The sequence below is a fragment of the Ovis canadensis genome, chromosome 7 (assembly GCF_042477335.2).
Source record: "Ovis canadensis isolate MfBH-ARS-UI-01 breed Bighorn chromosome 7, ARS-UI_OviCan_v2, whole genome shotgun sequence".
Classification (NCBI taxonomy): Eukaryota; Metazoa; Chordata; class Mammalia; order Artiodactyla; family Bovidae; genus Ovis; species Ovis canadensis.
Genome location: NC_091251.1, coordinates 46,756,862 through 46,863,022, shown reverse-complemented (window position 1 = coordinate 46,863,022; position 106,161 = coordinate 46,756,862). Strand labels below are relative to the sequence as shown.

Genomic DNA, 106,161 nt, shown 5'->3' with positions numbered 1-106,161 from the left:
TCTAGTTCACTGACCAGGGATCGAACCTGGGCCCCATGTGTTGGGAACTTGGATTCTTAGCCACTGGACCACCAGGGAAGTCCCTGAACGTGTATTTTTTATTTCAGTTTTTTTTTTTTGCATAAAAGTAACTTGTTCATTGTTGAAAAGGGAAATAAAATGATGATAAAGCAACATAATATTAATAGCTAACTTGTGCTTAGTGTTCATTACATATCAGGCAAAATCAGCTTCCCAGCCAGTAGCAATGACTGTCTACATTTTGGTCTATGCCCTTCTTATAGGACTTTTTTATTCTAACTCTACACTTAAAAAAAAATACTTGGCTAAAACTGTTTATATAATTCTGTATCATTTTACATTATTTTTAAAAACACTTTCCTACATCATTGGAAGTTCTCTTAAGGATTGTTTTAGTGGTTGTTTACCCCATCCTGGGAGTGTACTATAATCAGAAGCTGTGGATGACAGCAGAGATTCATATACTATCCAGCAGTGAACAGGGATTCACTGTAGTGTTTTGAATGGGAGAGTAACAGAATAAACTTGTTGTCTTAGGAAGCTTGACACATTAGAAATGAGAAAAACAAAGTCAGGGAGGCAGGCAGGAGGTGATTCTTTGGGCAAGGGATGCCAAAAGGAAGAGGAGTGTGAAGTACTTCACAAAAAGGACTGAAGATGGAGAGGAAGGAGTCCAAGCACATTGTGAGGTTTGAAGACTAGTCGGCTCCAACTCTTTCCAATCCATTAGCTGGAGAGAATTGGGTTAGCATTAGGTTAGAAATGAGGAAGTTAGGAGGAGAGCTCTATTAATGAAATGAGAGAAGAGTACTTTTATATGAACATTTTTAGCTGGAACTCCTGCAGGAGGTTAAAAACAAACAAAAGTACTGGGCAGGGCTTGAGAGCAAAGTCTGAGCATAAGTGAGAGGTCTGAGGAGGTAGAAGCAGTGGGATCGAGTGGGTAGAGATGAGGTGGAGAGAAAGGCAGGGAGGAGAAAAGACTAAGGCTGGATGTTGGGAGAAGGGCAGGGCTGGGCAGAAGCCAAGGAGGTAGGCCAGATCCTTGGGACAGATGGCATGGAGAAGCTGGAGGGGAGATGAACAAGATCTGTTCCCTTGGTACCAGGAGGCTAACTCAGCACAGGCCACTGAATTTTGCTTCTAACACCCTCCCAGGATGCATCTAGGGAGTTGAGAAAAATCCAATTATTGTCTTATAATCATCAGTATGTAGGTAAATAAGTAGTTTTTCCCAGGTTTATTAAGTGTTAGATATAAAATTCTTTTTCTTGCATCCTCTTTTTATTTCAAAGCTTTCTGACCTACTCATTGAGTCTCTGGGCTCCTTCTGAGCAGCAGGCCTGATTCAGAAGCCTCGGAGTGGAGTATGCAGAGAATATAGCAAAAGATTACAAGAGGCACGTTTCACTGACAAAGGGCCTCAGCACTGAACTTTTTGGGTAAACTCTTCCTTTTTTTGCTAATCCTTTTTTCAACAATAGGAGAATCTTAGTGGTGGATATGGGTAGATTTCTTTTGGTTTATTGAGTTGAGGTTTTGCTGGAGGTATTCCAATGTATGCAGTAATTTTAAATAAGATCAGGGCTTAACAGAAATGCCTAGGAATTTGACCACACCTGCTGCTGCTGCTGCTAAGTCGCTTCAGTCGTGTCCAACTCTGTGTGACCCCATAGATGGCAGTCCATGAGACTCCCCTGTCCCTGGGATTCTCCAGGCAAGAATACTGGAGCGGGTTGCCGTTTCCTTCTCCAATGCATGACAGTGAAAAGTGAAAGTGAAGTCACTCAGTTGTGTCCGACTCTTAGCGACCCCATGGACTGAAGCCTGCCAGGCTCCTCTGTCCATGGGATTTTCCAAGCAAAAGAGTACTGGAGTGGGGTGCCATTGCCTTCTGGCGAACCTATTGATTGCTAGTTTTGGGATGGTCTGCCACTTAGGAGCCTCTTTGATCTTGAGGCTAGTTTCCTAACTTCCCCCGTATACTCCGCCCACATCGCTCAAACCGCTCAGCAATTGCACTTGGATATCTTATGAGATAGAGCAAACTAAAGAAGCTTCACAAGTCTAAAGCTCCATACACCTTGTGTTGGACACTTTGGAAACAAAACTTTATGACTGCCATGATTCAATGTCAGGACCACGTTTCAGTTTTTTGTGTGTGTTTGTTTTTTCACTAAATACAACTATTTTATTAATCTTACACTCTGCCTAAGCTAGCTAATTTTTTTTTAACTTAAGGCTTAGTTTTTTTTAAAAATATAGTTGACTTAAAATATTAGTTTCAGATGTACTACATAGTGATTTGACATTTGCATACATTATGAGATGATCACCGTAAGTCTGGTAACCATCTGTCACCACACAAAGTTATTACAATATTATGGACCATAAACCTTATGCTATGCTGTATATTACATCCTCATGGTTTATTTTATAACTTGAGGTTTGTACCTCTTAATCTCCTAAGTATTTCACCCCCATCCTCCTTCCTTCTGGCATCTACCTGTTTGTTCTCTGTAGAACTCATAGATGAGTCTGTTTTTATTTTGTTTTGTCTTTTAAACATTTTAATTAATTTTTTTTAGGCTGTGCCACACAGCATCTGAGATCTTAGTCTCCCAACCAAGGATTGGTTCCCTGCAGTGGAAAGGTGGAGTCTTAACCATTGAATTGCCTGAGAAGTCCCGAATTGTTTTGTTTTTTAGAGTCTACACATAAGTCAGGTCATAGAGTATTTGTCTTTCTCTGTCAGATTTAGTTCACTTAACATAATACCCTCTAGATCCATCCATGTTGTAACAAATGGCAAAATTTCACTGGTTATGGCTGAGTAATATTCCTTGGTACCTGTATACAACATCTTTTTCCATTCATCTATTGATGGACACTGAAGTTGTTTCTTGGCTATTGTAAATAATACTACAATGAATACTGGAGTGCATATATCTTTTTGAATTACTGTTTTTTGTTTTCTTCAGATAAATACCCAGAAGTGAAATTGCTGGATCATAGGGTAGCTCTTCTTTACCGTCTGAGCCACCAGGGAAGCAGAAATGCAGGAGACCTGGGTTTGATCCTTGGGCTAGGAAAATCCCCTGGGGAAGGGAATGGCTACCTGCTCCAGTATTCTTGCCTGGAGCATTTTATGGACAGGGGAGCCTGGCAGGTTACAGTCCATGAAGTCACAAAGAGTTGGACATGATTGAGTGACTAACACCTGGTAGTTCTATTTTTAATATTTTGAGGAAACTTCATACTCTTTTCCATAGTGACTGCATCAATTTACACTCCCACCAATAATGTGCAAGTGTTCTCTTCTCTCCACATTCTCACCAACACATTGTTCTTTTTGATGATAGCCATTCTCACAGCTGTGCTTTTAACTTGCATTTCCCTGGTGATGAACATCTTTTCATATGCTTGTTGTCCATTTGTGTGTCTTATTTAGAAAAACGTCTATTCAGGTCCTCTGCCATTTTTAAATCAAGTGTTTTGTCGTTGTTGTTGAACTGTATGAGTTCTTTGCGCATTTTGGATATAGTTTCAATATAGTCCCTTTATTGAGTATATTGTTTGCAAATATCTTCCCCATTCAGTAGGCTGTCTTTTTGTTTTGTTGATAGTTTCTTTCCATGTGCAAAATCTTTTTAGTTTGATGTAGTCCTGTTTGCTTATTTTTGCTTGTATTTCCCTTTCTAGGAGACAGACCCCCCCCAAAATATTGCTAAGATTGATGTCAGAGAGCATACTGCTTATGTATTCTTCTAGGAGTTTTATGGTTTCGGGTCTTACCTTTAAGTCTTAATCCATTTTCAGTTTATTTCGGGATATGGTGTGAGAAAGTAGTCCAGATTTGATACTTTTGCATGTAGCTGTCCAGGGTCACCCACAGCATTTATTGAAGAGCCTGTCTTTTCCCCATTCTATATTCTTGCCGCCTTTATTGTAGATTAGTTGATCATATTAGTGTGGATTTATTTCTGGGTTCTATATTCTGTTCCATTGATCTATGTGTCTTTTTTTGTGTTAATACCATACTTTTAAAATTAGGGGTTTTTGTTTGTTTGTTTGTTTTTTTTTAATAAACTTTAGGACAGTTTAGACTTATAGAAAAATCAAGAAGATAGCACAGAGTTTCCCTGTCTTTAACACTCAGGTTCCCCTATTATAAATATTTTACATTATATTGTACATATTTTCCAGTAGTCATGTACGGATGTGAGAGTTGGACTATAAAGAAAGCTGAGCCCTGAAGGATTGATGTTTTTGAACTGTGGTGTTGGAAAAGACTCTTGAGAGGTCCTTGGACTGCAAGGAGATCCAGCCAGTCCATCCTAAAGGAGATCGGTCCTGAGTGTTCATTGGAAGGACTGATGTTGAAGCTGAAACTCCAATACTTTGGCCACCTGATGTGAAGAGCTGACTGATTTGAAAAGACCCTGATGCTGGGAAAGATTGAAGGCAGGAGGAGAAGGGGACGACAGAGGATACAATAGTTGGATGGCATCACCGACTCAATGGACATGAGTTTGAGTGAACTCCAGGAGTTGGTGATGGACAGGGAGGCCTGGTGTGCTGCAGTCCATGGGGTCTCAAAGAGTCGGACACGACTGAGTGACTGAACTGAACTGATTGTACATTTTGATGTCACTGATTGTCACAATTAATGAACCAGAATTAGTCCATTATTATTATTATTATTATTATTAGTCCATTATTATTAGCTCAGGTTTACATTCTACTCAGAATTCCTTAGTTTTTACCTAATGTCCTGTTTCTCTTTCAAACTCCCACTCAGAATACCACATTACATTTAGTTGTCATGTCTCCTTGGGCTCCTCTTGTCTGGGGCCGTTTTCCATACTTTCCTTGTTTGATGACCTTGACAGTTTTGAGAAGTACTGGACCACCTTTTGGTAGAGTGTCTCTCAGTTGGAATTTCCTGTTTTCCTCATGATTAGACTGGGATTCTTGAGAGGAAGGCCACAGAGGTAAATGTCATTCTCTGCATCACATCAAAGGTACATACCATCAACTTGACTTATCAATGTTGATCTTAATCTTGATCACCTGCTTGAGGTGGTGTTTGTCTGGATTTTCCACTGTAAAGTTGTTTTCTCCCCTACCCTTTTAAGTCTTTGCAAGAAAGTCACTATGCACGGCCCACAAGAGTGGTGGTTTACTCTCTTAAGGGTGGAATATCTACATACAGTATTTGGGATCATTCACGAGAAGTTTTATATATTATCCCCCATTTATACCAGAATAGATATGCTATTTATTTTATATTTGGGGTTATAATCCAATACTGGTTTATTTTATTGCTCAAACTGTCCCAGGTTTGGCCTGTGGAAGCTCTTTCAGTTGGCTCCTGGGTCCTCTAATGTATCTCCAGCTTCCTGTTGCTTTGTTTGTTTGGCACTTCCTTACTTTCTGTACTACAAAATGTCCCAGGCTCATCTTGTACATTTCCTGCTCCAGTCCTAAATTCGATCATCCCTCCAAGGAGAAAGTCAAGGCAACATTTTAATCTTAGCAAATGTGTATCTGACGGAAGTTGGGACAATTTCTCAGGTGGACAGGAATAAGACTCAGGCCACCCTCGGGAGGGGACTTTCCCAGCAGCAGCAGCAACCAGAATTGCAAGTCTTTAGTGAGAAATAGATGACTCACCAGCTCCCCAGGTTGTCTCCTCCTCACATCTCTTGCTGACAAGACTGTCCCTAAACCAGCTCAGGTTAGAAAGTGTCCCCATCCACAGGGCCAGCAAAGAATGGACTGTTGCAGGCCAAGTGGGGTTTAACCATGACCAGCTGATACCTCCCCCATTTGTATTATTTATATTCCCTTCTACCTGCAGAAAGAATTAAACATGATTACTCTCAAATTTACAGCTACAATAAAACTATTTTTAATAATAGTTTGGGTAAAAGGATAAGAGCATGGTGAAGAAGTGTGTGTGTAGTAATTTTGTCTCAGACACCCAGACTGGGGCAATTTCCTCAGGTTCCCTGAATCACAGATTGCTAGCACCAGAAATAAGAAATATTTAAGAAATAAATATGAAATAAGGAAGCTTCACCTAGCATGTTACAGCTGAGATGGAGCAAGTGATTTCTCAGGAATTACACAGCTAATGAGTTGAAGAAGTGGGAATAATGGGGCAGGTCTCTTGATGTCTAGGTCTTTTCAAATCACCATTCTTGGCTCCCTTTCCAGGAGAGCAAAAAGAATAGCTTTCAGACCTGAGTGCCACAGTGTGAAGGCAGCACTTTTAGGCTTCTTTCACTCGCCGGATGTCTTATGTGGATGTGTCTGAGAAGTCACAGGGGCTATCAGTTCAGTTCAGTTCAGTCGCTCAGTTGTGTCCGACTCTTTGCGACCCCATGAATCACAGCACACCAGGCCTCCCTGTCCATCACCAAGGGGTTATTAGCATCCACAGATACCTGGAGGTAAGAAATGTAGGATGTAGACACTGGGATACAGAAGTGAATACTGGGGATCCTACCATTTCCCCACAGTCAAGTTTTTAATGGTTAAATCAGCAACTTTCTAGTTGTTGTCCTCAACATTTGATCAACAGTTGGGGGCAGGGGAGGGTAAGGAATAAAAATCAGAAATCTTGAAACTTTTTTCAAGAGATTTTGAAATTTGGACTTAGGGATTTTTATACTACCTACTACTTGAAAAATACAATTATTTCTTTTCTTCAATTTTCACTGACCTACTCCCAACACTCTCCTTTCAACAACTCATGAAGGAGATGTTTTCAATGATCTTTATATAGGCTGAGATCTTTGTATAGGCTTGGAATTCAGAGAAAGGATTCTGGGCCTGTGTCACTTGGTGTGGCTACAATAAAGAGATGAAATTAGCATCAGGCTATTCTTCGCTTGCTCTCTTGGTGACCTTCCTAGGGCTACAAGAGATATCATGTCTCTATCTATAAACACCTTCTAGGGCAAGGACAATGGGTGGCCCAGGACAGTATCAGCAAACAGGTAATTATTATCTGCTTTTGATGATGAAGATAATATTAGAGACTTTGGGGATATAGAAAATATTCAATTGGAGAATTGTCCTTGAAGATCCTTCCCAGCTAGCTTCTCCAGCATCCGGAGATCCTTCAAAGGAGCAGAGTGAAGGTGTTTAAAGCCTGCCTTCAGGCTGAATCTAGAGGAAGCTCTTCTGTGGAAGAGGTACAATATATTCTTGCCGGCCGTGTTCCCTCTTGAGTTTATCTTCTGCCTCTTCATGATCTCTTTATTTTTAAAAAGTAATTCATTAATAAAATTATTATCCAGCCTTTTTAATACTCAAACATGTCTTTTTTTATAGTTTTCATTTGAGTAAACGTTTAATTTGAACATGTTGCAGTGTGTGTTCTGCAATTTGCTTCTTCTTCCTAACAATAAATCCTGGATATCTGTCTCTGCCAGGATACCGAGATCTGCCTCATCTGGGCAATTCTTTGTTCTCGAACTTGTGTGATTCCCTGAGCGTCCGTTTTCGGCCCGCGTCTCTACCTCCTGGTATTAGAGACTGCCTGACCTCTTGCGGCATGCTGTAGAGGGAGGTCCTTGGAGGAGGCTCGGAGGGTGGGCGGGGTCCGAGGCCGCTTGGGGTATGCAGATGAGGTGGGCGGGGTCCACATATACCCACGGGTAGCGGCTGGCGGTTGAGCTGGGTCTCCGCGGATTCAGTCAGAGGCAACCTACGGAACGTGCTTCACCGATCACAGCGGAGCCTGGTCCCCGGCTGTCCCCGGAGCGGGCCATGCCCCCGCGGGAGCTAAGCGAAGCCGAGTCGTCCCCTCTCCGATCCCCGACCCCTCCCCCGGGACGGGGCAGCGCGTCCCCCGAGCTGGGCATAAAGTGCGTGCTGGTGGGCGACGGCGCGGTGGGCAAGAGCAGCCTCATCGTCAGCTACACCTGCAATGGGTACCCCGCGCGCTACCGGCCCACAGCGCTGGACACCTTCTCCGGTACGTTCAACGGCCGCGTGGCTGGGGTGGGGTTGTGCACTCGGGGGCTGCGTCTGGAGCAGAGGAACCAGTGCACCGAAGCCCCCGGGGAGGCTGGCGGGAGCAGGCCCCGAGGTGGCGCTGCTGAGGCTTGGTGGGATCCAGGACGCTCTTTCTTTTTCTTTAAAAAAATTTTTTTTTTCACTTATCTTTAGCTGTGCTGGGTCTTCGTTGCTGCGCGGGTTTTTCTCTAGTTGCGGCGAGTGGAGACTACTGTTGGTTGTAGTTCGCTGCTTCTCGCTGCGGCGGCTTCACTTGTTGCGGAGCACCGGCTCTAGAGCGTCCCGGCTTCAGTAGTTACCGCATGTTTAGATTCGGTTCCAGGGCTCTAGAGCACAGGCTCAATAGTTGTGGTCATGGGCTCAGCTGCTCTGAGGCAGGTGGGATCTTCCTGGACCAGGGCTCGAACCAGTGTCTCCTGCATTGGCAGATGGATTCTTACCACTGAGCCACCAGGGAAGCCTCTTTTTCTTTTCTTTATTCGAGTATAATTTCTTTACAGTGTTGTGTTAGTTTCTGCTCTGCAAAGAAGTGAATCTGCTATATGTATACCTATGCCTCCCTCTTGAACATTCGCCTCCCCCCATACCACCCATCACAGAGCACAGAGCTGAGCTCTCTGGGCTGAACTGTAGGTTCCCACTTGCTATTTTATACACGGTAGTGTATCTACATCAAACCTAATCTCAGAACGCTCTTTCTAACTCAGTCTTTCCCCTGTCTCTCCCCTGCAGTGCAAGTCCTGGTTGATGGAGCCCCGGTGCGCATTGAGCTCTGGGACACAGCGGGACAGGTGAGAAGTAGGAGCATCCTCTACTGATCTGGGGTGAGGTGGGTTGGAGGCTGGGAGGATCCCGGGTCCATCAGGAATGGAGAAGGCCTTGAGCCCTTAGTTATGAGTCTCAGTCTCTGAACCCAGGTGACAAGGGATTACCTGCATCCTGTGGCAGGGAATAATGGCCTGGACTTTCCATCCTAGGAAGACTTTGACCGCCTTCGCTCCCTCTGCTACCCGGATACAGATGTCTTCCTGGCCTGCTTCAGTGTGGTGCAGCCCAGCTCCTTCCAAAACATCACAGAGAAATGGCTGCCAGAGATTCGTACTCACAATCCCCAGGCGCCCGTGCTGCTGGTGGGTACCCAGGCCGACCTGAGGGATGATGTCAATGTACTGATTCAGCTGGACCAGGGGGGCCGGGAAGGCCCGGTACCTCAACCCCAGGCTCAGGGTCTGGCCGAGAAAATCCGGGCCTGCTGCTACCTGGAGTGCTCTGCCTTGACGCAGAAGAACTTGAAGGAGGTGTTTGACTCGGCCATTCTCAGTGCCATTGAGCACAAAGCCCGGCTGGAGAAGAAGCTGAACGCCAAAGGCGTGCGCACCCTCTCCCGCTGCCGCTGGAAGAAGTTCTTCTGTTTTGTTTGAACAGCTGTGGCAGCAAAATGATCAGCAGGCCAGTGGCCACAGACTTCTAGAACCTGAGGTGTGGGGCCTTTGAGGGGCTCTGCTGGCAGGGCCAGGCCACCCCCATGGGACTCAGTTCCCATCTGAACACTGTGGAACCACGGGCCTTTAACTGCCCACTCTTAGATGCCAGGGTGAGCCTAGGGCCTGGAGGAGGGAAGGCTCTGACTTGGATTTCTGTGGTCAAGGCTGACAGAGAAATGCCAGTACTTTGATTTTCATGGGGTGATCCTGACAGCGTCAGCTGCCTCCAAGCAGCTTGGGATCCAATTCCCAGTTTCTTATTATGGGCCCTCAAGCCCGCCTGGCTGAATTAGGACCCCTTTTGGTGGTCCCCACCCCTTCCTTGGCCCAGGGGTGAGGAAGAGCCTGAAGAACAGCTGGGCATCTCAGAAGGCTGGAAGGTATCCAGCCCTGATTTGGAGAGTTTAGAATGAATTGAATAAGACAGAGGTCTGTGAGAGATTCAGAAGGAGCAGAAAGTACAGCCTTGGAGCCTTAGGACTAGAGGCAGGCTGGGGAGAAGACAGATCAGAGGGCTTCTCTTGGAATGAAGAAGAGAAAGGAGAGAAGAGAAGTGGGGCAGCTGAAGAGCAAGGCTGACACTTGGGCTGTCCTCAAAGCCTCAAGGCCAGGGAGGGCGGGGCTGGTGCCTGAGAAGAACTGGGTCTCAGGGCTCCCTAAGCACTGCCCAAACTGGCTGGACAGGAGTGGGGCAGGAAGTGAGAGGCAAGGCCCAGCAAGAGGAGGGGGAGGAGCTGCAAATCGGAGCCTGAAGGAAGAAGGGGCTTTCTCCAAAGTCATAGCCTAGAAGACAGGGCAATGTGGAATCTGCAAATAAAGCCTTAAGTTTCTGAAGCTGCTGTCTCTGTGTCTTTTTCTGGAGAGGTCAACATGTTGGTCCCTCAAGACCCAACAGTTTGGATAGACAGCTTGGGTACCAAAAGACTGAGGCTAGATTGAAAGGTGAGGGCTGGTCTACATGGAACAGTGATGGGAACTGGCCTGCGGGGAGGGGTTTGGGGCGCCCCGTTTGGGGCTTAGCTGGTTCCCAGGAGAGCTAGCGTGGGAAGCAGCCTGGAAACGGGTTTCCCCAGGTGTCAGCGCCAGAGCTGCTTTCCCATGACCTCACCGGGCGGGTGGTGCCCCTCCCCTCTCCCCCTCCCTTCTGGAGCACAGTGCTCAGCCCTGGGCTCTGGGGCAATCCTGAGCCCTCTAACCTTCCTGCTCTGATCCTTCCAACAGTCTACAGTGCCCAAGGGTTTCAGATTGGGGAGGGCCTCTCTGGTTCAGACCCCAGACACGAAGGGACCCCCATACAACTTAAACCTCAACCACTGGCCAAACTTCTTGGACTTGGGTTGGTTGAACTCAGTCTTTAGACTTAGCACTCAAAGGCTACATAAGGACCTAGTGAAGGTCAGGATGCCAGTGTCAACAATTTATATTGCTTTTTATTCTTTTTTTTTTTGCCTCTTCTGTGCAGGTTGTGGGATCTTAGTTCCCCAACCAGGGATTGAACCTGCCCTCAGCAGTGAGAGTGAAGTGTCCTAACCAGTGGGCCACAAGGGAACTCTGGTCAACAATTTAAATAGAAGTTTGGTCCCAGAAATCCTTTGAGAGTGAAGGTCCATTGATTGAGGACTTGGAGAGGAGCAGGGATTCAGAGAACATTCCCTGGACTTAGAGCTGGAAGGATGTTTAACAGGTGAATTTGGAGTGGGAGGGGCACCACTTTACCTGTAAGGAAAGGGAGGCTCAGAGAAAAAAGGTAATATCCCAAGTAATATACTATTATAAGTGGCCATAAGAGCACTTTGCAAACTCTAGAGTTGGTATATGGTAAGTGTTGTTCATGTGGAGAGGTATTTCTAAGGCACACCTGGGACGCTTGCTAGGCAACTAATGGGCCAGGTGAGCCCTCTGTCCCAGCCCAGCTCCCTCTGCAGGAAGTTGTGTGTGTGTGAGAAAGAACGTGGCTGTGGGACAAAAATCCTAGCCAAGTGAAACCTCAGATAATCCCCAAGTTTAGTTTTGGCCAAGACTGTCCACCTTCTGCCCCACCTGGGCTCTTCCCCCAGAGCTCCAGCCAGCTGTCTCCCTTTGCCCCTTGCCCCCTCAGGTGGATGGAGTCTCACACCCCTGCTCCATGGCCAGCTGTTACCTCAACCCAGCCTGACACACTCCCTTTCCTGGGGGCAGAGACCCCGGTTCAAGTTCAGGGCCTGGCATCAACCATGACCTTAGGCAATTTTTTTTTTTCCTTCCTTGTGCCTCAGTTTCCTCATTCGCAAAATGAAACATTCAAGTCTCCGGATTAGAGATTTTCAAACCGCTCCAAGGTGACTTAAGGCGCTGTGGGTTGGGGGAGGAAGCCTAATCAAGTGATCTTCAGGGTCTCTCCCACCTCCAGCTTCTTCCCTAATTCTCTGATGGTACTAGTATACCCGTGTCACTTTGTCTTCTCTCCTGCTGGGTCACTGGGCCTTGTCCGCCTCGCACCTGCATCTCTGCCGCTGCCGCTTCCCACCCCGGACCCCTAGTGCTGCTGCTTTTCTCCTGGCGCTTCCCTGACTCAAGACTCTTCCTAGATCTCAGTGCCTGCAATGAACTCCCAGCTTCTCACTTCAGCACTCAAGACCACAAACCTGACACCAACCTGGACAAGTCCAGATTGTGCCAGTGATCCCCACTCCCTGATCCCCATTTTTTACTTCTGACTCCAAGTCTTTGCTTTTGCCAAATCCTCTAGAAAGTGCCCCCCCACCTCCTTTCCCAACCAAATGCCCAATTTCTCCTTTAACCATCTTCTAGTCACTACTCAAGTCAATACTTCCAGTCAATACTCTCCAGGACCTGGATCATTAATGTCTGCACTGCTGTCTTAAATTTAGTCCTTTGCTCAGGCTACACCACCGCACCCCGCCCCCCCCCCACCCCCCAACCATCACCAGCTAAATGGAGAAGGAACAAGTCCCATTCATGCCCCTGTGTTCCCACAGGATCATGGGCCCAGGCAACATTTGCTGCTGGCCAGTTAGTGCTTGGGGCTTCCCTTGTGGCTCTGATGATGAAGAATCTGCCTGCAATGTGAGAGACTTGGATTTGATCCTTGGGTTGGAAAGATCCCCTAGAGAAGGGAAAGGCTACCCACTCCAGTATTTTGGCCTGGAGAATTCCAGGGGCTGTATAGTCCATGGGGTTGCAAAGAATTGGACACAACTGAGTAACTTTCAGTTTCTTGAAGTGCTTGAGATAAAAAGCCAAGCAGTGAGCCCTGCAGGAGATCCCAAGGATAAAGTTCATCTCCAGGTCTTTGCCCAGGGGCCTTACCACAGGCCTAAAGAGTAATGGAATGGCTTGGGATTTCCCTGGTGGTCCAGTGGTTAAGGCTCCTTGATGCCACTGCAGGGGGCCTGGGTTTGATCCCTGGTGAGGGGACTAGATCTCACATGCTACAGCTTAGAGTTCGAATCCTGCTACTAAAGATCTCGCATGCATCAGCTAAATGATCCTGCATGCTACCATGAAGATCTCGCATGATGCAACTAAGACCTGGATACAGTAGAGATAAATATTTTTTTTAAAAGAGCGATGGCTTGCTGGAAAGGCCTTCTGAGGCACTGGGGCCCATGCCTGTACAGAGCAAAAGGGGATTTACCTCTTGTTCCAAACCCACCATCTCACTCGCTGTGTCTCTACCATGTGATCTCTCTCTACTTTTCTGGGACTGTTTTTATCTCTTTATCTCTCTCATTTACCTCTTTTCCCCTCTTTTCTCTGCTCTTGAATCTAAAGGAACATTGAATATATTAACTGGAAAGGAATGTATGTTTCTTACATATACAGTCTTAAATTAGTGCTTATTGATGTAAAATTATTTTTAATATCTGTGGAACCAACCGTTAGTTGATGTTTTTAAATATCTATTTTCTTTTTTCACAATAAATGCTTCACTTACAGAAAAACTGGAAAATCCAAAGCACTAGAAGATTGAAATGTAGCAATAGTCTTAATTCCCAAAGATAATCCATAATAACAGTTTGATGTTACTTCCTTTTGGTTTTCTCTGTATATTTTTGAACTATTTCTTGTGATTATGCTCGATATAATTTTGTATTTTCTGTTTAAAATATTAACAGCTTTTTCATGTTATTACAAACTCTGATTAGAATCTGTAACCACTTATGTATGTTTGTTTACTATTTCACTCTGATCATAATTTCTTCAACTAGATCCCCATTTGGGTGCATTAAGGTTGTTTTCCTTTAAATATTTTTTTCCTTTTATAAATGAGATTAAATCCACAGTTGATTATTTTTTCCACCATGGATTGGTGACCATCTACAGAAAAAACATCCTTCAATTTTGGCTTGGAGACTGGGCCACCATATGATCGTGAATGGGGCCTATGAGGGAGCTTTGCCTGTTGACTTGTCAGAGGCTCTTTCTGTTGAAGCGTGACTAGCAGATTGTGGGTGTTCAATAAATACTACATGATGACAAGGTATGTATATATGACATATTGGTGTTCATGGACATCCCTCTGCGTCCCTATTTTTGCTCTTGTGTATTTCAAGTGGCTATTACCTTTGTGTAGACTTCTGAACCCTTCCATGCATGTGCAAGTCTGTGTATCTACATGTGTAAACGTGGATGTCTGTCTTCATGTGACATGTGTGTAGCTCTGCATGTGTATGTTTGTGTATCCACATAATACCTGCCCTTAGGAGTGTGTATTATACACAATTCTATGTGTGTAACTGGCTGTGTGTTGGGCTTCCCAGTTGGCTCAGTAGTAAAGAATCCCGCTGACTTGGACACCTGAGTTCAGTTCCTGGTTTGGAAGGATCCCATGGAGGAGGGCATGGCAACCCACTCCAGTATTCTTGCCTGGAGAATCCCTATGGACAGAAGAACCTGGTAAGCTACAGTCCATGGGGTCGCAAAGACTTAGCACGTATGCATGGGTGTGTTGGATGTGTGTTGGTCTCTGTGCCTGTGTGTATACATCTAGGTTTGGGCCTTGTTTCTTCGGGACAGTATGTCTATGTGTCTGTGTGTGCCCCGGCTCAATTCTGAGTGGGTCTGTGTGTGTGGGGGGGGGGGTTTCTGCACGAGCATCTTTGTGCTGGGTGTGTGTGCTGGGCTGGTGTGTGAGTGCACACTTGAGGGAGCTGGGCCTTACTCGCCTTCCCCCAGGTGGCAGAGTGGTGCCCAGGGCAGAGGTGACACACCCTCCGATCTCCTCATTCTCCTGGGAACCAGCTTGGGAGAGTGAGTGAGACCGAGAGCAGACTGCGTCAGGAGTACCGGCCCCTTTTGCAACCAGCCCAAGCCCCAGGCGGTAACCAGGCTCTCACAGGTCAGACCTGCCCACTGTGCCCGGCTGCCAGGAAACCCCGCTCCCAGCAGGGCTGCGCTGTCAGCGCCCTCCCTGGGCCTGGGCCAAATCCTCTGGCGAGCGGAACTCAGCCAGCCGAGAGGCCACATTAGTCACGCTGTGGCAACAGTAGGGAGTGACTTTCCAGGCCTAGGCAGTGCTGACTGTCCCAGGAAACCACTGTTTTCTGTCCCTGGCTGTGGCGATGCTTAGGCAGCCTGGTCTGCTCCAGTATTGCCTTCCATTCTTACAACTGAACTTCCAGATGGGCCAGAGGGCTCTTATTAGCTCCTATTTTCAGATGAGACTGAAGCCAAGGCCAAGATGGCGCTTGGACCTGGGCCCTGACCCTGCATCCAGGCTTCTTTCTAGTGTGCTGCCTGGAGGCTCTGCCCCCTAGAAATAGACCTCTCAAAGGGCAGGGCTGGGAGGCATGGTTGATGGGACAGACAGATTAGGTTGTCCTAGGCTCAGAGTGGGACAGAGGGAGACAGGGTTGGAGTGGAGTGTGAGAAGGGATGTTGGCACTGAAGCGGGCCTGCCCTCCCGCTTGTTCTTGATGTTCTTGATGCTTCCTCCACTGAACAGATTTGTCCCCTAACTGGGATGATCATGGAATTCATCATCAGACTCAGGATATTTCTGAGATTGAATGGGAACTCTATTAATAACCTGGGCGTATGGTCACCCTGCTCATACCCTTCTGGAAGGCAGAGCCAGTCACTGGTCTCCTTGCCTGGGCAGCTTCTTGGCTTCCTTGACCCTTGCCTGTACCAGTCTGTACTCTCTGGCCCCTGGGCAGTGAGGGGCAGCAGGGGGGCCTTTGGGCCAGGTGGGGCACAGTGATTCCCTGGGGCCCCTTGAAACTGGCAGAAAAGCGAGGAGCCCAGCCCCCAACCAGGGACGCTTGACCCATTGTGTGTTTCCCCCTCAGATCTGTACTCGCTGGGGTCGTGTTGCACTGCTTCTGCCCATCTTCTCTCCCTCCCCAGCACCCCATACCTGCTGGAGATGGCGAGATCATCCCCCTGGTGAGACAGGGACCCTCTATTCCCCAGGACATGTGTGTTTTTCTGCCTATGGCACTGTTCCACCCCTGCCCAACAGGCCATGTGTCCCGCTGACCACCCCATCTCCCAGGGGTTCTCCAGTCTCAGTTCTATCCCCAACTCACTGGGTGACTTTGGCCAAATTACTGCCTTCTTCCTTGTCTGAGTTTCTCCCAGTTGTGAAGCGGGATTAGTACTCTCTGCCCCTCCCTGGCTCCCAGGGGACATTCAGGGAGAAGCAGGAGAAGAGTGGGGAACTGATTTGGAGGAAGCTGTCCAGTATGTGAAGCAGCGGTTCTGGCCTGTGTTTACAGGGGTGTGTGGGCCTTGGGATCCCAGCCTCCTGAGGCTTGGGAACAGCCCTGACTGCTCCTTGGCCTGGCTCCTTTGTCCCACTTCCAGAGAAATGACAGACACTTAACCCAGGAGCCTGGGCATCTGGAGAAGATGAGACCTCAGAGCAAAAAGTTTGGGGCTCAGACTTCCTGGCCTATTCTGTCCCCAGACACTGGCTATGTGACCATGGGCAAGCCACTGCCCATCTCTGGGCCTCAACAACTTGGCTCTGACAGCCTCCACCAGTCTTGTATTCAGGCGGCCCTAATCTGTAACCTGTAACCATAGTTTAGGAATTAGAAAGGATTTGCCACCTAGTCCAGGTCCTTCACTTTTCATAGAGCACTATGGATTTTCTGGGGGCCACAGACTAGTCCTGGTTAACCTAAGATCATAAACTGGTTACAAAGAGGATCGAGCAGGAGAGGGTAAGTGGATCAGAGAAAATCCACTGGCAAGACAACTCCAAGTGGGTTGGTGAGTCAACAATGTAATCTTTTGTACTCCATCAGTGTTCAGTCCTCCCCAGTCCTCTCAGCCTCTCCGTCCATGCCTGAAACCCAGCCTGGGCCTCTCCTCCCCTTCCCCACTATTTCTTTCCGACTCTGCTCTCTGCCACCTGCTAGGAGTCCACCTGGCTCCTCAACCATTCATGAAGATCAGCTGGCAACTCGTTCCCAGCATCCTCCTTTCCTGACCCTGGCAGACTTTGAAACCCCTTACCTTCGAGCCTCTTTCTTCCTGCTGCCGCTCCGACTGCTTCTCCTCAGCTGCTTTTTCCTCACTTCCCGCTCTCCCCTCTAGGTTTACTCTCTCTCCACAAGTAGTCTCCTCCTTCCTCGCTTTCACCCTTACATGGGTTATTCTCTCCACCAGGCCCACACACTCACCTCCAGGGTGTTGGGGGCCTCACCAGGAAGCACCCACAGCTGGGACACAGAGCTAAGTGCGTGGCCCAAAGACTACAAGACTTGTATGTTTTTGCCTTATTCCTAGCCCTATCTTATGTTCCTTCTTAGGTTTCTTTTTAAATCTTGTTCCTTTGTACTCATCTCATTGTTTATAGACCCTTTTAAGTTGCCTTTAAATCTTTCCCCAGTAAGGCTAGACAAAAGCAAACAAAAACTAAGACCAACAATAAGAGCCACAAAGACCCACAATAAGATCAACAAAACCAGTCTCCATCTGGTCCCTGACAGCCCTCACCTTCTGCCTGGTTCTCCTGAAGCTGCCTTTCTCCCCTGGGCCCTGTTTCTATTGGTGGCACTGCCAGATTCCTGGCACAGAAAACCTGAAGGCCCCGCTGACTCAGCTTCTCTGTCTGCACGAGCCAGTCAGTCACCAAGTCTCAGAGCTTCTCTGTCCTTTACCAGCCCCTCATTCTCTATTCCATCTCAGAGACTCCTGATCTAATGATTTTTTTCTGAAACAGACCTCAGTATCTCTTCAGAAACCATTAGATATTCATTGTAGAAAATTTTCAAAAATGCAAGTCAACAAAAAGAAGAATGTGAAAACCACCTATAATTTTATCAAAAAGAAAACACTGTAGGCGTTTGGGTAAAAATCTTTTTCAGTTTTATGTAGAGTTTTGTGTGTGTGTGTGTGTATGTTTAAGCTCTTCTTAGTTTCTTTCCCAGTGTATTTTCTTGGTCTTCCTGGTTCTGGGCTCAGCTGAAGGAACCCCAGGAGCTACTGCAGGTAAGGGAGGAGAGTACTGTAGGGGAGTTTCGGCCACCCCCGGGGCTGAAGCCAGCTTCTGGGTTTGCGGTTTCCAGGTGTCACTCTTGACCTTGGGGGTGGGGGGTGGGGGTGGGCTGAGAAGTGCCTTCCCGGGCTCAGTCTACCTGAAGCCTGGGAAGGTGGGGAAGGGAGTGGTCTTGTGCAATAGGACAAACCACTCCTCATTCAGAGCTGTTTGTTTAAAGGGGCAGGGATGGGTTCCAAAGAAACAATCCTGTTTTGTTTTCTTTTTTAAAATCTATTTATCTGGTTATTGGCTGTGCTGGGTCTTCACTGTTGTGCAAGAACAGCGCGCTAGTTGCCCCGAGTGGGGGCCGCTCTTGCAGTGTGTGGGCTCTTTCACTGCAGCGGCTTCTCTTATTGCCGTGCACCAGTTCTAGAGAGTGGGCTCAGTAGCTGTGGCGCACGTGCTTAGTCACCCCGTGGCATGTGGAATCTTCCCAGACCAGGGATCTAACCTGGGCCCCCTGCATTGGCAGATGGATTCCTAACCATTGGGCCACCAGGGAAGTCCCCAGAAGCAATACAGTTTTTGTCAGTGTTTATTAGGCTTCCCTGATAGCTCAACTTTTAAAGAATCCGCCTGCAATGCAGGAGATCCCAGTTTGATTCCTGGGTTGGGAAGATCCCCTGGAGAAGGGATAGGCTACCCACTCCAATATTCTTGGGCTTCCCTTGTGGCTCAGCTGGTAAAGAATCTGCCTACAATGCTGGAGACCTAGGTTCGATCCCTGGGTTGGGAAGATCCCCTGAAGAAGGGAAAGGCTACCCACTCTAGTATTCTGGCCTAGAGATTTCCATGGACTGTATAAGTTCATGGGGTCGCAAAGATATGACTGAGTGACTTTCACCTCACCTCATGTGAGCTGCTAGGACCAGTAAGTTCTAGAGAAAACACGCCCATATGAGGGAAGGAGGATGGGTTATTAGGGATAAGATGCCCAAAGCTGAATGCCTAGAGGGCCCAGGCAAGCACCTAACCTAGGGAGATGTAGGGTAGATGGGGGATGGGGGCAGTTAGTGCCTGAGGGGATCAAGAGGACCTAGTGCCTAAATCACTGTAGGAATGTGGACCTAGGTATGTGTGTGTGTTTTAAATAAAGTTTCCCGATTCTTTAAATGTAATAACTAATTAAAGAAATTAAACCACTGTTTGGGTCACAGCACAACTGATTGCCAGCATGCAGCCTTTCCAACTAGGCTTTACTGCCTGTCTACCATGTACTTCACAAAGGTCACTCTGCCTAACTTACCTAGTGTGGCTTCCTCCTCCCTTCCCTTTCTCTGGGTTTCCACCTCTAATGATATAGCCTGCTTATATGTCCACTTCTTAAAGTTCAGTTTGTATTTCCCTTCCCTTGTCCCTCTGCTCAAATCCCCAAGTGCCCACCAATGTAATCTCTACCTACCAGCCTCCCAGCTTTTCCTCTTAGTGCTTGAGCCAAACTGAGCAGCTGGCTGGACCCCTGTCAAAACAAGAACCGTGATCTCCACTGCCCAGCTTTTGCTCACTTTGATTTTGTTATGCCTGCAGCACACACAGCCACCCGTTCATCTCATTTTATACCTCCTTCATGAAGCTGTCTCCAAGATGGCAGACTAGAAGAACATGCACTCATCTTCTCCTGTGAGAATGCCAAAATTACAACACACTGCTGAACAACCGTTGACTGGAGACTGTTGGATCCCACCAAAAAAGATACCCCATGTCCAAGGGCAAAGGAGAAGCCCCAGCAAGATGGTAGGAGGGGAGAAATCACATTTTGAATCAAACCCCATACCCGCCAGAGATGCTTGGAGGGCTCAAACAAACCTTGTGCACACCAGGACCCAGAGACCCCACAGAGACTGAGCCAGAACTGTGTTTGAGTGTCTCCTGTGGAGACACAGGTCAGCAGTGGCCTGCTGCAGGGACAGGAGCTCTGGGTGCAGTAGACCTGGGTATGGCAAAAGCCCTCTTGGAGGAGGTCGCCATTAACCCCAGCAGAGAGCCACCAGAACTTGCACAAGACTGGGGAAACAGACTCTTGGAGGGCACGAACAAAGCCTTGTGTGCACCAGGACCCAGGAGAAAGGAGCAGTGACCCCACCAGAGACTGACCCAGACTTGCTAGTTAAGGTCCAGGAGTCTCTGGTGGAGGCATGGGTCAGTGGTGGCCTGCTGCAGGGTTGGGGGCACTGAGTGCAGCAGTGCCTGCACTTTTGAAGGAGGTCATCATTATCTTATTTACCTCCACCATAGTTTGGCCTCAGGTCAGACAACAGGGAGGGAACACAGCCCCGCCCATCAATAGAAAATTGGATTAAAGATTTACTGAGCATGGCCCCACCCATCAAAACAAGACCCAGTTTCCCCCTCAGTCTGTCTATCCCATCAGGAAGCTTCCATAGTCTCTTATCCTTCTCCATTAGAGGGCAGACAGACTGAAAACCACAATCACAGAAAACTAACCAATCTAATCACATGGACCACAGCCTTGTCTAACTCAATGAAACTATGAGCCATGCTGTGTAGGGGCACCCAAGATGGACAGGTCATGGTGGAGAGTTCTGACAAAAGGTGGTCCACTGGAGAAGGAAATGGCAAACCACTTCAGTATTCTTGCCTTGAAAACCCCAAGAACAGTATGAAAAGGCAAAAAGATAGGACATTGAAAGATGAACTCGCCAGGTTTGCAGGTGGCCAATATGCTACTGGAGATCAGTGAAGAACTAACTCCAGAAAGAATGAAGAGATGGAGCCACAGCAACAACAACACCCAGTTGTGGATGTGACTGGTGATAGAAGTAAAGTCTGATGCTGTACAGAGCAATATTGCATAGGAACCTGGAATGTTAGGTCCATGAATCAAGGCAAATTGGAAGTGGTCAAACAAGAGATGGCAAGAATGAACATCAACATTTTAGGAATCAGTGACCTAAAAATGGACTGGAATGGGCGAATTTAACTCAGATGACCATTATATCTACTACTGTGGGCAAAAATCCCTTAGAAGAAATGAGCTAGCCCTCATAGTCAACAAAAGAGTCTGAAATGCAGTACTTGGATGCAATCTCAAAAATGACAGAATGATCTCTGTTCATTTCCAAGGCAAACCATTCAATATCACAGTAATCCACGCCTATGCCCCAACCAGTACTGCTGAAGAACCTGAAGTTGAACGGTTCTATGAAGACCTATAAGATCTTCTAGAACTAACACCCAAAAAAGAAGTCATTTTCATTATAGGGGACTAGAATGCAAAAATAGGAAGTCAAGAGATACTGGAGTAACAGGCAAATTTGGCCTTGTAGTACAAAACGAATCAAGTCAAAGGCTAACAGAGTTTTGCCAAGAGATGCACTGGTCATAGCCAACATCCTTTTCCAACAACACAAGAAAAGACTTTACACATGGACATCACCAAATTGTCAATACCAAAATCAGATTGATTACATTCTTTGCAGCCAAACATGGAGAAGCTCTGTACAGTCAGCAAAAACAAGACCAGGAGCTGATTGTAGCTCAGATCATGAACTCCTTATTGCTAAATTCAGACTTAAATTGAAGAAAGTAGGGAAAACCACTAGAACATTCAGGTATGACCTAAATCAAATCCTTTATGATTATGCAGTGGAAATGACAAGTTGATTCAAGGGAATAGATCTGATAGACAGAATGCCTGAGGAGCTATGGATGGAGGTTTGTGACATTGTACAGGAGGCAGTGATCAAGACCACATCAAAGAAAACGGAAAAAGGCAAAATGGTTGTCTAAGAAGACCTTACAAATAGCTAAGAAAAGAAGAGATGCAAAAGGCAAAGGAGAAAAGGAAAGATATATCCATTTGAATGCAGAGTTCCAAAGAATAGCAAGGAGAGATAAGAAAGCCTTCCTCAGTAATCAGTGCAAAGAAATAGAGAAAAACAATAGAATGGGAAAGACTAGAGATCTCTTCAAGAAAATCAGAGATACTGAGGGAACATTTCATGCAAGATGGGCACAATAAAGGACAGAAATGGTAGGGACCTAACAGAAGCAGAAGATATTAAGAAGAAGTGGCAAGAATACACAGAAGAACTATACAAAAAAAGATCTTCATGACCCAGATAACCATGATGGTGTGATCACTCACCTAGAGCCAGACATCCTGGAATGTGAAGTCAAGTGGGCCTTAGGGAAGCATCACCACGAACAAAGGTAGTGGAGGTGACAGAATTCCAGTTGAGTTATTTCAAGTCCTAAAAGATGATGCTGTGAAAGTGCTGCACTCAATATGCTGGCAAATTTGGAAAACTCAGCAGTGGCCACAGGACTGGAAAAGGTCAGTTTTCATTCCAATCCCAAAGAAAGGCAATGCCAAAGAATATTCAAACAACCACACAAATGCACTCATCTCACAGGCTAGCAAAGTAATGCTCAAAATTCTCCAAGCTGAACTTCAACAGTACGTGAACCATGAACTTCCAGATGTTCAAGCTGGATTTAGAAAAGGCACAGGAACCAGAGATCAAATTGCCAACATCCATTGGATCATCGAAAAAGCAAGAGAGTTCCAGAGAAACATCTATTTCTGCTTTATTGACTACACCAAAGCCTTTGACTGTATGGATCACAATAAACTGTGGAAAATTCTGAAAGAGATGGGAATAACAGACCACCTGACCTGCCTCCTGAGAAATCGGTATGCAGGTCAAGAAGCAACAGTTAGAACTGGATATGGAACAACAGACTGGTTCCAAATAGGAAAAGGAGTACGTCAAGGCTGCATATTGTCACCTTGCTTATTTAACTTATATGCAGAGTACATCATGAGAAATGCTGGACTGGATGAAGCACAAACTGGAATCAAGATTGCTGGGAGAAATATCAATAACCTCAGATATGCAGATGACACCATCCTTATGGCAGAAAGTGAAGAGGAACTAAAGAGCCTCTTGATGAAAGTGAAAGAGGAGAGTGAAAAAGCTGGCTTAAAACTCAACATTCAGAAAACAAAGATCATGGCATCTGGTCCCATCACTTCATGGGAAATAGATGGGGAAACAGTGGAAACAGTCACAGGGACTTTATTTTTGGGGGGCTCCAAAATCACTGCAGATGGTGACTGCAGCCATGAAATTAAAAGATGCTTGCTCCTTGGAAGAAAATTTATGACCAACCTAGACATCATATTAAAAAGCAGAGACAATACTTTGCCAACAAAGGTCTGTCTAGTCAAAGCTATTGTTTTTCCAGTAGTCATGTATGGATGTGAGAGTTGGACTATAAAGAAAGCTGAGCATCGAAAAGTTGATGCTTTTGAGCTGCGGTGTTGCAGAAGACTTGTACTGCAAGAAGATCCAACCAGTCCATCCTAAAAGAAGTCAGTCCTGAATATTCATTGGAAGGACTGATCCTGAAGCTGAAACTCCAATACTTTGGCCACCTGAGGTGAAGAACTGACTCATTTGAAAAGACCCTGATCTGGGAAAGATTGAAGGTGAGGGAGAAGGGGACGACAGAGGATACAATGGTTGGATGGCATCACCGACTCAATGGACATGAGTTTGAGTGAACTCCGGGAGTTGGTGATGGACAGGGAGGCCTGGCGTGCTGCAGTCCATGGAGTCGCAGAGTCGGACACAACTGAGCAACTGAACTGAACTGAACTGAACTTATGAAGCCATTTCCCAACCTCTTTCTTAATTTCCGTGGCTTGACCAGCCTGTTTCATTCAATGGCCATTTGTGGGATACCCTGTATCTGAAAGGGCATTCTGGCACGGTGGATACTGAGATAAATGAGACCCGGCCTCCTTCCCGGCCTGGAGGAGCCTTGTCCCACTCACACTAACACCCAGTCGTGTGTATGCAGAGAAGCTATGAGAGGGTGGCTTTTTCAGCTGGATCATGAAGTAGAAGCTTTCTAGAGGCAAAGAGACATTCAAGGTGGAGGCAACTGCCTATACAAAGAAAGAGAGGTGTGAAAGTTCTGAGAAAAGGAGTCATTTGGCTGGGGACAGAGCAGAAAACAGTTGGGAATGTCTCAGCAGTTTGGGGACCAAATTGTTTAGGTACAGTATTTGCATTCCTTCCACCTGCACTCCAGTGTGTAAGCTCCAGAAAAGCAGGTGCTGCGTGTCAACTTTTATTGCTCCATACCTGACACCTGTCTGCGACTGTGTATTACTCTGGGTTCAACTCTTGCCGCAAAGACAGCTCCTGGCAGTGGTAAGAGCGGCCCCTAGTGGCTCCTCTGTGTTCCCACCTCTTGTCACCCAGCTGACTCAGCCCTGCCTGCTTCCCAGCAGCTCTTGCTAGGGAAGGCACTTTGTCTGCCGTCATTTCACTTCATCTCCACCCTCCATAAGAGGAGGATGCTCCCTTCGGTCCACCAAACACTTACTAAACTCTTATTCTGTGTTGATTACTCTTCTAGGCATTGAGATACAGAACTGACATCAGCCTGGAAGTGCTCATAGAGAACCAAGGGATAATGAAGTTTCCTGGCGCTGTGGGGACCAGAGGAGGAATCATGCCCATTTTGAAACTTGAAGGATGCATGAGCGGCTGGCAAGGTAGGAAGCAAAATACAGTGCCCTTTGAAATGGAAACAGCCAAAGCACAGTAAAGGCCCCACCCCTGCCATCTACTCAATGTTTATTGAACCACTACCATTTACTAAGGTCATAGAGGGGGTGTGGCGAGCTGCAGACTCAGGGGTGATTTAGATGCCATCTGTGTCTGCAGCACTGTGGGAAGACAGGTAACTAAATGGAAAAGGGGGCGCTTGGTGATGAGGGCCCTGTTAGCAGACACAGGTCTGTAGAGCAGGGAGTAATCCTGAGAGGATCTCAGGAATGGGCACTCATGAGAAGGGTGAAGATGGGCCAGTTCAGTACCACAGGTGCAAGGGCTATGAGAAAGGCATCACAAAGAGGCCTGTCCTGGGCTGCTAATAAGGTTTTGCTTCTTTAAAAAAAAATTAATTTACTTATTATTTGGTTGCACCAAGTCTTAGTTGTGGCATGTGAACACTTGGTTGTGGTATGTGGGACCTAGTTCCCTGTGTGTGTGCTTTGTATGCTAAGTCGCTTCAGCCGTGTCCAACTCTTTGTGACCCTATGGACTGTAGCCCGCCAGGCTCCTCTGTCCATGGGATTCTCCAGGCAAGAATACTGGAGTGGGTTGCCATGCCCTCCTCCAGGGGATCTTCCCAACCCAGGGATCGAACCTGCCTCTCTTAAGTCTCCTGCATTGGCAGGCGGGTTCTTTACCACCAGCGCCACCCCCCGGCCAGGGATCAAAACCGGGCCCCTGCACTGGGGGCACCGCTGGACTGCCTGGGAAGCCCCAAGGTTCTGCATCTTGATCTGGGTGCTTGGCTCCTGGGTGTGTGCCGTTATGGAAATTTATTGAGCTGTACACTTAGGACTGAAATATGGACATTAACCTCAGTTGCTCTTCAACCCTTTAAAAGTAGTCTCCAACCTCTTACACTGCTATTTGATTTTTCTGTGTGGCACTTTCCACAATTTAAAAGTCTCTCTTTTGTAATGTAAAGGTTTAAATCAATCCTCCGGCACCAGCTCTAAGACCTTAGGAAATGATCTTTGCTGAGTTGGTTTCCTCGCCTGTAAAATGAGGATGATATACCTTCATCCTTGGATTGTATGCTGAGGCAATCACTTGAGATATGTAAAGCACTTACGCAGTGCTTCCTATATGCTTAAAAATACCAAATTTCTAAGGGTTGGTGGTCCCTGGTACATAGCTCAATAAATAATTGGTTGAATAAATGAGTAAATAAACAGAATGATTTTTTTTTTTGCATAAGCAGGTAGGTAGCTCATACAGAGGGGTGTGGATTGGAGGCGAGAACCTGAACTAAAGGCAGGAGTTCAGAGCCTGGGGAGCAGCTACACTCCTGTGAGAAGCAAAGGCTTCTGTGGGTGACCAGATGGGCCCCTTGTCCCCAGCCCCTACACCAAAGGAGTAGAGATAAGAACCAGGGTTCAAGGAAATTCCCTGGTGGTCCAGTGGCTCCCCTGCAGGGGCCCAGGTTCAATCCCCGGTCAGGGAACTAAGATCCTGAAAGCCTAGGCCACAAAACGAAAAAACCAAACCAGGGTTCAAGCCTGTGCACCCCCACCCCCCCTAGTCCTTGACTACATACTTCAGGCCCAAACCGGGAAGAAACAGAGCTCCATGGCCTCCCTAGGTCCCTACTCCCAGGGCTCTTTCTCCCCCCGACACCGTGGTCAGACTTGGCAAGTCTCTCTACCCTCAGGGGCTGGGGCTAGGACAGTTTCGGTAAGGGTGGGAAAACCTGCCGAGCAGGATGACCAAAGCCTGAACCGGTTGGACGGGACGGTCCCATCTCCCCCCAGCAGCCTATCCTTTTCCTGGCCCACAGAGCAGAGGCAGGAGACTCACAGAATAAATCACTTTATTCCACTGAGTGGACTCTGACCTGTGGAAGCAAGGGAGCCCCAGTGGGTGCGGAGGATCTGGCTCCGTGTGCAGGCCGGGCTGGCTTGGGGCTTACTATGGGGGGCAGGGGAAGAGGTGGGGCCAGAGAGCCACTTCCTACTCCTCTCACCCACCCCCCACAGCATTAAATAAACAAAAAGAAACTCTGTACAACACAAAATATACAGGGAAGTCCTTCCCCCCAGACCACCCCCCACCACAGCCCTGGACTTTGCAGAGTGGGAGGGCCAGCTGTGGAGGAAACGGTTGGGGCCTCCAGCCTCTGAGGCTGTCCCAGGCCCCCTCCCAAGGTCATGGGATGGGGGCAGGCAGCTTGGAACAGGAAGCAAAACTCCAACTTGCTCTGAAATCTTACGTGGAGAGGTCCATTTCTTTAGGATTCCTGGCTCAAAGGTTTTCTGCTCCTTGCAGACCTGTGAGCTTTCTCAGGAACAAGTAGCCTGGACTTAGCTGAGACTCCTCCAAGAGGAGCTGGAGCCCTGGCTTTGGAGGCAGAACAGCCCTGGGAAACAGGCTGGAGAAGTCTGGTCCCGAAGTCTTTGCCCAGCCCAGGCCTCCGTCTTGGCTAGGAAGCAGGGCCAGGTGAGAGATGGCGAGAGCCCTGGAGAGGCCCAGGCTCAGAGGGGTCTAGTTGTTTGGTATAGACCAGGTGTTCCATGTCATCAGTGGTGGAGACCTTGGAGCTGGTGGGGGTGGAAGGTGGGGGGTGGCGGTGTCTGTGGAAGTCCTTTTTCTGGTTCTTGAAGAAGCAGTAGCCCAGAATGGCGACTACCACCACGATGCAAGTACCCAGGAACACTGCAATGGCCACCTCCACGGAGCCTGCGGGAGGAAGGGCCGGATGAAGCACTCCCAGAGCCTGCTGGGTCCGACGCCCACCCCTGCTCTGTATGAAAGGGACTTGGGCAAACGGATGCGGGGAGTGGTGGTGGTGGTGGGATAAGGAGCCTGGGCGTGTGAGCAGCTGAAACTGCTCTGTCGGGAGCTTGCTGGGAGGGGTTATGCTGGGTCTTGGCTCCAGGTCACTCTACTTGCAGGTGATATGGGGAGGGCACTGACGGCCCGCAGACCTGGCATGTATTTCTGTCCTTCTCTCCCTTGCCCCGGCAGGCACCACTATTGTCCCTTTAGCCAACCTCAGGGTCCTCTCAACACGGGCTTGGGCTGTCACAACTGAGTGGAGCTGATCTTTGAGTTCATATCTACTCAGTGGCGACAGGCAGGTGGGGGGCTTACCTGTGCTGGCAACAACAGGGCTTTCCCGCCGCAGACCAAACACATCCTTCTCTACAAAACAATGGAGGCGGGGGAGATAAGTCAATATGAAAGGTTCGAAGACTCAGCTGCTCCTCAGTAGTGCCCCAGATACTCCACTGCCATCCTCTCCCACCCTTAGTTCAGGTGCTCTAAGGACAAGGCTGACCAGTCCATGCTTTGGGACAGAGCTGAATGCTCCAGCTAAGCCTTTCACCTCCCCATGTTCCAGCCCCACTCTGCCCCACTCACTGGAGATGCCGCGACAGGACTCAAGGCACTGCTCCTCCTCCTCAAAGTTGTTCTTGTTGCCATAACAACCGCCATAGGTAAAGCGGGCGCAGTGTTCAGTGAAGGGGTTGTAGTACCAGCGGGGGATGCTCTCTGAGCAGAGGCCCGTGTCTGGCAGGTCTACGCAGTGCCCTGCAGGGTAAGGAGCAGACGAAGGTGTGAATGTCCACGGGACCTCCCTGCCACCACTAGGCTCCACATGGTTGCTGCCCACCACCCCCTGACCCTCCCAGGCTGGGGATGGCTGTGATTCAGTGAGGGGCCCGGGGGCCCCAGAAATATCTGGGCCATTTGCAGTGTTGCTAGAAGCAAGGAAGATAAATGCAGGAGAGTAAGTCTGGGTCCAGAATTACCCTAGGCTGACTCGTATAACTATTTCTTAATTTTCTTTCAGCATTTCCGACTGTATCAAGGTCTTGGTTTCTCCCCAGCACTTGATGGTCTGCCTTCTAACAAAGAAAACTCAGAGTCTGAACCTAACAAAGAAGACTCAGAGTCTGAACCTTGGCAGCCAACAGTGTCCAGCTAAAATTTGTTACCATGTTTTATTACACTTATTTTAAAAGCAAATCTCAAATTGTGGCATATAATAGTGGCTTTTCATTTACAGTACTGACATGAAAGTTCCTTTTTTTTTTTTAATCTCCAATTTCAGTTATTTATTTTTGGCTGTGCTGTGTAGCATGCGGGATCTTAGTTCCCTGACCACGGATTAAACCCATGCATTGGAAGTGCGGAGTCTTAACCACTGGATTGCCAGGGAAGTCCCTGAAATTTCCTTTTTAATATATTAAGTTAAATCAATAACATCTCAGTGATATGTAGGCATGGTTAAATTTCTGAAGGTGTTGGAACTCTCCTGGCAATCTAGTGGTTAAGACCCTGAGTTTCCACTGCAAGGGGTATGAGTTCCCACTGCAAGGGGCATGAGCTCAGTCCCTGGTTAGAGAACAAAGATTCCACGTGCCATGCGGCACGGCCTAAAAAAAAAAGAATTTCAGGAGGTGTTAAGAGGATGTCTGATGCTTAGCAAACACAGAAAGAAAAGCGCAGGACACCCCTGCCCCCAGCTTGGTACGCACAGCAGGCCCCTGCAGCACACTGATGGCATGAGGGAGGACAGTAGCTCAGCCCTGACCCAGGAGACCAAGGCAGGAGCTCACCTTTGTCCCTGGGGAAATGGATCCTCTGGAGTTTATCGAAGTCTCTGGTGTCTGCAAAGATGAAAGATCAGAGGCGCAGACCTGACAGGGGCCTCGCAGAGGTGTGGGGGTGACTGGGCTGGATCTGCCCTGCCCTGCCCACCGCCCTCCGCCCCCAGGCCTCACATTTCTCACAGGTGGCCTCATCGGAGGCGTCAGGGCAGTCGGGAGTGTCGTCACACTCTAGGAAGCTGTCGATGCAGCAGCCATCACCGCAGCGGAACTTGCTGGAGTGGCAGCTGCCAGAACACACTGGGGAGGGTGAGGCCGGGGGAGGGGGAGGTCAGGTGGGGGTGCAGAGGCCAGCAAATACCGCGAGCCCATCATCTACCTGGCCCTCTCTAGCCCCAGGCAGCATTATGACACAGCCCCTGTTCCCTCTCCACCCCTGCCCCTCAAACCCTCCTACGCACAAAACAGGCAAAGGCTGATGGGAGGATCCTGAGCTGCAGGGGGTGAGGCACTTGTGGGCCTTCATTCTGAGGGCAGGAATGAGTTGTGGAGCCAGGGCAGTGTGAGCAGGGGCCTAGACTTGATACCGGCTGGAGAGCTGGCAGGGGTGAGGGGAACAAGGAAAGGAGCAAAAGCCTACCTGGATGATGCCTTTCTGCTGAGGGACCTAGGAGAGAAAAACGGAGAAATGAGAGGAGGCAGGGCCAGGCCCCAGCCAGGATGAGCTGATAGGGGGCCTAGGGATGGGGGTATTCCCATGCCCACCTCCCTGATCCCGTGAAGAGAGAACACCTACCCTGGGGGAATGTCACCTGAGCCCCAACACTGCTTCGCAAAGGCCCACCTTGCACATTATGGCAGGCAAGCTTGCACTCTTCTTCCCGAAGGTAGTTGTTCTTGTTGCCCAGGCAACCTCCATAAACGAAACTCTTGCAGATCCGTTCTGTGGGGTCGTAGTACCAGCGGGGGAAGGAACCACGACAGCGGCCCACCTTCCTGGGTACAAGGCAGTATTCTGGCAGGGAGGGAAGCTGGTCACGGGCGTCTGAAGGGCCAGTCAACTGGGGTGGGGGATGCCTCCCACGGTGGCCTCCTCGCCCCACTTCCTTACCTTCCGTCTGCTCAGGGGACAGCACAGTGACCGTGACATTGGACGTGCTCTCTGGCTGGTCTGAACCGGCAGCCGTCAGCTGGAACAGGTAGCTGCCTTCTTTGAGTCCCCACAGCTCCACCTGGTCTGGACCACTCCTCTAAGCACAGGAATGGCCATCAGGCAGGGGCTGCTTGACGCCCCTGGGCTGCTCCAGGCCCTCCCAAAAAGCCACTCCCCCGCTCCCCCCCCTGTACTGGGGAGAACAGACTGTCTTGGTATTAAATGGATCCTCGGCTTTTATCCACCCCATCCCACCTGGAGCCACAGTTGGGCCTATGGCCCCACAAAGGAGCCCTGGGGAGCTGAGGTGGGGGTCCAAGAGCCACCCAGCATCTCACCTCGACCCTGATGTCTGTGTCCCCCCGCAGCAGACGCCAGTCTGTGGTCTCCACATCCTTCAGCACTAGGGGCTCCTGGGGCTGTACCTTCAAGTCTGTACCGTCCCAGGCCTTGGGGATCCGGGACCCTGCGAGGAAGGTGAGGTAAGGTGAACTCTCACTGAATGGGAAGGATCCCTCCTCAAGTGAGGGGCTGGTGCCCTATGGGTGGCAACTAGACCAGCCTAGGCCTCAGCAGCCTGGCGAGACACAGATACAATTACACAATGAGACCATTCTTTCTGTCCTCTGTTTAGATATGTTACACTTAAGACATTCTAATGTTGTAAAGCCACTTTCTGAAGCAAATAACTGAGCGCATTGCCATCTGATCCCATTTAGGAAAAAAAATATATATATTTGTATATATACATGTATATACATATACATATATATACATATACATGTATATACATACATATATATACATGCCTTATACACACATATATTTGGAAGGAGGAATTTTCCTATTTTCTACAATAAGCAGGTACTTGTGCTAATTGCTTTAAAACGTCAGGGGACTTCCGTGGTGGTCCAAGTGGCTAAGACTTGGCACTCCCAACACAGGGAGCCTGGGTCTGACCCCTGTTCAGGGAACTAGATCCCACATGCCTCAACTAAGTTTGTATGCCACAACTGAAGATCCTGCACGCCACAAGTGAAGAACCACATGCTGCAAGGGAGATCAAAGAACCCATGCGCCACCACTGAGGCACGGCGCAATCAAATAAACTTTTTTTTTAAGTTAGAGAAACAACACTTTTGAAAAGCCAGATAAGTTAATCTGTAATTAACATCATCACCCCTCTCTCTACAGCCCAGATCACTGCTGAGAAGCCCGGACAGAGGCCTGAAGCACAGAGTTCCTGGGGAGCACTGTGTCAAGCCTTGGTGTCCCATGATGCCTGGGCACATGAAGAGGGTGCCTCCTCTAGTTACGAGGGGACACAAAATACCCTCCCTCAGCCAGGGCCTTCAGAGAGCGCGTGGCCCTGTGGACACCTCGATTTTGGATGTCTGGCCTCCGGAACTGAGGCTATACATCGCTACTGTTTTTAGCCACCCACTTTGTAGTACTTTGGCATAGCAGCCCTAGGAAACTGATGCACTGCCCTTGAGGGTGTTACGGTCCAGTGGGGCAGGTTAAGATCCAGCCGCAGGAAGCAGAATGAGAGAAAAGACCCACCAAGATGAAGGGGTTTGTGGTACATGTACAAGACAAGGATGTGGATGTTTAAAGAAAGGAAAGATCACACCAAGTTAGAGGAAAAAGGCAAGGCTTTGTGAAGTACAGACAAAGGATTTCTTTTTTTTTTTGAGACAAAGGATTTTTAAAATTCTTTTATTTTTATTTGTTTGGTTGTGGGGAAGAATGTTCTGTGTTGCTGATAGCAGCAGAAACCATGATGAGCCGAAACAAGAAGTGGAGAATTTGCAAGGCTGGCTTGGTGGACTTTAAGGAGACCAGCAGGGCTGGGACAGATCTCCAAGGGCCCTGGACACTCGGTCAGGGCATGTGCACACAGCAGGACTGACATTCAAATATTTGACAACTGGTGGTACAGAAAGAGGACAGACACTGGCCATGAGCAGTGGCACAGAAGCCTGGAGGCCCAGTCTGCACTAGAAACTGACCTCCCTCAAAGCCTGATCAAGGTCCAGAAGTACTAAGGGAAGGCCAAGGGCCAGGGTAGCAGGGGAATTCTTAAGCTCCTAGCAGCAAGTGTTTACCCATCTGTCTGGAATAGAATTATTTCTATGGAGCAAGGAGGCCAGCAAGTGGACCAGTGCAGTAGTTCAAGGCAGATACAACAGAACCAGTCTGAATTAAGGGATAGCTTAGGGATGGATCCTGATGCTGGAAAAGACTGAGGCAAGGAGGAGAATGCGACAACAGAGGAGAAAAGGTTGGATAGCATCACTGATTCAATGGACATGAGTGTGAGCAAACTCTGGGAGATAGTGAAGGACACGGGAGCTTGGTATGCTGCAGCCCATGGGGCCACAAAGAGCTGGACACAATTTAGTGACTGAATGGCGGCAGAGATGGAAAGGACGATCTAAGAAACAACGCATAGACGCTTCAGGCTGCTGTGCCCGACAGGCTCTGGGGAACTGCCAACGGAGAGCCAGGGCATGGGCAGAAGGGAAACCAGATCTAGCAGGAACATGTGGCTTCAGCCATAGAGAAGTTGAATTTGAAGGAGAGGAGGAGTGCAGTGGGAGCCCCAGAGAAGCCAGAGGTAGAGAAAGACCTGGAGTCATACTAACAAAGCTACTGCTAATGGAAACTGTGCTCAGGGGACTTCCCTGGTGGTCCCGTGGCTGAGAATCTGCCTGCCAATGCAGGGGACAGGTTCAATCCCTGGTCTGGGAAGATCCCACGTGCCTTGGGGCAACTAGGCCCCTGGACCACAACTACTGAGTCTGGGCTCTAGACCCCACACTCCACAACCAGAGAAGCTACCACAACAAGAAGCTGTCACACTGCAGCTAGAGAGTAGTCCCCGTTTGGCAACTAGAGAAAGCCTATGCACAGGAATGAAGATCTAGCATAGCCAAAAATAAAATAATTAAAAGCAAAAAAAAAAAAAAAGAAAGTGTGGCTAGCACACACTAGATACTTTATCTGTAGTATCTTATCAGAGCTGGCAAATTATGGCCTGCAGGCTACATTTAGCCCAACCTGTTATATTTTTTAACGGTTGAAAAGAATTCTTAAACAATACTTCATGACATGTGAAAAGCACATAAAATTCAAATTTGTGTCTATAAATTAAGATACAGCCTTACCAAATTGTTTACAAATTGTGGACAGCTGCTTTCATGTTACCACAGCAGCTGAGCAGTTGTAACCAACACAAAATCTAAAGTATTTACTATATGGATATTCACAGGAGGTTTGCTGCCCCCATCTATATCGCCTTCTTTCCTAACCATCCTGCCACAACTGCATTCTTGCTCCTCTTTCCAGATGAGAAAACTGACACCAGAGAGGTTAAATGACCTGCCCAGGGTCACTCAGTTTCTAAACAGCGGAGCTGGGATTTGAACCTTGGTCTGACCCATACTCTGTCCAAAACATCAAAATACCATGCTGCAGGTTATACTTGCTTAGAAAGATGACTGTTTTTTTTATTACTTTTATAATCTTCAATTTTGTTTTTAGCTTAGGTAATATATGGACCTGGAGAAGGAAATGGCAACCCACTCCAGTATTCTTGCCTGGAAAATCCCATGGACAGAAAAGCCTGGTTGGCTACAGTCCATGGGGTCGCAGAGCTGGACATGACTGAGCATAAGGACATGAACGAACCTTCTCTCCAGAGGTGTTCTCAGTTACTAGTCTGGGGGCGTGTGTATGTGTGACTATCAGGAGAGAGAGTATTGAATTTATAAGCATGCAAGTTCTTCATCTTGCTTTTCCCTTTATACTGGAAATCATTCACAGTTGTACATACTTTTGGTTGCATAGCACTTTTAACACATTTAACCAGTCCATCAGTCCCTCTTGATTTAGGTCCTTCTTCCCTACCTTTCTCCCTCCCTACTAAAAACTAACCCATGCTGCCTCAGGGTTTATTATTCATATTACGATTAAAACAGCACCACAGCATCCAATTATAGGATGTGTTGACAGACACTGAGATTGTTTCCAATTCTTTGCTATTATAAACAGTGGTGCAGTGACTGACTGGCTGGTAAGTTGTTTTACACATGTTTAAGCATAGCCACAAGATGAGTTCCTGCAAGTGGAATTGTGGTGAGGGTTATGTGCCATTTACACTTTTGGTGGATACTGCCTGCCCTTCACAGAGGCACCACAGAAGGTTAGTGAAGTCTAAGAGTTCAAAGGAAGGAGAGAAGGTAAAGAGATAACAACTGGTAGAAGGCTGAATCACAGGGCTGCGTCTCTGCCTCTCTTTGATGAGGCAGAGAAAGCAGAGCCAATATGGGAGTCACAGAGGGTGATCCCAGAAATGAAAAGACCAGGACACACAGTGAGAGCAAAGGGATGGGAGGGGAGAACTTCCACAGAGAAACAAGCCAAGTGGTGCAGGGGCTACAGGACTGAGAAAAGGAAACCTCCATTATAAGACCAGGAGAGCAGGGCCAGGAACTAAGCCCCAAACCAGTGGCTTGAGGGCTCACTGAGAGCTAGCCCAGGCCCTGAGGTGAGAGGCCAAGCCAAGGGGGCAGTGAACTAGGAGGAGCCTGTCCCTCCCTCCTTGCATTTTCCAGAAAGTAATCAGCAGTCCACAAGGGGAAACAAGACAGGGTACTTGGCAGTCTACCGAGCAGAAAGATAGGCTAGCCCCACTGGCCCCAGAGTATAAGTCACAAACAGAGTGACGTATCAGACCTCAGGCCTAATCAGCAATGTCTAACCACTCGCAAGCCTGGTCCTCTCCAAGCCCCAGTCCCAGGAGCAAGGGGCAGATGTCTGGACAGATACCATTCCTTATTTCCCACCCACTGAGAGCAAAGGGCCAGAGGAGTGATAAAGCCAGCCCCTCCCCCAGCCGTCAGGCCTCAGGACTCTCCAGGGAAACACAGTCTCTATCTTCCAAGCCACTCTTCCAATGCAAAGATGGGGAAGGTAGGGGAAGGGGAGAAGAGGAAAGAGCAGGGTGTTTAGGAGGCCCCAGTAATCTGGACTGGCCTGGCCTGGCCATAGGCAGGGCAAGGGGTACAGGTCAACCCACCCTGGGAAGGGCTCCCCCAGTACAAGAACCAAAGGTTCAGAAGCCCTGAGTACTTGCCCACTTTGCCTGCCTCGGTCTACCCTAGCCCAGCTTCCAAAAGGCCATAATGACTTGACCCTCTTTGTACTTTCAACCTCTCTAGCGCGACTCAGGTGAGAATGGACTCCTGGACACATGCACACAGCATCCCCCATTCTCCCAAACACTGTGGTGCCCTGAAATGGCCTGGGGGCCAGACTAAGTCCAAGTTCTACCCAGCACCCCATGGGACAGGAAATCCCCACTCCATCCTGTCTTGTGCCAATCAGGCAAGTCAGGAGGTGGGGAGGTTCCCAGATGAGAAAGGCTCCGTCTAGCTCAGCTTCCTGACAAGACCCCAGTTTCAGGCGTCGGCCCTGCAGTGCTGGCCATCCGATGGGTCCTGTCAGAGCCGGGAGGGCAGGCAGCTCGGATCACTTAGGTCATCACCACCTACACTCCCTGCTGCTTCCTTGTGAAACAGGCTCAGGCCCTGGCCCACTGGGACTCAGTAGCCCAGCCTAGCCTGGAGACAGTGTCCCTCTCCTGGAATCTCCACCCCACCTCTTCCCAGAGATCCAGAGCTTCTGAAAGGATAGGGAGAAGAGGAAAGGTTGGAGAGGAAAATTTTCTCTACTTTCCAGAACTGAGACCGACCAGCCCCAGCCTGGCCCCTGGACTCCGTAGTCTCTGGTTCTGTTGTCCATTGGGCTGTCTTGGATCACAGACAGGTTTCTACCAGAAAGATGGTCTTGTGTGAGAAATAGTGCAGCCCTGTAGGAGGTCTGGCCTGGGGTTGAGTCCCATTTGTGGATGGTATATATTTAAGATGGGAGTCAGTCTCCTAATCTAAAAAGTAGAATGACTACTAATAGCACCCTTTTCAGAGGTGGTTGTCATGATGCCTAAGTGAGAGGCTGAGTGGCATAGCAGTCAGCAAACAGTAAAGCACTAACAGAGGTTATCAGTGTGACCCATCCCTGCCCTGGAGCCCCACCTGGCCAGAACAACAGGTGGAGAGGATGGGGAACGAAGGTCTCTGGAGGGACCCCAATCCCAGCTAACTGCTCAGTCCCAGGAGGAAGGAGGAGGAGCCGTGGCCCCACTTTGCCCTTATCCTGGAAGTAAACAAGGTGAGCAGACAGCTTGGCTACTAGATCTTCAGCAGGAAGAGCTCTGCCAGGCTTACGAGCACACAGGAGTATACACACACGCACACATACACACACACACTCGCCTGGACAGCTGACTTCCTTCCCCTACCAGGTACACATACCAGTGGACTGACTCATCCAGCAACCCTCCTCACCTGGACCCCAGGGCCTCTAGGCTACTGTGTCCACAATACCGCCTCCTCCCCAGTTGGATCACCCCCAACTAGGCTTGTTCTTTAGACTCTGGTGGTATGGCAGTTTTTCCCCCAGACCACTAAAGACCAGTACCTGGGGAGAGGAGTACAAGAAATGCTAGAACCAATCCCAGACCCAGCAGTGAGGAGCCCAGCCTTCACCCAGTCCACTTGACAGGGCCCCAAGGTACCTAGCACAGTGCTTGGCCTAGAGTATCTCTATCTGGTCATCAGGTGGCCTCCAGACAGCTCATTCCCTGATTTGGCCCATTGGGGTCAAAGCAGGAATCCCCAGGAGCTTGTTCCCACTCACACATCCCAGAACACCCGCCCACTCAACATCCTGAATTCACGAGCCAGCGTCGGCTCTAGGACGTCCCCCCTCGCCCCTCTTGTAGCCTGTTTATACCATGCCTACTTCTAAGGATGAGTTAGGATCGAATGGGACTCTCCTCCAAACTCCTTTCTGATGCTTCACGCAAAGACCCTATAACCAGTCCTTTTTGTGAGTCTCCCCAGATCCTGGCACCCTCGTCCTTACCTCTAAAGCCCTGGGTCCGCAGCTCGCGGTAGGAGCGGTAAACCTCCCGCGTGAGGTAGTTGATGAAACCCTCCCTGGGCGCGAACTTGCACACGAAGTTCTGCTCGTAGAGGCAGTTGATGAGGAAGCAGGAGACGATGGCGTCCTCCCCGCCGTCGGGCTGCAATTCCACCAGCGCCAGATTGCAGTCGTTGGAGCTGCAGCAGGCGTGCACGCAGTCCCGGCCGCGGCGCGCGGTGAGGGAGCGCAGGAAGGTGGCCCCGTTTCTGACCGAGGCGTCCGTGTCGAGCACGAAATCAGGCACCCCGGGGGTAAAGCGGTTCAGGCAGCCGTCGGCCGTGAGCAGACCGGGGGTCACCGGCGGCGGCCCGGCCTCGGCGCCCCGGAGGGCGAGCGCGCAGAGAAGCCACACGGCGACCGCTGGGATGCGGGCCCGGGAGAGGCGGCCCCCGGCCATCTTCCTGCGGGGGATCGTCGCCCTCCTCCCCACCGGGGTCACCTTCACAGAGCGGGCCTCTGGGCTCCGAGGGTGCTAGCGACCTGCGAGAGGGAGGGGACGGAGGAGGAGACATCGGATCAGCCAAGAGACTTCCAGGGAGGAGGGCCGGCCGGGAGGAAGTGAAGGGGAGGACCGAGGAGCACGAACACCCCGGGAGTGAAGAACGGCAGGTGGGCCCGGTCCTCCCACGCACACTTCGGTGACCCCGCAGCCGGTCGGACGGCTAAAGAGCTCACGTACCCTGACACACGCACCGGCGCAGAACAAAGGGCCAGACATGCTCCGAACCCGCTCCGCCTCCTCCTGGCTCTCCTCGGCCCGCGTTACCTGCGCAGGTGAGTGGGGTGGGGCCGGGCCTGCCGAGGTTCCGGTCCAGGTGTCCCGCGCTGCTCGGACCGCCGTTTCCGCCCGGGTGTCGGGTGCTCTGGGGTTCCGGCACCTCCACCCCTCTAGTTTCTGGTGAAACTGAGTCAGTGCGGCCGGGGCGGGGCGAACATTAACCCTGGCGTGGCCAGCCCCGCCCACGCCCGGTGCGCCCCTGCAGCCCCGGCTTCCGGGCCGCCTACCCCCAATCCCTGCCATCTTCCACCCTGCTTCTGCAACCTGGTGCCCAAACAGGCTCAGAGGCAGGCGCGCCCTGCCCCGGTCCCAACCTCGCGGGGCTCCATGCGCCCCAGAAGTACACCCCTATCCCTGGAGGCCCAGACACTTCGGGAAGCGCCGACGTCTGGCACACGAAGGTGGGTCAGATGCTCAGAGGCTGCCGACTCCCTTTCCGGTCCGGATTAGCATTCCCAGACCCAGGCCCGAGGCGCTAGGGAAGGGGCTGGGGGAGGAGAAACGGGGGAAAGCCCGATGCCAATAATCTCGCTGTCGTGGTCAGCCCTCGGGAAGTCATTTCCGTCTTGTGGCGGGAAGAGATCCCAGAAGCTGTGTGGGTGCACCTTTGATAACTGGAATCCCGGATGCCCGCTGGAATATTACCACCATTGCCAGCTCTGGAAACCCTCCTTTCTGTTACAGCTGAGAAACGAGAGATTTCCCCGGTCCAGGTTTCCCTACTTGATCCTCAGTGGTTCCTTTTGTTTTGAGGCCCTTCCTCATTTTGTACTAACGTTTCCCTTCCGGTCGTTGTCGCAGCTGAGTTAGTTTCATTGGTCAGCAGATCCCTTCTCTACAGCACAGAATTTCTCTCCTCTCTCACCAGGTGGGGTGCTCCTGGTCAGGAGCTGGTTCTTTCTTTCAGTAAAATAACATCCTTGGAAGCTAGAGGTTCCAGATCACCAAAGTAGCTGAGCCTTCACTGAGCCCTGGACTCCTTGAAACCAGGCTCATTGCTTTTCCTGAGTGAAGAACTCCCCTTAAAGGCCATTCTTTACAGAGCAATGTTGGTCCTGTTAATGTTCTCTTCAAAAGAGATTCCATACGGACTTCCCTGGTAATACAGTGAATAGAAATCCGCCTGCCAATGCAGAGGTCACAGATTCATGCCCTGATCCAGGAAGACTCCATATGCGAGGAACAACTAAAGCCCCTGAGCTACAACTACTAAACCCATGAGCTGCAACTAGTGAAGCCTGTTCACCTAGAGTCCGAGCTCTGCAACAAAAGAGATCGCAGCAACAGGAAACCCTTGCACCACAACAGAGAGTGGTCTGCAGCAGTGAAGACCCAGCGCAACCAAAGAGAAGTTAATACATACTTTTTTTAAAAAAGAGAGCTTCCACCCCTTCACAATGACTTAACAAACCTCAGCCCAATGGGAACGTTCTTCTTACCCACTAGATCCTGTAGCCGACCCTCAGTCCTTTTCCTAGCTTAACTGCAACATTCCCTAGCTGCACACATTTTGGGTATGGATATTGTGTGTGGGAATCCGGAGTCTGTCTCCCCTCTGAATTTTTCGTTTTTTTCCACTGCCCCAGGCACGGTGGGGAACATGGATGATATGCCGGGAAATGAAGCATATGATTGTGTAGTTACTGGAAAGAAAGAATTTTGTTGAGATTTGATTTGTGCTTCCTTTAATACCTTATACATACAAAAATCCTAACACAGAAGACTTACCCTATGGTAATATTACTACAGATTAATCATTACTTCCATCATATATATCATTACAAAAACCTACATCTGATAATGCCCAAAACCTGTTCCAAAGTATTTCTCACACATTGCCCCATTCAGTCAAAACAAACCAAGAAAGTAGGTACTAATTTTATCCCCGTACTACAAATGAGCAAGCAGGCTCAGACAGGTGGACAAACTTGTTAGGTCACATGACAGATAGGTGGCAGAACCGGGACTGGAGTTCAGGCAGGCTAAGTCCACTGCTTTAGCACCTAAACACTGTGCTTTTTACTGTACTTTCAATTCTGACTTCAGCTGGAAATCCCACATTCAGCTCAGATCAACTTGCCTTGAAAATCAACAGGTTTTCAAGGGATCAGCGACCATTTGAGATGCCTGCTGGGTTCCAGACGTGTGACATCTGTGACCTCTGATGCTCACAACAGCTCTGAGATAGTTTCTACTTTGCAGGGAGGCTCACTAAACTCCACCTAGGTAAGGTAGTGAAGAGTGGGAGGCAAGATGCTATAGAGGTTCAGCTTGTGGGCTTCAGACTCAGATTACAGGGTTTAATTCTTTCATCTGCCACTTACTGTCAGTGTGGCCTTTGGCAACTTATTTATCTCCTTGGTGCCTTAGCCTTCTTGTATACAACGTGGGACTTCCTAGGGTTAGTATGAGAATTAAATGAGTTACTACAGAGAAAACATTTGACTCTGACTGCTCAATAAATGTTACCTGAAAAAAAGTGACAAAGTCAGAATTTTATCACAAGTATCTCAGACATCAAAAACTACACTTTGGGAACTTCCTGGTGGTCCAGTGGCCAAGACTCCATGCTCCCAATGCAGGAGGCTCAGGTTCGATACCAGGTCAGGAAACTAGATCCCACATGCTGCAAGGAAGATCGAAGTTCCTGCATGCTGCAAGACCTGGCACAGTCAAGTAAATATATACATTAAAAAAAAAAAAAAACCCCACACTTTTCACACTACCTTATGCTGGTTCTTACATCCTAAAGAGAAAAGCTACACATGAAGGGAAAAAGACTAAGTACACCAAAGCAGTAAAGGTAATGGTATTTGAATGATGAAAATATGGGGTAACATTTTCTTTTTTCTAGTTTAAAATTATTACCAAAGTTTCCTTTGGTGAGTATGGAGTGTTTCCATGAGAAAGAGAAAAATACATCATGACAGCTTTCACATTCATCATGTTTAGCCCCACATTACTTCTTTTTCCACATTCTCTCATCTCACTGACCCAGGCACTTTGTCCCAGTATCTCTGTGCCCCCTGCCTTTCCGTGGGCTTCCCTTGCAAGCATCCAGCCAGCCCTGGGCAGCGGCATCTTCTTCAGTAACTGCTCACATCCGTCCCGGCTTGTCTGTGGCCACTGCTGCCCTAGTTCTGGGCTCTGTACCAGCTTGCAGATGTACTCCAGGCCACCCTGCACATGGCATGTGGTTCCCTCCTCCAGCCCTGCCCTTCACCTGTCCAGGTCCTCAGTGACTCCCAAGAGCCTCTCTAGCAGTATGTACAGAGCCAGCTATCCTCTGGGTGGGTTCATAAAATTTGGTTTATGGAGAGGCAGAGAGCGTCAGAGCTATTGGGGGTCTCAGTTAAAGCCTTTCCCCTTACATATAAGAAGCTGTATGTCCTATATATAGGCCCAGAGATCAGTCATTGGTTTGTTCAGAGACGAACAGAGCTAGTATGTAGCAGAGGCCATCTCTACACATCAGGTCTCTTGACTGCCAATATTGGCCCCTTTCTGTGATTCTGACTTACCTTCCTACAAAGCATTTCCAGATTATATTGTTTTCTTTTCTCTCTTTCTCCTTTTTTTGGCTATGCTGTGTGGCTTATAGGATCTCAGTTCTCCAACCAGGGGTTGAACCTGGGCCACGGCAGTGAAAGGCCAGAACACTAACTACTAAGCAACCAGGGAATTCCCCCAGATGATATTGTTTTCTGACTGTACATTGCAGGCCCAAGGGAGCTGTCCAGGTGAGTTAGCTCTTTTGTTAGGCCATGTGGTTCACACTCCCTATATGAACTTGGGGAAGAGAAAGCCAGGGTTTATGCTATAGGATACCTTCATACTTGCAATACCACCAGTACCAACCACTGATACTGGAGTGGGTGGTTTGGTGAGAACATGCAATCCTTAACACCATACTAGAAAAGGAACACTGAATGCCTTGTCTCGGATGGTGGTCTGGTGGTTTCTATAAGTAGGTTTAATGAACTATCTACAAAGACCGCTATCAACGATGGTGGACAGGTCCTCACCTTCCTTGTAAGTGCATGCTGCTCCTCTCACCAGGAGGTGGTGTCTACCTTTCCCTTCTCTTTGAATTTGTAACTTGCTTTGACCAATAGGACAGAGTAGAAGTGGTGCCCCGTGGCTTTCAAACCTCAGCCTTGTGGCTTGCATTTTCCCTCTTAGAACCAGTTGTCAAGTGAAGAAGTTTGACAACCCTGAGGGAGAGAGAGGCCACTGGAGGAGAGCAAGACCGGAGGATGAGAGGTTGTGATGGGAGAAAGAGGTGTCTGGCTATCTCACAGCCACCCCAGCTGAGTAGCTTCATTAAACCATTGTTCACCCTTAGCCCCAGTTGACTCGCTCCAACAGAGATTAGCTACACCTCCAAAGCCCTGCCCACGTTGCAGCATCATGAGCAAATGTGTTCATTTTAAGCCTTTAAATTTTGGGGTGATATCTGTAAGCAGGCAAGTTAGGGAGTCTCTGAAGAAAGAGAATCAGGAATGGCGTTCTCGACATAAGAGAAACCATTGGGGGGCATTCTGTGGTGGTCTAGTGGTTAGGATTTCTGGCTTTCACAGCCAAGGGCCCAAATTTAATCTCTGCACAGGGAACTAAGATCCCACAAGCTGTGCAGAGCAGCCGAAGGAAAAAAAGAGAGAGAAAGAAAAGCTATTTTGGCTGAAGTTATCTTGTGTTCCCTGATAGCTCAGTTTGTAAAGAATCTGCCTGCAGTGCAGGAGACCCCAGGTCAATTTCTGGGTTGGGAAGATGCCCTGGAGAAGGGACAGGCTGCTCACTCCAGTGTTCTTCGGCTTCCCTCTTGGCTTAGCTGGTAAAGAATCCACTTGTAGTGTGGGAGACCTGGGTTCGATCCCTGGATTGGAAAGATGCCCTGGAGAAGGGACAGGCTGCCCACTCCAGTATTCTGGCCTGGAGAATTCCTGGGTCGCAAAGAATCAGAGTGAGTGACTTTTACTTTCATTTTGTGACCTAAGCCTGGCCACAGTGCTTGCCCTTGAACAGGTCTAGGTAACAAGGATCTTGAGGGAACAAAGAAAGAACAGAGAAGACAGTCAAACAATAGTTCTGTGATAAAGCAGAGTCCTAGTTCCTCCTCAAGGAATATACATAATAATTTATCTTTGACTCCAGCTGGAGCTAAGGCCCCCACCCTGATGGAGGACAGAATACTGATACTGACCCTCCTGACTTCAATCCACCAAGACTTGGACTCCTAAAACTTTGCCCTAATTCTATGCAGAATTTTCTGCTCAAGCCTCTTCATGAATATGCATATCAGATCACTTCAGTTCAGGCTTCCCTTGTGGCTCAGCTGGTAAAGAATCCGCCTACAATGAGGGAGACCTGGGTTCGATCCCTGGGTGGGGAAGATCCCCTGGGGAAGGGAAAGGCTACTCACTCCAGTATTCTGGCCTGCGGAATTCCATGGACAGAGGAGCCTGGCAGGCTACAGTTCATGGGGTCCCAAAGAATAGGACACGACTGAGCGACCAACACTTTCAGTTCAGTTCAGTTGCTCAGTCATGTCCAACTCTTCGAGACCCCACAGCCACAGTGCTTGCCCTTGAACAAGTATAGGTAACAAGGATCCTGAGTGAACAAAGAAATGTCAGAACAGAGAAGACAGTCCAACAACAGTCCTGTGATAAAGTATATGCATACACCCTTAGCTCAAAACCTCTCTAATTTTGCTGTTAGGGGAGAGGCAGCTTTTAGAAAGTTCCCTGGTCTCCTCTTGACTTGTTGCTATTGCTGTTGTTTAGTCGCTAAGTCATGTCTGATTCTTTTGTGACCCCATGGACTGTAGCCCATCAGGCTCCTCTGTCCATGGGATTTCCCAGGCAAGAATACTGGAGTGGGTTGCCATTTCCTTCTCCAGGGCATCGTTGTCACCCAGGGATCAAACTCACATCTCTTATGTCTCCTGCTCAGGTGGGTTCTTTACCACTAGTGCCACCTGGGAATCCACAAGGCAAGTAATAATTTGATTTGCTGCAAATAATAATAAATCCTTCCTTCTTCCAATCTTTGGCTTGATACCCACTGAGAGGTAAACCCATTTCTCTGATAACAGTTTTGTGGCAGTAACTGAAACAGAGGGACAACATATTTACAGAGCAATTTTTAGTACTAATTATCTGGAGAAGGAAATGGCTACACACTCCAGTATTCTTGCCTGGTGAATCCCATGGCCAGAGAAACGTGATGGGCTACAGTCCATAGGGGACCAAAGAGTCGGACATGACTGAGCGACTGAGCACTAGCACCTCTAATAATTACAGCTAAATAAGGAGAAGGCAGTGGCACCCCACTCCAGCACTCTTGCCTGGAAAATCCCATGGACGGAGGAGCCTGGTAGCCTGCAGTCCATGGGGTCTCTAGAGTCGGACACGACTAAGCGACTTCACTTTCGCTTTTCACTTTCATGCATTGGAGAAGGAAATGGCAACCCACTCCAGTGTTCTTGCCTGGAGAATCCCAGGGATGGGGAAGCCTTGTGGGCTGCCGTCTATGGGGTCGCACAGAGTCGGGCATGACTGAAGCGACTTAGCAGTAGCAGCAGCAAGTTGCATTTTAATGATCTAAAGCCCAATAATTCCCTTGATAATGCAGAGCCAAGGAATTTTGAGGAAAGTAATGCAATATTTGTCAAGGTGAGGCTACTGTCATTGGTTTAATATTCATTGAAAAGAGACAAGTCCCCTCAGATACTCCTGCAATCCTCAAAGGGCTTGATTTATTTGGCTGTGCTGCACAGCTTGTGGGATCTTAGTTCCCCAACCAGGGATTGAACCCCAGCGCTCAGTAGTAAAAGTGTGGAGTCCTAACCACTGGACCACCAGGGAATTTCCTAAAAGGGGCATTATTGAAGAATTCTGCTAATGTCAAAATGTTCACAATAGTTCAGTGTGGTAGATAACCTCTAAATGATCACTAACGATCCATACCTGCCAGTAATTATGCCTGTGTGTGTAATCTCCTCTCTTCAGTGTCACTGGACTTAGTGATTGGCCTCTGATGAATAGAATACAGCACAGCAAGTCATGGGATGTCACTTCCTAGATTAGGTTACAAAAAGACTGTGACTTCCATCTCACCTGTCCCTTTCCCTCTCTCAGCGCCCTGTTTCTGTTGTAAACCAGCTGCCATGTGGCGAGTAGCCCACTAGAGATGTCTGCATGGCAGGGTGCAGATGTCTGACCAACAACACTGGTCTGTGCTGGCTTGCACCCTTCTGAGAACCCCTGAACCAGAGGAGTCAGCTAAGCCACCTATTGAAACTGATATAATAAATACCCATTGTTTTAAGCAGGTTTTGCTGGTGGCTCAGCGGTAAAGAATTGCCTGCCAATGCAGAAGACATGGGTTTGACCCCTGGGTTGGGAAGATACTCTGGAGAAGGAAATGGCAACCCACTTGCCTGGGAAATCGTTTGGACAGGGGACCCTGGCAGGCTACTGTCCTGGGGTAACAAAATAGTTTGACATGACTTAGTGACGCAACAATTGTTCTAAGCTGCTAAATTTGGGGGTAATTTGTTATGTAGTAATGTATAACTGTTGTGTGCTCAGTCGCTTCAGCTGTATCTGACTCTGTGACCCTAAGGGCTGTAGCTTGCCAGGCTCCTCTATCCATGGGATTCTCCAGGCAAAAATACTGGAGTGGATTGCCATGCCCTCCTCCAGGGGATCTTCCTGAACCAGGGACTGAACCTGAGTCTCCTGTGTCTCCTGCATTGTAGATGGATTCTTTACTCACTGAGCCACCTGGGAAACCCTAACATACTCATTAATTGAAAAAATTAGGAGATCAAACTATAAATAGTTTACTTGGTACAACCTTTCAAGGAGCCTCTAGAATTTCCCTAAAAGGGGCATGGGGGGAAACACAGGGTGGTCCAGGGGGCATTCCACAGCAGGTAGTAAGTGTTCCATCTCTGGTTGAGGAACTAAGAACCAAGAAACATGGTCAAAAAAAATTTTTTTTTAAATAAGAGAAAGAAAGAGAACATCTAGCTCTGATGGGGCCTGCTTGCTGCTGATTTTATTCCATCACTGGACCCAGGCCTGGCTGGGATAGCAGGCCAGATATACTTGCCTCTGCCCCAGCCTGCACCCTCGTTATTTCCCCACCCTGATATGAACCTGTGGTCCTGGTGGTTTTTCTTATCTTGAAACTTGAGTTCCCTTATCTTGGGCAAATTTATTGATGTGTGGTGACACGCATAGGTCAATGCTGAGATGAAAGACTGTAAATAAGGAGACTTATATATAAATAATGGGCATTACTCTTTTGTGTGCCATCGAGTGTCTCTGGGGCTGTGTTGTGTGCTCCTGCAGAGTCTTACCAACGCCCAGCTTATAGATGAGGAAATATGCTAAGAGAGGTCCCATGTATGAACCTGTGTTCCTGTATTGGCATTCGTGAAATTTGCATGTCCCAATCCATCACCAATTTCTGTTAAATATTACCCCCTAAATAGCTCTCCAATGCACAACTTCTCACTATCACCAGCCATACCTCTCCCAGTCAAGCCCTACAGCAGTGGTCTCCCCACTGACCTCCAGGACTTCTGCACCCACTGATCCTCTCTCTATTCAAAATCTGAACATGTCAGTCTGCCCACCAACCTTGCTTAAGATTTTGCAGTGACTCTCAATGCTCTTAGGATAGAGACAAAACTTCTTACCATGGTTCACAGGGCCCTAAGTGGATAGATCCACCTTGTCTGCCTCAAGACTCACTTCTGCCTCCCTCATCTCTTTAAAATTTTTTATTTATTGGCTACACTGCACAGTTTGTGGAATCTTCGTTCCCTGACCAGGGATCGAACCTGGGTCCACAGCAGTGAAGTGAAGTGAAGTCGCTTAGTCGTGTCCGACTCTTTGCAACCCCATGGACTGTAGCCTACCAGGTTCCACCATCCATGGGATTTTCCAGGCAAGAATACTGGAGTGAGTTGCCATTTCCTTCTCCAGGAGATCTTCCCGTAGGCAGACGCTTTACCGTCCGAACCACCAGGGAAGAATCCACAGCAGTGAAAGCGCAGTTTTAACCACTGGACTACCAGCAGATTTCCCCTCCCTCCTCTCTTTGTCCCAGCTCTACTGACCTTCTCCAGTCCCTGGTGCTTACCCTCTTCCTCCTGCCACAGGGCCTTTGCATATGCTGTGCCTTCTGCCAATTCCCACCTCTCCCCTGTACCTAGTTAACTCCTACTTATCATTCAGAACTCAGTCCAAATGTTACCACTTGTTAGGTCATACCCTCACTAGACATTCTATATCACCTCTTACCTTTTCTTCAGAAAAGAAATATAGTTGCAGTTTTACATTTATTTGATTAGTTGATTAATGTTTATTTTTACACTGGACTGTAAGGTCCATGAAGGCTGAGACTGTGTCCTTTTTGGATCACCTGTCTCCAGTATTGAGCATAGTGTTTGCCTACCAGAGGAGTTCATAAAATCTTTGTTAAATGAATGAGTTAATGAATGAACAAAACCATGGCCTCTTCTGATCTGGTTCCTTTTCCTGAAAGGGCTCTTGAACACTTCAGGAGACAGAATGGGGAGGGAACTATCATAATAATGCCTATCACACTGTGTAACATGTCATCAAGGTAACAACTGAGTCTACAGGCTGTATTTTCCAGGCCTCCCTACCCACTTCTTATTGCCACCTTCTTCCAAAGAGGGTCAGGAAGAAGCCACTGCAGAGAAATTACAGAGCCAGACTTTGATGGACAGAGCCTTTCCGGGAAAGCAGGGAGGATGAGAAGGCAAAGAAAGGAAGAGAAAGGATGTCTGCTGAGAAAGGACTTTGTATTGAACATCATGTTAACGTCATCTCATTTAATATTTACATATATATTTATTTGACTGCCTCGGGTCTTAGTGACAATACATGGAATCTTTGCAGGATGCAGACTATCTGTCGTGGTACTCTGGCTTTAGCAGTTGGGGGCTTCAGTAATTTTAGCACATGATTAATTGCTCCGCAGCATGTGAGGTCTATAGTTCCCCGACAGGGATTGAACTCATGTCTCCTGAATTACAAGGTGAATTCTTAACCACTGGACCACCAGGAAAGTTCCCACCATCTCATTGAATCCTCTTCAAACTCCATTTTGCAGATGAGAAAGCAGACTCAGGTTGTGAAACTGGAGGGTTATTAGACCAAGGCAGGGCAAAGCTGAGTTTGAACTGGGATCTGTCAGCCTTCCTCTGAAGCTTGGGTGTTTCTAGGCTACCATTCTGGCTTCCAACCCTCAAACACTTCCCCAACCTGGTTAACTTAGGGCCCAGAATACCACCATTAAAGACTCATCAATCGGTTTTTGTCTAAAACTCTCTTGTAGGAGTCACTGTATGACAGGTGAAATTGATAGGTTGGAAACAAACTCAGCATCACAAAGGCAACCACTCTAAGACCTAAAAAGAAATTCATGAAAAAGAAATACATAAATAAAAATAGGAATGTAGGAAGTAAAGGGGACGAGGGAGTATGAGTGAGGGAGCTAATTTCTTATCATTCATATTAAGAGACAAGAGATACTGTCTAAAATGGACAAATTGGAATTTCCCTGGCAGTCTAGTGGTTAAGACTCTGGTCAGAAAACCGAGATCCCACATGCCACGTAGCACAGTGAAGAAGATAAAAAGTAAATAAAATGGACACATTTGTGTTATTACACGAAGGGATAATGGTGATCACAGAACTAGGAACAGAAGCTGTCAGTAGGCCGCCTCTAGGGGGCGGGGCGGGGAAGAACAGAGAAACTTTCATTCTTCATTTGTCCTTCTTAGCTCTTCATTTAAAAAAAACGGGCTCGATGGGCGTGAGTCTGCGTGAACTCCGGGAGATGGCGATGGACAGGGAGGCCTGGCGTGCTGCGATTCATAGGGTTGCAAGGAGTCGACATGACTGAGCCACTGCACTGAACTGAACTGATATATTCTTCTGTTGTGTAACTTCTCTAAAACGTTTGGAAATTTTTGTTACAAAAGACTGAAGAGACAAAAACACCCTTCCTTTGGAATGCAAGTCGGTCTTGAAGTAATAGTCCTTGACACCTGGGTAAATGTTAGGTCTGCAAGGTTCCTCAGTGGACCTCAGTCAGGGGAGGGTCACGTGGTGGTAAACACGGCTTCCTAAGCAGTTGCCTGTGGGGAATGGGCTTGGGAATCAAGTTCACCTTTGCAAACACACAAGGCCAGGGGAGTACCTGTTCCCTCACAGTCCTAAAGGCAGCTCACACTCAGACACAAGAGGGTGCTGCCCGCACAAGGGCCAGAGATCACCACCCCTCTAATTATTCCTAACTCTGCCCTCAGCAGCACCACGCTCTGAGCAGGAGCCCTTGCCAGCCAGGGACCCCACTCCTGCAGGATCCCTGCGAGCATAGCTTCTGAAGGCCAATGGATCTAGTCCCAGGAAAGTGCTGCTAAGGTCTCTCTGGTGAGTGAGACTCAGGTTAGAGCCCCGCACCCCTCAGGACCCAAGGCCCTCTCCCACCTCCGAGGCATGGCACCCTCTTGACCTTTGTTCGTGTGTAGTTTATATCCCTGTTTTGCAGCAGCTGCAGAAAGGGAGGCTGGGGCACAGCTCGGGAGTGCCACTTACTGGCAGCCTGGAGCCAGGAGCCTGGCATTCCCAGCACCAGACAAAGGCCAGTTGATCTTTGACCCCCGCCCCGCCAGAAGCCTTGGCCCTGCCTCCACCCGCCTTTCTTTCTTCCCTGCTGGCCTCTCCCTCTGCTCTCGCTCCTCATTCCCTGGCTTTCCTGCTCTGACTGGCAATTTTTCCCAACTCTTTGCCCAAACCAGTCCTTCCATGCTGTCTTCAAGCCCTGCTTCCTGCACATCTCCCAACCCGGACAAGGAGAATCCAAGTAAGAAGGTCCGGTGGGCTTTTGCGAGGAGGAGGACATCATCCACGGACTCCGAGTCGAAGTCCCAGTCTGACCCCGTCCGACCCCGGTCCCGGAAACCCAGCCGGCTGACGGTGAAGTATGACCGGGGGCAGCTCCAGCGCTGGGTGGAGATGGAGCAGTGGGTGGACACCCAGGTTCAGGAACTCTTCCAGGTGGGTAGGACCTGGCAGGCCTGGGGACTGGAGGGCACAAGAGAAGTGCTCTATGGAGAGGAAGCTTTTCCCACAGGTGAAGCATGGGTTTGCAGTCCTGAAACTGACCTCCCATTGGTCTGGGCTCTGCCTCCCACTCTATAATCTGGAGCAGGTCTTTTAACATCTCTGAGACTCAGTTTCCTATCTGTAAAACGGGGCTATCAATGCCTGTTGTACCCGTTTTGTAGAACTTTTTGAGGCTCAGATGAGATGGTAGAGGAATTATTTTTATTTTAGGTCTGTATTTACTTTCATCCTCAACACACATACCTGTCTAGTACATCATTGTTCACGCCTCTAGCTATCAGCCATGTGTAGCTATTTAACTTTAAACGGATGAAAATTAAATAAAATTGAAAGTTCAGTCCTTCAGTCACACTAGTTACATTTCAAGTGCCCCGCACCTCCAGGTGGCTAGTGGCTACACAAAACCTTTCCATCATCTCAGAAACGGATAGTGCTGGAGTAGAATGTCAGAGTAACCAATAGTGACCGCTAATATGAGTGCCTGACCTAGCCTTGGCCCTGGCTCTGACTGATTCCCCTCAACCACATCCTGGGAGAGCAGCATTTTATTTTTTACCTAGATACCTCCAAATCGAGATTCTAGTATAGTAACAAAGTTTGCTCCAACAACAAGAATAACATTTTGAGCACTTAACCCTACACTAGTCACAGTGTCCAGCACCTGCCTTACGTTATTTCATTCAGCTCTCCCCACAAGCCCATGAGGTAGATTCTGTATTGTTGTTGTTTAGTCACAAAGTCCTTTCTGACTCATTTGGAGCCTTCCAGGCTCCTCTGTCCATGGGATTTCCCAGGCAAGAATACTGGGGAGGGTTGCCATTTCCTCCTCCAGGGCATCTTCCCAACCAGGTATCCAACCCAAATCTCCTGCTTGGCAGGCATATTTTTACAACTGAGCCACCTGGGAAGCCCAGATACTGTTTTACTGTAGAGGAAATGGAGGCTTAGAAATGTTGAATAACTAGCCCAGGGTCACACCACTAGGCAGCCCTGCGACCAGGAGCTTAGCGTCTGCCTGTAGCGCCTGAATGTTTATTCAAGTAGCTTCGTGGTTCCCCAAAGTTCTTCAGAAATAATCCAATGCCCCTGTTGCACTTCAACTGAATTTCAGTCTACTAGGGTGGGGCCCAGGCACTGGTCTTTTTCATAAGCTCCACTGCTGATTCTAGTGTGTGGCTAGCAAGAACCTCAGCACCAAGCCGGAGACCAGAGTGCTCCTTGTCCACATGCCATGGCCCTTGTTTCTCTCCTTCCTTACTCAGGTCCTGTCTTTTTCTTGGGAGACAGCAAGGTTTTGTGACTCTCCCAGGTAAGAGCTGTGTCAGTGGTCCTGCAGTGGGGGTGGGGAAGAGTGATTCATGTGGCCCAGGCAGTCTTGTCAGGCTCACTGAGTCACATATCAGTTTGGTCCAGGTGTTGACAGTGTCCCTGGCAGTGCTTGTGGAGGGGAGGGAGATGGCCTGGAGCTGGGAGCAGGAGAGGCAAGGTTTCTTGGCCTGTGTCTACTCTGACTTTGTGGGACATTGCCCTGCCCTTCATTCCTGCCAGCACCCTGCCTCTCTGGACCTGTTTCAATTTCAGATTGTTAGACTTTTGGATAAAAAGTCTTATATTTCAGACACCTCAGGGCAAATCGTTCCAGGCATTAGAGAGAGACAATAGCCAAAGAATCTTGTTTTGCAAGATCAAGGCAGGGGAAAAGCTGTAGAATTATGAGCTCATAACGTTAGAAAACAGGACATGTGGGAAGACTGCTCCCAGGAAATGACTGGAATAAAACACCTGACCTGTGGTTGCCATGGCAGTTGTCCAAAGGTGCCAGGTGGGAGTTCCTGTCCTAATCTCTGCTTTTTTCAGCAGGAAGCAGGCAAGTGGGTGGGAAGCACTAGGTAGAGGCTGGTCACCTTGGGCAGAGATTGAGGCAACTTGGTCTCCAGCTTACCTTGCTTCAGTTCTATCTTCATAGAGTCCCTCTCTACCAGGTGCCCCCCTACCCCCGGCCACATACCCACCCTGGATAGCACTGCTGGATTGGTTCCAGGAGTAGGTTGCATCACTGTTTTTAGTTTAGTTTAATGGGACCCAACCTTCCTTTGTTGGAGGGCCCCACCTCTTCTCACTGGGTGTGCAGCCTGTTTTAGGGTCTTGAGAAGAGCCAAGTCTGGATTCAACAAGGCAAACTGACTTGGGCCCTGGGGCTCCTGTTGTCCAGAAATGGTTGTGTAGATTTGGCTTTTAAGCAGGGACTTAAACACTCACGAGCTTCTTCTATTTTAAGGAGACTCCTGTTTAACACTATGCCCTGCTTTGGTTACAATCCCCTACTTCCTGTCTCCTTTACAAGGCTCCTTAGTGGATTTGCACTCAGAGCCTTTACTAACTTTCCCCCTTCCCTTCCTATCACTATTCAAACCACTGTAATCTACAAACCACTGCAACCTGACTTCTGTTCCCACCACTCTATTGAGACCTCTTGGCAAAGTCGAGCATCTCTACCTGGGGGGCTAAATCTAGTGTACATATCAGCAGGAGACACTGTTGACCACCCCAGAGTTTCGAAACATTCCTGTAGTTTCCATGACACCATGCATTTTGAAGCAGCCCTTTTGATGTGATGGCATTAAAAAAAAACAATCTATTCAACTTACAACTGTAAAAATGTATTGCCTAGGGCCCTCCCAAGGTCTGTCTTGAATTCCTGGGTGATCAGGGATGACCATCCACTCTGGCTGAGTGGAACTTGATTTGTCTATCAGTCCTCTGTGAGGTCAGGGAACTGTTCATTTCTGTGCCTGCAGTGTCTCATAGTATCTGGCCTCGTGAAGTTTTACCCTCTGAATGCGTACCTTGTGTTCAGCAAAAGCTCAGGAGAACCCTTATGCAGACTTTTGGAGGTCTCTTTCTTCATAACTCCCTCCTCTCTAGAACTTGTCAATTTATAACCACCTCAACCCCAAACTCTGATCTCTGTCATATCAATTTAGCATGACCACTGTGCTCTGCTTGGGATCTGCCTCTCAGCTCTGTGGTCTGGAAACTGCCTTCAGGATGAAACCCAGGACAGTTGTAGAGTTTACCTCTTTCATTTCCCTTCTTTCCCAGGTAGTACTGAGTTACCTGTTGTCTAAAGTCTGAGAACACTGTTCATATATTTTTGTCTAGTTTTCTAATTATTTTCTGACTAGTTACTTATGTTGAGAGAGTAAATCTGGTCCCTGTTACCCCATCATCAGAAGTATAAATATATTGTTAACTCCTACTCAGCCTTCAGGTCTCAGATTAGAGGGCACTTCTTCCTGGAAGCCTTCCTAAACCCTGGTCTTGGCTAGGTTCCCCTTTCATGTGCTCCTGTAATATCTCATCAGAGTGCTTATCACCCTGTATTATAACTACCATTTTGCTTGTCAGTATCCCTCAGGAGAATATAAGCTTTTCAAGAGCAAGACCATATATGCTTGACTTGCTCTTATGGCCCCAGGACTCATCACAATGCTTGGTGCACAACATGCTTTCAATAAGGATGCATTTAATGAATGAATGCTAAATCAGATGAGCTAGAAACCAAGGAAGCAAAGGAGAAAGTCTAGAGCTTAGGGTGAAAGAACTAACTTAGAATCCTAGCACTAATTTACTTTTAAAAGGGTATAGAAAGACCAAAACTAGTAACAGTGATTAACCATCGGCAGTGGAAGGAATGAGAGGGTAACTGAGGCATGTTTTTCCTTCTTTCTTTTCTAAATCAACTTTATTGAAGCATAATCCACAGAGGATAAAAATGTGCCTATTTTTAGAGTAGGGGGCAAGCATTACCTCATCAAGATATGGAACATTTCTGCCACCCAAAAAGTTCCCCCAATAGCACTTACTTTTAAACAATTTATACAACCAAATTACTTAGTGCATCTGTTTTATTATGTCTCCTCAACTGCCCGTAAGACAGGTTCTTTGAGGGCAGGATCTTTGTTTTGTTCACCGAAATTCCCAAGGTCAGAGTGCCAGGTTAATAGTAGCCACTGGACACGTTTGTTGAATGAATAGATTCCAGATAATTAAATACTCAAATAGAAAAGATGAAATTATCAAATATCTAGAAAAATGTAAGGTGACTATCAAATATTTACCCAAATCAGTATGGGAAGAACCTGCTAAGCATAGAAAAAAAATTTTTTTAAAAAGGAAGCAAAACTCAACCTGGAAAAAAACATTATTTCCAATTATATAATACACCTATTTCTCCAGTGCCTCCCCCAAACAATATATCCATGACACATGAAATGCTAGGGATAATCTGAATCAAAACAAACAAATAAACTTATTAAATCAGTTTTAAAAAACCCTCAACAACCCCATAGAAAAATGGAGAAGGCAGCAGTTCTTGCAGTGTGTTCTGGTGACACCGGGGGTTCCCAAGACCTTTTCAGAGGGTCTATAATTATTTTCATAAATAATGTAAGAAGTTGTTTGCCTTTTTGACTATACTGATATATGCACTGATGATGCAAAAACAGTGGTGGACCTTGCCATGAATCAAGAAAATTGCACCAACCTATTCTAGAAGTCATGATCTTCCTCATCAGGCAACTTTCACTTAAGAAAGTCCCTGATGAAGCACTACAAAACCTTGAGTTTACATCTTAAATTTTTAAAAAACATTTTTATTAAGGTGTAATCAATATTTGTTTCAGGTGTACAATGTAATGATTTTATATTTGTGTATATTGCAAAATGATTACCATGATAAGCCTAGTTAACAGCTGTCTTCAACATAGTTTCAAATTTTTTTTCTTTTTCTAAAAATAATTTTATTTATTTATGACTGTGCTGGGTCTTCACTGCCGTGCGAGCCTCTCTCTAGTTGTGGTGCGAGGGCTTCTCATTGTGGTGGCTTCTCATTGCAGAGCACAAGCTCTAGGGCATCTGAGCTTCAGTAGTTGCAGTGTGCAGGCTCAATAATTGTGGTTCCCAGGCTCTAGAGTTGTGGTGCAATAGTTGTGGTGCAATAGTTGCGGTGCATGGGCTTAGTTGCTCTGACGCATGTGGGGTCTTTCCGGACCAGGAATGGAAACCTTGCCTCCTGTATTGGCAGTTGGATTCTCTTTTTTTTGACTGTGTTGGGTTTTAGTTGCGGCTCATGGGACTCTCTCTAGTTGTGGTACCCGCGACACATGGGATTTTAGTCCCCTTATAGAGATCAAACCTGAACCTGTGTCCTCTGCTTCTGAATGTAGTAAGGCAGATTCTTAACCACTGAACCACCAGGAGAGTCCCTGGCAGGCAGATTCTTTACCACTGAGCCACCAATTTTTTTTTTTCTTGACAAGAGGACATTTGTTTTTTCTTTTTTCAAACCCATGCTCCCTGCAGTGGAAGATTCTTAACCACCAGACCACCAGGGAAGTCCCAAGGAGGACTTTTAAGATTTATTCTTTTAGCAACTTTCAAATAGGCAGTACAAAATTATTAATTCTAGTCACCATGCTGTACATTAGATCCCCATGACTTATTTATTACTGGAAGTTTGTACCTTTTGATTTGCTTTACCCATTTTGCCTTTTCCCAACCCCACCTCAGCAACCACCAATCTGTTCTTTTATTGATGAGTTCTTTTTTTTAATGCCACATATAAGTGAAATCATACAGTGTTTCTCTGATTTATTTCACTCAACATAATACTGTCAATGTAATTCACGTTGTTGCACATGGCAGGATTTTTCTTTTTTATGGCTGAATAAATTTCCAGTGCATATATATACACCACAGTTTCTTTATCTGTTTACCCCTTGATGGACGCCTAGGTGGTTTCCATATCTTGGCTATTGCAAATGAATACTGCAGTGGACATGGGGGTTCATATACATTTTTGAATTATTGTTTTCACTTTCTTTGGATTAATATCCAGAAATGGAATTACTGGGTTATATGGTAGTTCTATTTTTCAGTTTTTGAGGGACCTCCATACCATTTTCCATAGTGCCTGCACCAATTTACATTTCTACCAACAAGGCACAGAGGTTCCCTTTTCTCACATCCTCACCAACACTTGTTATTTATTTTTTTGCTATCTTTATTTTTAAAATACATGCATAATGGTAAATTTTTTAAAAAATAAAATGGTACACAAAGATGTAAAATGAAAAATATGTCTTTACTAACTTATAGAAACACTTGTTACTGTCCTTTTGATAATAGCTATTCTAACAGGTATGAGGTGATATTTCACTGTGGTTTTTTCATTTCCCTAATGATGAGTGATTTTACCTGTTGGCCATCTATATGTCTTCTTTGAGAAAAACGTCTATTCAGATACTCTGCCCATTTTTTAAAATTAGATTTTTTTGCTATTGAATTGTCTGAGTTCTTTATATATTTTAGATATTAACACTTTATGATTTGCAAATATTTTATCCTATTCAGTAGGTTGCCTTTTCATTTTGTTGATGGTTTCATTTGCCGTGCAGCTTTTCTCTTTTAATGACTTTATTTTTTATTTTAATGACTTTATTGTTTTAGGTTCACAGCAAAACTAAACAGAAGGTGCTGGGAATTTCCATATTCTCTCTGTCCCCACACATGCATAGCTTTCCTACTATCAACATCCCCCTACTAGAGTACTAGTGCTGATGGATTTATATTGCTACATCATAACTACCCAAAATTCAGAGTTTATATTGAGATTCACTCTTGGTGCTATACATTCTATGGGTTTTCACAAAGTATAATGACGTGTGTCTACCCTCCTGGTATCACATAGAGTAGTTTCACTGCCCTAAGAATCCTCTGTGTTCCATCCATTCACCACTCTTCCACTGTAACCCCTGGCAACCACTGATCTTTTTATTGTCTCTGTAATTTTCCAGCATGTCATATGGTTGGAATTGTACAGTACGTAGACTTCTCAGGTTGGTTTCTTTTGTTTAATAATATGCATTTAAGCTTCCTCCATGTCTTTTTATGGGTTTATAGTTCATTTTGTTTTAGCACTGAATAATATTCCATTGTCTGGGTGCACCACCATTTATTCATTCATTTACCTACTGAAGGACATCTTGGTTGCATCCAAGTTTTGGCAAGTATGAATAAAACTGCTATAAACATTCATGTGCAGGTTTCCATGCAGATATATTTTCAACTCATTTGGATAAATATCAAGAACACAAGTGCTATTTTGTGTGATAGGAGTATGTTTTGTGTTGTAAGAAAGTACCAAACTGTCTTCCAAAGTGGCTATGCCATTTTGGATTCCCACCAGCAATGAACAGGTATTCTTATCGCTCCATAGCCTCATCAACATTTGGCATTTTAGGCTTTTGTTTGCCTTTTAATAGGTATGTAATGGTATCTCATTGTTATTTCAACTTCCAATTCCCTAATGACATATTATGTTAGCATCATATGCTATTTGCTATCTTCATATCTTGTTTGGTGAGGCAGATATACAAAATTCCCCCATTTTAAAATTGGATTATTAGTTTCTTTTTGTTGGTTTTGAGAGTTCTTTGTATATTTTAGATAACATCCTTTATCAGATATATCTTTTACAAATATGTTCTCCCAGTCAATGGTTTGGTTTCTTACTCTCTTTACCTCTTTCAATTTTATAAACTATGTATTGCTTACATTTTTGCAATGACTATAATAACTTTTAAAGTTAGCTTTATTGAGATATGATTCACACACCATACAATTCCCACTTAAAGTGTAAAATCCAAATAGTTTTAACTATCTTCATAGATTGTACAACCACCAGTATGGTCTAATTTTGGAACATTTTACTATCCATAAAAGAAACCCTGTACCAGTTAGTAGTCACACCCCATTCCTTATCACCACCACTCCCAGCCTTAGGCAACCACCAATCTACTTTGTGTTTCTATACACAAACATCCTATTCTGGATGTTTAATACAAATCGAATCATATAATATGAAGCCTCTGTAACTGGCTTCTTTCACTAACATGTTTTCAAAGTTAATCCCAGTTGTAGCATGAATCAGTCCTTTATTTCTTCTTATTGCTGAAAAATACTGTATGGCTACATAGTATTTTATTTATCCGTTCACCAGTGGATGGTCATTTGAATATGAATAATGCTATGAACTGCATTCATATGTGATTTTTACATGAATATATATTTTCACTTCTCTTGGGAATAGACCTAGGAGTGGAATTATTGGGCCAAATGATAACTTTATATTTAACATATTAAGGAGCTGCCAAACTGCTTTCCAAAGCAGCTGCACCATTTTATATCCCTACTAACAATGTTTATAACTCTTGAAATTAAAGATCTCTTTTTAAAGAACTCTAGACTTTCAGGTAGATCATAGTAGGTGTTTGGTAACTGTTGAATGAAAGGATGAATGGGTGGTTTGAGTGAGGAGAGGAATTGAACATGGAAAATAAAGGGTCGGAGATGGGTGAACCCGACTGCCTTTCACTCCAGCACCAGCTGGCCGGGCTCCTCTGAGCCCCATGTGATTCCCACACAGGACCAACCAACTTCTTCAGAGCCTGAGATCGACCTGGAGGCTCTCATGGAACTATCCACAGAGGAGCAGAAGACTCAGTTGGAGGTAGAGTGGGTGACCGGGCCCCAGACCCAGGGTTGGGGGATGGAAGCTGGGCTTGGACCAAGGGGAACCCAAGAACCCTGCTTTCCCATCCAGTGTGGGGAGAACCAGTTCAGAGGGGAAAATTCCTGGGAGACTGGGGACTCGTGAAAAAGTGCTGTGGCTCAGGGACCTACTGTTTGCTTTCTTCCACCAGGCTCTTCTCCAAAACTGCCCTCGCCCCACAGAGGTAAGGGATGCTCTGCTGGTCTGGGCTAGGAGGGGGCCCAGTGGGCCGGCAGCTAGGCCCTGTGTCCTTCTCCCCTTCCCTGACTCGGAGGCCATGGGGTCAGGCAGAGACTAAGGGAGGACTGTGGTGGGGTAGGTGTGACCCCAGAACTTGATCTCATCCTTGCCTCTGCTCCTGTTTCTTTCTCAGCCTTTTATCTCTGAGCTGCTCAGTCAACTCAAGAAACTTCGGAGACTCAGTCGACCTCAGAAATAAGCCTTGTGAGACTAGCTTTATCAGCCTCAGCACTGCCCAGTCTGCCCTGAACCCCTGGATCTTCGGCTGGGTGGGAAACAGCTCCTTGGGACCCAGACGAGGAACATGGAGAATGAGGAGGGACATTTGAACGCCACTGTCCATGTGCAGCCACAGCTGGTTCCTGTCAGCTGTACTGTCTGGGAGCCAGTCATGGCTGTTGCCCAGTGCCTTCCCATCAGCCAAGTGGATAAAAACTTCAGGAGCCCCAGCTTCATGGAGTGTGGTGCATATCTGTGCTGACGGATGGGGGAGGGAGAGGGTGAAGTCTTATACCAGAGGGCCAGCATCCAAGTCACTAGGCTCCCATATACCTCACCCGTCCACGTGTCCAGCCACCCATCCACACATGCCTTGAGAATTCAAAGATACAGGTCACAGTTCTGTGTCAGAGAAATCGTCGTCATGCAAGGTCCCAGAGGCCAAGCAGAAGGCACCTGGCTAAGACACACAGCATCCTGGCACCAACAGGAGCCTAAGTGGCAAAGACCAATAGGAGAGTTAACTGGAAAAACCTCGCTGGGTCTGGGGGCATCAGAAGCTAAACCTTCCTCCCCCACTAACTGATCCAGGAGGCCTCAGGCTGAGGACTCTCTCTAGAGCCAGCTCCAAGCCAGAGGCTAAAAGAGAAAAAACAGGAACTAAGCAGAGGGGCATAAAGGATATAGGCTGAGAGCCCAGTAATCAGGTAAGGAGGGAGCTGGTGGAAGCTGACAGTGGGTCTGAATGGCAGGCAGCTGGGGACAGGAGCCGTGGAGGTGGCATCCTTTGGGATAAGGCCAGAAGCAGGGTATGCATTCGCCGTTTGTGTAGGCAGTGTCTGAGTACTAGAAAGGTTGTGTAATCCAAGACGGTGGGGCCTGGGGGCATGCCTACTGCATGTGAGGCCACCAGGAGGGGTGGGACTATTCCTGCCTGGAGAAACTTTTTCCATCTTCCTCACTTCATAGGACTCTGTTCCTGTACCTCTTCGAGGGCCCAGGCTCAGGATCCATAGGGTTCTATAGATAAACGATGCTGGTCCAATGAATCACATACTTTATTAAATCCTCCAAGTGCCAGTGGAGGACCCTGGGCTCTTGAGCAAGTTTCAAGGCTCCTCCTTAGATTCAGACTGGTCTTGCCCTGTCTCTCACTTCCAATCCAGACTCCAGCGCTGGAAGGCTCCTGACCTCTGCCTTCCCTCTGGCTCCTCTAGTCATTGTCTCCAGTGGAGAATCCTTCCTCCTTCTAGGAATGGAGGCTTAGGAAAGGGCACATTCATAAGCAGTCCAGCCTGTCATGTCCTGCCATCAGATGCCCTGGAGGGTGCCTCAGCCTGTGTGCTTGCCTGTAGGATGACCTTCCTGGGAGGAACAGGGCTTCCTCAGTGCCCTCGGCCTTTATGCAGGGGCTGGTAGGCAGATGTCTGGTGCTCTTTAAGCTCAAAGGCATCATGGCCTTCCCTGCAGAGCATAGAAATAGGTCAGAGATCACAGGTAGTCCTGGAACTCTCCCAGCCCCGAAGAACATTCCACCTGCACCCACCGGAAGCAGCGGATGCAGTAGAGGTCTCCGTCGCAGCCAGCACAGCGAAGGGTGGCATCCTCATTGCAGATGCAGCACCAGGGGAGCTCCTCTTCCTCTTCCTCAGGCCTGGTGGCCATGGCTTGGGCCTTTAAAGACCAGGGAGGGATGGGGGACATCAGGTACCTGATGGAGGTGGGAGGGAGGCTATGATGGCAGCCTGGAGGTCTGTGTCTGTGGTTCTTCTCACCTTAGGCTCTGCCCTGCAGGACTGGTCTTGGAGTTGGGGAGTTGGCCCCACAGGGATGTTAAAGCCACTTGCCTCATCCAGGGCAGCTTCTTCGGTGAGCTGTGGACAGAGTGAAGAGGTACAGCTCCTAGTTCCAGGCACCCCGCCAATGCACAGTATTTCTGCGGTTCGTAGCCTAAGCTCTCAACCCATCTTCCTTATCTACTGTCTGTGGCTGCTGATGTCCCATCTCAAGGGCCCGGAGGCAGGTGTGGGTCATGGGGGCAGAGGAACTTCAGCTAGAACAGGAGCTTTAGAGTGACTGGCCAGCGAGCCCCACAGTCGGGGGTGGGGGGCAGAGTGAATGGGGCCAGGGGAGTGGTGGGGCAGCACAGCAGGGACTGGACAAGGAGTGGTCAGGTGGGTAAGGCAGAGCCAACCTGCCGCAGGACTCTCTGGATGGCCTTCTCTTCCTCCTCTTCATCATCGCTGTCTGGAAGGTGGTAGTCCTGGAGGGTCACTTGAAGATGGAGGGCAGGGAGCAGGGGAAGAGGAGTGAGGTGGAGAGCTCACCGGAGTGGCTGTACTGCTGCCCCCAGGAGTGGCATGGTTTCCAGCCGCACTTGTTCCAGAGTTAAGCTGCCTCTGCAGCCACTCTGATCAGAGTGGCTCTGATCCCCCTCTGCCCCCTCTGCTGGTCTGGACAGCATGAACAGAAGGCTCTGCACCTGAAGGGACCCGGGGCCCCTGCCCCCTGATGGCTGCTCCTTGTTCTTCATCCACCGTTTTGCCCTAGCACTTGTCTCATGGTTCTAGGCAGTGCTCAGTAGACTTGGCCTGGCAGAGAGTACAGCCACTGTGCAGAGCTTGGCCTGGGGGTGGGAGTCGGGGGGCCTGCCCAGGGGACACGAGTGAGCGGCTGTTTTACCAGCCTCTACCTCTGTCAGGGTCCCGTCCCTGCAGCACAGCCAGGCGCTTGGCGAGGGCCAGGATGCGCTCCTGCCGCGTGTTCTCCTCCCGAAGCTCGATCGCTGCCTCAGCCAGCAACCTGCTCTTCTCCTCCTCCAGGGACCAAGTGGCTTGCCCCCTGGAACTGGTGCTCTGGGCCCCTGGGTCCCCCCGGTTGAGGTCGTTCTGGATAGAGGTGGCTAGAAAGAGTGATGCATTCGGGGAGGGAGACATTTCAGGATCTCTCATCAGAAACCACTGAGCCCATTTCTTAACTTAAAAAAGAACCCCACAAATTATCAGCTTTTTGTTCCATAATAGTTCCTGTGGCTTATATTGCAAATAAAATTAGTTATTTTATTCATTTTCCCACATATAAAAAACTAGTAATCTTAGACATTTTTTTCCAATTAAATTCATCCCCACCCACCTGACACTTTACCATGTTGCCCTTAGGGTGGGTGCCCCATGGTATGAAAATCACTGCCCAAAAGGAGCAGAAGACGGGGAGGCCAGGGTCCAGCCAGGCTCTCTGCCTTACAGGCTGGAATCAGCATTTCTGGGGAGCAGCACAGAGAGGACATGAGGGAAGCTGAGGTCTTGAATGTCACTAGGGGGGAAGAAGTTTACTTGAGTGGGTGTGGCTCTGACATGATCCCCTTTAGCTCAGAGTTTTAGAATAGGACATTTGAAGTTAGACAGCTTTGGGCTGAAGTCCCAGCTTTGCTACTTAATAGCTGTGTGACCTTGGTCAAGTTCCTTAAGCTTACCAGGCCTCAATTTCCTCGTTTATAAAATACAGATAATAATAGTAATCATAGGATTACTGAGGATATTCAGTGAGATTGTATCTCTAAAGCAGGGTTTCTTTTTTTTTCTTGGCTCTACAACACGGCATGCAGGATCTTAGTTCTCCAGTTAGGGATCAAACCTCTGCCCCCATCAGTGGAAGTGCAGAGTCCTAACCACTGGACTACCAGGGAATTCCCCTAAAGCAGGGTTTCTTTTGTTTTTTCTTTGGGTTTTTAAACTTTTTATTTTGTTTTGGGGTATGCATGCATTTGTGGTAGTTTCAGGTAAACAGCAAAGGGATGCAGCCATACACTAACATGTATCCATTCTACCCGAAAACTCCCCTCCCATCCAGGCTGCCATATAACATTGAAAAGAGTTCCATGTTAAAGCAAGGTTTCTTAATCTTGGTTCTACTGACATATTGGACAGGATATACCATACCTTGTTTTACTGTACTTCACAGATAATTGCTTTTTCTTTTTTTTTTTTCCTTACAAATTCAAAGTTTGTGGCAGCTCTATGTTGTCAGATGGTAGTTAACAGTTTTTAGCAATAAAATATTTTACAATTAGGTATGTACATTTTTTGAACATAATGCTATTGTACACTTAATAGTCTATAGTATAGTGTACATACTTTTTATATGCGCCTGAAAACCAAAAAATTCATGTGCCTCATTTTATTACAGTGAACTTGAACTGAACCCATAATGTCTCTGAGGTATGCCTGTAATTCTTTGTGGTGGGGGCTGCCCTGTGTATTGTATGACGTTCAGCAGCTTCCTTAGCCTCTGCTCACTAGATGCCAGTGGTACCCTCTGAATTGCAACACCCAAAATGTCTCCAGACGTTGCCAATTGGGCCCTGCAGGGAAAATCACCACCATAGTTGAGAACCACTGCTTTGAAGCTTTAGGAGAGCTCTGTCCAAAAGAATTTTTTATGATGATGGGAACATTCCATGTCACGTCATGGTCTGTATCTGTGCTGTCCAAGATCATAGCATGAATCTCTTGTGACTACTGAGCATTTGAAATGTGGTACCACTTAGGAACTCAATCTTAAATTTAATTTTAAATAAATAGCCTCTTCCTTCTTATCATCATTATCACAGAAAACATTCACTTACTATGAGCCAGGCAGGGTCCTAAGTACTCCTGGATTAGCCCATTTACTCCTCATGACTTCTCCATGAGGTAGGTCTTGGAAAGTGAGACTTCAGTCAAGTAACATGCTGAGTGTCACACAGCTACTAAGTGGTAGAACAGGGAATCACTGTCTGAGCATAAAGCCTACACACTGATCTGCTAGGCTTATACTGGCTCCCATTGGAGTAAACATTCAATAAATGGCAATTCTTATAATGTTGATATTTTCTAATTTATATTCACCTCCCAGAGTGTCAGCATTGGAGCCTCTCCCACCTGGGGAAAGAGTAGGGGGTGGGTCCCTGGGGGAGCCAGGTGGAGAATATACCTGGGCCTTCTTGTTCCCAGCTCTCATCAATAGCCACCTCCGCTGTTAGCTGTGTCAGCAGATCCTGTGCCTGCTGCACCTGGGTCCTGGGGTCCGGTGGTTGATGTGCCTGCTCAGAGGAGGGAACCTCAGTAGGGAGTAGGGAAGTGGGGAAGCCACATCATAAGGCTCAGAGCAGTTCAGGTCAGGGCTGGGTGCTGAGTTCCCAAAACTCAGGGAAAGGGGACTAACCAAGAGCTCATGTAATCAGGTAGGTCTTGTAGTCCCCAACAGAACCTAGGGGCCACTCTTTGCTGCCCTACCCAATCCTGCTGCTTGTCCCTGGTTCCTTGGCCTGGCAGCAGGCCTCAGGAGCAGGAGGTACTCCTGCGAAGTATCTAAGCATACATGTATCTGGGCTTCTGCTGGGTCCTTGTCCCAGGACCTCCATCCCTCCAAAGTCACAGCACTCACCATCTGGGGGGCCTGAGAAGATGGAACTCTGCCTTGCAGCACAGTAAGCCGTGCCTCCATCTCCTGGGTGGAAGGGACAGGACCCTGGGATGCATCCCTCAGTGCAGCTAGCCTGGCTTCTATCTCCGCCTGCGAGGGCACTGACTCTGCAATTGGCATAGAGAAGCCTTCTAAGATCCAGAGGGATCCTACTCCCAGGAGCCCTGGATGGTGTCTTTTCCACCCTGTCTGGGCCTGCTCACTGGGCTTGTTCTCCTGGCGGAGCCGTGCTAGGCGCTCAGCAATGGCTTGATCTTGCTGGGTCAGTCCATGGCTCCGGGGAGTGCTGGGCTTCTGCTTGGCTTCCAATGCTGCCACACGCCTGGCAGGATATGAGATAGAGGCTCTTGATGAATGCAGAAGGGAGGGGTGAAGGCACCCTCGCTGTTTCCTATTCAAATCATTTCTAGCCAGCTAGGGAGGCCTCCAACGGACAATCTTTTGGGTTCATTGCTCATGTCACACTGCACCCCAACCCAGCCAACTGGCAGGAGGGTTCAGCTGAGAGGGTGAGGTCTACCAAGAACCTTTTCTGGGGAAGGGACTGATGAGCTGCTCTCTGAGCCCAGGAGGGCAGTCAGGAGCCGCTGATCCTGGGCTCATTTAAGCTAAAGGCTGGGAAGAGACTCCTATCCTACGGCTCCTGTGTCCTTTCCCCTCCCCATTTGTCTCTGTCCCTTCAGCACTTACTTCTTATAGTTCTGAGGTGGTGACCACTTGGAGGCACTGGCAGGAGAAGATCCTCTACAGAGAAGAAATCTAGTGTCAGAAGTCACCCACCATCTGCCTATTGGTGCCCTCCACCCCAAACAATCCCGAGTCGACCTCTAGAAAGCTGAGAGGCCTAGCCAGCTGCCAGCTGCCATGCTTGGCTGAACCGTCACCCGTGTTGGCTTCTCACCTGGTCAGAACCTCATGGCATTGCTTGCAGACCTTCTGTTGAGTGTTTCCAGCTCGGGGAACTGCTGCACTGAAGCTAAGGCAGCCGGAACAGAAGGCCCGGCCACAGTTCTTACAGCCATACTATAAGAAACATGAAGCAAGGAGTCTACCTCTCACCCACCCCTGGAGGCTCCTCATGGGGACTCTTGGAACACACACACACAGAGCAGACTGAAGCTGTGACCAGCTGCTGGAAGGAGGATGGGGAATGGGGCCCCTAAGGCCTGGAGAGAGATGGGGGGTGAAGGGCAAAGCGATTCCTGTCTCCAGTCTTCTATTCAAATCTCATAAAGCTTCATGAAAAATTCACATGCTTTCTACTCGGTCTTCAATTCCCTAACACAGGAGTGTAAACGATGAATAGGCAAAGTCCCATGCTTTGCCTATTTGCCTATTTGAAGAGTCACTGACTCTTCAACAGAGCAGAGACAGAATGCAGGGCCCATGCCTTCTCTGTTCTAGCAGAGATGGAAGGAGGCTTGATTCAGGATGGGATGGTAACAATAGCCTCCATTTATTAAGCATTTACTGTGTGAGTGAAAAGTGAAAGTCGCTTAGTCATGTTGGACACTTTGCGACCCCATGGGCTGTAGCCTGCCAGGCTCCTTTGTCCATGGAATTATTCAGGCAAGAATACTGGAATAGGTAGCCTCTCCCTTCTCCAGTGGATCTTCCCAACCCAGGGACTGAATCCACGTCTCCCACATTGCAGGCAGATTCCTTACTGTCTGAGCCAGGCACTAAATTCAGTACTTAACATTCAACACTCGATTTAATCCTCAATTTATACACACTATCATACTTAATCCTGATGACAACCATTATCACTCTTATTTTAAACAGGATCAGAGAGGTTACTAGACTTGCCTAAACCAAGGTCACCCCTGTGAATGATATCAGAGCCCCAATTTGAATTCTGACCACTTTAATTACAAAACCCAGGTTTCTGAGGGCTCCATGATCTGCTTCCCTACCAGCTATTCATCCCGCCTATCTGGTTCCTATCTCCTGGTCACACTGAGGCAGAGGAAGCCTGCTGTTTACCATGGGAATTTGGCAGGTTTGTACTGAGGACAAGTGAGACTTTGCTATGTTGCCCTGGAGACAGGAGAACGGGCAGGCTGCTTGATGGTGAGGGCTTCAGAGCAGAAAGAGTAAGGGGCATGGTGTAGTGCAGAGTGGTCACAGAGTATTAACTAAGACCGGGCTGCGGAGGAGCAGGGTGGAGGGAAAGAAACAGCCAGATCCTACACTTGGCGAACAGAAAAGCTTAGCTTTCCGAAAATGTCAGGAGCCTGATTTACAGTTTACAGGGAACTCACATCCAGCACCTTAACCCCGAAAGCAAGGGAGTGTTAGCCCCGTTTTATAGAAATGTTAACTGAAGCTCTGTGGCTTCATAAAAACCGCATGTCTGGAGAGGGCCCATAAAACCAAGCCTAGGACTGCAAGTCCCGTGTATTTCCCTCCACTTTGCGTCCTCCCTCTAGCCCATGAAGAGAGACTCGCCTCCTTCTTGAAGAGGGTGAATTTGACAGCGCACCCGTAGCACCTACTCTCCATCCTGTTTCCCGATGCGGCGCGGCAGGATCCGCAGAGCACACCTCTTGCGGGTCTGGTCGGGCCCCTTGCACCTTCACCCAGCCCCGCCCCTACCTACCACGCCCACTCGCGCGGGCCAGCCAAAGCCTCCGACAGGAGATTCGCGACAGTCACCCCAGCCGGAGAGCAGCAGCGGCGGGCGCGAGGGCTGCCGGGAGTCGTAGTTCGTTCACCATTCAGCTGGCTTGGAGCCGAGGGTCCCCGGGAAGCCCCAACGCGTAGACTTTTGGGAGTTGTAGTACTAATCCAATCAGAGCTGGAACCATGGCCGTGACGAAGGAGCTCTTACAAATGGACCTGTACGCGCTATTAGGTATTGAGGAGAAGGCGGAGGACAAAGAGGTGAGAACGGGGGTGAGGAAAGGCGATCCTGAGAGACCTGGCGGCCCTCCCAGCCTTGGCGCCTCGCCTGAGGCTGGCACCACCGTCTTTCCAGGTTCGGCTGGGCCCTGAGTGGGGAACGAGAGGCGGCCCAATGGCCTCAGAAGGGGGGTTCCCAGACTTTCCTCAGACCTCAATGCCCTGAGGCCCTCACGAATAAGAGGGGGCACAAGCGAGAGGTTACTCCGCGGGGCACTGTACTGTGCTCTCAGGTGGCCCCTTGTGTAGCGGAGGCCGCGGGTGAGCCTGGGAGGCAACCCTATCCTACTCGTGCGCCTGCGCAGTGTCAGCCTCTGATGCCCCTTCCGTCTAGACTGTTTCAATTCTCTCTTGCTGGCTGATTTAACTATGTTAAGAGCCTAGGGCGGAAGAAAGGCCAGGTCTCAAGGCTCCTCCATTCCTTTTTCATGCCTTCCTTGGCAGTGTGACCTATGACTTTGACATCTCTGTTTTCTTTTACACTCCAGCCCATTGACTCTTTTCTAGTAGCAGATGCTCAGGTGTTGCCCTCCCAACATGTGCTAGTGGCCAGAAGCAGGAGGGTCAGAAGGGTAGGCAGATGACCTGGAATTGGAGTTTCACAGGGAACTGCAGGTTGATAGATGTGCCAGGGAGTGGTACACTGATCAAGCTGTAACTAAGATTTCTGTTACTTCCACCAGGATTATGGTGGTAGCTGTAGCAATGTAGGAAGTGGAGGCAGATAAATTATCAAGTGAAAATTAGTGCCTACAGATGCCCCTGTACTTCCAGGCTGTTCTGCTCATTGTCTGAGTGAGCTTGTGGAAAGAGGAAGCTCTGGGACAGAAAAGCAGGGAGACCACAGGGCCCTTGAGGAGTGATATAGTCAGTCAGTATAGAACTGTTCCTGAAATCAGAAGTGGGCTGTGGGGTTGTATACAGAGCACCAGAGACATCTGTTACACCTGTCTCATAAGTCTTAAATTTTCACTATTGGTTATGCGTGACACCGATACAAGGGCTTCCCAGGTGGCTCAGTGGTAAAGAATTCACCTGCTAAAGCAGAAGATGCAGGAGATGCAGGTTGGATCCTTTGGTTGGGAATATCCCCTGGAGGAGGAAATTGTAACCCACTTCAGTATTCTTGCCTGGAGAATCTCACAGAGGAGCCTAGTGGACTACAGTCCATAATGTCGAAAAGAGTCAGACACGACTCAGCACAGCACAGCACCACCTATATAATATTATGTGCTGGACACTATTTTAAGTATTCTATATTTATAAATTGTTTAATTAGTACTTCATTATTAGTGGACGTTTCACACTGGATCTAGCCAATGTCTTGGAACCTTGATGTTGAGAACTCCTGAGGAAGGCAGTTATGAGCCACTGATGTATATATTAATCAGAGAAGTGACATAATCGGATTTTAAAGAAAATATTCAAAGTCAGTTTGCAGAAAGGACACAGTATGCGCTGGGTAGAGGAGCTGCCACCAGGGGATCAGGTTGAGGCTATTGTCTAGGCAAGAGGCTGAGGTCTAAGCAGGGCAATGAAGTTGGGATTCAGTTTTCACTCAGGTGAAGTAAGGGGTAGATGAGAAGACTCTGCATTGGCTGTACTGAATCTTAGTTGTAGCACATAGGAGCTTCATTGCATCACGTGGGATCTTTCACTGTGGCACACAAACTCTAGTTGCAGCATGCAGGGTGTGGGCACATGGGTTCAGTCGTTATGGCGTGTAGGCTTAGTTCTCCATGGCATGTGGGATCTTAGTTTCCTGACTAGGAATCAAATCTGTGTGCCCTGCAGTGGAAGCACAGAGTCTTAACCACTGGACTGCCAGGAAAGTCCTTCCATCTGTGTTTTAAAAGAGGGTAGAAACTTTTCTCCCAAACACCATTTGATTCCACAAACTTTTATTAAGTGTCTGCAAGTGAAGAGAGCAGTCCTTGGAGGGTTACCTCATCATGTCTGTTTCCAGCTTCTCTGTCTCTTGCTTTTGTAGTTCATCGTTTAGAAATGCAGAAATCAAAAGTTGATAATTCTAGAAGGTGATGCTTTCTAATCAGATGGTGGTTTCCTAGAGAGTATAACTTGTGTAGAAAATGACAGCATTTATAACTAATCTTAACAAGTGAGGCCAAGAATAGTTGCTTGTTACATCCCTGTATTGAGAATGGATGGAAATCATAGTACAGCATTGAGCAATGTTGGGATTCTAAATGTGCCCTTATAATCATCTTTGTACTAATCACTGCAGGCAGTTAAGAAAGAGAACTCTGGAGTCAGACTGCATGCATATTGGTTCCGCTACTTAGTTCATGAGCTTGAGCAAACATTTAACATCTGTGTGCCTTGGCTTCCCCATCTGCAAAATAGGAATGATGGCAGTCCCTCACCGCCCTTGTTGTCTGGCTCAGTCTGGGCAAAGCACGTAGAAGGCACTTAGCACAGACTCACTGCGAGTGCATTCATCCTGTTACCACTGTAGCTTCACCTTCCTACACTGTAAGCGCTGGTGTCCAGTGCAGTCTCCCACAGCTCATGGCTAAGGTTGCCCTTCCCGCCTCACCCCTTCTCATTCTTTCAAGTCCCTGATTCACTTCACACCACAACAGTCATTCTCAACCAAGGCAGTGGTCAGAGTAGAACGGAGGTGGGGCATCAGGGAGGTAGAACAAGATTGAGGATCAGCAGAGTTCACAAATGTTTGGGCATGGTGGGACTTCAGAGCTGAAGAAGATATCACTTCTGTTTTCTGACAGCTCACAGAATATAGTGAACAATGAATTCTGAGGTAGAATGAAAGAGGTTGAATAAAAGCTTATAAGGAGGGCTTCCCTGATGGCTCAGTGGCAAAGAATCTGCCTGCCAATGCAGGAGTCGGGTGTGATACCTAATCCGGGAAGATCCCACATGCCGTGGAGCAACCAAGCCCATGCGCCACAACTACTGAGCCTGTGCTCTAGAGCCCAGGAATCGCAGCTACTAGAGCCTGCATGCCCTAGAGCCCGTGTTCTGCAACAAGAGAAGCTACCACAATGAGAAGCCCGCCTGCCGCAACTGGAGAAAAGCCTGCGCAGCTCTGAAGACCCAGAGCAGCCAAAAATAAAGAAATAAGTAAATTTTAAAAAGCATATAAAGAAAATGCTGTCAGAATAAAGAGGAAGGCATGACTCACGTGATTGGTAGGATCAATGAAGACGTCCCCTGAGGAGGTGTTTTTGTGCAAGACCTTGAGGGGAGAAAGGAATATTTCGCAGCAGGGTTAAAAAAGATCATCATGGTCATTTACTCTCTTCATTTTATAGGCAGGAGGATGGAGGTCCAGGGAGGTTATGGAACTTGCTGAGATCACCTAGTGAGTGAGTGTTGGGCCATATTGGAGCCCCAATTTAGTATTCCTACCACTGCCCTGCACATATCAGTGGAAGCTGACATGTGAATTTCTGTCCTGTTTATAGCAGCCTTGCTTTTCATTTGAAGCCCTTTGCAGGGTACGTAACTCACTGTATCTTGGCAGATATTACTTGGTAAAGCTAGGTCCTTGAAAATGTGTTTTGATCAACCCTTTGAAGACTCAATTTTTAAATGTATTTACCAGGAAAACTACCATGGAAACTTACTATTGACCTTTTCGGGTTATATTTTATTATTGCTTTAAGGACAAGGCTATTTTACCTGTTTGCTAGCTAATACTTGTATTTAAATCACTTGTTTCAGTTATACCCTAGAACATGATGCACTGACATCCATTGTTTCTTACCGATTTAAGAAAAGTAAGACAGAGAAGGACTTGAAGGCATGGTATGAGGTTAAAGTGCTTGGCATGACAAGGATTGGGGCATTGCCTAGGATTTGTTGAGGATGTGGTGGGAGATGAATCTGAAAAATGTGGTATCTCTGGGCCTCTAGGCCCTTGGGTGGCTATACTTGATTTTGTGGGTGTCTGGGGGCCATTTCTGGATTTGAGGTGTGCCAGACTTCAGTCTGCTGCCTCCAAATGGGTGCCTTGCCTAAAGCCTCTTGCCTCCAGACCAGGTCCTGAGGCGCTAAGGTTGGGCACTGAGCCTGGTTTCACTTGTCATTCGTTCATTCACTAAGGGCCTGACGGGCACTGGGTGGGACCAGGAGCCCGACCTCCAAGTCTTCTTGGTATCTCTCTGGTAATTAACTCATTCCTGGGTTTGGCTGTCTGGCTGAAGCGCTGAAGTTACTCAGCTACCTGTTAAATCAAAAGGAATGATTCATTTGTGCTTGTAAGCTATTCATTAGTGTTCAAGATAATACCTCACATTTATATGACACTAAAGTGCTTTCACATAAATTATCTCATTTGATGTGATCTTCAAAACAAGCCTGTGAGGTATGCAAGGACTATTAGCTCCAATTTATAGATGAGAAGACTGAGACCTGCAGAGTTTAATTGATTTGGCCAGCATAAGGTGGCTAGTAAATGCAGAGCACCTGCCCAAACCTGCATTTTGTATGCCTCTTTCAGAGCTGTTTTCCATGACCCACAACTTAGGAGCAATTAGGGCAACAAGAGATGGTCCCAGAAAGCCTCTCGCTCCCATCCTTGACACAGATAGAGATTTGACTCTGTGAGTAAAGCTGCCCGGCCTGGGTTAACTTGAAGGATATTAAGCCAACCTGGACAACTTGAGGAAGTGTATTAAAATTTGTGTTAAAAGTACCATAGTGGAGTTTTCATCTCAGGGAAGGTAGAATTCAAAATATTCTCTATTTGCATAACTGCTTTCCCTATTTTTGCTGCTCCTGAATACTTTTATTTGGTTATTATTATTTTTCTTTAAGCCAAGTCTCTTCTTTTTACTAATATAATTTTGTTTATGAAGGAAACCAATGCATTAAGGGGAAAAAAGAATGAGATGTAGGAAGTACCAGGGCCCAGAAAGAAAGAATTCTGTGCCTAGGCAGAGAGAATGACTTTGTGGGTAGGGACTGAGGACATTAGGGGTTGAGAGTGATAGCAGGCCGTGGGGGTGAGGTGAGGAGCCGTCAGACCCAGGGTATCTGTCAGATCTGAGGGGTGGGAATCTCCAGCCTGTCAGATCTGAGGGGTGGGAATCTCCAGCCTGAGAGAAGAAGGCAGGTGAGGATTTTAGAGTCTGAGCATGATGTAAGCCTGCTTAGGGTAAGGGTGGGAGGGAGAGGCAGGCCTGAGAGAAGAGGGCATCTGAAGAGGTGGGGGTGGAAAAGGAGACTGGCCTCCAGATATAGACCAGTCTGGTCTGGGGACGTGGGCTGAGAAGGAGGGCAGGGCCAGGGTTGAGGCCCAGGAATGGGTACTGGGAGCACTACAGGGAGACCCAGAGGTGAGAGCTGAGGGGAGGGAGGACAGAGGAGTGACCTCAGGGATGGGCTGGCGACCTGCATCCTTTAAGGCGCATAGGGGCAACTTATGGGCAGAAGCAGCCCAGGCCCTGTGCATGGTCTTGGTTGGTTCAGGCTGCACAGGTCACTGTCCTGAGTCTGTACCATGGTTAGCAGACTGTGAGAGATGTTGGTATGAGGTCCAGGTGCCCGCAGAATCATCTCACAGTACTACTGGCAGGCCTCCATTTGGAAATGTTGAGCTGAGAGCACTGGTCTGGGCAGTGGCTGGCACCCTCTTTGCTCAGAGCCTTAGGAGCAGTGCCGTTTCCACAGAAATTTGGAAATTTCTCTGTAGTGCTGTTGCAGTGTAGACCATAGGCTGTAAGAAATGAAAGTGACCAATCTTTTAGACAGAGGGGACTTCCAGGTAAGCTCTGTGGTTTACTTCCTGCCTATGGCATCAGGTGGTCACATAACCTTTGGGGTTGTGGCTAGTGCAGCGTTGATGAAATGTCTGCTTCCCACAGGCTTGGCAAGAAAATACTGCCCAGGCTGAGATTACTAACTATTCCTCCTTCTGGAACTGGGCCTGTAATGACTTCTAGCTAATTCACCAGCGTGATTTGTTCATTCGGTATCTGTTGTCACATGGAGCGGCCTCCCTGTGTGTCCTCTGTATCTGAGTCTAACCTGTGAGTTGGGCTTTTGAAAACTGGACTTAATTACTTGTACTGTTAATACTTACTTGGCTCCAAGTTTTATTATATGAAATGATAACAGCTTTCTAAAAAATAATGATCTCTTCTTTGTAAGGCACCTTTCTTTTAAGTTAATGAAGGCTATTTTATATTTATTGGGCCCCTTAGTGCCTGGCTTTTTTGTCTAAGCTGGGAATTCATTCCTTTCAAGAGGTGAAACTGGAGGCAGGTGGATTGTCAGAGGCCCTCCTGTGTGCCTGGCACCAAGCCCAGTGGAGACGGCGGGAGACCCAGCTCCAAGCTCCTTTCCCTGCTCTGGGCTTAGGTTGCTGCAAGTGGCCAATCCAGTTATGGAGCCCCCAGGAAGGGCTGGGCTAATGCATAACTCATTCTTCCCCTCTGTGTTGCAGGGGGATAACATTTAGTTCCCACTGTGGTTCTTTCATCAGTCTGTTATAGTGATTTCTTCTTAAGAGGAAGTGTTAGCAGGTAGAAGGAGAAATTATAAAATAGTGTGGGAAGATCTCCAAGGCTTGGAACAGCACCCACTTCCTTCTGCTCTTCAATAGGCCAGAAGCAATTGACAGTTGAGTTTTCCTAATTGTGTTTGGTTGAGAACAAATGGATATTTGCCGCTTTCATTCAAAAGGTATTTATTGTGTGCCTACTGAGTGCCAGGCACTGCCCAGTGCACTGTTCTGGGCCCTGGGGATAAGCAAAACTCCCTGTCCCCTAAAGTGCACTCCCTTTATTTCTAAGAACCCCCATAATTTCCTATACCTGTGTGCTCTCATTTGAAGTGCAGTCATAACCGGTGTGTCTGTTTTTCCAGGCCATACCAAAAAAGAAAGAGCAGATTTATAAGCACTTCCAAAGATATGCTGGTATCTGGCACAGTCTAGTAGGGAAGAGATATTTCTATAAAAGAGTAGAATTTAAGGGACTTCCATGTTGGTCCAGAGGCTATGACTCTGTGCTCCCAATGCAGGGGGCCCTTGTTTCATCCCTGGTCAGGGAACTAGATCCTGCATGCCACAACTAAGACCCAGCTCAGTCAAATATACTTTTTTTTTAAGTAGAATTTAAGATCACCATCACCTGAGGAAGCATAGGAAAAGCCTGACTCTGCCCTCAGTAACATCTGAACATTTTGTACTGTTCAGTAGTTTATGTTCTGAGTGATGATCCTGCGTGACGGAAGACTGATCAAACTCAAGTAGGGTCCTAGGATGGATAAGGGAAGGGAGTAATCTGTGGTATTTTTGAAAGGCATCAGGAGAAAAGACCACACTTTTGCAGATTGGAGTTTGAAGTCCTCATAGAGTTTAGGTTCATCTGAGATCTCTGTCATTCCGGGGCTGGGTCTTGGAGACAGCCTGGTTCTTGGAAAAATCTTGGTCTGGGCAGGGGATTTGGGTTAGAAGACCCTCAATTGTCACTTAGGTCCTTTCTCTGAAGTCTAAGGAAATGTAAACGACTATTTCCAAGTGCTAGGGAGACCTGAGTTTTTAGGAGAAACCTACAGGTAAAGAAGGAAAATGGCAAGTGTTGAGATAATTCAGTAGCTTTTGGCAACTTTCAGTGGCTGCCTCAAACCTCGCTGGGTGTCTGAGCACCTGCAGACTCTGTTTCATAAAGGAGCTGCCAACCCTGGGATTAAATAGTCCTGTCTTTCTCACATGATAACACAGAAGTCTTTCTGTTTCTTTATTCTTCTGAAAGTTCCTCTTCCTTCTCAACTTACCATGATTAAGAAAAATATTATTGCATCTTTTTGCCCTCTTGAGCTGCTAGTAAGGTGGAATTATTTAATAATAAACAGTATTGATATAGAAGCTTTTCAGAGGCCTGTTGTAGGAGAGTTGTGTTTATGAGATGAGAAATTTTTCAGGTACTACTCACTCCAGGAGGGCTGGGTGGAGCTGGGAGTCCTGTTTGTAGCACAGAATACCAAACTGCAGGCCAACTGATTCAAAGTCAGAACTGGCCTTCCAGGCTAAAACCCAGCAATGGGCCTTGCCCAGGGCAGGCTTAGCAGCTAAAGATTGTAATAACTAGTTAATCAGGACAGAAAGATTGTAATAACTAGTTAATCAGGACAGACACACTTGACCAGCATTCTTAGGCCAGCTGGGCTTTTGTTCCTGGCCACTCTGGAGGATCTCAGGCTACCTGCTCTTCGAATGAGGGTAGTTCAGAGCCCCTGGGGGCTGACCAAGGATAGAATTTGAGAACTGCCCCCAGCATTCCTGAAACCAGCCTTGTACACCTTGAGAATTCATACTGGATTGACCTGAGTCCTTTCCTGAAGTTTCCAAAGTCAGGTTGGCATCATCCTGGCCTGGTGTCACAATTTACCTCCCTCCTAGGAGTGGATAAACAAGAGGTTTGGGCCTTATATTGAGTACCTGGTTTTGTTAGGTACTTCATATGGATTATTTTCTTTAATCTTCACAATGGCTCTATGTGTAGGGGATACTTCCCACACTTTGTAGTTGAAGAACCTAAGGCTGAGTGAGATTTGGTAATTTGCCCCAGATTGTGCTAATAGCATGCAGAAGATTCAAAATTTTAAAACATTATCTGTTAGACTCCAGGACCTTCTTTCTTTCAGTGAACCATGTTGCTTTCTAGCTTAGGATAATTGAAAGAAGCTAAACATCCCTGGTTTTTTGCTTTTTGTGTTTTTTAAAATATATAATTAACATGTAACATTATATTAGTTCAGGTGTACAGCATAATGATTTGATATATTTGAGATATATATTGTGAAATAATCACCAAAATAAGTCTAATTAAATTACATCCATCACTATACATAGTTACAATTTTTTTTCCTTGTGATAAGAATTTTAAGATCTACTCTCTTAGTAACTTTCAGATATACAGCATGGGGCTTCCCTGGTGGCTCAACAGTGAAGAATCCACCTGCCAAAGCAAGAGACTTGGGTTCTGTCCCTGGGTTGGGAAGATTCTCCGGAGAAGGAAATGGCAACCCATTCTAGTATTCTTGCCTGGGAAATCCCATGGACAGAGGAGCCTGGTGGGCTACAGTCCAAGCAGTCGCAAAGAGTTGGAAACAGCTTAGCAAGTAAACAACAACAACTAACTATAGTTGTCATGCTATACATTTTATCCCCATGGCTATTTGTTTTATAACTGGAAATTTATACCTTTTAATCCCCTTCACCCATTTCGCTACCCCATTCTGCCAACTGCCTGCCTCTGGGGCAATCTGTTCTCTATATCTATGAGTTGTTTCTTGTTTGTTTTTTAGATTCCACAGGTATATGAGATTATATGGTATTTTTCTCTGACTCATTGACACTCAGCATAATGCTGTCAAAGTCCATCCATATTGTCACTGATGGCAAGATTTCCATTTTTATAGCTGAGTAATAGTTCATTGGGTATATCTATCTGTGTGTGTGTGTGTGTGTGTGTGTGTGTGTATGTGTATGTATAATCTCCATGAAATTGAAAGACACTTACTCCTTGGAAGGAAAGTTATGACCAACCTAGACAGCATATTAAAAAGCAGAGACGTTACTTTGTCAACAAAGGTCCATCTAGTCAAGGCTATGGTTTTTCCAGTAGTCATGTATGGATGTGAGAGTTGGACTATAAAGAAAACTGAGCGCCAAAGAAATGATGCTTTTGAATTGTGGTGTTGGAGAAGACTCTCGAGGGTCCCTTGGACTGCAAGGAGATCCAACCAGTCCATCTTAAAGGAGAGCAGTTCTGGGTGTTCATTGGAAGGACTGATGCTAAAGCTGAAGCTCCAGTACTTTGGCCACCTGATGCGAAGAGCTGCCTCATTGGAAAAGACCCTGATGCTGGGAGGGATTGGGGGCGGGAGGAGAAGGGGATGACAGAGGATGAGATGGCTGGATGGCATCACCAACTCGATGGATGTGAGTCTGAGTGAACTCTGGGAGCTGGTGATGGACAGGGAGGCCTGGCGTGCTGCAGTTCATGGGGTCACAGAGTTGGACACGACTGTGCAACTGAACTGAATGTATAATCTCACATCTTTATCCATTCATCCATCAGAAGACACTTAGGTTGCTTTCATGTCTTGGCTACTGTAAATAATGCTGCAGTGAACATGAGGGTGCACTGTATTTTCAAGTTAGTGTTTTCATTTCTTTTGGATAAATACTCAGAAGTGGAAGTGCTGGATCATTTGACAATTCTATTTTTATCTTTTTAATATTTATTTGGGCCAGGCCACACAGCTTGTGGGATCTTTGTTCCCCAACCAGGGATTGATCCCTGGCCTTTGACAGTGAAAGTGTGGAGTTCTAACCACTGGACTGCTGGGGAATTCCTGGTAGTTCTATTTTTAATTTTTTTTGAGGAATCTCTATACAATTTTTTGTAGTGGCTGCACCAGTTGTATACCTGGGATCACTTTCTCCACATCCCCACATTCTGTTTTTTGATAATAGCTATACTAACACGTGTAAGGTATTAATAGTATCTTATTGTAGTTTTTATTTGCATTTGCCTAATGGTTAGTCATGTTGAACATCTTTTCATGTACCCATTGGCCATCTGTATATCTTCCTTGGGAAAAACGTCTATTCAGATCCTCTGCCTATCCATTAATGAGATTGGTTTTTCTGTTGTTTATTTTGGGTCTTTTTATTAACCCCTTATCAGGTATGTGATTTGCAAATATTCTCTGATTCCATAGTTTGCCTTTTTATTTTGTTGATTTGCTGTGCAAAAGCTTTTTAGTTTGATGTAGTCCCACTTGTTTAGTTTTTGCTTTTGTTTGTTGCTTTTGCTTTTGCTCTCAAATCCTAATAAGACAGGGAATCGTTGTCAGGACCGGTGTTAAGTAGCCTGATTTCCATGTATTCTGCTTGAAGTTTTATGATTTCATGTCTTACATTCAAGTCTTTAATCCACTTTGAGTTAATTTTTGTGTATATGTAAGATAGTGATCCAGTTTAATTCTTTTGCATGTGACTACCTAGTTTCCCCAACAGTATTTTTTATTTTTAAAGATTTTATTGGATAAAAATTTCATTGGCACATAGTTGATTTAAATATTGTGTTAGTTTCAGGTGGAGAGCAAAGTGATTCAGTTTTCCGTATACATATATTTCTCTTTTTCAGATTCTTTACCCATGTAGGTTATTATAGAGTAAGTTCCCTGTGCTCTGTAGTAGCTCCTTGTTGGTTTTTTTATGTACAGTATTGTGTGTATGTTAATCCCAAGCTCCTGGTTTATTCCTCCCCACTCTAAAACTATTTATAAGGAGACTGTTCTTTCCCCATAGCACAGTCTTGGCTCCTGTGTTGTAAATTAGTTGACTGTTTATATGTTGGTTTATTTCTCAGCTGTCTATTCTGTTCCATTGATTGAGGTGTCTGTTTTTATGCCAGTACCATACAATTTTGATTACTTTAGCTTCGTAATATAGTTTGAAATCAGGACGTATGATGCTTCTAGCTTTGTTCTGTCTCAAGATTGCTTTGCCTATTTGGGGTGTTCTGTGGCTCCATACACATTTTAGGATTTAAAAAATTTTTTCAGTGAAAATGCTCTTGGAATTTTGATATGGAGTGCATTGAATCCATAGATTTCTTAAGGTAGTAAAGACATTTAAATAATATTAATTCCTCCAAACCATGAGCTTGGAATATCTTTCCTCTTATTTGGTCTTCTTCAGCTCCTTTAATCAGTGTCTTATTTTCGGTGTACAGGTTTTTCACCTTCTTAGCTAAATTTATTGCTAGATATTATATTCTTTTTGATGAAATTGTAAATGGAGTTGTTTTCTTAATTTCTCTTTTCTGATAGTTCATTGTTAGTGCATAGAAATACAACAGACCTTTGTGCATTGATTTTGTATCCTGCCAACTTTACTGAATTCTTTTATTCTAACAGTTTTTTGTTGAACTCTTTAGGGTTTTCTGTATACAGTATGTCATCTGCAAGTAATGACAGTTTAACTTCTTCCTTTTTGATTTGGATACACTTTGTTTCTTTCTTTTTAAAAAATTTTATTTATTTGACTGTTTTGGGTCTTAGTTGTGACCTGTGGGATCTTTGTTGTGTCATGCAAGGGTCTTTGGTGATCTTGAGTGAGTTCAGTAGTTGTGGCGCACAGGCTTAGTTGCCCCACAGCATGTGGGATCTTAGTTCCCTGACTAGGGATCAGTCCCGTGTCCCCTACATTGCAAGGTGGCCTCTTCCCCACTGGACCACCATGGGAATCCTGGGTGCCTTTTATTTCTTTACTTTGTCTAATTGCTCTGGCTAATTATGTTTGTTTATTTGTTTGTTTGAACAATTTTTTTTTCTTGATGTGATAAGTAATACAAGCTCACTGTGAAAAGTAAATGTCAACTGTAATGCTCTCTTTCAGAAATATTTTTTATATTTTCATCTAGTGAGTGTGAACTCCCTTCTTGGCCTTCTCTGACACAACTCTGGCAAAAGGTTTGGGGTGCTTTGTTATAGCTAGTGAGGGTGGAAGTCCAGACTCCCTGTTCCTTCTTTGATGGCAGGGGGTGATTGGGAGCCACAGTTTTTCCTATGGTATATGGCTAGAATAGAACAGTTATTGTCTGAAATAATGATTGCATAGTTTTTCATTGAATGGATTTTCAGTATCATAATGATTGCTTCATTATGTCACAGTTTTCTCATTTGTAAAATGAGGATAATAATTTCTACCTCATAGGAACGTGTTAAGAGTTATGTAAGTTACTGGGACTTCCTGGTGGTCCAGTGGCTAAGACTCTCTGTTCCCAATGCAGGGGCCCCAGGTTTGATCCCTGGTCAGGGAATTGGATCTCTCATGCCACAGCTAAAGTTTGCTTGCCCTAACTAAGAGTTCACACGCCACAACCAAGAGATCCCATATGCTACAACTAAGACCCGACAAAGCTAAATAAACAAAATAGATTTTTTTTTTTTAAAAAGGAGAGAAATCCTATTTTTGAAAAATAGAGCTAAGTAAGTTACTGTATATAAAGCACTTCAGAAAGAGCTTGCTACATGGTAGATGCTAGCAACCATTTTGGAATGTAGATTATTTCTGACTTCTTCTTTTATAAATATGCTATAATGAACAACAGTGTTTATAAATACTGTATAAACTTGTAAGTATTTCTTTAGAAGAGGCCTTGCTGGATCAAAGGGTCTGCACTTGTCAAAGCTTCCTGATATATACTGCTAGATTACTTTGCAGAATCATTGTATAAGAAACTCCTCGGCAGTCCAGTGGTAGGGTTAAGCTCTTCTACTGCAGCGGGTGGGGAGCAGGGGTTTGATCTCTAGTCAGGGAACTAAAATCCCGCAAGCCACTGGTTGCAGACAAAAAAAACCCAGACAGACCAGAATCATTGTGTTAATTTACATATTCACCACAAAGCCACCAACATTAAATACCATCCTTTGTTTTCCTTGTTGTCAACTGAGAGGTGAAAAAGACTTAATTTTTATGTGTGAGGCTGAACATTTTTCATGTCAACCATTTATGTTCTATGATTCTCTTTTCATGTTCTCTGTTTTCTTGTAGTTTGTCTTTTTCTTGTGTTTTGTTTTTCTGCATGGCGTCTTTGTAAAGATATCACGCACATACTTCTCTCAGTTATCATTTCCTTTGTCCTTTCTTTTTTAACTTCTTTTTTTTTATTTTTTATTTTTTTTAAAGTTTTTTATTTTTTAAATTTTAAAATCTTTAATTCTTACATGCATTCCCAAACATGAACCCCCCTCCCACCTCCCTCCCCATAACATCTCTCTGGGTCATCCCCATGCACCAGCCCCAAGCATGCTGTATCCTGCGTCAGACATAGACTGGCGATTTAATTCTTACATGATAGTATACATGTTAGAATGCCATTCTCCCAAATCATCCCACCCTCTCCCTCTCCCTCTGAGTCCAAAAGTCCGTTATACACATCTGTGTCTCTTTTGCTGTCTTGCATACAGGGTCGTCATTGCCATCTTCCTAAATTCCATATATATGTGTTAGTATACTGTATTGGTGTTTTTCTTTCTGGCTTACTTCACTCTGTATAATCGGCTCCAGTTTCATCCATCTCATCAGAACTGATTCAAATGAATTCTTTTTAACGGCTGAGTAATACTCCATTGTGTATACACAATCCACAGCTTTCTTATCCATTCATCTGCTGAAGGACATCTAGGTTGTTTCCATGTCCTGGCTATTATAAACAGTGCTGCGATGAACATTGGGGTACATGTGTCTCTTTCAGTTCTGGTTTCCTCGGTGTGTATGCCCAGCAGTGGGATTGCTGGGTCATAAGGTAGTTCTATTTGCAATTTTTTAAGGAATCTCCACACTGTTCTCCATAGTGGCTGTACTAGTTTGCATTCCCACCAACAGTGTAGGAGGGTTCCCTTTTCTCCACACCCTCTCCAGCATTTATTGCTTGCAGATTTTTGGATCGCAGACATTCTGACTGGTGTGAAGTGGTACCTCATTGTGGTTTTGATTTGCATTTCTCTAATAATGAGTGTTGTTGAGCATCTTTTCATGTGTTTTTAACTTCTTTTTTATATTTAATTGGAGGATAATTGTTTTACAATGTTATGTTGATTTCTACTGTACATCAGTGTGAATCAGCTGAAAGTATATATATATCTCCTCCCTCTTGAGCCTCCCTCCCACCCCCCTCATCTTTTAATTTTGTCTATGATTTTTTGCTTAGATAAATTTAAAAAATTTCATTGTAAATCCATTCATTTTGTGTACGTGTACATGTGTGTGCATGTATGTGTGATTCCTTCCCTTGCTTTAATGCTTAGGAATTTCTTCCCCACACTAAAAGTAGATTAATAGTCTCATCATTTTCTTTTAGTTTCATTTTTTGTATTGAGTTTTTTTTTTAAATCTATTTGGAATTATTTTGGTATATGGCTTGAGATGAAGAACTAACTTTTTTCACTGATTATGTTGGATTTTAGTAATACTTTTTACCATACATTGAATTTTTACCTTTATTACTGTTTGTTTCTTGGCCATGCTTATATGTTCCGTTAATCTTGTCTTTGTGCTTCACGACAAACTTTCATTAGCTCAAAGAGAACTTTAGGGTTCAAGTTCTTTGGGCTTGGAGACCCCTAAAACCTCTTTAGTCATTCATCCTGATTCATCACTTTTGATCTTAGAAGGCTTTCCACATCTGGCCCTGCTCGTATGCACTGTGGGGCTTTTCCTTCTAATTGGTCCACTCTCTGTTTTATGAATGACACATACCTCATGAACCATGCTAAGTTTCTTGTATTTTCAGTGTCACACCTGAGTCACCTTTAGGCCTTTCTCTTCTCAGGCCAGTTTTGCGTTCTTTGCCTTCATGTGTGCCCTCGCTCCCGAGCATCTCTTCATCCCAAGTTTGTGTTTTTAAAACTTGTTTGTGTGAATTTTATTCTTTCCCTGGTTTTCTTCTGTTACTTTTCTTTGGTCAAAGGTTTTTTTTTTTTTTTTTAAATTAAAATATTCTTTGACAAAAACATTTTTACTTCCATGTTTTATTGCAACCACGTCTCTGCCTTTTCACATCCTTTTCTGTTCTCAGTACCTTTTCCTCATTAAAGGAAAACATATTTCTCTTCTGAGCTGGTTTGGGGCTTGAAGGGAAGTCAGGTTCTTCCACACCCTCTGTCTTGAATGCCCTTTCTGGCTCTGCTTGGAGAACTATTACTCAGCTTTCAGATCCAGCTCAGATGTTATCTCCTGTGTGAGGCCTTTAAGGCTAAAATTAACTCTCTCTCTCTCTCTTTTTTTTTCCATTCTTAGGGACCTCACTTAAGGAATCTTACAACTGTAGTATAATTCATTGTTTTCATAGCCATTTTCCTTGCTAAGCAGTGTCCTTCCTCTTCAGTGTCAGGGAAATTCCTGATTATTCTCTGTATCCCCAGCTTCAGCTCAGTCCTTCTGTATTCTCCATGCTCCATGAGTGGACCCAGGAGGTGGGGTAGATTTGGTGCTGTACCAAAGGGCTCTCAGAGAGCTCCCCTCCTATCTGTAGACATTCCTCTCCAAGAATGAATACCAGCATGCCCTTGCCTTTCTGACCTCACCTCTCCCCTTACTCATCGGGCCACTGGCATGAGACTGGTAATTTTTTTCAATAGGATTCCTAAATACAGAATGTTCAGCTCCTCACACCTTCAAGGGGTGATTTGGAAATGGAGGCCCAGGCTAGGCCTTGAGGGGATAGAGGTCCAGGATACATCAAGTTGATTGGGGCAGTTGTGTTTGGTTATAGATGTTGAGTGTGTGGGAGGCTGGAGGGGTGGGAGTAAGATGGGGGTCCACCCAGATGGGGACTGAGGTGACCTTGGTCTAGTTATACTGTTGCTTCAAATGAAATCTGACGAGACTGTTAAAGACATTTGTCAAAGGAACATATTCTGGAAAGAGAATTGATGAGAAAACAAACTAATATATGTAGATTAATTTCCCATTATTATATAATTAGGTTTTTTTGTTTGAACAATTTTCCTGTTTAAGTTAAAAAAAATTCTGATATAGAGCATTAAAATGAAATATAAAACAGAAAGCTATTTAATATCATTCCTTTAGAATAAAGAACTATAAAGCATTCTCTAAAGCAAGAAAAGAAAATGAAGAGTGTTTTACCACCTAACCCCCTCTTGCCTCTTATTTTGCTTTCCTACTATTCCTACTATTTACTACTATTTAATATTTCCTACTATTCCTACTATTTACTCCTTCCCTCCCTCTTATTGTCCTTTTTCGCATTTACAAAAAAGAATACGTAACACTTTAAAAGAGCTCCATGATACAAAAGAAACCATCTTCCACAAAATTCAGCCTTTGTAGGGCATGCCTGCTAATCCTGGTCCTGAGGGCAGTGTTGCAAATTGAGGCAAAAGACACCCTGTTCTCCCTTCCTCTTCCTCTCAACCAGTTCAGACACAGCGCCTGGGATCAGAGAGCGAGGAGAGGTGGGGGCAGAGAGGCAGAAACAAATCCCAGGGACTTCTGTTTGTTGGAATGATCAGGGGGAAGGTCTTTGAAAAGAGGGCTGGGGAAATAGGGAAAGAACACTAGCTTTTTAGTTCTCTCTCTCTTTATATATTTTTGTATTGTTTTACTTATTGAAAAACAAAAGACACTTGTTCTCCTACATTAGCAGGTGGATTTTTTAAACTACTGAGCCATGGGGGAAACCTGCAAATATAAAGAGTATATAATAAAGGCTTGGTTTAAAGTGAAAAAGAAATAAGGCCCTAGGCATAAATGGAGAAGGGAAAAGAAAGAGTAAAGGGAGGAATGACAAATGATAAGTTGCCTCAAGAGTAAAAGATGACATGTCAAATGTAAGACTGTATGAAACTGTCACCTCCTCTTCCCTTATTATTATTTTTAATGAGGAGAAGGGGGCGACAGGATGAGATGGTTGGATGGCATCACTGAGTCAGTGGATATGGGTTTGAGATAGTGAAGGACAGAGAAGCCTGGTGAGCTGCAGTCCATGGGGTGGCAAAGAGTCAGACACGACTGAGTGACTGAACAACAAATAGTGAAAAAAAAAGCTGGATTTTGTTATTGTTGGTGAAGACCTAGGTTGGGGTGAAGAGGTGAACATAAGTGGGCTGTTGGGAAGGTTAGGGGCCAGGGAGGGACTTTTACACTTTCTGCCAAAGCCTGTGCTGGGAGTGGTTCCTGCTTCCTCAGGCTCAGCCAGGAGAGCTATTAATAGATGGGCTTGCTTGCCTGGGCAAGTGAAGGTGTGGTTCCAGCTCTGGCCCAGCAGGTGGCAGCACACCCCAGAGGTCCTGGGCTAGCTGTAGCCGAAGGTGCAGCCGGCACTGGGCCACAGACCCTCCCCTGGGGGTGCTGGCTGTTTGCCTCTGGAGGCCCTTTTCTAGCACACTTTGGATTGAAATGTTTATTGGTTCCCCATAGGAAGCCTGGAGAGCCAGTCTGCTCAGCTACTGGTAGAGGTTCTGGGCTAGAGGCTTCTCCTCCCAAGAGATTTGAGCAGTAGGTAACATATACAGGCAGAGTGAGGGCAAGGCCTCAGAAAGCAGAGGATTTCTGGGTTTTGTGCTCTGAGTGGGGAATATTCAAAAGAGAACCTTGGTAGCTATGTTTATTTAGTTTTACTAATATAAAAAATAATACTTATTTTCTTTTTAATAAAGAGGTACAAAGATGAAAACTAAAAATCGACCATAGCTTTCCCACCAAGATAACCCCTGTTATCAATAAAAAAAATAATAATAAAGACTAGTTTAAGATTTGAAAATTAGAACCACAGAAAAGTATACAATGAGAAGTGAATGTTTCTTTCCCCTCCACTTTCAGCTTCTCTCCGAAAGAAACCACTGTTTCTTGTGATTGCTGTGAGGAAAAAAGGAAAACAAAGGCTTGCACATGCTTGAGTGTTTCTAACTATTTACATTTCTTTTATTTTTGGTTTATTTTAACCCCCAAATTATCATATTAATATGTACTGTTCTAAGCCCTGTTTTTTTAAATGCACTGTACCTTGAAGATACTTTCTTTTTTTTTAAGTTGAGGTATAATGGACACATCACGTTGGATTAGTTTCAGGTGTAGAACATAATGATTTTCTGTTTGTCATCATACCTAATCAGTTTTCTTTCTTGTAATGAGGACTTGAGGATGTTTCTGGACAGCACATACAGACTTTTGTCTATGGCGATATCTTAAGTGAGTCTCCTCGTTGCTGGAGACTTTGGTTGGCTTTACTTTGGGGCTTATATAAACTATGTTTTAGTGGGCATCCTTGTATATTTATTTTGGCATGCTTCTGCAAGTCCAAATTCCATAATAAGTCAAAGAGAAAGTACATTTAAAATGTTGATGGCTAAGTTTCCCTGCGGAAATGTTGCCCTGGCCTACATTACATTACACTAAGACTGTGTGAGTGCCTGTTTCTGGGTGGCTAGAGGGAATCTGCCCCTGCCAGGAGCCTCTGACATCCACAGAGGTGAGACTAGGCGCTCGGCAGGAAGCAGGCCCAACCCTGCTGCTGGGCAGCCTTCAGCTTCCTCCATAGCCTTTGCTTCCACTGAAGATCTCCACTGTGGTTGTGAGATGACTGTTTCAGTGTGGCAACCTTCCTGTAGCGATGCAGAGCCCTCCCTGGATTTCCCTTATCCCGTTACCAGTGTTTTCCTGTCCGTCTTGGGGTGCGAGAATGAATAACCCAATCTTGTCTCTTCCAGGTGAAGAAGGCATATAGACAGAAGGCCCTCTCCTGCCACCCAGACAAAAACCCGGATAATCCGAGAGCAGGTGAGCCTCTCCTCGGCGTGGGGAGGAGCCCAACCCACCTGGATGTGCTGTGAGTGCCATGGAGGTCAACGCATACAGCCCGACTTTGGGCACTGGGCCCGCGGCTGCACTTCACACGTTAAGGGCGTCTGATCAGTTGCTGATATGCTTACCCTTTTTTGTTGGTTGGGCACCTGTCGATGTCTTCCTTTCCAGCCGCCTGTGGCTTCTTTGAGGCGCTTTTCTGAGGGAGCACACTGTCACCAAGTCTAACTGTACTTTTCTCTTCTCTCTTTTTTGATCTCTCTGTTCAGCTGAACTCTTCCACCAGCTTTCTCAGGCCTTGGAGGTACTGACCGATGCTGCCGCCAGGGTAAGCACATCCTCCTCTGTCTGAATTGTCCCCTACATTTAGAGACTGCTGTGTGCTTCATCCTCTATACTCGGCCATGCTGTCCTCGCCTGGAGACTGTCACCAGACAGCCTCACTAGCTCTAGGGCTAGAGGCGGGGCCAGGGAGGAGGCCTGGCGCTGTGTGTGTTACCCCGTTGACTGCCCCTGTGTTCCTTCCTTCTGCCAGGCTGCGTATGACAAGGTCAGGAAAGCCAGGAAGCAGGCGGCAGAGAGGACCCAGAAACTTGATGAGAGAAGGAAGAAAGTAAAGCTCGGTAGGTGGCATCGTGGTGCCGGCGCCCTGCGGTTTACCTGGGTTGTTTTTATGCAGCTCCGCCACCTTTGCTCCTGTAGCTTCAGTTCCAGCCACTCAGAGCTTTGGGCCCCAGTCCTGGGCACAACCCGGTTCTCAGGGGTGGCTCCTGAAGGACAGTCTTAGGAATAATAACAATGACTAGGTGTGCTAATAGCTAAGCATTGTGACAGATGTTTTACTGCCTCCTTTAATTATCACAACTATCCAAAGAGCTGGGTGTTACGAAACCTATTTTATAAACAAAAGAAGCTAAGGTACCAAAAAGATAAGAACGTGCTGGAACCAGGATTTGAACCCACACAGCACGAGCACAGTCAGTGTCCTTGTTGGCCGTGCTGTCGTTTACCTGTGTCATTTGTCCAAGTTCCACGCAGAGTTCTCACTCTGAAATCCCCTCAAAAGGGTCCAAAGAGAGCCAGACATTTGCCTCTTGAAAAACAGCTTTATTGACATTATTTTGTATATCCTATTGTCCACCCATTTCAAGCGAACAACTCAGTGATTTTTAGTAAATTTAACAAATGGTGCAACTATGACTCTAAATCAATTTTAGAACATTTTCATTACCCCCACAAGATTGGTTCAGGCATTCTTCACTCAATTTTTCTCCCCTTCATCTTGCCTGTTTCATATCCGTTTATTTATTATGCACATACACCATCCCCGTACATCCATCAAAAACAAACAAACCTGGAGTTTAGGTAAGTAAAGTGAACAGAAAAGAAAGCAGTGAGTCCCAGACCTGGGAGAAGCATCTGCTGCAGCAGCTGACCTGGGACAGAGCCACAGGCAGGTTTCTCTTGGAAGGTGGGAAGGGCTCCAGGCCCTGGGGTGATGTCCTTGCATGGAGGCTGCTGTCCCTGTAGCTGGGTCTGCAGTGAGGCTTGGTAAATGTGCGTTGAGGGGCAGGTAGAGGAGACAGTAGAAACTCAAGCACAGTGGTGGGAAAGAGCATTGAAGCCAAGGCAAGGTCACAGGCTGTGGTGCCAAACCGCAGGAACAGAGGCCGGCGGCTCCACCCACTGGCAGCCCTGACCCATGGCCCTGGGCTGCTGACATCAGCACCCACCCACACCTTCTTCATTGTTCAGAGAACCAGCTTGGTCAGCAGGAGCTGCTATAACTCTTCCAGACCCCAGCTACTCAGCTGGAGCCTATACTCTTCCTTGTGACAACTTTTCTCAATGGAAATGAATCTGGGAGCACATGGACATGGAGGGAGGGGGCAGAATTACTGGATGGGTTTATGCTACATGAGACATTGGGGTAGCAGCCAGAGCCAGGTGGGCTGGGCCCATGTGGAAACTGCTTAGACCAGACATTGGGTCATTCAACCCTTGTGCCTAGACCTGGAGGCCCGGGAGCGGCAGGCCCAGGCCCTCGGCAGCGAGGAGGAGGAGGAAAGCGGGAGCGCCAGGACACTAGAGCAGGAGGTGAGCGTCCAGGCCCTGCAACCATCTGCAGGAGGAAGAGGCCGGTGGAACTAGAGGCTGCTGTGGCTGGGGTGGGTGTGCCCTTCCCACCTTCCCCTGTGGGATCTGGGTCGTCTGTCCCACCCACAGGTTGCTGAGCCTAGCTTGCAGGTGGAACTTCCCAGGGACCTTTGCAAGGTGAGCCAACCTGGAATTGGATCTGCACAGAATTGTCACCCTCCCCAACCCCCGCTCTGCAGATCGAACGCCTGCGAGAAGAGGGTTCCCGGCAGCTGGAGGAACAGCAGAGGCTGATCCGGGAGCAGATACGTCAGGAACAGGAGCAGAGGTTGAGAGGTAAGAGTCTGGCCCCCACACCAGCCTCCCACTCTGAGGTGGCTCACAGTGGCCACACTGGCTGCTCGGTGAAGTTGATCTGGGAAGCTTCTACCTGCTGGAACCCTCTGGGTACCCCACTTGGACACATGCCACCTTTTCTTTCTTACAGTTCTCTGGGGCTTATTGGCTTTCCCTCTGCCTGAGATCTCCTGGCCGCATTTATGTTGGCTCTATTTTTGGAGCAGATCACCAGGGCAGGGCGAGGAAGGCTCTGGGACACTTTGTTTCAGTAGAACTGTGAGGTCTATACCTCTGTCTCTTGCTCCCAGGAGGCATTCACAGCCCTCCTTGGTGGAGTGCTGATCATGGCCTCCAGCAGGCAGCTGGGCTGCTACCCTAAGGTGGCAGCTGGGGGTGAGGGTAGGATTGCTCCTACTTGCCCTGCCAGGCTCCACAGCAGGGCGGGGCACTGCTTTTGGACAAGAGTGATCTTTTCCAGACTGTATCTCCCCGGGGGAACCTCTCCATCACATTCTATCTTGCTAATTATCCTAAATTTTCTAGGAATGGCAGAAAATCCTGAAAGCAAAGAAACCCCCAAGCTAAAGGTGAGCCCTGCAGGGTCTACAGGCCACCTCACACTGCCTCCTCTCAGCAAGAAGAGATGCTTCTGGGGACACCAGGGCTTGTGGTGGGGACACTGGATCTCTGGAAGCCACACCACCGCCCACATGCCATCCTTCCGTTGTCCCAAGGCCTGGGCGTCAGGATGGCCCATCAGAGCTGGCTGTGAAAGGCTGCTCTTAGCCCTGAAGGCTGCAGGGCAGCCCTCCCTGAGGCCCCTTGAAGGAGAGCATGTTATAGGCTCTATAAGAGCCCTGAGACTGGCCGAGCAGGCCTCCTGCCTGTCCATTTTCCAAGGGGAATGCATTTCTGGGGGATGCTCCCTAGATCACCGCTGCCTTGAAGGCCAGAGGGGCGTCTGCTCAGGTGCAGGGTCTGGTCCTATTGAGAAGTCAGTGTTTAATGGTGGCCCCAACTGCTGTCTTTTCAGCTCAAGTGGAAGAGCAAGAAGGAAGCTGAGTCACAAGGTGGCTATTCCAGAGATGTCCTCCTGCGGCTCTTTCAGAAGGTCTGCTCTGCTGACTTCCTTCTTACCCATCATCTCAGTCCCCACGTAGCCCAAACCTCAGGATCTCCAGGCCTAACCTTCCTTCACATCTCTACCTGCCTTTTTTTTTTTTTCTGTGCCGTAAACCATGTGGTAAGTCATTTCAGTTGGGTCTCTTTGTAACCCTATTTACTGGAACCTGCTAGGCTTCTCTGTCCATGGGATTTTCTAGGCGAGAATACTGTAGTGGATTGTCGTGCCCTCCTCCAGGAAATCTTCCCCACCCAGGGATTGCACCCTTTTCACCTGTGGCTCCTGCACTGCAGGCGAATCTTTTTACCGCTCAGCTACCAGGGAAGCCATAAGCCACAGGATAGTCTAAAGACTTCTGCTTGAGCCGTGGCCCTCCAGTCACTCGTGTTGCCATGTGCCTCCTCCAGCCAGATCCAGCCCTTGTCATCCTTAGAAGTGAGGGGCTTGGCTGGGTGTATGGGGAGAGAGGAGGTGGGTGTCTGGCACTAAAGCTCCGTCCTCCCCATCTCCTTCAATCATAGAGGCAGCTGTGCGTCTCTGCTGGTCCGAATCCCCATGTCTGCCCAGCTCTCCTTTGCTGTCTCCTGCATTCCTGGAAAACAAAAAACAAAAAACACAAAAACCTCTCTTTCCCATCTCTGATATCCCCTCTCTGGGAACCTAGCAACAACAGGTTATCCCCAACCCAAAATGACCTGGTTGCTTCTGGGTGGCCTAGGCTTATCTCCAGTGTGAGCTGGGCTGTTCTGAAGGCTGGGCCATGCTTACTGGGACCCCTTATCCTCACAGTATGGAGAAGTGCTCGACCTGGTGCTCTCCAGTAAGAAGGCAGGCACTGCTGTGGTAGAGTTTGCAACCGTCAAGGCTGCGGTGAGTGCTCTGTGGGGCTTTGGGGTCCACCAGCAGCCCTGCCATTCCAGGGGAGGAACTCAATTCTGTGGGCCCTCTGAGCTTAGGTGTCCCCACTCCTTGGGCCAGCTTAGAGCCAAGATTTCCCTGAGGCCCACAGGTCCTAGGAGAGGAGACACAGTGAGTGAAGGAATGAATAGGAGAATGTTCCAGAGATGGTGTCATTTCCTACTGCCTGGCTCCACACCCCTCACCCTCCCCTGGAAGCCAGTGTGCCTCCAGGTTGGGACCTTCACAGAGCCTTCTCCCCTCCCCTACTGCCTAGTCAGAAGACTCACGTTTCCCATGAGGAGGGTCAGAGCTTCAGCACACCATTGCGTGAAGGCTGCTCCACTTTGCTTGGAGGATGAGAGGGCTGGTTCTGGTTCTTTCTGTAGGGGTAGAGAGAACCACTGTGTAGCTGACTGGAATGATGGGACTGGGACTGGCTGTTGTATTTGACAGGAGCTGGCTGTCCAGAATGAAGTGGGCCTGGTTGATAACCCTCTGAAGATTTCCTGGTTGGAGGGACGGCCCCAGAGTGCGATGGGCCACAACCACCCAGGACTGTCCCGGGTAAGGAGCCGGGCCTCACTGTTCTGGGCCTACTCAAGCTTCGGGGTGTCTCTTCCTATCTGGGCTCTTCTCAGGGCCCTTTCCTCACAAACCCGTCATCAGGACCACAGAGAGATTGGCAGGTCTGCTCACCCAAGCAGGAGGACTGTGATTCCTTGCTGCCTCTCGCCAGGCTGGCTTACCCTACCCACAACTCTTAGGCCTTACTTTCTGTGTTCTAGTCTCCCTTGGGAGCTCTCATCATCATCCAAAGGTGCCCTGGCCTGTGGGTTGTTTGGTTGCTGTGTGAAGCATTTGGTGCTGAGATGACCCGGTACTTCAGGGAAGGGCTGGTGAGGAGGGTGGCTGCCTCCTTCGCCAGCTTCCTTCCAGGTGTGTCTGTGGCTGTCCCAGACAGGGACCTACTGTCAAGAGGCAACATCTCCTCTTTAGAAATAACACTGGCTACGCTGCCGACACTGAGGTGCTACCTGGTGCCCGACTCTTGGGGGGAAGCACAGACTTGAGCTGACACACACCGCGTACCAGCTCTTAGTCCCCACAGACCCACGAAGGCTTGTGTTCACTCCTCCCCCATACACACACATATATATATATACACACACCCGGCCCAGGTCACACCAGCCCCCGCTTTGGTGGGGCAAGAGCTCTCCCTTCTCTGAAGCGTCTGGGGGTCTGTGCCTCAGGCTGATATGCTCCAGCCCCTCTGGGGTGAAGAGTGCCCCTCAGCAGGTCAGCAAGGGCTCTGCTCCCACTGCCTCTGGCGTGTTCCCCTGCTCTCTGACATGGCCCTCACCCGTGAGGATGGGGTACTGTCTGGAGTGTGTCCCAGACCCTGGACAGAGGAGGAAAGGGAGCTGCTCTGAGCCTGACCTGGGACTCTTTAGAGACTGTTTCTCTCTCCCCTCATCCCTGGTAAGTCCCAGCATTTCACAGCCCCAGATGACACGCCATAGGCTATGTAATAAAGAACTTTATTTATCATCTGCACCCCCAGGGAAGCTTTCCGATCGGCACATGCACACAGAGTAGAAACGGGGAGCCCATAAGGCTTGCATCGTGGAGGTAGTGTGTGCCAGAACCACATGCCGCCAGCCAGGCTCCGGCTCCAGATCTTCTGGCCAGGCGTCAGGGCAGCGCCGCAACCCCCATCATCAGAGTCTTTGAGCAAAGCTCCTTGGTCTTGGTGGTGATTCTGGAGACCAGCTGTGCCTCTTCACTGTAACAGCCTTGAGCTTTGTGTCCGTCCCCTGATCAGACCTCCCATATTCTCATGGGTGCAGGATGGAGGGAAAACTGTACTATATTTCGTTGCATTTCCCCAGGGCTCCTATCACAAATATTTCCAAGAATTCCCCAGAGCCTCTCTTTTGAAGCTGTCTGTGCCTGACATCCCCTCGAGTTCCTTCCTTGGGCTCCAGGGAGTGCTCCGGGCAGCCGTGTTGGCATTTTGAGTCTCACGCCCCCTTTCCTGCTAGTGATTTCTTTGGACTTTTTCCTGAGTTACTCTCTGTATCTCCCCCAGCCTCACTCTTCCTACCCCACAAGCCTCTCCCTTCCCTGGCAGGCCCCATATGCTTCCCTTACCCCCACCAGGCTATGGTCTAGGCCTGTGTGGCCCAACAGAACTTTCTCCAGTGACGTTAATGTTCACCGTTTGCCGTTCAGTGTGGTAACCCTTAGTCATATGTGGCTGCTGAGCACTTGAAATGTGGCTAGTGTGACTGGGATGACTTTTTTATTGTATTTAGTTTTAATTAGTGTGACTTTAAACAGCCACATGTAGGAGCTGGCACAGCGCACCCATCTTTGAGCCCAGTCTGTGTCCTCCACTCCGAGACTTGCCCTTATGCCGCTGTCCCTCTGCCTCCACCCAGGCCTCTGCCTGGCCCCTGTGGCTGCAGGCGTGGCCTCCCTTCCCAGCCTAGCTAGCTGTCTTCAGGGCTCCTGCCAGCAGGCACCCCCCTCACATTTCTGGCTTGCCTCTATACCTCTGTCCCTCCACCATGGGGTGATTCAGAGAACTGTTCAGGACCCCAGGGGTTGGGGGAGGGGCAGGCAGGGACCTGGATTTCTATCCCTACCTTAATCCTCGACTGTCCCCTCTTCTCTGGGTCCCCAGGCTCCCACCTCTTTCAGTCACCCCACCTCTGCCCACCCTCCTCCCATTCAGAAGCTGAGCTCACTGGGAAATTGCTCTCTCAGCATCTGCAGAACCTCCTCAAGAAGTGAAATCCCCAGGTCTACTTTGAAGGAGAAGAAGGGATCACTGAGGTCCGGAGCAGGTGTCCTCTGGAAGGGGGGCGTGTCCGTAAGGTCCTCCTCGGAGGATCGGTGGAGGGTGTCTGCCACGGAGAGCGTGGAGGGCAGGGTGGCAGAGTAGGCGGCAGTGTACTCTGCGGAGGGGGCCTCTAGGATGTTGGGGCAGCTGAAGCTTTCCCGGTAGAGACGCGGCGGTTTGGGCGGGGCCAGCAGGGTGGCCCGGGGCTGCTCGTCCCCCCACAGTGGCAGGCGCCGGCCATCCGGTCTCCCTCGCAGCTCCCGGATGACCTCTCTGTTGCTGTACTCCTCATGGTCCCCCCCAGCCGTGCTGGCCTGACTGAGCACGCTGCCCTGTCGCCGGAGTCTCCGCGGCCGCCCCAGGCTCAGCCGCTTGAAGAAGGAGGGGCTGCGGAAGGAGCCTTTGCGCCAAGTCTCCATGGGGCCCTGGGGAGCCCTCAGACCAGCCTGGTACCTCAGAAGCCTGGTCAACGGCAGCTGGGGACCATCGGGCCCCACTGGAGCAGTGAAGAGCGAGAATCAGGCAGCCCTCGAGGGCAGAAGCAGAGGCCTCCGGGTTTCAGCTCAGCACGAAGCGTGGGCGAGCATCCTGGATGATGAGAGGGCGTGCAGGGCAGTCCAGGAGAGCCGAGAGCTGGGAGTGCCTGGCGACAGGAGTTTCCCAGAGGGGCAGGAGTGGCCCGGTTACTCGGTAGGATAGTGGAAAAACCCCAGGAGGAGGAAACAGCACTTACGGAGCTGGAGTTCGGGCAGCTGTGGTAGATGAGGGCTGCGTTGTCTTCCGTGGCGCTGGGCTTCTCAGCGGCTCTGCTGGCTTCTCCCTGGCCCTGGCAGGGGACCGGCCTCTCCGCTGGTAGCTCCGACTGTGATTATTGGCTTGGCTGTTTGTGACTCTGCGTGTGGCGGTGGAGATGTTTTGTTGTCTTCAGTTGACTCAGTCAGGTGGGAAGTCGCGTTCAGGCTCTGAGGTAATTGCAGCATCTGCAGACTGGGGTTTGGGCTGCGCGGCCGACACCCTGGGGCACCAGGGAGCTGTAGATTCCTCTGGGGGCTGTCCGGGCAGCCCTGCTCTGTGTCACCACACTGCCTCCACTTCCTCCACAGCCCCGGTGCTCTGGGCCCTGGTGGGCAGCCTGGCTCTCCAGCTCCTGTGTGTCTGGAGTGAGGAACTCAGAGGTGGGAGTTGACTGAAAGACAGGCTTGTGGAATGACTGTTGGGGAAGGAAGGGACCTGTCACTGGTGTGGGTGACTCAGACCTGGGGCCCAGTGACAGGCCCTCATTAGCAGAACCCGCAGGGATGGGGAGGAGGAAAGAGGCAGAGGGTGTGCTAAGGGTGGGCAGCCCTGCACCTATAAAGCTCTGGCTCCTCCCAGGGGCGTGCCAAGGGTGACTTCAGGTATTCTCAGCAGAGCAGCATTACCTTGGGGACGGGAGAACTGACCTCCCCTTGGCCTGACATCAAACCTGGCTGCTGTTTCCTCACCCTTCCTTGATTTACCCAGATGGCCTCAGGGCAGGAAAGGACAGTTGAGGGCCAGGGTCCTACCTTCCTGTCAGGCTGTGTGGACCTCATCTGGGGTCTGTCCTCTGGGGAAGGGGCTGGGCCAAGCCTAAGAGGTGGGCCTGGCGGAGAGGGCAACTCTCCTTGAAGTTGCTGCAGCTTGGGAGAGAGGAGGAGGCGTGGGGTTGTTGGGAGGAACAGGGGGATCTGGGCTGAGTAACACTTCCTGGTTCCGTACATCCCCGACTCAAACCAGTTGGCCAGGGCCTAGCATCTTAACCCTAGCCACTCCCTTCTAATTCCCTGGGTCACTGACCACCAAACTTTCTTCTTGGCTTGTTCCGTGAAGGTGTACCAGCTTGGGGTGCTACAAGAAGCTCTCTGCTCTGCAGCACCCCCTGACCTGGCTTGCTTCTGTGCCACTTCTGGTGGGCTTCACCTGTATTCACACAGCTTCAGCTGCAAGGAGGGAGGAAGTGGATCTAAGACCCACTGCAGACCTTATCAGGGCATGAGGTCGGTGGCTCGGGGCTCTCCTGCAGAGCCACCTCTCCAGCCCACAGCCTTGGCCTACTGAGGTGGTTGTTTATTATTCTTTTGATTATTAAAATACTGCCCTCTTTAATCTCTCACACTGTGCTGGCAAGATCATAAAAGAAGCAGCCAGGGCCCTGCCCTCCGGGAGCCCCGGTGTGTATTTTTAGGAGGCAGGCTGGCCTCTTGTTTCCCTCTCCTCCTAGGGTGGGGCTCCCTCTGTGTCCTTAGCAGGAGCCAGACCACAGGAAGGGAGGGCATCTGGGAGGGGGCAGTGCTCTCACCTCCTCCTGGCAGAGCCGGTATATTTCTGCACCTTCAATAAACCCTCTTCCCTGGGAACTGGTGGAAGGCAGAAACCATGGGGTGGAGGACATGAGGGAGACCAGGGCCTGGCTAGAGCATGAGAAGTGAGTCACCGAGCTGCCTGCAGATGTGAAGGGCCTGGGAGAGGGGGAGGCGGGGTGGGGTGGCAGCTGCTTGATCGGCTGGAGGGAGGCAGCTGAGCAGCTGGCCTGGCGCCAAAGGCCTGCTTGCTGTGAGGGAATATGGGTGGCTTGGGGTTGCGGGATGTTCCAGGGTCCTCCCTTTCCCGGGCAGCCTTCTCCTTGACTGTTGGTGGCAGCTCTGCCTAGGCCCCGCCTCCAAGCCTGGAGTCTGTGGGACACTGCCCTGCCACCCTGATCCCTCCCTGTCTCCCTCTGTCCCCAGGGCTCGGTGGTGTCCGAGAGGGACTACGAGAGCCTTGTCATGATGCGCATGCGCCAGGCAGCTGAGAGGCAGCAGCTGATCGCCCAGATGCAGCAGGAGGACCAGGCGGGGCAGCCCACGTAACCTCATGCCTCCAGCCCTCCCCTCCCACAGCTTTTTCTTAAACATCACCAATAAACTTTCTGTTTTTTAAGAATCTACCTCTATTGCATACATAGGTATAGGGTGTGGGCCTACCCAAGCGTGGTCCTGGTTTCTGGGCTCCGCCCAGGCCTGGCTTTCCCTCCCAGGGAGTGGGCAGACCCCAGGGAGGCGCTCCACTTGGTGAGAGTCAGTGGCCAGCAGAGCAGAGGAGCAACCTCTCATCACAGCCCTTTATTGGCTTGGACTAGCTATGCAGGCCCCACCCACCCAGTCCTGGAGCCATGCTCCACAGGGGTACCCAGCTCCCTGCCAGGGGCAGCCTGGCTCATCAGCCCCTCAGTTTTTGATAGAACAGGGCCTCCTCCAGGGCCTGCGCCTGGCCTGAAGCTGGAGGGGCAGCTGAGGGCACTAGGGCCAGGGGCCCTACCCTTCCACACTGTTCGAGACAGGTTTCAGAGAAGGCCATTCACTGCCCAGTGGTGCTGGGCCAAGGAGAAGGACGATTTGGGAAGAAGGGGCAGGGCGGTGAGCAAGGCAGGGTCCTGGGGTCAGGGTCCATGGCAGCCACTAGAAAGAAGGGGTGACTGGCGCTCCTCAGTGTGGGAGGGTCACTCCTTGTGCAGGCACCACACCAGCGTCTGGCCCACCCCTGTCATGCTCAGCACACGGAAGCCCCTGCGCTCCAGCTTGTCCAGGACTATTCGAGGAGGGTCATTCACGTAGTACTCAGAGCTGCGAAGAGAAGGAGAGTGGCATGAGAGGGAACACAGCACAGCCCCGCGTACAAACCTAGTATCTGCTGCAGACTTGGCCTGGTCACGAGTACTCCTAGCAGGACTGCTGTTTGCAGGTGGCCTTCTGCAAATGTTCCCTGCTCTGTCTCCTGCTTAGCTCTTTGCATCATCTCATTTATTCCTCTTAACAACCTAAGGGAGATACTGTTATTCCCATTTTATTTGTAAGAGAATCAAGAGGGGTAAAGCAGCTTTTCTGATGTCATGCAGATAGTAACACCTCTGTTAGTCTGAGAATAGCCCACATGCCCTGGGTCACTGCCGATTTAGAGGGAGCAGCCTCCTTTCCCAGGGCCATCCCCCAGGCCTCTGTCCTCTTGCCTGGCTGTCCTGTAGTCCTGGAGCAATAAGGTTGGCCTTCAAGAGCTCCTGGCTGTGGGTGCTGCCCCCTAGGATGGAGAGTGCTTGGTTTCCCTTCTTTCAGGGTTAATTGATTCTGAAGGGCCATCAGGTAGATAAAGAGCTCAAGCCCCAGGCTGGGCATCTCAGAGACAAAAGCCTCATGGCAAAGGGATGGGGTTGGCTTCAGCCCTGCAATCCTGACCAAGGGGCTAAGGCCAGCTCACCTCCTCTTTCCCAACTGGGGTACACTCTGGTGACCTTTCTTAGGAGTTCTAGCCTGTGTGGACAGGGTTCTCCCTGTCCACTGGGTAGGAAGGAATGAGGGGTAGAAGAAGAATTAATGGTCACTGTTAAGACTTGGAGCTGGGGTGAAGGATGCCGAGGGAAGTGGTTAAGTCCCCAGGCAGCAGCCGAACTGGAAGCAGGACCCAGGCATCCTGTTTCTAGGGCTGAGCTTTGTTACTCATTCAGCTCTTCAAGCCAGAGTCTTTCTCTGTGCCTGTCTTGGCCTTCATGAGATTCAGCTTAGAGATGAAAGGGTAAGGCAAGAAGCAGTGCACTAGCAGAAGTCTATACTCAGGGGACTGGACTCTGTCCTGGTACCTTGTCCAGGGGCTCCCTTGTGAAGGGAGGACCAATGGAAAAGCTCTCAGAGCAAGTCTGGGGGGCTGTGGTGAGGCTGCAAATGGGACCCACCCTACAGAGGACAGATCCTCAGGATACAGGCAGAGGGGTCCTGAGGCTGGGCAGGGGCATTTTCTTGTGTAAATGGAACAAAGACAGGCCTCGGGGCTGCTGGGGAGAAGAGTCTTAGGAATGCTACTACTTACAAGTTGTTTCCCAGGACACTTCTTTTTGAGGCCCCCAGATGCTGCATCAGTTCTGGATCTGAGTACTCATCGCCCACCATGGTGGGGCCCACCTCCTGCAAGGTAAGCCACAGAGGCTGCTTGGCTGTCTGCCAGGTCAAGGTATGCAGTTAGCCTTTATCTGAGCCCACTTCAGTTAAAGGCTGGAGGAAGAGGGAAGGAATCTTAGGGGCTACACACAAGCTGGGAAGGGGTGGAGTCCGTCAGTCATCAGACTGAGCAATGTGAGGCCTCCTTGACCCCTCTGGGCTGGACTGGGCAGTGCCCAACACTGGCACCTTCATGCCAGGCACCACTGCATGTATCTGTATCAGAATCACCCAGAGAACAGAGAAATGCAAATGTATGTCCACATAAAAACTTGCACAGACAGTAGCATTATTCATAGTAGCCAAAAAGTAGAAACAACTGAAATGTTTGTCAACTGATGAGTGGATAAATGAAATGTGATATAGCCTTTCAGTGGAATTTTATTTGACAATAAAGAGGGATGAGTACTGATGCATGCTACAATACGGATGAACCTTGAAAACATCATGTAAGTGAAAGAGGCCAAAGACCATATATTATGATGAAAAGTAGGCGAGTGGTTACCTAGGGCTGAGGGGCCCAGGGGAAATGAGTGACAGCTAAGGTTCAGAGTTTGGGTATAGGGTTTCTATTTAAGGTGAGGAAAATTGTTCTAAATGTTCTAAAATTGTTTATGGTCATGGTTGAACAATTCTGAATAAGCCAAAACAAACCAAAACCCAATCCTGTTGAACTGTACACTTTAAATTCGTGACTTCTGTGGTTATATATATCATATACCAATGAAACTGCTCGTTTAAAAAATGGCTTCAGAAGCACTGAATTCCCAAACTCCAGGCTTACAGAGTGCTTCCGGAGATCTGGGAAGGGACCCAGGAGTCTACATTTTACCATCTGCACAGCTGGCTGGCTCTTAAACCACTGCCAAGACTTCTCCCATCCAGTGGAGAGCTCATCTGCTATTTCCTGCATCTCTAGGGAACCATGTACGTCCAGATGGGTCACCGGAGCACTGGAGAGGTAGGGGGCAGACGAGCGTCCTGCTGCCCAGGTTGGGGACCCAGTCACATTCTGTACAGTCAGCACCTTCTTTTTGCAGAGGAAACTGTGCCCAGGGAAAGGGGCGTGGCTTTACTGTTGAATGGATGTTCTCACACCTCTAACCCTCCTGGTCATGTCCGGGTTCTTTCTTCTTTCTTTTCTAAGGTCTCAGAAGAGCTCTTCCTGGAATGCCTAAGGGCGCAGGTCGTAGCTGTAGGCGGGCCACTGTCTCAGTGTCGTAGCACATCCTTTTCTTTTTCAAACCTCTTTTCCTTAGGTTCGTCCATTCCTCTCACCCCCCATTGCCCGGCGGAGCGGCTCTGTGTAGGGCAATGGTTGCTGCGCTTGAGAGAGCAGGACTGAGTCTCTCAGAGGTTTCGACCTCCCGCAGGCAGCTAGGACCTGAGCCGCAGGCGCCCGGAACTCCTGGGTGGCGGGGACGCACGCACGTAGTCCCCTTTCCCGGCGCTGGAGGGGCTCGGCGGCCGGAAGGGCCCAGGCAGGGTCCGAGTTCCAACCTCCTCCGCCGCCCGCGGGGGCGTGTCCCAGGCGGCTTCCGCGTCCCGGCACCCGCAGGCGTCGCCCGGGAGGGAGGCGCCAAGGTGCGGCCGGCAGCGTCCCCCCGCCCGGGGCCCAAAGCCAACTCCCAGGGACGGGCAGCGGGTACTCACCATGCGTATCTGGGTGCTGATGAGCAGGTAGGGCATGGTGCGCGCGTCCCGGCCAGGCTCCTTCCCTGGACTTTAGGTCGGGCGCCGACGCCAGCCCTTCAGGCTCCGGGACTGCGACCAGCCGCCTGGAGTCCAGTTACTCCGACTCTGGCCTCCGGTTGCGCCAATCCCTGAGCTCCTGGTCCGTAAGCCCCTCGACCGGCCAATCAGGAGCGGGCGCCCTTGACGCGCCTGGAGCTCGGTGATTCGAGACCCGCCCCAGCCCTGTGGCAGCTCACTGGGACCCTGTGTTGTCACCCACCGCTTCCGAGGGTCGTCCGGCCGCGAGGAGGGACCTCTGTTGGGTAGTGGGGGGATCGCTCCCGCACCGGTGCGCCGGAGCTGGGAGCGGCCCCCGGGCTCTCTCTGCTGGCTGCGTTGGGCCGTGGCGCCCAGCGCACGTGTTGACCTTGCACCCCGTTATTGCAACACCTCCAGTAACAGGTGCCAAAGTCCTGCGGATCCCCGTCCCAGCCCCTGTGAAGCCCAACAGGAAGCAAAGGGCGACCCCACTGAGGTCTCCTAAGCTTCTGCCCACCTCACCCAAAGACTCCTCTAAAACGTTTATCGGATCCCTACTTCCCGACCGAAGACACGTTCTCCGGAGATTCCTTAAGCGCACAGAAGACAGGCAGGAGACCCACTCAGTGCACTGCGCATTCCTGCCTCCCCGACTGTAGTTCCTAGTACAGCGGCGGAACTTTGCATTTCTGTGGCCTTGTAGGTAAGTATGTAAGAGAACTGAGCACTTTGCTGAGTGCCAGGCCTAGAGAGACTGAAACCAATGGAATCTGGCCGTTCAGAGAGCTTTCCATGAAGCTGGAGAGACACCGCACACGTGCAGGAAACCACAAGGCAACACCTGGGACAAAAGAAACTTCCCCGAACCAACCACCGAAGAGAGCGGCGAGTTCACCTCCACGTGTTCACGCCCTCATCTGGATGTATCATAACCTGACAGCATTCTTCATCTGCCTTGTTGTGAAATCTGCCTTGTTGTGAAATCTGCCTTGTTGTGATTGGTTTTTGAAAAAAGAAAAGCAAAACAAAGGCAAACTGTAACCTTCCCTCCTGGACTCTTGAAAAATCTTCGCTTCACTGAAGGGCACATACAGGGCTCTCTCTCTGCCTCCAGCACTTTGACCGATGAGAGAAATACAAGGGATAAATAGCAAGTTGTAACCCTAAAGAAGGAGCTTCCCTAATAGCTCAGGGAAGTGGTAAGGAATCTGCCTGCCAATGCAGGAGGTGCAGGAGGCTCGGATTCAACCTCTGGGTTGAGAATTTCCCCTGGAGAAGGAAATGGCAACCCACTCCAGTATTCTTGCCTGGGAAATCCCATGGAGAGAGGAGCCTGGGGGATAAGCCCGTGGGGTCACAAAAGAATCAGACACGACTTAGAAGCTAGACAACCCTAAAGGATCCTTCCTGGTCTGATCTATTTTTCTGTACTCTCTTTCCCTATTTTCTACCTCCAGGACTAGAAGTTTAGCTGGAGAGATAAGATATATTTATGCTTAACAAAGGATTTGTTAAACTAAAAATTAATGCCCAGGATATATAAAGAAATCTTACAAATTAGGAAGAAAAATGGGCAAATGACTCAATTAGGCACTTTTCAAAAAAGAGAGTGGAAATAGGCAATAAACATAAATCATGATGTTAAATACCATTAGAAATTCAGAAATGCATATTAAACCACAATGAGATAATGCTTTACAGATCTGAAAACAAATCAAAATGTGTGAGCATCATGTATTGGTGAGGATGTCTAACAGTTGAAGCATGAAGCATTACTGTTGGGATTACAAATTGTTATGATAGATACAGTCACCTTGGAAAACAATTTGGCATCATCCAGTAAAGCTTAAGATGTTCATTACTGTGACCCACCTAACCTCTCATCGATAAACCTAGGAAAACTCACTGACTGCATCAAGAATATTAAAAAGAATATTCATAACAGCATTGTTTGTAATTAGCAAAAAACTGGAAACTATTGCCATCTGAAATAGAACAAGTTTTTGCTTGATTCATACAATGGAAACTATACCAATAAAAATGAATGAAAAAGCAAATATTGGGGAAAATATAGAATAATTCTATTTATCTAAAGCTCACAAACATGCAAAAATAAACAATTTGAAGGAAATGATAAATGTAATATTCAGGGTAGTGGTTACCTCTGAGAGAAGAGAAAGGGATAGAGCAGAGACAGAAATGCAGGGTTCTTAAAAGACAAAAGTGATGTTCTCCTTCTTACACTAGGATGTGGGTGCAGAGGATTATAGCGTACTCAGTTTTTATACATATATTATAAGTATTATTTTGTAGCCATTAAATATTTTGTAAGAACAATCCTTTTTATTATTATTATTTTTTTAGAACAATCCTTTTTAAATGTCAAGTGTCTTAGAGGTAAGGCCATCATCCCAAGGCATATGTCACCTCTCTTGAAAGAGCCAGGTACATAAGGCTCTCATGTTCTGGGCAGAGACCAGAACAGGGATTTGCGGTGTGCTCTACCCTCTCAGGCTGGACTGTGGAGGGGTGGGGAGGAAACAGGAGGGCAGACTATCTCAGACTGCCAGGGATTTATTAAATTTGCAAAACTGGTCTGTAGATGCAGCATAAGATAGAGTGCTCCATCCAGAATCACCTACCCCACTGCTGACTGCCCTGTCAGAGGCATGTACACCAGATAACATCTTTAATATCCAGGAGGAAATGAATTCCCTTACTTGGTTTTCCCATCTGGCTTCACCTCTTGCCACAATCAGTTTATCTGGCAGATCTTCCTCCCACATAAAAGGAGGAGAAATGGTTCTTCTAAACAACTCAGCTTTTCATTATGAAAATCAAACTGTGTCCACAGGGTTAACAAAGGCTTATGACTAGCAAATTATTACCTTGTTTTACAGAACAATAGATAAGAAACAACTTGTTTAAACCCCCCCCCCACTTGTAAACTCCCTTCACTGATTAAGCTAGCTTTAATTTGTGTTTTATTTTTTTCTCCTCTCTCTCTCTAATTTCATACCCTTCAAGCATCACATAGCCTGGGTAATATATCACAAGACTCCTTAACCACCCCTACAGATAACAGCTTTGAAGTGTGGGTCGCTATAGCAACGGGAGCTCAAGTTGTTTCTTAGGAACTTGGAATCAGTTCATGTTCTGTTCAAGCTAGCTAAGACTGGTTGGGAACACTGACCCTAAAACTGGGCCCACACAGGTGTCCAGTGAATAGCCTTTTGACATAAGAGGGTCAAAACTCCACCATCAGATCATGCTAAGCGCCTGCATTTTTAAACATACATCCCATGAAGAAGTGTATAACCCAGATATGGCCACACAGAACACTATTTACCTTACCTTTTCCTATCTCTAATCACCTTCCCCCATGCCTAAGATCACCCTGTGATCTTAGAATTTTTTTTTTTTTTAAACTTTGGCTGTGCTAGCTCTTGTTGTGGCAGTTGGGATTCTCCAGTTGTGATTAGAGGGGCTTAGTTGCTCCCCAGCATGTGGAATCTTGGTTCACCGACCAGGGATTAAATCCATGTCCCCATCATTGGAAGGCGGATTCTTAACACTGTACCAACAGGGAAGTCCCCCACCCTGTTTCTTTATATCTCAAGCCTTCAGAGAGGCGGATCTGAGATTTGTTCTCCTGTCTCCTGGCTTGGCTGCCTTGTTAATGAATTGTTTTTCTGCTGCAAACCTCTATGTCTTAGCATTTGACTTGCCATGTTTTGAGCAAATAAATCTGGTTTGGTAACAAAAGCATTATCAGTGTGGCAGGGGCTGGATATTGGTCATTCTTTATTTCCTTCCTTCCTCCATGCAGCGTTTATGGATGGTCTTTGCATTAGAGCTGTGCTAGGCATAGGGAATGGACCAGGCATGAACTCCATCCTAGAAGAGGAAGCAGTCCAGTGGGTAGAGAGTCTAGAAAGCAAATATTTATAGAACCAATTGTAATAGAGGTAACCAATGAACTAGAGGTAACTAATGAAACTGAATCCTTAAAAATGAGTAGCTGGAAAAAAAAATCAGTAGCAGATATTGGTGAAGTTTTTTATTTAAAGGCCTTCACCACAGCCTCTGGAATGTTTTAAAATTTTATTAATTTTATTTATTTTTGGCTGCACTGGGTCTTCATTGCTTTGTGAGGGCTTTCGCTAGTTGTGGTTAGCAGGAGCTGTTCTCTAGTGCAGGCTCAGTAGTTGTTGCACAGGGCTTGGCTGCTCTGCGGCATGTGGAATCTTTCTGGACCAGGAATTGAACCCATGTCTCCTGCATTGGCAGGCGGATTCTTAACCACTTAAGAAAGTCCCAAATGTACTGCTATGTGTGTAAAATATCTCACAATTAAAAAGTAAATATGGGGAAGGTAATAGCAACCCACTCCAGTACTCTTGCCTGGGAAATCCCATGGACGGAGGAGCCTGGTAGGCTATAGTCCATGGGGTCACGAAGACTCGGGCACGACTGAAAGAATTCACTTTCACTTTTCACTTTCATGCACTGGAGAGGGACATGGAAGCCCATTCCAATGTTCTTGCCTGGAGAATCCCAGGGACGGGAGCCTGGTGGGCCGCCATCTATGGGGTCACACAGAGTCGGACATGAATGACATACATGACTTAGCAGCAGCAGCAGCAGCAGGCGTCTCGGGTCCACTGTCCCGACTGGACTATACAAACTATAATTTTAAGTTGCTAATTTATCTAGCTAAAATATTTCCTTTTAAATTAGTATATGGTCAAGGTAAAAAAATAACTGAACAGAAAAGTATGAGGCTAACTCTGAAAGGCATCCACGTCCTACCTTCCCACTTCTTTTCCCAAAGGCCATCACAGTTAACTCTTGAACTTTGTCTTGGAATCACTTACACCCTTTTAAACATAATTATCTTTTTTGTCAACAAATGATGTCATACTTTAAGCAATTTTATAGGTTGCTTGTTTCAAATAACATAGTTCTTAAAAATAGCCGTAACAGTTTATAAAGCTATATGGGTCCGTTTAATCTTCATTTTGTTTACTTTTAAATTTCTGCTATT

General features: G+C 47.8%; 7 protein-coding genes and 1 long non-coding RNA gene across 27 annotated transcripts; 3 read left to right on the top strand and 5 right to left on the bottom strand.

Annotated features, from left to right (window-relative positions):
• Positions 1 to 7,679: 7,679 nt before the first annotated feature.
• On the top strand, positions 7,680 to 10,370 carry RHOV (ras homolog family member V). The gene is made up of 3 exons (XM_069597852.1): positions 7,680 to 8,011; positions 8,785 to 8,843; positions 9,030 to 10,370. The coding sequence occupies exons 1-3, from the start codon at positions 7,804 to 7,806 to the stop codon at positions 9,471 to 9,473; spliced, it is 711 nt and encodes a 236-aa protein (XP_069453953.1). The 5' UTR covers positions 7,680 to 7,803; the 3' UTR covers positions 9,474 to 10,370.
• A 16,046-nt stretch (positions 10,371 to 26,416) lies between these two features.
• On the bottom strand, positions 26,417 to 38,956 carry SPINT1 (serine peptidase inhibitor, Kunitz type 1). 4 transcript variants are annotated; one of them, XM_069597827.1, is made up of 11 exons: positions 38,059 to 38,956; positions 37,320 to 37,859; positions 30,668 to 30,795; positions 30,288 to 30,426; positions 30,021 to 30,191; positions 29,817 to 29,843; positions 29,351 to 29,476; positions 29,186 to 29,236; positions 27,984 to 28,154; positions 27,714 to 27,764; positions 26,417 to 27,299 (listed from the first exon to the last, which is right to left on the bottom strand). In XM_069597827.1, the coding sequence occupies exons 2-11, from the start codon at positions 37,774 to 37,776 to the stop codon at positions 27,043 to 27,045; spliced, it is 1,578 nt and encodes a 525-aa protein (XP_069453928.1). In that variant the 5' UTR covers positions 37,777 to 37,859; positions 38,059 to 38,956; the 3' UTR covers positions 26,417 to 27,042. The 4 variants fall into 4 exon arrangements, with proteins under 4 accessions (XP_069453928.1, XP_069453926.1, XP_069453929.1 ...); XM_069597825.1 differs by having other exon boundaries at positions 29,973 to 30,191; positions 38,059 to 38,930; XM_069597828.1 differs by having other exon boundaries at positions 38,146 to 38,930.
• On the top strand, positions 37,490 to 59,639 carry PPP1R14D (protein phosphatase 1 regulatory inhibitor subunit 14D). Of its 17 annotated transcripts, none has more exons than XM_069597832.1 (8): positions 37,904 to 38,153; positions 49,520 to 49,640; positions 50,009 to 50,267; positions 51,599 to 51,645; positions 57,194 to 57,235; positions 58,825 to 58,908; positions 59,102 to 59,134; positions 59,324 to 59,639. In XM_069597832.1, exons 3-8 carry the CDS (start codon positions 50,016 to 50,018, stop codon positions 59,517 to 59,519), a joined length of 654 nt encoding a protein of 217 aa, XP_069453933.1. In that variant the 5' UTR covers positions 37,904 to 38,153; positions 49,520 to 49,640; positions 50,009 to 50,015; the 3' UTR covers positions 59,520 to 59,639. The 17 variants fall into 17 exon arrangements, with proteins under 17 accessions (XP_069453935.1, XP_069453942.1, XP_069453938.1 ...); XM_069597839.1 differs by having other exon boundaries at positions 49,517 to 49,640; positions 58,779 to 58,908; XM_069597840.1 differs by having other exon boundaries at positions 37,937 to 38,153; positions 58,779 to 58,908.
• An 810-nt stretch (positions 59,640 to 60,449) lies between these two features.
• On the bottom strand, positions 60,450 to 68,077 carry ZFYVE19 (zinc finger FYVE-type containing 19). Its single transcript, XM_069597830.1, has 11 exons — positions 67,324 to 68,077; positions 65,774 to 65,895; positions 65,563 to 65,616; positions 65,076 to 65,194; positions 64,834 to 64,979; positions 64,381 to 64,489; positions 62,102 to 62,311; positions 61,604 to 61,683; positions 61,185 to 61,283; positions 60,956 to 61,083; positions 60,450 to 60,873 (listed from the first exon to the last, which is right to left on the bottom strand). The coding sequence occupies exons 1-11, from the start codon at positions 67,375 to 67,377 to the stop codon at positions 60,795 to 60,797; spliced, it is 1,200 nt and encodes a 399-aa protein (XP_069453931.1). The 5' UTR covers positions 67,378 to 68,077; the 3' UTR covers positions 60,450 to 60,794.
• Positions 67,529 to 97,359, top strand: DNAJC17 (DnaJ heat shock protein family (Hsp40) member C17). The gene is made up of 11 exons (XM_069597831.1): positions 67,529 to 67,758; positions 87,019 to 87,088; positions 87,382 to 87,440; positions 87,648 to 87,735; positions 89,124 to 89,209; positions 89,449 to 89,545; positions 90,092 to 90,135; positions 90,582 to 90,659; positions 91,461 to 91,541; positions 92,025 to 92,135; positions 97,164 to 97,359. The coding sequence occupies exons 1-11, from the start codon at positions 67,681 to 67,683 to the stop codon at positions 97,284 to 97,286; spliced, it is 915 nt and encodes a 304-aa protein (XP_069453932.1). The 5' UTR covers positions 67,529 to 67,680; the 3' UTR covers positions 97,287 to 97,359.
• LOC138444379 (uncharacterized) lies at positions 90,882 to 92,933 on the bottom strand. Its single transcript, XR_011258441.1, has 2 exons — positions 91,859 to 92,933; positions 90,882 to 91,263 (listed from the first exon to the last, which is right to left on the bottom strand). It is a non-coding gene; the product is annotated as an uncharacterized lncRNA (long non-coding RNA).
• Positions 93,091 to 97,247, bottom strand: C7H15orf62 (chromosome 7 C15orf62 homolog). The gene is made up of 2 exons (XM_069597850.1): positions 95,150 to 97,247; positions 93,091 to 95,004 (listed from the first exon to the last, which is right to left on the bottom strand). The coding sequence occupies exon 2, from the start codon at positions 94,833 to 94,835 to the stop codon at positions 94,305 to 94,307; it is 531 nt and encodes a 176-aa protein (XP_069453951.1). The 5' UTR covers positions 94,836 to 95,004; positions 95,150 to 97,247; the 3' UTR covers positions 93,091 to 94,304.
• Positions 97,343 to 103,134, bottom strand: GCHFR (GTP cyclohydrolase I feedback regulator). The gene is made up of 3 exons (XM_069597851.1): positions 101,055 to 103,134; positions 99,274 to 99,368; positions 97,343 to 98,039 (listed from the first exon to the last, which is right to left on the bottom strand). The coding sequence occupies exons 1-3, from the start codon at positions 101,088 to 101,090 to the stop codon at positions 97,916 to 97,918; spliced, it is 255 nt and encodes an 84-aa protein (XP_069453952.1). The 5' UTR covers positions 101,091 to 103,134; the 3' UTR covers positions 97,343 to 97,915.
• Between the last annotated feature and the right edge of the window lie 3,027 nt (positions 103,135 to 106,161).

What these genes read in the sequence shown, in the direction of transcription:
- RHOV (XM_069597852.1), top strand. Translation starts at nt 7,804, where the DNA reads ATGCCCCCGCGGGAGCTAAGCGAAGCCGAGTCGTCCCCTCTCCGATCC. An exon ending in AGCGCTGGACACCTTCTCCG is followed by an intron (nt 8,012 to 8,784) that starts GTACGTTCAACG and finishes TCTCCCCTGCAG; the next exon opens with TGCAAGTCCTGGTTGATGGA. An exon ending in TCTGGGACACAGCGGGACAG is followed by an intron (nt 8,844 to 9,029) that starts GTGAGAAGTAGG and finishes TTTCCATCCTAG; the next exon opens with GAAGACTTTGACCGCCTTCG.
- SPINT1 (XM_069597825.1), bottom strand. Translation starts at nt 37,776, where the DNA reads ATGGCCGGGGGCCGCCTCTCCCGGGCCCGCATCCCAGCGGTCGCCGTG. An exon ending in TGAGGCCACCTGTGAGAAAT is followed by an intron (nt 29,237 to 29,350) that starts GTGAGGCCTGGG and finishes TCATCTTTGCAG; the next exon opens with ACACCAGAGACTTCGATAAA. An exon ending in CCCTGTTGTTGCCAGCACAG is followed by an intron (nt 27,300 to 27,713) that starts GTAAGCCCCCCA and finishes TTCCTCCCGCAG; the next exon opens with GCTCCGTGGAGGTGGCCATT.
- PPP1R14D (XM_069597834.1), top strand. Translation starts at nt 50,016, where the DNA reads ATGCTGTCTTCAAGCCCTGCTTCCTGCACATCTCCCAACCCGGACAAG. An exon ending in AGGTTTTGTGACTCTCCCAG is followed by an intron (nt 51,646 to 57,193) that starts GTAAGAGCTGTG and finishes GTAATTTTCCAG; the next exon opens with CATGTCATATGGTTGGAATT. An exon ending in ACTGCCCTCGCCCCACAGAG is followed by an intron (nt 59,135 to 59,323) that starts GTAAGGGATGCT and finishes TTTCTTTCTCAG; the next exon opens with CCTTTTATCTCTGAGCTGCT.
- ZFYVE19 (XM_069597830.1), bottom strand. Translation starts at nt 67,377, where the DNA reads ATGGAGAGTAGGTGCTACGGGTGCGCTGTCAAATTCACCCTCTTCAAG. An exon ending in CCACCTCAGAACTATAAGAA is followed by an intron (nt 65,195 to 65,562) that starts GTAAGTGCTGAA and finishes ATATCCTGCCAG; the next exon opens with GCGTGTGGCAGCATTGGAAG. An exon ending in TCCAGAGAGTCCTGCGGCAG is followed by an intron (nt 61,284 to 61,603) that starts GTTGGCTCTGCC and finishes CTCTGTCCACAG; the next exon opens with CTCACCGAAGAAGCTGCCCT.
- DNAJC17 (XM_069597831.1), top strand. Translation starts at nt 67,681, where the DNA reads ATGGCCGTGACGAAGGAGCTCTTACAAATGGACCTGTACGCGCTATTA. An exon ending in ACAGGAGCAGAGGTTGAGAG is followed by an intron (nt 89,546 to 90,091) that starts GTAAGAGTCTGG and finishes TAAATTTTCTAG; the next exon opens with GAATGGCAGAAAATCCTGAA. An exon ending in ACCACCCAGGACTGTCCCGG is followed by an intron (nt 92,136 to 97,163) that starts GTAAGGAGCCGG and finishes CTCTGTCCCCAG; the next exon opens with GGCTCGGTGGTGTCCGAGAG.
- C7H15orf62 (XM_069597850.1), bottom strand. Translation starts at nt 94,835, where the DNA reads ATGGAGACTTGGCGCAAAGGCTCCTTCCGCAGCCCCTCCTTCTTCAAG.
- GCHFR (XM_069597851.1), bottom strand. Translation starts at nt 101,090, where the DNA reads ATGCCCTACCTGCTCATCAGCACCCAGATACGCATG. An exon ending in TCAGCACCCAGATACGCATG is followed by an intron (nt 99,369 to 101,054) that starts GTGAGTACCCGC and finishes CTTACCTTGCAG; the next exon opens with GAGGTGGGCCCCACCATGGT. An exon ending in AGTGTCCTGGGAAACAACTT is followed by an intron (nt 98,040 to 99,273) that starts GTAAGTAGTAGC and finishes TTCTCTTCGCAG; the next exon opens with CTCTGAGTACTACGTGAATG.